Source organism: Zonotrichia leucophrys, chromosome Z (assembly GCF_028769735.1).
Source record: "Zonotrichia leucophrys gambelii isolate GWCS_2022_RI chromosome Z, RI_Zleu_2.0, whole genome shotgun sequence".
NCBI classification, from domain to species: Eukaryota; Metazoa; Chordata; class Aves; order Passeriformes; family Passerellidae; genus Zonotrichia; species Zonotrichia leucophrys.
In genome coordinates this window covers 11378402-11488236 of record NC_088200.1, presented here as the reverse complement: position 1 = coordinate 11488236, position 109835 = coordinate 11378402, and the positions used below count along the sequence as shown (strand labels likewise).

Here is a 109835-nt window from a genome sequence, read left to right as displayed (position 1 = left end):
GTCATTTGACAGTATTGTGTGTCTTCTTGCTTTATATCAGGTGTATGCTCAAATCAAGAATTGTAGTGAGGGAGGGGTTAGTGTCTAATGAACATTTTGTAAGTAGGTCCATTTATAAAGTAAGATGCAAACTGTAAGTAATATTCAACAAACTGTATTTCATATGATATATAAAGTTTAAATCCTTTTCCACAAAGACAATGGGGTATCAGACAATCTGCATACTCTGACAAAGAGCTAGCCTGTCAGAGACCTCCTTCTGGGAACTGTACATTAATCACTTCATAGCCCATGCTTCAGCATTGTTTCCAGATCTTTAATCATCTACTGATTTGAATTTACATTTTAAAATACGTATTTCATATTTTACGATTATAAGCTTGCTGTGGGAATTAATTCAAAAGACCATAACATGATAATTGCATGATTTCAGAATAAAATACTGTTCCATATTCAAACTTTTGATTTTCAAAAATCAAAACAATTCAATATAAATAGGCAATACACAAAGCACAAAAATCTTAGAGGAGCAGCTAAATGGTCAATTAAGTTATAAAATAGATACCATTCAAAACAGAGTCATAAATTTTCGAAACCTCTTATATCTCTTAGGTCTCAAGGATGTTGTATTACCTATTGCTTTGTACAACCTTTAAGTTAATGGTTATACAGAATGAGGCATTTTCTGGTCAGCAAGGGAATTAGTTATGTTTAATTGGTTTCCTGGTAATCTGTTTTGTGATATTTTCCTTCAAGGCTAAGCTAATCAGTAGACAAAAAAAAATCCTCCTACCCACCAGCAAAGACTGGAGAGAACCTTTGTTTTGTGGGAAGAGCAGAATGGCTGCAACTATGCTTATTTCCTAAGACTCCTGGCAAAGCACTGTAGAGGAGTGCTGCATTGACAGGCAGGAGTTGCTGCTTCGATCCCTTCCCCCAGGGAAGATGAGAAACAAGGTGAGTAATGAGAAATGTCCAAGTGAAGCCTTCAGTGCAGAAGGACCGTCTGTGGCAGTCGATGCCTGCACATGCAGTTATTGATAATCATGCAAACCCCCACAGAATTTCTGGACAGCTTGCTTACAATATTAAAAAGTAACTCAGGATCGATAATTTAATTTTTTTTTTTAACCTGGACTTGCCAGACGCTGTCTCGCAACGCTGCGGCCAGGTCCCTTCTGCCCTTCCTGACACTGGCAGATGTCACGAAGACCAAAACAGGCACGGATAACAAAAAGAGCTTTTAAGCTACATGTATCTCACCAGCTCTGCGCGACCAGATGCAGTATTTAGCCCTTCTAAAACACAGCACGTGCTGTGTTTTCCCACCTCTCTGAATTATTTTCCGAAAGTTTTTTCCCGTCCCTCCTCAGTTTCCCAGGGAAGCAGGCCGGCGCCCAGCGGGGCGATCCCACCTGACTTCCTTCCACCGCCTGGATGGTGCCGGCCCGCACCCGCTGCTCCAACGGGGTGAAGTGTCACCAGTAATGAGAGCACGGTCGCTGTCCCGTGGGCTGTGGGGAACACTGTTGAGGAACACTGCTTAGTCTCAGAATACTGCTTGGTCTCAGAATTCCTGTCTGTTCCCCCAAGCTAATGCACTATTATCAGTTCGTATTTGCCTTTCTGCCGTGCTGAAAAACTATCACAAAGGCCGAGGACAGGAGTAGCAACACGTGAGATTTCCGCACACGCGATCTAACACCAAATCATTTCTCCCTCTTTATCTCTTTTAACACTGTCGCTGCCTCCCGGAACACTAGGAGTACTAGCGGGAGACTGATGGCATTGTCGCTGTCCTCTGGGACATAGGGGAGCACTGGACGGGCGGGTACTGGGAAAACACTCTGGGGCACGGGAAGTACCGGGGGTGCTGCTGCTGAGCCCAGGGACACAGCGGAGCAGCGGGAAGCGCTGGGGACGCTGTCACTGTCCCCTCACGGCGGGGGTCGGCCCCGCACCCCTCACAGCGCCCGGGGGGCCGGGCGCGGGGACATCCACCGCGCGCCGCCTACGTGCCTCGCGCCCCGTCCCGCGCGCCACCAGGAGCCGGGGCGGGGCCAAGCAGGGGCGGGCGGGGGGGGGGCGAGGGGGGGAGAGAGAGAGATATGTCTCCTCTACGCTTGCGCAGGCGGCGCTCCCCGGGGCGGGGCAGGCGGGCACGGCGCGCTGCGCCCCGGTTGGCCGAGGAGGGCGCAAGCGCCGGGGATAGCGCTCAGGCCCCGCTCCCATGAGGGGCGGGTTCCCGGCGGCGCAGCTCGCTATTGGCGGGGCGGGCGGCTGCGCGCGGGGAGGGCGGGGCGGCGGGCGCGGCCGGGCCATGTGTGCCGGGCGCCGCCGCAGAGCGGCCGCAGCCGCCGCCGGCAGCGCCGCGCCCGCCCCGGGGAGCGGCGCAGAGCCCGGGAGATGTTCTCTTCTTGGGGCTTCCCCTGCGGCCGCCTCCGCGTCGCCGGCCGGGCGGCAGCTCGCCGCTCCCCGCTGCTCTGCCCGCGGACGGCGGCTTCCTCCGCTCCGCTGTGGCTGCCGCTGCTCGGCGGCGCCCACCGGCGCCTACTCGCGCTCGGCGGGCTGAGCCCCTCCGCAGCGGCGGCGGCGGCCGGGCGGGGGGCGGCGGGGGCCGCGCCGTGCGGGTCGGGGGCGGCGGGCGGCGGGTTCCGGCCGTCGCGGGTGGCGGTGGTGGCGAAGACGACGCGGTACGAGTTCGAGCAGCAGCGGTACCGCTACGCCGGGCTCTCTGAGGAGGACCTGAAGCAGCTGGTGAGCGGCGGGAGGGGCCGGCGGTCCCGGACAGCGAGGGCGTTGCCGCGGGGCTGCAGCAGGGTCGGGGGGTACCCAGGGTGATGCTCGGCTCCGGCGAGGGATGACCGGGGTGATGCCCGACTTTGGAGAGGTTCCCGGGGTGGTACCCGGCTCCAGGGGCTCCGCCGGGCCGCTCTGTCCGAGTGTCCCTGGTGCTTCCCCGGGCCTTGGTGGGGCGGAGCCGGCGGCTGTGGAGGTGAGCGGGGTCGCGGCCGCTGTCCCTGGGCTCTGCCCCTGCTGCCGGCGGCTCTGCCCTCCCGCCGCTTCCCTCCCCAGCCCCCGATCCTGATGGAGCCGCCGAGCGGCACGGCCTGGAGAAGGGCACGAGTGGCGGCGCTGGACATTGATCGCTTGCAGGGTGCAGAGAGACTTGTGCAGTAAGCGTGTTTGGGTTTTACCCTCGGAGGGATTCCAGTGGCCCTCAGCAAACTGCAGTCTTTTTCTTACTGAATGAAGTATAAAGATTAGAGAAGTGCATGCTGTGGAAAGCACAATCTTGCAAAAAATCTCGTCTGTGTCTTAGCATGGACTGATTCTCATTTCCTCCGTTTTTTTGCCTCATATCTTCACTCTATCCTTACATATTTTCCTCCATTCAGACAGCCACATCTCTCTCAGATCCACCCTTTTTGTTGCAGTTTTTAGAAAAGCATTTTTCTTTAGTCTCTAAGAAACCTTTAATATAAAGGTTCATTGCTGAAGGTATACTGAGGAAAGCAAGTGTCTCTGAGAGTTGATATGTGCACCCAGTGTCTTGTTGTCTTCATCTCCATCATGCTCAGTGACCTCACTCATTTCTCCCTTTACCCGGTGGCTGTCTTCCAGTGTTCACCTACCACCAGTGGGCTGAAGGATGGTACCTGCAGGAGTTGCTTTGGCTGCCAGCATGATCTCATGCCATGTCATGAGATCATATTTTTATATCTTTATTTTGGATAAGTCCATTACATTAATTTGTCCACAGATTCGTTTGTGTCTGTCAAGTCTTTGGTCTCTTACAACTGGAGATATTTTAGATCTCTGTTACTTTGCAATGTTTGGACTAAACTGGTACATGTGCTTATGTGGCAAGGACAAATGGCTGCATAGCCTTGCTCTGTAAGGAATCAGGGATAAAATGTACAGTATCTACAGCAATGTCTATGTGCTTCAGTTGGTCTTCTACCTCCTATGGAATTCCTGTCCAGACATTTTTTACATGTTTTGTATAGCTGTGAAGTTACAGTTCAACAAGTTGAATGTCAGTCTGTGTTAATTCTTGTGTAGCTTCCTGTTGCTGAGATGTCCCAGTACTTCCTTTCATACACTGGTTAGGGGGGAAAAAGGTGTCTTACAGCTCAGCTGTAAAACTTTTTATTGTGATTTAGCTGTTTGTGAGAAATTATTTCTTGTTGTTTAGTACAGAGGTTGTCCTGAGTGTGCAGTTAAGCCCAGGAGAAGCAGACCGGGTTTGTTTGGTCACTTTTCCCTAACTGCTTCTTTGCAGGCAGGACTGGGACACTGAATGGCATTGCACATCCCTTAAGGTGCTCATGACTGGATGGTGTGGTAGCTGCAGTTTCTTTTTTTGTGAGAATGCATATTTTGCATGATTGGTAACCTGTATTGCCCTCAGTATGCATTTTTAAAGAAGTAACTGTGAACTCAGTGGGTGATTATAATGGTTGCAGAAACACCTTAAAGTTTGTCTTTTTGGAGAACACAATAATTCTTGGTATTTGTGACAGTTTAGAATTTCTTTTCTAGGACTGGTGCTTTTTTAATATCTACCTTTCCCCTTAAAATACTGCCTTGTGAGGAATTGCAGCAATAAAAGTTGGTGTCGCCAGGTAGACAAAGCCCAACTTGCCTAACTATGTGTGTAGCAATATTGAGTTAAGCTCCTGCTGTATGGGCAGGAATACAAAGATTTGTGCAAGAGCACATTGAAAAGGTCTTGCAGAATTTTTTGAAACAGAAAAAAGAGAGTAAAGGAATTATCCTTGCTGCCCATTTCTTTTTTAGCTAACCTGTAAAAATTTCAATATTTGCGTTTGGCTGTGACTCTGGTCTCAGTTCTTTTTTCCTCAGACTGAGCTAATGGCACCCTCACCAAATATGTTATGTGAAGGTTCAGAAGACTGTTATCCTCACTGCTGGGGAGATCATTTGTATCTGAGTGATTGCTGTGAAGTGTCCTTCCCCCACAGCGCCATTGTGGGCAGCTTGGGAACAGGATGCATTTTGCTCCCTGGTGTTAGCTGCAATCCATGTTCCCTGCGTCTCTGTTTCTCCTGGGGAGACTTTGGAAGCTGCTCCAAGGCAGCTGATCTCAGAAATGAGCTCAGGCTCACTGTCTTTGGGTTTGCAGGTCAGTTGAAGGGCCACACAGAAGGCAGGGTGAGAGCTGAATGCATATGAAAGCCTCAGGCTGGGATGCAGGCAAAGAGTGAAAGCAAAAGAGCACAGGAGAGGTTTGGCTCCTGTGATGCTCAGAGCTGCTGGCTGACCCAGACCTGTTGGTGGTGGGGGTTGCATTGTAGGCCCTCAGGCTTGGGTGATCCTGGAGGAGGCTTGTACTCTAAGGGAGAAGCACAAAAGAGCATGGTGCTGTTATCCTCTGTCATGGACCTTCAGATGTCCACACACTGGCTATCTGAAATACAGAAATTCAGTTTCAAGCAGTGTTGGAGGTGTAGATTTGAGCAGCCATACCTGGGCTTGTTGCCTTGCCTGTTGTGAGCAGAAGAGATGTTTGCAAGTTTCTAGAAGATAGCTGATGTCTGTACTTGGAAACTTCAGATATCAGTATAGCACAATGAAAATTGGAGGCTTAATCAGTTCTGCCTGATCACCAAGAGAGGCGAGCAGTCCTGAAGGTAGCTGTTTCAATCAGTGTGTTTATGTATTGAGGGTGAATATGCAGGAAGTAACTTAATGCAGACATGATGGTGCCTTTGGGCACTCATCTTAATGAAATGAGATTTGTTTCATGTTTAAGGAGGCTGAAGATGAATCATTGGCATACACTAATATGTACTGAAATATTATACAGGTCATAGTATATGTCTTTATCTATGATATACACACTATAAATCACAGTATCCTCCAAGAAGCAGAATACCAGTGATGGAGGTGACTGGCTGACATTTCTTATAGGCCATAAAGGCCCTGGACACCTGTAGCTTAAACCCTTCTGTGGCTTTACTTTTGGATGCTAAGTGGATACCACACTATGAAATCTTGCAGAGTCAAGGCTGCAGGGTCACAGTTCCAGAACTCAAATATTCTTTCTCTGTGCAGACAGATATAGGAGAGGTAAAGAAGCAGTCCAGATAGCAGAAGAGCAAAACTAATGGTAGAAAGATGGAAAGCAAGCGCTACTTTTACAGGTCTACTAAATGCTGTCTTTGTTTTATGAAATTTAAGGGGCTGTTGGATTTCTAAAACTTGCAGTTACCAACTCTTAAGTTATACTAATCTTTCTTCCAAGTCTCTGCTAACAGTTTGCCTACCAGAAGTTACAGCAATTTGCATTTCTTGTGACCTAGCTTACTGGGATTGGCATCTAAATATGACTAGTTACAAAAATGAATGATCCAGTCAACTAGTACTGAAGGCTGCTACATGTTCTGTTTATTTCACTCTCAGTAAATCCATGCAGAGGAACCACCGCTGTTGTCCTTACATAAACTAAGAGAATATAATGCCCCAGTAATAGATCTTGTTTCCTGACTTCTGGGTTTTGTTTTGTTTGATAGTGCAGATGTGATAAGTTGCTGACTTCTCACAGCTGTAAGGTATTTAGGGAAGGTGAAAATTTTACCTGTCCAAATACATTTCATACACAATTCTAATTATCTTTGAAAATGTCTTGTCATATGAAATGTTATTTGTCTTGGTCTTAGTTGGAAGGAGGTCGTTCAGTGTGGTCTAGAGTTGATATTCTGTTGCGGCTGGATTATGAGTCTTTATTTGGAGCAGGAAGGGAGAGCAAGTTAGAGGTTTAGAACAAGTTTTGCCTCTTTTGGACCACTGCAGCTAATTGCTAGGGGTGGTAATCTCAGTGATGTGAAGTTCATACAGCTTTATAGAAAACTGGTGTCTGGGTAGGGAAGAGGTAACCTGTTGTCAGGATATTGTCTCCCCTGAATGTGGTCCGTATGACCTTGCACAGGTGATGCATGTGGCAGCAGCAACATGCTGGGCAGGGCTGGCCAGGAAGGAAGGAAGGAGTGTTGCCCAGCAGGTAGGTGAGCTTCAGCTGGGGCTCCTGTTGTGTGCCAAAACAACCCCGCAGAGCTGTGGGTGGGGTCTGGGGGGTGTGTGCAGCAGGACACTGTCCTCCCACCCTCCTGCTCCTAATTTACATGTGTACAGCACCAGTTGTTGCTAGTCCATGCAGTAAAGTTTTCATGCCTCTTAGAAAATTCCTTCTTGTGGGAAATGTACTCTTTTACCTCTAACTTGATAGGTGATGGATTTTTGGTTTTGATTACAGAAAAAATTCTCTGCTATTTTTTATATTAAATAGTATCCCTTTCAGTATCACTTCTGAATTACTTTTCCTGATTACTAGTGTTACAGGCTTGTAACTCTCATACCACCACCTGAAGATACAGTTTTGGAAAATATCCAGGCATTTTGTTCTTAGATTTCTGGTTTAGAAGACTGTGCCTCAATGCTGATGCCTGTGATCCTCTCAAACACTTATTTAGAAAGTAGTCAAATATTTTCAGAATACTGTGTTTTGCAAATGCAAAGAAGGCAGCAGAATGAAAAAGCACTATGCAAACTTCAAAGTTCAACTGAATTGTAATTTTAAAATAAAATCTAGTAATTTAGTAGACAACTAAAAAAAAAGTTGCTTTTCTGAAAATCAGTAAGTATGAGGGCAGTTAACCCTGTGTCCTCTTGTGGATCCATATGTACAGGGTATATTTAAAGTAGTGTTTTAAGTAAAAACTTCCTTAATGAATGAGGTGATACTGTGAAGTTTTTCATTATTCTGTTGAATTCAGACTGCCCGTCTCTTCTTACCTTGTAATGTGAATTTTTTCAGTGGATGTTCTTTTACAGAGCGCATAAAGTGTTTTAAAGCTGTTAGGACTCTACTATTCTCTACCTTATCCTGAAAAGAGGGAGAAGTACTAACTCCCTTTAGTGAATTGAAGCATACAGAATTCAAGACACAGATTATATTCCACTACAATTACATAAAGCTAAAGACTTCTTTTTTTTTTCAGAAATAAAATTTTTGAACTAATCCACTGGAAACTGAGATGTGTGCAAATGCTTCTCAGGTTACACGAACATGGTGTTCATTTGTTTATCTTTACCTTTGAAATCTGATATATTTGCATCAGTGTTAAGTCACTGTACTGGCATCTGCTTTATTAAATTGTTCCTTACATGTTATTATTCTGAGAGGGGTCTGGAAAATGATGGAAACAAATGTGATGGAGTAATTATTTTTTCCATACAATTTGTTTTTCCAGTATACCATTCAAGTATACTCAGTTGCATATAGCAAATAGATATAAAAGTAGGGCATTTCAGTGTAATTCACCTAAATTAAACTTCTGGGACTGTATCACCAATCATACTATGCCGTATACAGCTGAAGAAGGCTACTTCATGGAAATGACTTTAATGCTGGCTTTAAGTACTTCATTAGTTTTGATTTACAGCATCATGTTGGTGTTGTGCTGTATTAATGAGAATGATTGGATTACACAGGTTTTCTTAGAAATCTTTTAGTGAAGAAAGCAGTTACCACTGCTTATAGTTAACAAAACAATTTGCTCTGCGTTAGCCTTTGAATTGCAAACCACTATGTGTATTCCTCACATGTGGTTAAAATGACAATAATGCTTTAATGTGGTGGATGAACAATTAGAAAACAGTTCATGGCATTTTAACTTTTTTTCATGTATGCATCAAACTCTTGTCCTAGAACAGCATTTCTGTAAAACTTCAGGACCATAATGTTGCAGTTAAATCAGCTATTACAGAAGTAATGGTTTATAAAATGCTACAATATCTATACTTCATAGTCATTATTCTACATAATAGATACATTAGAATACATTAATGTACATCAGTATTTGAAGGCTTGCTGTGATGGTGTAATGGAAGTGAGTGGTCTAAATTACTGAAGAAGAAAGTGAGGAAAATATAAGGAAAAAATATTCCTAGCTGAAGTAGTCCTCTGGACTTCTGCAGTGTGGGGGGTGGTGCAGTAAACTGCTGCAAACTAGCGAATTAGCCAGGAACAATACTGGCAAAAATACCGAGCAATTGACAGCAAGTTAGTAAATCAGTCCTTGTCAGGTAACTTCAGCCTTCTGGCCTTTCTTGTGTGGTAAGAACTGACTTACTGATTGGTTAATTTAGCACATTTTTTTGAAAGCAAGTGGCTAGAGACTATATAATCTGTAATAATCCTGGGAAGGGTGGATGAATTGGATTTAATGCTATGGCTTGCAGCTCAACAGCAGTTTGTATTGGAAAACTTGTTTTGTTTTCAAAGCCTTATGGGAGACTTAAACCTGAGCCTTAGTACTTCTGATCCACTGTAGGAGCTTATTTCAGGAACCTGATTGGTTTCTCTGGTGCTTACTCATTATTAAAGCCTTCCTGTAAACAATGCATTTATGGATTAGATTTTTTTAGCTAATAAATAATCAGAAGCCAGTGCATTTGAAGTTCAATCAGAGCCTGCAGCTGCCCACTGGGTCTGGTTGTAAGGTTCACTTTAGAGAGAGTTTCAGAGCACTTGTGCAAGTGTGAATGAGCTAGACTGCAGGGCCTTAAAGGAGCTGGGTGTCCCAAAATGGGTTAATCCACTGTATTGCTGTACACTACAATTGCAAACTGTACTGCCAACAGAATTCTACTGAAACTGGCCCTGTTGATAGCAAAAGGTTGAGTGTATTGGGTTTGTGTGGCCAGGTTTTGGTAGTGAGGAGGACTGCAGCTGTGGCTCCCATAAGAAACTGCCAGAAGCTTCCTCCATGTCTGACAGCTGATGCCAGATGGATCCAAGATGGACCCTCAGCAGCACAGGTCAAGCCATTTAGAGATGGTAGTGTCATCTCAGTTGGTAACGTATTTAAGAGGGGAAAAAAAATTACTGTGCAAATGTAATTGCTCTCAGAGATGAGAGAAGTGAGAGAGTGTGAGAGGAGCAGCTCTGCAGACACAGGTCAGTGACGGAGGAAGGGCAGGAGCTGCTCCAGGCCCCAGAGCAGAGATTCCTCTGCAGCCCCTGGAGGAGCCACAGCAGAGCAGCTGGGTGTGCCTGAAGGAGGCTGGGAGCCCATGGGTAGGAGCTGTGGCCTGTGCAGAGAGCAGCCCCTCACTGGAGCAGGTTCCTGGCAGGAGCTGTGGCCTGTGCAGGGAGCCCCTCACTGGAGCAGGCTCCTGGCAGGAGCTGTGGCCCCAGTGTGGGCCCACAGTGGAGCAGCCTGTTCCTGAGGGACTGTACCCTGTGGAGGACCCAGACTGGCGCAGTTTATGGAGAACTGCAGCCCATGGAAAAGAATTTATGCTGGAGAAGTTTTTGGAAAATCTCCTGTGGATATCTCCAGCCCCCAGGCTGGAGCAGGGGAAAGAGCTTCTCTAGTTGAGCAGAGACCAAAATGACTTGAGACAAACTGACTGTATCTCCCCTGCTTATGTCCCTGTTCTGCTGATGGGAGGAGGAGGGAGAGCTGGGACAACTGGAGGGATGGAGGGAAGGTGTTTTTAATATTTGTTTTACTTCTCATTATCCTGCCCTGATTTTGATTCATAATAAATTCAGTTGATTTCCAAAAGCTGAGTGTGTTTAGTCTGTGATGGTAACTGGTGAGTATTCTCTTCCTGTCATTATCTCAACTTTGAGCCTTTCCTTACATTTTCTCTTTCCTATCTCATTGTGAAGGGGTTGTGATAAGAGCAGCTTTGGTGAGCAACTGGCATCCAGCCAGTCAGGGTCAATGTGCTACATTAAGTCAGTGACTTGGCAAAGGTTGTTATTGAATAAGTCTGGATTTTTTCAGTAAATACTTAAATTTGACCAGTTTTTTTTTTTTTTTTTTAAATACGGTTGCCTTACTGTCTTGAGTCTTTATCTATAGCCAAACTATACGACATCTGATAATGCATTTACTATTTCTAGTGCAGGAACAATTAGACCACATTTCCCCTTTTAAGAAGTCGGGCAACTTCTGTGAAAGGAGTAATATGAAGGATCTCTCTGACTGTCTTCACAGAAGAGGTTCTCTAGCCCTCTGATCATTGTGTCTCTCCTCTGTGCTGGCTGCAGCAGGTCCCTGTGGTTCCTGTGCTGGGAGCCCAGGGCTGGATGCAGTGCTCCAGGTGGGTCTCAGCAGAGCAGAGCAGAGGGGCAGAATCCCCCCCCTGCCCTGCTGCCCACGGGGCTCTGGGTGCAGCCTGGGTCCATGGCTGGTCTCAATCACTTCATCCCATAGCCAGTATTGGTACTGCCCCAGCCCAAGTGCAGCACCTTGCATTTGGCCTTGTTGAATTTTGTGAGGTTTGTACAGACCGAGCCCTCAAACCTGTCAGTGTCCCTTTGGATGATGTCTCCACTCTCCTGTGTATCAACTGCACCGCGCCTTGGTGTTGTCAGCAAATGTGCTGTCACTGGTGTGAATACAGTCAAGTACAAATGGTACTTACTTCCTGCTATAAATCGAGGGCAGGTGTGCTGTGCTTACTGTGAGTGTCATGTCCAGACCTGGATATCTGTTGTGTGCAACCACCAAATTCAGCTCCCCCATCAGTTCAGCTGATGGCTGGTAAAAACGCTAACCATTCAGCATTGTGGTTCAAGCTTGCTCTGCCTGCCCTAGGAGACCCTTTTCTGTGGGACACTTGAAATGTGTCTCCAAGGTACAGATTCCTGTTGGGCAAGTTCTGCTAAGGCTAGCTCCTCAGCTTATCTGTTTTATTGTTGGCATTTTATTATCTAAGATTCAGAGGCTGCACCATGCTTTAATCCTATGTACTTGTATGTGGATTACTTTTGAAGCTTAATATTTCATTAGAGCTCCTAAGAAATCCAGAAGTTTAGTGTGTGCCTGACCTTTTAGGAAAATTGCATTTGTTTTTAGCATGACAGATCAAGCTTTGTCTTAACTAGTTAGCACCAGAACAGGATAATTACTTGCCTGTAGATTGACAGTCTGACTTTGATAATTAAGGAAGTTTTGATTGAAAGTCAAGTTTAGTCAGGAATGCTAAGAGAAATGTATGGCTTGAAACATGTCCTTTATTCAAAGCTGTTCTAGTTCTAACGTTAATGTATTGAGAAAAATATTTTTTCTATAAGTCTGTAAAAATCTTGTTTCTTTTAAGCAGAGTAAAAACTGAACACTATGTCTGTACTTGGGACACATGGTTAAATCTCAAGGGACAATTTCTGAAAATACAGGACTTAAAGTGCCATACTCTGCTTAGAAACAGATTATGTTAGTGCTCATTGTATTTTTATCTTGAGGTTAAAATTCAAATTTTTGCTATTCAGCTGTTGATCTCTAAATATGTTTGTATTATTTTGTGGTTCTTTCTGTAGAAATCAGGTAGAAGCAGTGATCTGTTCTTGTTTTCCAGCTGGGGTGCATGTGTGGGCAAGTTCATTGTGGAAATTTGAGAGAGTAATTGTTTCTAGATCTGTGCTTTTTGCTGTTAGGGTTTAGGGGGGGTTTTTTGGACTTGTTTTTTTTTTTTTTTTCTTCTTCTTTCTAGTCAGACATTTAGTTTAACTCCTCAATGACCAACCATTGTAAAACAAGTGATTGGTATTAACTCCACCCTGGTGCAGTTTAGGACTGCATGAACGTTAGTGCTGTAATTTAAGCATAAGCCTAGTAATGAGAGTATATATGCATACACATAAAGCCAAAGTACATTGGAAAAGTTCCATTTAACCTTACTGGATAAGTCCAGAGGAGGACCACAAAGATGGTGATGAGGCTGGAGCACCTCTCCTGTGAAGACAAGACAGTTTGAGCTGTTCAGCCTCAAAAAGAGAAGGGTCTGGGGAGAGCTTAGAGCACCTCCTTGTACCTGAAGGGACTCCACAGGAAAGCTGAAGAGGGACCTTTTGTCAGTGAGTGTATTGATAGGATGAAGGGAATGGCTTTAAGCTGAAAGAGGGAAGATTAGCAGCTTGGCTGTTAGGAAGGTAGTGAGGCTCAGGCCCAGGTTGCCCAGAGAACTTGTGAATGCACCATCTGTCGAAGTGTCCAAGTTTGAATTGGATAGAGCTCTAAGGAACCTGGTCTAGTGAAAGGTGTCCTTCTCTAGAACAGGGTGACTGGGTCTAGATAATCTTTAAGGTCCCTTCCAAACCAAATCACTCTGTGATTCTGCAAGGATGAGATGCAGAAGGTGCTCAGTTGACAAATTCACTCCAGACAATATCTATGTTACTGTATTGAGCGAACATACTCTTTTATCCTTATGCTTAATAAGCAATGCCAGTAGGTCTCAGTCTTTTAATTTCCCATTTTCTAAATCAAGAGTCATAATCCACATATGTAGACAACAATGGGTATTCTGATGTTTCTTGGCTTGTGTTGGCTTCTGTATTTGTGTCTAGAAGCCTTGTCCTTGCTGTGCAGCATTGTTCCTGCAGGGCAAACATTACTAAAGGACAGCAGGCCCACAATTTAAACCAAATGAGTTGGGACTTGCCAGAGGTACAGGCTTAGACTACAGAAGGAAGGCTTATTCTTGCGTTTTATTTTGTGTAGTATTAAGGTCAGATTAACAGGCCTAATACTAAATCAGAGATTCCTCCAAAGGGAGAAGAGCTTGAATATTGATAATGCAGAATCTAATACCTCTGTGCCTTTTTGAGGAGTCAGTTGACAAAAGCCAAGCCTGGCATGGGTTTGGGGGCCTGTTTTATGATTTGGCTTGAGAGCCAGGCTGTCCTTGTGCTGTCTGTACATCCCAAGCGTCTTCAAGGCTCTTTAAGGAGATGATCATGCACACAGCAACTGGACTGCCTGATCTTTGTCTTCAGCTCTTTTGAAATAAAAAGCAGGTGCTGCTCTCAGTTTGGTCTTACGCTTTGCCCTGAGTTCAAACCCCTTTCCAGCAGCAGCATTTGTCATAGTCTTAGAGTGGCACTCTGGTGTTGGATATGAGGCAGGAGTAGAGGCAGTGAAATACAGGTACATCTGTCTGAACACCCTTTTCACTGTGAGCGTGACTGGACACTGGCACAGTTTGCCCAGAGATGGGGAAGAGGCTCCATCTGTGAAGATCTAAAGCCATCCAGATCTGGACAGATGGCCCTGCTTGAGGTTGGGGTTGGACCAGAGGTGTGTTCTAGCTTCAGCCACTCTGTGATTCTGTGCTTCTGACCACAAGGACTGTAGGCACTGCCCTGGTTCTTTGGAGTAGTGGAGTGAGAGCAGCTGCCGATTAGCATTCCTGTTGGACATACTTGACTGTGGTCAGGCTCAGTTGGGCTTCCCTTTTGTCAGTTCTTAGATGAATGAGCTTGCAAGTTATCTCTGAACACAGAGAATGAGGCTGGAGATGAACAGACTGTTGTAATCTCTGGAGAATCTTTTGTGAATCAGGACTATTTAATAACTCCATAAATGTAGCACAGCCATTTAAACTAAAGGGCCCAACTTTTCATTTTTCTTGCTTAGTAATGTGTGCTTACTTGTTCTAGATCTAAAGTCAAAGAGGAGATCAACACATTCAATGCCTGTTCTACAGTGCTGCTGAAATGGTTCATCCAGTTGTCAGAATACTGATAGTTTATTTGCTGAGCAACCTCTTCTGTTTTCTGAAGCTGTTGATGGAATAATTTAACTCAACTATGGCAAATGTTCTGTTCCATAGCAATGGCGCTACTCATACCTCTCCTTCCTGGTGATGCCAGGGAAATGCTAGCTGTTGGCTTGCCACTGATGTTGATGGCTTAAAAACCTGCAAATGATCACACAGAGAATATTACATTGTTATTGTTCAGAGATAAAAGCTTTCTTCCATCAAGTTGAAAGATAGCATGCTGACAAATTAGGCAAATAAATGAGGTACATAAAATTGCAAGATGGAGTTTGTGGTTTCTATTTTGTGGGGAACTAACAGCAGCCTGAAAAAAGTGTGCTGTTACAGCAGTCTGCTTGTCAGGTGCTTGTTTCATTCACTGCAGATACTTCTAGAGGAACCTGATTTTAGTAATGGTGTTTTTTGGAAATTGTTTGATTGTGGATTTCTTGTTCTTGTGGTAAGGCAAGATGGGTTTGTGCTTTGAATGTGCAGTTGAAAATTATTTTAGCAAATTACATCTATGCTGCTCAGCAGCAGGTGTCTATGGGAGGCAAATACCTTCCTTTTTCCTTTCTGCCTTTTCCTTTCCCCTCCAGGTGGATGATGGGAGGCTGTCAGCAGGCTGGCAATGGTTTGTGCTTTAACTAGCATAGCCCTGTGTAATCTTTCACTCCCCAGAGCCCACAGGGTTTAAGTTCCCAGTGCAACACCAGGGACTCTGCAGGCAGGACCAAGAGGTGTCTGGGGTACGCAGGCATTGTATCTCAGGAGTAGAAACAAAGGATTTAAGTGTGTGAGTCAATTAATGGGACATAACACCCTGTATCCCAGTAAACCAATGTGAGCAAGCCTTGGAAAAACTTGTAATATTTATTTGGATGTTTTCTGATCATCCACATACCTGTGTCTGTGTGTGATCATGCGTAGCTGGCAGGCAGCTGCTGTCTTCCTTTAGTGCTGTTGATACATCCAGGCGGCCTGTGAGTCTCTGTTGGAAGTGTTTTCCTGATCCTAGCTCTAAGACCACCTAAAGATTTTCTTCCTGCAAGTTAATTGCCAATTGTAAATATACTGAGTGGAACAGCAGTGCACTTCCAGAGCAGGCAGTTACATCCTTGTCTGTAACTACTTTGGTGCTGAGTCTATCTTATGTGCTTGGCTCATGGTTGGATGTCTTGACATGAATGGGTGTCAGATGAATAAAGATTTCGTTTCCTGGGTATTGGAGTGTGGTTGACTTAACTGTCATATCCTGACAGTCCTCTCCCCTTCTCTATGGAGTTGAGAAGTCTATGAAAATGGGATTAGACAAGGCTGTCTGGCACCACTTTCTCTTGGAATGAAATAAAACTTCGAATAAAGGCACTTGAATAAATTGCTGGAAGTAGCTGTTTAGCGCTTCTGGCACAGATGAATTCCTCTGGACAAACTCTAGGAGAAGTTCTGTTTCTCTGATGATAAATTAGTTTTAACTGTTCAGGGAAAAGGAAGCAGTGACAGTATAATTGTGGAATAGTTCAGGCTAGAAGGAGCATCAGGAGCCTGCTGCTCAAAGCAGAATCACTTTCACTGTGAGTGTATTTATAGACTCCTTTTGCTTAACATCCTTTGCACCCTCTTTCTTTCACTTTCTTTATCTCTATGTGCACACGTTTGGCAGTATCAGCCCCAGATGAGGCCCCCTCGCTGCTAAATAAGATAAGGAGCATATGGTGACTGAATTACTCGCACAAAAACTTGTTGCCAAACTAATCTGCAACAAGTCAGTAATCTCACATGCCTGCTTATGACTGTATCTGTATAAACTGCAAAATGTTTCTGTGGTCTGAAGAGTGTGTTGAGATTAATTATTCGAAGTCTCCATTTTCCAGGAAGGATGAGACTAGAATGCACCTACAGAGTTCGTCTTGTTATTATTATCAACTTGTTTAACAAATGTGGTGTAAAACCCAGGGAACAGTATCAAATGTATTAGGTAGTTTGTCCTTAAGCTTTTTTTGATCCAGAGAAAATGTCACCTTTGTCAGCACTTGGCAGTCTTCCATTTTAGCCCAAATACAATTTGAAGGGTAATGCTGGAGGTGTTTCAGGCGCTGTTTCCTTAATTGTCATTCCTGTTGCTTTTTTTGTCTGTCTTCTCTACAGCACAACTTTGAGCTAACTGGGTGTTTCAACACATGGCAGAAATATACTTAGTGTAACTATATGGATTCATGTAGTCTTTATATCAGTTGGCAGATTCAGGAGGAGCGAAGTGTCTGAAATTGCATGGAAGTCAATGTAGTATGCTTGTTTGCATATCTGTGATTCTTGACTGCTGTGGCCATTTGATTCACTTAATGAGCTAGTCAATATAACCTGACTGCTGTGTATATAGAAATGTAATTACTGGAAGGCTTTTAAGAATGTATCTCTGCTGAGAGAAAATAACCTGCTTTTTTTATAGGTTCTATTTGCTTTGCTCAAGAGCACTTACTGCACTTAACTTCTACAAATACCATTTGTGTCTTACAGCTTGCCTTGAAGGGATCTAACTATGCTGGTCTGCTGGAACGGCATCGCATTCATACAAAAAACGTGGAGCATGTTGTGGACAGCTTACGGTAAGAGTGCATGGGTGTGAAGATTTCAGACACAGTGCAAATATCCATGGATCATGTGAAACAAAAAGAAGCCTCGTGTTACCAATGCCAATAAAATAGGAAAAAAAGAGAGAGGTGCAGATGAGCAGTCATTCCTGAAAGAGCCCTCGTGTGAACTGACTCAGTTCAGTTGGCTAGCATGTTCAATTATTGTCTTGAAAATAAGCAAGAAGGTGGTACAGGATTTGTGTGTCAAGTGTTTTTAAGCCAAATATGAAAGCAGTTACTCCTTAGCTGCATGACAACTTTCCGGAAGGCTGTGACAAGAAACACTATATTGGAATTCTGACTTTCTCTGAACTTTACAGGAACGAAAGGATAGAAGTTCGTCTTGTTAAGCGTCGAGAGTATACTGAGGAGACAGTTCGGTGGGCAGATGCTATTATATCAGCAGGAGGTATGACTTTATGGAAGGGAAGTATTTGTTTCAGTATGTTTTCATAGATATGTTTCTCAAAAATACTTGGCAGTGTTTGAAGCAACTGGAAATAATGCACATTCTGAAAACAAATTGCTAATCTGATTGTCAGAAAATCTGACAAAAAGCAGTGGTTGTCACCATCTTGTCTACCTCTAGTACCTAAAATTGTAGCCCATGGAAGTGAACCCCAGTGCATGGCCACTTGAAAAGTTTTTCATGTGTGAAACAATATAAACTGTGGAATTTACTATAGTTTTCAACTAAAGAGGATAAAATTCTTGATGTCATGTAATTTTATGTAGCCCTAAAATCTTACTCGTTGTTTTTTTGGAATGTGAGGTGTAGACTAACATACTACCTCATGGTCCCCTTGCTCAAACTGTCTCTCTTGCTTTCACACTTAATCCAGTGACTGGCGTATCAAGTTGGATGGTACAGGTAAAAAGTCTGCAGCTTCTGAGCATCTTGTGCCACTGATCAGTGTTTTCCAGATGAACCAACGGAGCAATTAACCTGATTGTTTATCTTTAATATTGGATTGCAGCACTTCATTCAGTGTTGTTTTTTGGGATATGCTGCAAATACAGCCTCATGTTGCTGGGCTCTGATGTAGTGTTCACTCATCTGTGGCAAATAGGCTTGACCACAGCTTTCTCTCTTCCCACTAGTCCAGTTTGCCCTTAGGTACTGATCACCATGAAGAATGGGTAGAAAGGTTTATTCCTGAAGCATCCTATCAACTCTTGTGGATTTCAAAGAACTTCCCCAAAGTGCCAAATTGTCTTTGGGAAAAATTTTCATGGTTGAGGCAAGCAGCTGGGAAGTAATAATACATCATCTGAGGTTTTCAGAGCTTTATGTCTTTGTGCTGTTCAGAGCTTACATCTTCTTGCAAAGACTGAATGAGGTTATAGTTTTCTTTCTGTACCAATATCTGCAAAAAACAGTAAATTTAAAGATTTCTAATTCTGTGATTTCTGCTTACCCAAGACATCTTTTCCAAGTGTGCCTGTCTGGGGCCAAATAAGACCTTTAAATTGCCTTTTAGGAGGACAACTGGGGTGAAGCTAAAGTCATTGTTTTTGTGTGACTCACAGTAACATTTGGTTTTGTTTCCTGTCTCCTGTGGCTTTGTTTAGCAATACTTTCTAAATTTACTTTTGCTAAAGAATTTCTCTTACCTGCTGATAAATGTACAGAAATTCCTATAAATCTCTTCTAAAGCTTGCTTCTGCCACATTCAGTTGCCTGGGCATGTATAGCTGTCAGATAAATTGTTCTTTTTCCAGTCATGTTTGCTATCTCAAATTCAGTTGTCACTACTCTTATTTGATAAGATGTCAGTAGTTTTGTCCTATTGTATTTTTGTCCAGCTTGCCTGATTTGTTGTTGATATAAACGCACATAATGCAAATGCTGGAGTACATTCTGTTTGGGGTACTAGAATGTGAAGTGAAACTAACTTTTGATCTGTTTTCTTTGTAGGTGATGGTACAATGTTGTTGGCAGCCAGTAAGGTCTTTGATAAATTTAAACCAGTCATAGGAATAAATACTGATCCTGAAAGGTAAAAAAATATTTGGGAAAGCAATGTTTTATTTAATATTAGGCACACTGTGCATCTGTTTTCGTGGTACATGAGGCATACCTGTAGCATTTGGCAGCATAAATGTCTGTTTTAGTGGGTTGTAGATACCAAGGGAGCAGTTTGGTTTTTTTAGAGAAGTTTGCACAGGGAGTTATCCTGTCTCATCTGAGGACATTGAGTAGTATTAGACAAGCATGCCTGTGTGCCACAGGTGTTCTCACACATCAATGTAACAGCACTTGCAGCTAGTTAATTTGCATTACTGACCAGAAGTTTGAGGCTAGATTGGCAGTGTAGAATTTAGGAAAAAGGACTTGGTAAAAGCAGTTAAGTGTGGTGTCTGAACACACAAAACCTTAATTTTTTTGTGAAGAAGGTGGATTCAGTAGAGGCTCGGATGAAGAAATTTGCTGTTGTTTCTTAATGTGAACCATAACATACCTCAGAAGATTCCTGAACCAATTGTTGGCACTTAGCTATCCTATTATAAACTCTGCACAAGCTGCACCCACCTGCCCACATCAGTCTTACAGCTCAGTAGGTGCAGTGTGTTAGTATTGCTTGGTTGGTATAACCTTCAAATGGATGGCAAGTGAAACTCAGAATTCTCCAAGGCTCTGCCTGCTGAGAAGTCCAGATTTAGATTTCTGCTTGTGATGTTTCTGCTTTTTTTGATACTGACAGTTAATTTATTCCTAGTACATAAAGTGGTGGTCAAAATGTTTAATTTCTTTAATACCTTCTCTTCCAAAACTTTTCAAATGCTCTGAGTAGCTATTCTGCATTATCAAGCCTGACTAGTAGGATTCAAATAGCAAGTGCCTTCAAATTGTTACATATTACTTGTGGAAGGGAGCACTGTTTAGTCTTCTAGTTTTGACATGAGATTCTTTTTTTCTTAGGTATGTTGCTTAGCTGTTCATGTTGTTAACTTGGGTGTAAGTGGAGAAAGATTTTTTTTTTCCTCACCTGCCAGGTTTATTAAGCCTAAATTGCTTAGTATGGTGACAGGAACTACATTAGTGCTTACATACTCCTGAAGGATTATTAGCTGGACAGTTTTTAGGGGAAATGTGGGAGTCTCTGACACACAGACTCCAGAAGCTGAGAGCAGTTATTGTTGCTGAGGTGGTGTACTGTGCAAGAACAGTAGAGATTCCTAAAGGTCTAAGAAGTGTAGCTTTGCTAGATGTACCACATAGGGAGATTTTTGTTTTGTTTTCCAAAGGTACCAAATCTGAACGGTAATACTGTAATTTTCATTGTCATTTTTTGCTACCAGATCAGAAGGCCACCTGTGCTTGCCTGTGAGATACACATACTCATTTCCTGACGCACTACAGAAGCTTTATCGTGGTGAGTTCAGGTAGGATTCACTGATCTTTGGTTTTGAAAAACATAGAGGGATTGAGAAACACCTAGTCATACACAATTCCTAAGAAGCAGCTGAAGCTTGGTAAACTTTTAATGGCTCAAATAGTGAAAACTGTGTAGATGTTTATAATGTTGAAAAATGAGGTTTTTGGTCAAGAGTGAGACTAAAACTGCCAGTTTCAGAAAAAAGTTGTCTGGGATGACATGCAATAATTGATTTTCACTTCTGACTTAGCAAATTCATAAATGAGGAGCTGCATTCTTGTAAGGGGTATATTGGTTTATGTATTTTAGGACTGTCCTGGTTTAGAGCAAATTTTAGAGGAAACTTTTGAAGTAGTCTAGAAAGCAAACTCAAACTGCCCCTCCCCCAGCCAGTTTGGAAATAAAATATCTTTCAAGAAAAATGGACAAAACTATTTATTTAACAAGAAAGTACTCACAAACATGAAAAAATGAACAGCATTAAACATTGGGACCTCTCCCTGTTCTGCAGAGATGGCAGACTCAGAGAGAGTGCTGTCATGGGCTGTAGCTGAGCTCGCTCAGTCTCTCATCCATCCCTGCGCACTGGAACGCAGCGTCCCAGCCCCGGTGTGAGCTCCTGGTGCCATTCTGGGTGTTCAGGCCTGAGCAGGGCTGATCCGTTCCAAAAAAAGGAGAAGCCAGAGTCCAGGGAACTTCTCTGCCTAAGCCAGCTAAAAACTGACTAAAGGCAAAGGAGAGCTCTGTCCCCCTGTCTGTCCGTGCTGCAGACAATGCAGTCTGTGACCAGGTATGCAGGAAAATGAGTGCAGTGTCTGATAACAAACTCTGCACTTCTTCTCCTCCCTCTCGCTCTTGGAACCTGTCTTAGAGGTGCGGAATTTATATCCAGCATAAACTGAACAGACAGGTGGGGATTCAAGCATCCTAAAGTCACTCTACAACAAGGACTCAAAAGCAGTACAGTGATGGCCATAAGAATAGAAGCTAGTGAAACACATACAGTTAGGAAATGGTCAGTGTGTTGCATCTAGGGATTTGGTGATTGAGATAAAGTGGCTTAAATTTTGCTGACAAGTAAGGCAAACATTTCTTCATGCTGAATATAGCTTGATGTTTTGAGTACTAGATATTCTTAAAACAGAATAATCTCAATTGATTTAAAAAGAAACAAGCTGAATTTTAAAGGACAGACTAGAGAAGAGTTTTTAATAACTACTTAAGAAGAGACACTGTTCTGTAATATAAATACTAATAATAATTACAGAATATTCTTGTGATGACAGACTATCAAGGAGAAATCAGTCACTCATGTGAAAGGATATAGCAATTCATTTTTGTTTATACTTCAAGCATATTAAATTTATAACTTGAAGTGTAGCTGTTTTTGTGCCATAGAATAGTTCTGAAATTAAATTAATAGAATTGCCAGGATAAATAACTGAAGAATTTCAATATGTATTGCTAAAGGAACAGATACTTTCTACTCACATATTCTAAGGTTTAGAAAACAGAAGCTTTTTAGTCGCCATCATTCTAATTTGCTTAAGTAAAACTCATAGTGCTTATTCAGATAACCTCTCCTGACATTTGGCAATTTTGATATTTTGTTGGAAACAAAGCTAATTTTTGTTGCTGAAATTCCTGTTATTGCTTATTATGGAGCTGAAACCTCACCAGAGCAAAACAGAAAGGATTTCTCTAATTATTTTTCTGAAATAATAGAAGATAATAAATAACTAAATAAATAATAAATTAAAGAAATAAAAATAGATTCAATTAATTAATTATAAATTAATAAATAATATATTCTTAAGCAAGGATGTGAGCAGGTGTTCCATTTGAGAGTTCTTGTTTGGCCCTAAGGAAACTTTGGAATAGGTGGGTAACTGAATTCTTGTCTGGAAGGGCTTCTGGTATTTTGGAATTTTGGTGGATGGTGAGTTGCCAGAAACAGAAAAGGGCGATAGGCTTTTTACCCTTATCCATGATGTATCAGTCAGTGCAACAATCTGTGTGAAAACTGACCTTGTAATCCTTGAGAAAACCAACGTTATTGATTTGTAAAGGACAAACTATATCAGATTACCCACATTTTTTATCTTGGGGGTCAGTGCTGTAGCAGCTTCTCAGAATAGGGGTATTAATAGGGTACAGTCCCATTTTCTAATTTTGTGGGGGATGTGATATGTTCTAGCCAGGACCATTGTAAGGAAGCTGGTATAGTGATACTCCCTGCATGCTTTCTGCGTGACTACCTAAAATACTTAGTTTAAGGGCAGATAGGATGTGTAAATGTAAATCTATAAAGATGACTAGAGGAAAAACTAGCAATGTAGTCATATAAAGCATAAGTCTCATGTAATTTTAGGAAAAAGTGGGTAATGTCACCTGGTTATTGACGGTATGAACAGGGAAAAGATTTGCTGATAAAACTCTCTTCTGATTTGCTTTCTTAGTCAAAACTATTGCTATTTTGTTTTATGAAATATCTTAGGTTGTAAGAGGAAAAGGAATTTATTTCTCTAGGAAAGAATAAAAAATCAGAATGTTGTAACATGGCTTTTATATCCTTCTCTTGCTTCAAATGAATTTCTTTTAAGCACACTGAATTCCTAGGGTAGGAGGGATTGTTAAAAGGAGAGGATACTTGGGGCCTTATACATAAAGGGATGCATAGAGCTGCTTTTCTGGACATGTCAAATACAAACAAAAGATGTCAAAAATACAGCATGTATTTCTGTGTAAATTCTTGAGAGCTCTTTATTCTTAAAAATATTGTATCAGCATTTATTCACATATTAGAATCACATGCCTCAAGAGGAGAGTTTGTTACATACAGTTTTTGTAGGCTACTTTGGGCCAGTGGCCTCTTATTTTACACATGCAAAAAACATTAGGTACCAAATTGGTAAATGTAAAGAATTTACAATTGCGTATTACTAACTTTTTAAATTTAGAAGTTATAGTAGAACCTGTAAAACTTGAAATATGACTTTGAATATATTTAGCTCCTTCTTGTAAGATGTTCTGCTTTGAGAGAAGAGACTCTCAGATCCTGTCTAATTTTGTAATGAATATTTCTTACTGACATCTTTTCCCTCTTGTAGGTGGCAGTGGCGGCAAAGAATCCGACTGTATCTTGAAGGAACTGGGATTAACCCAACCCCAGTGGATTTACACGAACAGCAGCTAAGCCAAGAGCAACACAGCAGGGCTCACATAAATGAAAGATTGCAGGATCAAGGTAGGTTAAAATCTGACAAGAATGTAATCATTTTGCTGTGATAGCTTGGAATAGAAAATAAAGACTTGTGAAAGTTTTAGTATTTGAAATACCTGCTGTCAAAATACCTGATCTTTTTTAAAATCTGTCTCTTAGAGTTACTGTAACTACTTGAGCACATGTGTATGTTTGTGTACACATACCTCATATAGGACCTCTGTCTAGGTCCTGTAACTAAGTTTTAAGTTAGGTTAATTGAGAGTTGTAAAAGCTGGTCTTGGACCAGCAAACAAGATATTAGATGTAAGAGTCTGTCTGTAGATAATTCTTAAATACCTTCAGGTCTCTTCTTTATGGTGGGTTGAAAGATGCATGGTTCAGTGCCTAACCTGTGTCCAGTACTTCATTTGCTCGCTAAGTCCTTGTCAACATGAACAACTTGTTAATCCCCTTTAATTACCTTGTGGTATGAAGTATAATTCTCTGAACTTCGTCAGAAATGTCTGTTAAGTCACCGCCAGTAATTTAACTTGGCTGTAAGTGTGACTGACAGAAAACTTCATTCTGCCTAGTTGCCTGTGACTTTTCAAGGAAAAGTGTCTGAACTTAAGCGTCATTGCCAACCTTGGTTTAAATATTTATTGTCTCCAGTAAAGGACAGTGACTGGCCATAGAGCAAGTCAGTGACAAAATGAGTCCTTGAAAAAAATGGAGCATTAGGTCTAGAAAACAAACCCAGGCAGCAGAATTTATCTTCCAGTGAATTGTGAATGGTTTTTGAAAACTTGTGTTTTATATCCATGATTCAAAACTCTTATATTTAATATCTGCAGGATCTGATATTTCTGGCCCACATCTTTTACCAGTGAGAGCACTCAATGAAGTCTTCATTGGGGAATCTCTTTCATCCAGGTATATATAATTGTTTGTTGGTACAGCAAGGCACAATTGACTTAATGTCTTTTTATCACATTGCAATGGACAATCAGTGATGAGATTTTATTGTCAAATTTCACTTCTATTCTGTAAATATTTAACACTGATTGTATTACTGCTGATTACAAAGTGTATTTTCAATGTTGATTTCTGGTTTTCTGCTTCCTCTCTGGTTATTCTTTCACTTTTCCTGACTTTTTTTCTTTCCCTTTTATTGATGACTTAAATATCAGTCCTTGAACTGCCTCATCTCCTCCACATCTTAAATATCTTTTCATAAGCTTTTAGCATGACCAAGCAGAGATAGGTTTTATCATGACTCCTTTTTCTGCCTTTCTGTCATTAGATGCAAAGGTACCAACCAGCCTGCTTTTGGCAGAAACCTTGTTATTGATGGAATACAGTTATTTCCTTTGTTTAAGAACTGTGTTTGTATCAAATCATGGTACTGCCTTGTCCAGGATACATTTGACTGTCCTTTCTGTCCTGAAGATCAATGCATTTTTGGCAGCCAAACAGTAAGAAAGACACTGGGAATATGACCAGGGCTGCAGTAAAAGGAGATTTACTGTTTATCTTTAGAAAAAAAAACCCAAACAAAAACAACAACAGGAAAGCCACTTTAGAGTTTAACAGCTTGTGTTTGTACAGTGCCTGGGACACTGATTGATGCTGCAAACAGTATAAGTGTTCTGTGAGCTTTATTTTTTTGTGTGGGCTTCAGCCTCAGACTGGCAGAAGGAATTCATCTCAAAGAGATTAAAATCCTGCTTTCTACTAAATCAAATTTAAGTTTTTCAAGATTCTAAGTTTCTTTAATGTGCAGTGATACAGGAACACAAAGCTGTTTTCCAGTGCTATAAGTGTCACAAGTACATTGTTCTCTTGGTATTTGAGAACCACTGAGGAAAACAATACCTCTAGAAACAAGTGTGTTACTGGGACCTCACACTTGAAGACCTAGATGTTGTAAAGACGAATCTTCTATTAATTTCAAATACACAGGTCTGCTATTTATTTAGAAAGAATAACTTTAGGAGTTTCTTGTCGGGTCTTATTTTGCATGTCAGTGATGAAAACAAGTAAATTGAAGAAAAAAACCCCAAGAAAACCTGTCATACCCAGCTTGTAGAAATTACATTTAACTGAATCAAGCAGTGCACCTGTGTTCTTAATTTACTTTCAGTTCTCTAATCTCCCTATCTTTTCAAGAGCGATTACAAAACATGCCCTTAGTTACTGAGAGTATAAACTGTTTGGCACCAAGCAGCCAAGAGCTGTGTTTCTAGACTGAAATAATAGCTCAGTACGATCTGTTTACTAAGAAAGGTGAAACTCAGTCATGCATGAAACAGCAAATGTGGTATTTCTGAGAGGATATCTATTAATCTGAAACCTGTATCACATTTTGAAGACAGCTGTGAATATCAACAAGTTAAGTTCATAAATACACTCTTGGATATTCTGAAGCTTGTAGAGAGAAACTTTGGTCTCTAGGCCTAACACTAGGAACCCCCTGACAGAGGAACCATAACATGAAGATGATTGTACATCAAGAAATAGTACTTTTGAGTTTTAGGAATAATTTGCCCTGGAGAGAAGTGTAAGCCTGTTTGTGTAAACTTATTAGTGAAGAATAACTGGATTTTCAATTACTGAAGTGATTAGGAGTTCAGGTTCAATCATGCTATTGCTTACTGATGTTGAAATGTTTAGTGATAATTAATGAGATCCAATTGCAGCATAAACACAGGTTTTGTGCAACAGGTATGCAAGGAAGGTAATTATTTACAGTTTTATTTGTAAGTCCAGCAAGCCCTGCAGATGAACCACACAGGTGGTTTTGTGCATATATTAACGGAAAAGTGACTGCAGAAAAAGTGCCTGAAAGTTCATGCTAGAAATCATTTTAGCCCATTATAAAAACTGCTGTAAAATAGTGAATCAGAAGTTGCTGTCAAATGGGAAACACTGTACAAAGTCTGTGAAATTGTGATCCAGATTTGAAAGTAGCCCCTCTAAATTGTAATGTGCCTGATAAGGCTGTGTGTTCTGTCTTATTCAGGGAGAACTTTAAGTCCTGCAAACCCAGTTTTAAATTCTCGCTTCATAGGGCCTCCTATTATGAAATATCAGTTGATGATGGTCCTTGGGAGAAACAGAAGAGTTCAGGGCTTAATGTGTGTACTGGAACAGGATCAAAAGCATGGTGAGTACATGTTGCTGCTTTGACAGAAAATACCATTTCAGATAAGCCAGATGAACCTATTTTGCTTATGCATTTTCTCCTTACTGAGACTCTGTTGGGCTGTGGGTAAGTCAGTCTGATATTGTCGCTGTCAGTATGGCTCAGAGCTGTTCCAGATGTATGAGATGAGCAGGGCACTCATTACTTGTGGGTACAGAGGGAAGCCTTGAAAGGGTGAGGAGCTGTGGCACTGAGACAGAAGCTTGCCTTAGATGTAATTTCAGTGAAAAATGTGGCATGCCACATGTGAGGATGAGTGGTTGGGAGTGGTGAGGGAAAGAGATTTTGCTGTGACTTGCAGAGAGCATACTGAGGTGATCGATGAACTATTCTTGTTGTCCAAAATTAAAATGCTTAGATGATGTAGCCCAGTAAAATTATAAAAATCTAAGCTCTAAGAAGAATGGGAAAACATGTATTAAATGCAGTGTTAAATGTGCTCTGGCTCATCTACTGTCCATTCTCCTTTGAAAGAGAAAGAAACAAGTTTCTTTCATATTTATTTGGCAGGGGACAATCTCTTTGCCAAAATACTCCCCTTAAAAAAAGATGGCCATATCTACACAGAACTGTGCTAGCTTAATCAGGGGGATAGAATATTTAAATATTTCAGTCTAAACATGCTGCAGTACTGCATGTAAGTCTAATCAATTTAGTTTTGAGATGTGAGATGTGTTTGTGCTCATAATTTAGAGTTGTACAATAGTCACTGGATTTGTGGGATAGGCTAAGATGACCTAAAACAGAAGCTTTTAATGAAATTCAAAAATAAGTATTCATGCTGTAACCATGGTTACTAGGTTTTACTCTTCATTGTAATTCAGAATTTTGTATTCAGGCAGCATAGCTTAGTTCTGGAGCCTGCCAAGGATGAAATTGGCAGACTGCTAGGGAAACTTTCGTAGTGTTCAGTACCTTGGGAAAGTACAGTCTTAATTCATTGCTGTTCTTACTCATTTCTTTTGCTTATACACTCTGTGCTGAGCAAACCCAGAACCAGGCACCAAGCTCCAGGGTTGCTCCTCTCCATTGCTGTAATCTGTATGTGCTGCTGGACTTCTCTACAGTGAGGCCAGGCCTCAGTGGAGTGACCCCCCCTTAGCCTGTTGTTTAAGGGCTTTCCTGCAATTTCAGACTTCCTGGGGCTGAGAGACATTTAAATGTCTAGGTGTTTTCTGTAGCTGCCAAACCTTGTGTAAAAGGATATCTTGATAGCATCTGCTCAGGCTTGCAGGTGGGCAGTAAGTGTAAGCGAGGGAGCCTTGGGCACACCCTCAGCAGCTCTGGGGTCAGATGGGGGTGGAGTGGATCTGGATTGCAGTCTGAGGTGTTTTACTGCCATGACAGAAGTGCTGGACTGAGGATTTTAAGCTGTGTTGAGACCTGGCCATGTGAGATCTTCATGGTACTGCTGCACAGTGTCTCTGGTTAGCACCTACTCCCTTTTGAGTCTGAGCAGAGGAGGGGGACTTTTTTAGGAGTTTTGCCTTAGTTCAAAGGCTATGTTAACTCATTCATCCAAATGTGTCAAATGCAGAAGTGTCTGATCTGATTGTTTTATTTTCTATGTATACTAGTTGTTGTGAGATTCAAGACCACATCTTAGGGTATAAATAAAGAGGTAAAATATTTGTAGGGAAGTGTTGGGTTTATAAAGTGTTGGATTTATTTGGCTTTTTTTTTCTTTTTTGGATGGTTACTAAGAGAATAAATCAATTAGCAAGGGTTGGATAGACAGGGTAAAAACACAATCTCTAGAGCTTCAGTTTTTTAATGCAGACTTAATGCAGCAGTTATTGGGGGATTATTGACAAGCAGACTACATCCCATGCTCTTCTTTTCTGAAGACTTCACTTAATGAATTTTTAAGGTTTACAAGGCCACAGGTAGATGCCAAAGCAAGAGTTGATTTAACAGCATTCTTTTTCCTCCCCAAATGTTGATTTTAGTTTTTCATCGGTGTGAAAGGTTTTTTGGTTTTTCTCAGTTTTTTTTTAAGTTGTACTGCTTAGCAAACAAGACTTCTTCTCTGTCTAGGTCCTATAATATTAACAAGGTTGCACATCAAGCTGTTGAAGAGATCCTTAAGATGGGTGAGTGAGCAATGTGGCATTACTAGCCAAGGTCTGTATAGATACATCTGTCTAACTGGGGCTCTTTCTCTCGGCTCAACAGCAAAAAAGCATGGAAGTCTGAATATGCCATTGAACACGGAACTGGTGCAGAAAGGTTAGTGAAAAAGGCCAGATTTTTTTAAAAGTATCTTCGACCAGTTCATTTTGTTTGTATTCTGAACTACTCACTTTTCAGTGTTTTAGCACTCTTGCAGTAGTAGTCTTTCTTACAGACATTAATTAGGCACAGTTGGCAAACAATATCTTACTTGAAATGAAAGCACTTACATAGACTTCTGTCTAAATTATCCACTTCAGGAGAATTTCAGTTCTCCTAAAATTTGAAACGGTTAATATTTAATCATCGGGAGAGAGCTATTGAGTGTTCATCATGCAGTAGAACTGAAAGGAATTTTACCTAAAAGTAATTTTTTGCATGTAAAGACTACTAAACACCTGTCAAGACTCGATGGTTCCTCTTGATAGAGAAGCCACTCTTCCCTGGAGGAATGTGTGTTTCTGAGAGTAAATAATTTTCTCTGTAAAAACTAATGGCTGACTCCTCTGCTTACAGTAACAAATGATTACAATGACTGTCTGCTCTACAGTCCAGAGGAACCAAAGATGTTTTTCAGTGTTCGAGAGCCTATTGTAAACAGAGTTTTCTCAAGTAGCCGTCAGCGTGGCTTCTCTTCAAAGTAAGTGTTGGCTGCAATAGCAAAGAGTTACTTAGTTCAGTCTATCTGTTAAAGTCTGAGGACTTTCCCTTTAAGTGTTTCAACATCCAGTTTGTGCTTTGAATTACTTGAGTATTGTTCTTGTAACAGCAGGATGAAAATGTTTCCTAGTTGTGTTATGGCTTTTTAATGTTTGATCCCTTCACAATCTTAGAGAATAAAAGAATCTCACTGTGCCCAGTTTTGGTTATGTGCCATTTCCCTCAGTATAAGACACAGTTGACAGAGAGAAGTGAATTCAGGAAAGGGTCACTGGGAGGATAATGGGGCTGGAACAAGTGGTTTATAAGAGAAAGTCTCAAACAGTGCTTTCCTTTAGCCTGGAGGAGCCAAGACTAAGCAGGGGATCCAGTTGCTGTCTTCAGCTACCAAAGCCTGGTTACAGAGGGGGCTTGAGTTAAACACTTTTCAGAGCAGAGTATAATGCAACAGCCATGATTTTATAGGAAAAATTTTACAAGAAAGTTTTCTCTATAGATTGTCTTGTGACTGTTCTTGGAGATACTCAAAATTTCCCTGGGCAAGGCATTAAGCAACCTAAACCGTCTTTAAAGTAAGGCCTGCTTTGAGCAGAAGGTGGGACTAAATGCATTTCCAAACTGAATTATTTGCTAATTCATCATTTTAACTTAGGGCATTTGTGCCAGTGGAGGTTTAGATTGAATATAAGGAAAATTATCATAATGGAAGGGGTTATAAAGCAGTGGAACAGGCTGCCTGTGGAAGTGGTGGAGTTATCATCCGCAAAGGTATTTGAAAGACATGTAGGCATGGCACTTAGGGACATAGTGGTGGGCTTGGTAGTGCTTGTTTAATGGTTGAGCTCAATGATCTTACTTGTCTTTCCCAATCTAAATGATTTTATGATATGTGGAGCTTGCCACAATTAAATATAAACATGTACAGCCATTAGTTATATTACCAGAATTACTGAACATACAAACAATAACATATAAACTATTGAAAGCAATACAGTATTTCAGTTGTAGTTAACTGTCAGTTCAACCTTTTATATCAAAACAAGTGTCTAAAGGAGCTCTGAGCCAAATTATTTTTTCTGTCTTGTCCAGCTCTAAAAGAGATGCCTTAAATTTTGTAATCTAAATTTTTAGATTTCAAGTTATTAACTGTAATATGTCAGACTCTAATAATAATAATGTCTTGACAATAATATGCTGCAGTTCTTGAAGTTGCCTGGCAAGCATCCTGACCTTCAGCTTTGTGTTTGTAATTACTTTTCTTCTCTCTGAATGACTATTGTAACAAAAGATTACATCAATGTCCAAATTATTTGAACCTTAAGCATTGCTACTTGAAAATACATACTTCACATAAGATGAAGACCACATATTAGAATCTTAAATTAATTGTGAAGTTTTCTGTGAAGTTCAAGTAAATGGGATCATCAATAGCTGTCTTTGAAAATTACAGCTAAGCTTCAGCACCAAGTGTTATACTATAGGCTGTGCTCAGACTGTGGGAGCATTGACCAAGTCCTTCAGTCCTCTCTGGACTCATTGCCAAGCCCATACAAAGCACTGATAACTTGGGAGGTTCTAGTGCTTAGTGCCATGCTGAGTGGAGGTTAAGCATTTACTGACTCAAGCAAAAGAATGTCCCAGTTTTATTGTTAACTGCTTGTGTGAAATACTTAATTATTTTAGCTGTTTTGTGATAACTTACTTGTTGGGTTTTTGCAGAGTCTGTGTCCGTTCCCGTTGTTGGGATGCTTGTATGGTTGTAGATGGAGGAACATCTTTTGAGTTCAATGATGGGGCAATAGCTTCAATATTGATTGACACAGAGGATTCACTGTGCACTGTTCTGCTGGAAGAATGAAGGACCCTGATGTCTTTTGCTGAAACATTTATGGATCCATAGAGGGAAACCATGGGGATATCACAATGCTGCATTATATTGGAAGTTGGCCTTTTCGAATGCAAGAGCATTTGGAGGAAGCTTGAAATGCTTTTCATTCCTTTGGGTTGGGGAATCATTAGCCTGATATTTAAGCTTTTTTTGCATCTAGTGTAAATGTCTGAAGTGTTACCTCTAACTTCAGTGAAAATTGACATTTAACTTGTATGGCAAACATGAAAGCTTTGTAAACACAGGTAAATGGGTTCAAGTATTAAGTCAGTAGCATTAAATATTCAGATGTACAGTTTTATAGTAACAGTCTGGGACTGATAAAACTAAATACTTCATACACTTTTGTAGAAAAGTTGAATGTCAAACTAGCAATTTGATGCAAGGATATATAGATTTTGGTAAACCATGATGTTGAGGTAAAAGAAATGAAAATACAAATCTTTTGTATGCTTTTCAAAAATTGTACAACTTTGTAGTTTCATACAACTTGTGGCAATTTTTTTTTTGTTCTTCCAGTATTTTTTCTACTTTGTAGACTTAAGTCAAGGGTATAAGTCTGGTTTAGTGCATCTTGACTGAGGTAGCTTTTAGTTTTTCTGTTTGGCTAGATAGGGACTTGAAATCCAAAGGTTTTCTTGAGCCCTTCATGAAGAATTTACAAATTATAGAAATCATGTTGTAGTAGGATATATTTCTTCACTGAATGGATTAACTGGCAAGCAGATTATCAGAACACTAGTGTATGTAAGCGGCTATCATAAGACTTATATTTGGCCTTATTAAGTTGAATGTTTGGAATTTTAGATTTTGAATTTCTTATATTTAAAGAAGAATGAGACATGCTGGGTATTAGGAGTGGAGCACAAGCTAATACCTATGTCTTCCAGTTTTCCCAGCATGTTTTTACCTTCTCCAGAAAATTTACATTTCCAATCCTATGCTGAATTCTAGTGATATGTAAATGACAACAAATTAATTTCACATGTCTCTCTCATGTTAGGTAATCAAGTAGATAATAGGAAAAAAAGCTCTGATTAAAGAAGAGCAAGTGACCTTTTAAATCTCTTAGAGAAACTGTGAACTGTGACTGCCTTTTGAAATCTGTGCTTATAACTGCATAGGTGAGGCAGAATTTGAGAAAACAAATACTCCTACAGCAGGAGCTCTTCTGCTACATGACTTGAAAATAGTATGTTTTGTCTACTACAGATTGGTTTCCAAGAGTGAGTTTTCTTAAAGTTACTTTTGAATGAAGAGACTTCTGTAACAGATGTTCTCAGGTGTAATGGAAATGTTCTCCAATGTGGCCAATCAATCAGTGTATTTATTGCCACTTGCAAAATGTAAACTGCTCTTTATTGGTGGAGGAAATGGACAAAGGGTTTTTTCCTTCTAGACTTAGAGTGAATAGAACTTAAAACATAATTTAGAGGATATTGATTTGACCAGACCATTCAGTTCTAGGAAAATGTGAAATTGATGGAGATGTGTGAATAAGCTATCACTGCAGAGTTATTTACACTCTCTGGTTGCTGTGATTGTAGACGCAGAGGGGAAAAGCAGTGTAGCCAAATAAGCTTTCATAAATTGGTAAATTCAGGAACTATCAGAATAAAGCTCTGTCTAAAATAATGTGCATAGCTTGTCTAAAAGTAAAGACACAAAAGACTAATCTTTCTAAAAGTTATGTGCACACAGATTAGGATGTTCCAGTTATTCTCAATCCATCTGTAACCAGTTAGGGATTGTTTATTATGTGCCTCTGTCATGTACACTAGTCAATATGCTGTTAGGATTAAAAAAATCCTCAAGCCCACCACTGCCATTAACACTGATTTATTCCTTCCTAGGACTCTTACCACTCTCACACTAGATTTAGGTATTGAACATGTGCACAGCAAATCTATGGCAGAAATCCCAACAACTGCTTATTTACACATTTGTGTGCTGTGAAGTTTTAATGGAGACTGGTTAGTCAGATCAGTAGGCATACCTCTTAAACATGCCTGTCATTCCTTATTATCAACATCAAAACTAAAAGGTAATCTTCTCAGGCCCTACAGCCCCAAAGTATGATCTAGATTAGAATTTAGTAAATTTTCAAATTCCTAATTTAGCAAAATGGAAGCCTGACCTGCTCATGAGTGGCCTCTACTGGTTTTGTCTGTATTAAATTACAGTTCTGTTGAAGCATTTACTGGTGAATGCTTAAAATTGACATGGTGATTCAGAAATCTATTTTTAATAGTAAGCAGCTACCTTTTTTTTTTTTTTTTTTGAACAACTGTAGGACCCTTTTTAAGGATTCTTTTTGACGAAGGATTGCAGTACAGACAACTTAGTTGGTAGACACTATTGCAGGACAGGACTGAGTTCTTGGTTGAACACTGATTTAATCTGCGTGGACTGGCAGTGACTTTTTGTACCTCCTCTACCTGCTGAGTCAAGTCCATGGTATTTTCATTTAATGCTAGACTACACTGTGTTCTGCTAAACTAGACCTGTTATTCTTTTGTTTTTTTCTCCAAGTGGTGTTTATACATTATGTAATAAAAATTAAAATCTTAATTGATAAATTAAGCTATCCTGTGCCTGATTTCATCGTTCAAAAGTGTTTCATGTGCTCAGTTTCTTCTCACTTACTGTTTCAGGTTGTTTTAATGGTTTGTGAGCCTTCATGCATTTACATGTAGTACAGAGACAAATCAATGTAGCAGGTAGGTTTTGTTATGTAGTGTTTAGAGCTACTTATTATTTCCCTTAGGAAAGGTTCAGTTGAGCACCTTGTCCAAAGGGCTTTCATGTCTACTAAAGCTGTCATCATAACTATCAAATAGATATGCAACAGTGATGCTGGTCCCCTTCCAACACTGAATCTGGTATGTAAAATTTTTCCACCTAGTCAAAGGCCTACTACTGTTCCAAATCTGCACAGGGTTTTAAAGCATAGTCTAATAAATCCTGAAAGCAGTTTTGATAACACCCTGTCCTTTAAACCACCACTGCTTGGAGAAATTTCTTTTTGGCCCATGACACAAAGTTGGTGGGAAACCAGAGAAAGCACTCTCCCATCTATCAGTCATTCTGTAAAACAAAGCAATTTCTTAGATCTTTATTAAATGCAAGAGAAGTTTCATGGAGTTACATTGTGCATAAGGCGAAGAATTTACAGTAATGCTGTGCTGCAAGGATTTACTTTTTCTTCTTGAAGTAATTTAAGGTATAATTCTAAGGCAGCAAACTGAGGCAGTAGAATATTCTGTATCCCCCAACTTCCACAAGGTGTGTTGCCCATTTACTCCTTCACAGGGGCATTATTAACACCTGTTATTTATATTTACACTGTTAAATTTAATAAAAACAAAACCACCTTAGGTTAAAAAGATAATGCTTTATTTACTATATTCTAGAAGGTCAAGTTAAATATCGAATTCTAGTACTCATACAATCTTTCCATAGTAAGCAATCTGTTCTGCACTACCAGGTATTCATTTCTGAATGCTTTCTTTCAAGAAGCTGTATCTATGTAAACACCTAAAGTAATATGTTGGCTACTCTTAAAAACATCCATGAATAAATTCAGCTGCTTGCTTACTGCATTCATGGGAAAAACAGCAGCATGTTTATGTCCTAGAGAGGGTCCAAGTTTTGCTAAAACACTTGCTGGAACATTCTACGCTTATGCATGAGGAAGGACCCTGATAACAGACGCAGATGAAAGGTTTATTTAAAATCATTACCTGTCCCTATCTTTTATTTGGTTTTTTTTTTTCTTTTTGGACAGTTACTCAGCTTCTCCCATGACTTTAAAATAAAAATCAACACTAGGTAATAGTGGTTAGTGATACAAATACAAGAAGCGAAGTGCTACTACAAACCAACTAATATAAAAAAGAAATGTATGTCTCTTGATAGCACCAAAGCATCTCTCCCTTTTTGCATTCTTACACTGTAGTCCCAGGTCCTGGTTTTTGGTCATATCTAGAACTCCTTGAGCCCTCCTCCTGCTAAACTTCTACCAATGTATCAGTTGCACTTAGAAAAGGTCTTACAGAAAGTTTATCAACGATCAGGCGCACAAAGCTACCAAAATGTAATCAGAAAACCCAGGACCACAACATGAAATAATGGACAACCAGCATCTATTTTTACAGATGCTAACTCTGAACAGGCTACTCAGACTATATTTGGCAACAAATGAAGGATACTAAAGACAAAAGTTTCATTTGTGGCCTCCTAAATAAAAACTTCACTATAGCTCCTTTATGCTGCTTAACTTGTAAGGTATTGAGCTCTTAGCTGCTTCTGTGTAAATATCCCCAATTTACTGTTTTCAAGCTTGATTCATTCATCCTGCGGTATCTTTTCTTCAGTCAACATAGCTGAACAGATTTAATACACAGAAGTATTCATTTTGAATTCTGCAAACTCCTTAATAAACCCTACAAAGATTTCTAGCACCTCTGCAAGCTGTTCCAGAAGCTGCAGACAGTTGCTAAAGGCTGACATTACTTACCAATGTAAGTAATTGATTTGTACTTATCAAATCACTGACGGTGATTTGTTTTCATATTTTTTTTCAAAGATCCCCTATAAAAAAGAAAGGCTGAAAGAAATATTCTGTAATTGCTCACAGATCCACAATTTCTAAAGGCTTTAAGTACAAAAAACTGATATAAAATATTATGAAACAACATTAGGGTGTAAAACCAAGTTAGACAGTAACAGTACTATGATAAAAGGTGCTCCAGCACTTTTTTTTTCCTAAGGAGCTTCAACGCACAGTGTGTCCATGGCATCAAGTACATTGTACACGATCACAAGAAACTAGGATTTCTCAGTGTCAATCTGCATTTGATGCCCCAAATCTCATGGCTCTTTTTATTGCCAACAGTTGGCCTTGCAATGCTGGTAAAGTGTGAACCATTGATCTTCATGTCGGGTAGTGCTTCCTCGAGGAGCTGCAGGGAGCTATCAGTGACTATTCCAAATACCTGAAGAGTCTTCAGTGTTCGGATTTCACCAAGCTCTCTAGAAAGAGAGAGAGATAGCAAATTAACCATGAAACTGAAAGCATTTTTGCGGGTTTTTCAGCCTGTACCCAAGCTACATAACGCCATTTTTACTAATTTTTTAGAAGAGGATAAACTACTTAAGCACATTTTTTATTGAAACTAGTACTCAACACTGATACTTCAGCAAACTGGCTGAATAAATTACTGTTTTGCTAGTCTCTCTCACAAACTGAAAACAAACTGATTCTTCCATTTTCATATCCTTGAACTTAAAAATCTAGAAAAAGTGAAGTAAATTGCACAGATGAAGTTCCAGGATGTGGCTCAGGGGATACAAGCCCCTAAGTACCATCAATGAGTCCCCAGTTTGGAGCAATATTTTGGTGAGTAGCCAGACCCAGCTTCTTGATTGCTTTACATTTTCCCAGTCACCATCTGAACTGTGTATCTTACAAGCAAGTACAGGACAAAATCAAAAGGCTGAGGCATGTGCTGCCACAGCAAAGGTTCTTCAGATCCTCATTTTCCTGTTCCTCTCAACCTTTTTTCTTGTTGTGTTGACATCTTTCCTGAAAGTACTGGACTTGAAAGCTTCTATACTAATAAAAAGCAGAAGGACCTCATGAACAAGTCACTCTTAGCCATATTTGAATCTGTCATGGTTTGACCCGGAAACAGGATTTCTGGGATGCTGTGTGGATGGGGCCAATGAGTGGTCAGTTTTGAATATTGTCATCTGGCCTAACCACTGGGCACTGGGTCCACCTCCGAGAACACAGGGTAAAAGCAGGGCTCTGCCCCTGGCAGTTCCTCTTGGGATTTCTGGCGGTGAAGGAGTTGAGTCTCTCCCCCGGCCCAGTTGCTGGCTGGGCTGGGGGAGGGGAAAAGCCATGCGGCCCGGCCTGGGAGAGGTAGGCCTGGCCCCAAGGGTGGAAGGAAGAAAATAAAGAAATGCCGGGAAGCAATGGGCAGCCTGTTCCCCACCCCCACCTTGGAGACAGACAGAGAGAGTGCAGCCGGTGTTTGTGTGCCGTTACCTTGAAAGCAGTAAACATGTGCTGGCAGCAGGCAGCCCGGCTGAGGAGATGGTGGGGGGGGTGCAGCCAGGAGTCCAGCCGCTTGGAGGAGTTTTTAACCCTTTTTTGGACAATGAAAATATCACAGAACACTAACCCTTCCTGGACGAAGGAGATGAGTGAGTGATGAAGATCTGGACCAGAGAGAGAGACTGAGAGATGTTAGGAAGATGGAGAAGAGGGAGTGGCATTTTATGCTGGACTCTTTTGTGTAGCCATGGACAGAACTATGTTCCCCTGGAATACAGAGACTGAGACCAGGGGGAGAAATGTCCAAGAGCCAAAGAAGATTCAGTGTGGGTACCCCTCGGCCCCAGGGGGTATATAAAATATGGGGGGGACAGATGTCCCAGAGGTGAGAGACTGAGCTTCTCTGGAACTGGACACAGCCTCCTTAAAAGGACAACCCTAGAAGCAGCCCTGATTCTGGTCTGGTGGTGAGAGCACCGGAACAAGGACGGAAAAGGCCACCACGACACATGGAAGGACTCCCTCTCCTCTTGAGGAACCGAAGTTGAGCATTCTAAAGGGTGGTGCTGGACCCAGAATTGATTTTGGATTGTATTGTATTGGGAATTTGGGGAGGAGGAGGAGGAGGAGAATGTTTTTGTGAGGTTTTCATTTTCCTTGTGTTTTCTTTTTTTTTCCTTTTCTTCCTTTTGTGTGTAGTTTAGTAATTGTCTTTGTAGTTTAGTTAATAAACCTTTTTTTTTTCAAGTGAGAGCCTGCTTTGTTTATTCCTGGTCAAAATCTCACAGCAGACACCAGAGAAGGTGTATTTTCATGTGGGCATTTGGCCTTGTGCCAGTGTCAAACCAGAACAGAATCACAATCAATAATTGATATAAGTGCACACAAAAGCAAATACACACTTACTTACAGCTTACTAGTCCAGCCAGTACTGTCAACTCTGCCAGCTATTCCAAACCTTCCTCCACACTCAGTCTGACATCAGTCCTGGTCACTGGCCGGACTGCAACCTCCCATGCCAGCAATGAGTACCACTGGTATAATGCCATTAACACAAGACACAAGACATGCATGGAGCAGCCAGGTCCATGAGTACAGACTGACACCACTGAAAGATTTTATCAGCTTCATTCCAGTCTGGATTCTCAGAGGAAACAGGTTCTAACAGTTGGGTTCTTTTATCATAGTTTTACTCCTGATTCCTCGTACCATTAACTTTTTTGAAACAGTATTTGCAATTCCAAACACAAAATAAAGCAAATTTAAATTAATTCACCCTCTGCATGAACAGCAAACCAAAGCTAATTAGAGGTTACTTACACTAAGGCAGCAGGTGATATCTGGTAACATCGGCTAAGGCACAGGTGTTGTAGGAACACAAGTTGTTTAAAATACTGGAAGCACTCAGGCTTTAACATCATGCTGTCACTGTACAGAGAACACATTACATAAAGTCTTAAGTACACAGCAGCAGTAAATTGGCTATTTTAAAAATTCAGCCAGAGGATTTCACTGAATATCTACTTTTTCTACCACCAAAGTATGTTTTCGCTGACTGTGGAAGCAACCCATCTCTCATATATGTGCTGTGCATGCGAAGGGGCAGGTGAAGAAGAAGTTTCTCTTCATGCGGATACTCTGCAGCAGAACCTGTGCCATGAATAGGCAAGTTCTCCAGAGATTTCAAAATACTGCAAGTGACTAAGTAAAAACCAAAACATACCTTTTTTTACAGTTATATGGCCAAGTACCAAATTAGTATTAGAGATGACTTAAACCCTCTCAGAGATGCTAGGCTAATGAACTGTAGGCATCTAAATATTTCCTTCCTTTCTACCTATGAATTACCATCTCCTGTTAGTCAACAAACCCTGTAGGTACCTGACATTTATGCTGGGGTAACAAGACATCTTACCTGCTCCAGATTAGGTCACGTCAGATAGCACATCTTTTGTAGGTTTAGCTTGAATAGTATTTTCTGGATGTGCAGTGCTACCCACACAACCCTGCCTCAGTGCTAATCCCACAAGGATTTAAGGACTGGCTGCACAGGTTTTCTTACCTGAGATCTAAATGGACAAGCAAAGGACATCTCTCCACCAGCGTTTTCACATCTGAAAAGTGATCACACAGAGTCAGTCCCTCTTGCAGTAGCAAGATGGATGTGCTTTACACAGCCCGCTGATGTCCACACATGTTCATTTATATGTTTCCTACTGGAACCCCACAACTGAAGCACAATTTTTAAAATAAAAGATACATGCTTAAGAGTTAGAGCGTACAGTCTTGCCTATGAAGATACCTTACATGGACCTTCTTTTAACCCCCTGATTTAGTTCAGAGGGTTAAAAGAAGTTCAGAAACCTAGATTTAGTTCAGCAAATTATCCCTAGAAATCAGTTGCATCAACCATCAAATCAGGAAGGCAATAATTCAAATGATATTTTTGTGAAATCTACTGGAGACCTAGTAATGGTGAGCTGCCTGAAATACTTACAGGTAGTGGAAAAATAATGAAAATTTTTCACGTATCAAATATCCTTTCAGAGCACCAAATCCTTTAGGCATGACCATTTTTACCCACAAAAAGTTCTCATGACAAAAAGTTATGTTTTTTCTGATTTAAACTAAATTTTTGACTTTCTTTCATTGTCTGCAAGATGCACAGATCAGCTGTAGTTCAGGTATTACCTAAAAGCCATTGCAAGGTGCTCAACAATGTGCAACAGAATTTTGATATTTCAGAATTCATGTGCAGAAACTAAACAAAACAATACCTTGATTATGTACTAAGTCTTATGCCTGATAAATTGCACTGAAACAGAGTAAAGACACTCAGAGAAAGTGTCTGACAAATGGAAGAGGTCAGCACATGGTCTCTAATGGCTCAATTAGAGGGACCAAGTTTCAAATTCCTGATGTGGAGAAGATTATGTAGCATATTTGTTTATGAGTTTGGGGCTGAGATAAGAAGATTTGCCTATTTTCCCACAAAGAGAATGCATGAGGGTGTCTGTGTGATGTTTAAACAGAAATGAGAGGTCACCTCCTGTATGTCATCCAACACCCTACTGTCATATTCACTCACTGCAAAATTTAAATTCTCTTTACTAGAAAAGGACTTTCACCCTTTAGCTATGCTCTTTTTCATTTTGATGTACCCTCCCCCAGATCTCGACTTACCTGCATTTTCTATCACCCTCCAATTTAATAGAACTTTTCTTCCTAGAGCTAGTAGCAAGTTAAGTGGTTAAATGTTGATTGCTAAGATTGCCTTCCAAATTAACTCATATCTGGATGTCAGTCTGAAACTCAAGCACGTACTATGACTGTTCTCTTTTAGAAGACGGTTCCAGCAGACACAACATGAGAAGCCTTAAGAAACCCTCCAGATACTGTTCCTGGAGCTAATTCATAGCACACAAAGTCCTGTTTCCAGGACGTACTTCACAAGTAAAGTGAAGAAGCTTTCAGCTGAACAAAAAAATTAGTTTTCACTTGACTGTTCCTAAATTCGGAAGAAAAATCATCTCACCCTTTATGCTGGAGCTAGAACTCTGTAGTAAGAGTCTCTGAGAGCAAGAACTTCAAACTATACAGAGCACAAAAGTTACTGTTAGTACATGACTCCTCCACACAAAGAGTGAATGCCAAGCAGAAGAAAATGTAAAGCCTACTGCTTCATCCCATAGTGGGATAAAGGTTTGTCACATTGGTGTTTACCTGCTATTTGTAGATTCTCTCTGTATCCACTTAAATTTAATTGGGTGATCTTTGAAGTAACATGATTGACTGCTGCTTTGACGTGAGTGGCTGTGAATTCACACCAGGACAGGTTCAGCTCCTCCAGCCTACACAGAGACAAAGTTGTTAACAAGAATGGCTGAAATGCAGTTCAAGTTCTGTTATTTTCTATTACACTTGATACTTTTAAAGCAAATACTTGTAACATACCAACTGCCAACTTACTGTATTCATGCCTAGAAATTCTAGTATGACAATAATTAAGCACTAATGAATGGAGCAGGTTACCCAGCCAAATCTGTCTCTGGAGATTTTCAAGATCCAACCAGAGAACATCCTCATCCACATAGTCAGTGCTAATTTTAGACCCTGGTCTGGGAAAGGGGTTAAAGTGACTTCCCAAAGCCACTTTCAACTGGAATGATTCAGTAAAGGCTCTCTCCAGGAACTGCCACAAGGAGACACTGTCTTTTCATCGGGTTTGTGACCTGAATCTGTTACAAATGAACAGATGGTCACATTGAGAGGAAAAACTACCATTCATTATTAGCATTGGTCAGATGACCAATTAATCCTAATTAGCATAAAATAATTCATAGTTTTATATAAACACTGGTCATGCTGTGAGCTCAACTCTCTTTACGTGCTTGATTACCTATAGCCTGTCACCATGGGGCTGGGACAAAGTATTGTTCTGTGTGCAGGTGTTGTAGCTGTAACCAAGGGACAAAGACACAGTGAATGCGCAACTAGAGCATTTAGCTGGCACTCTACATAAAATGAAAAAACAGTTAAATTGCCACTAGCATTCCTAGGATCAGATTTGCCATCTGGTATTCACTGCACACTGCACCGACTGCCATCCCCTAAAGAGCTCATGATCTGAGTAATCAGACCAAGCGACAGAAAGATTAAGGCTTTGGCTGCCCACTAACTCGCAATTTGATTAAAAAACATCCTTTCGCAGAAGGAATGATTATGGACATTGTCCTGCAGGTCACAGGAAGTCAGCAGAAAGATTGGGATATAAATCCCGAATTCACTGGGGCCCAGTTCAGTGACGCTCTGTCAGCAGATGGTTTAATCACTGGAGCTGTCAATCTGAACACAGCCTTCATAAACTAGAAGGTTACTGAAGGATTATTCTACCATTGAAAGGCACAGTGTTCTCTGCCATTCATCCTGTACTCTGACTGCAGAGGGAACTTTGCTGTTCCAAAACACACACTTGCTCTTTGTGAGAATCATATATTATTTTCACCAAAAAAAAAAAAATCAAATTTACATGATATCAAAGGAACATAAATGGGGTATACCCAGCCAAGCAGATGATTCAGAAAACCCATGAAAAACTACAAAAGTACATCTTTGTTATTAAAGAAGAAAATAGCTTGATGGGAAGAAATTATCTGATTATTCAGCTAATAATCAACTGTTAGGCATTTAGGACCAAAACCAGGCATATTAAAAAAAAAAAAAACAATACAAGAATAACTGGGATGCCCAAGGGAAAAAAAAAAATAATTTGTTTCAGGAATAGCAAAACCTGGTTTTGTCTTACATAGAACAACTGCTCAACATCAGCTCCAAGGCTTCTGCAGAAAACCCTGAGCACCCACAGAGATTTAGTCGTATCAAATTGGGATTTCTAGCAATGCTCCTGTAGAGAGAAGAAAAAAGAAAAATATGATAAAATTTAAATATTGTAACATTGCTTGCTTTGCTATGATGTGCCTATTTTTAAGACCTAATTTCCTGGACAGGGAATTGTTCATTAAATATGAAGTACTGCATATTTAATCAGCTGACTAACCTGCGTCACTAAGGGCCTAAACTCTGTACTACTGCATCAAAGCACAACATTAAAAGGGACACTTGTCTATGTATTTGACACTGCTGACAAGTTGCATATTTATAAACAACCAAGTTTACAAGGAAATGGTTTCTTTTCACCTTCTACTGTTGTATGCCAATAAACATACATCACTGCTTATCAGAGATTACTACAGCTCTACAAAAGACAAAGCAACCATCCCACTTCTGATGTCCCCCCTCTGCAAGAAGGAGGTTATTCCAGGAAAAAGCCCACGTCCAAACAGCATCCCCTGAATGCATTTCTTTGCAAGACTAGAGCACATATGCGGTTAGCAAAACCTGGAACACTCAGTATGCACATTTGTTCAGAAGGTGATAAAATTCCATAATTACTGCCTGATTAGTACCCAATTTTCTGGTAGTTTTAACTGTTACTACTAATAGTATAAAAAGCCAAACTATACCGGTTTATTTTTATTCTGGTTTATTTACTCCCCTCTGTGGAGTGAGGAAAGTATCAGAAAGCCAGGGTCTCTGCCATCTGACCTAGGTGGCACCTCTGACATCTGTCCATAGGTGGCACCTCCACAATCCTGTGGTGTGATGGAACAGGAGGTTGACTACACACCCATTAGTGTCTTTGCAGCTAACCAAAATTCATTCATCTGCTTGACTGAATCTGTAATCTTCAAGGACTTCATAAGTTCAATAAAAAAGTGAGCAACAGTGCAGAAGCACAATGGGTACCTGGTGGGAGAGCTACTGAGAGCCCTTGGAATAGAAAAGAACCTACACACCAAACACAAAGTTCTCTTGGGAGCAAAAAAACAGAAAAATAAAAGTAGCTCTGCTGTACAGCTCAGCTGTGGGAATATGGATCCATAAACCACAGAGAGGTGAGCAGTTTCTCCAACCTCCTGCTACTCTGGGGAATTGGGAGGAAAAAAAACCAAAACGAAACGGCCACCTTAAACTAGTCATTTCAAAATGCACCCACAGTGAACAACTTTCCACTGCATTCTTTCATTAGCGTGCACAAAATAATGGCACCGAACAGAAGGCTGTACTGAATATTCCCAAACATGTCACTCACTTGATGATGCTGTCAGAAAGCACTAGACCCTCCAAGCTGAGGTTCTGCAGCTTTTCACACAGACAGAGAATACTGTGGAGATCTGCAGCAGACACTGTGCAGTTCGACAAATCCAGGTGTTGAATTTTAAGAAGACTAACAAAAAAAAGAGAAGGAGAAAGGTTACTAAAAGTGCATTGTAACATGCTCCATAAATTCCCCACATCACAAATATACCCCATACACTAAAAGCATGCACAATTTGCAGGAAATTTTTCTACTGATTCCTCATAACATCTGAAAGTTTATCCTGCTAGAGTTTAATGATTTTTTGAGTGTACCACATAAAAATGCTGCAGATGATGATAATTCAGGCCTCTACAAGATAGAAACTGCAAGGGTGGTGCTTGATATTGAAAAAAAAAATCACATCAACTTGGTTTTAAATAACTGACAAGTGAGTGCAGATCCTCCTTTTTCAACACATGCCTAACCACTGATCAGCTCGTCCACACTCCACACACAGCACAAACACTGCTGCTCGTAGCTATTACCTTAAAACCAAAACCACACAGACTGAATATCTGAGACAGTTTCAGGATTCAGAAGATGCACAAAAAGCCTTACTTGCTTGTTTTAAACAACGGATCCCCAACGCAAGACCTCGGGCAGCGGAACACAGTAACACCTGCAGGCAACAACTGTCCAAGCACTCCTGGCAGCAGATTCCCACCAGTCAAATCAAGAGTCTGCCAGAGAGATTCATCAAATCTGGGGGAATGAATATTACTTGTTAGTGAGTTCAAATGGGTAACAGGTCAAAGCTGTGGGTAGAACCACAGAAAGTTTCTGGTGTCAAAAACAGGCAGAGAAGGGAAAGCTATTTAACAGACTACAATAATGTTAAAACATGTGAGGCATCTTTTGGTTATACATACCCACATATGGTCTAAATTGAACTATATATGTATAAATGAGAACCAGACCATTTAATGGTCTATGGAAACAAGATTTTCCTTAGTACTGAATGAAGAGAAATAGCACTTACGAAAGTCGATGCCATCTCTTGCAAATCATAGAAACTTTCAGTAAATCCTTTAGGGGCAAATAGGCAAAGATTGCCAGAAGCAATTCATCTGGCAGTGCATCCAAAGAAATACCTTTAGGGAAAGAGCAAAGCACATTCTAGTTAAAGCTGGTTCATTTTTGCCTGCTGGTCAGATGCCTTGCTGGGTCTGGTTGTTAAAAGCCCCTCTATGGTTTCTCTGTAGGCTACACATCAGCCTACATCAGGCATCAGCCCCACTATTCATCTCCCCTGCAGCTCATCTCTGTAGGATGACATTTTTACCATCTTTGCCTAGGCACAAGTGGTAAATGCAAATGTTCCTGTAACAGTCACTGTATACACAGTAAGGCCATTATACACTGTATACACAGTAAGGACACTACTCACATACTTGGGGGACATGAGCATCTTAGTTACTGCCTTTGTAATCTAATGCTTGTATGATTCTCTGGGTTTTTTCCCCCCTCAGCCAAAATGCCCACTCTTCCTATGCACACAAGGGTCCCAGAAGGGAGCTCAAGGTAAGCTATGCTTCTGTGTGATACACAGAAAAAAATCAGGTACTACAAACTGCTTCCTAAAACACACATGCTATCACCACTCCAAGAATTATGTGAAACAATGTGGTACAAATCGCAGTTTCTCTCAGAGCCCCAGAAGGCATCATGATTCACATGGGAGATTTCTGGATGGTGGAGCTCAGTAACAGCTGCCTTTGACCCAGCACTGCATCTTATATAAAACAGGAGTGTCTGAAGGCACTTCCACCTTCTGTATGACAGCATAATGTCTGGAGAGAGCTGCTTATTTATTCTGCATCCCATACTCATCCAGACTAAAACCACATTTTGACACCAGGGAAAGGAACCCAGTAGCCTATGACATCCCTTTCAAGAGTCCAAGAGCCCTGCTCTCTCCCTTTCCAGCCCTGCAGGCTTCCAGTCTCTGATGTGCTTTCCCTGTAGCTCTCTGGCACAGTCCCTCACGTTGCTTGCTTCCATCAGGAGCTGGAACACTGCTGGCACACCTCAGCCTGCACTACTCTTTACCTACCCTTCTCCTCCTGCCTCCAAACCGGTAAATTTTGGATTGACTTTGGTTTTAAACTGATTGATTTTAGCTTATTTTTTCTCTGTGCGCTTTAACCATCTGGTAACTAGAGTGAATGCTGCCAACAAACCTTTTCACTAAACCTACTTTTGCTGCTGATTCTTTGAGTGACCTTAAAACACTGATTCACAACACAGCCCTGCTGGTTCAAAGTGCCACCTATGTCCCACAGACAAGAGCAAACAAGCACAGGGACACGCAAGAACACACACACATACAGGTGCTCATGGGGTCAGGCAGCAGAGAACCATGGTTTTAACAGATTACAATTCCGGAGCCAGACACACCACCTCGGCTTAAAGGCACACATAACAGAGGATTTATCACCCCAAGCCTGAAAGCCACTAGATCTAAAAGTGCCATTCTGCTGGGTAAGAGCAAAAGAACTAAACACTAAAGCAGGGTGGACTTGTGATGCCCACTCTCCATCTCTACCAAAGGGCAAGCAGAACCTGGGACAGGGGGACAGTACCTGACTCTGCCTCTCGGAGCAGCCATGGCCGGCGCACGATAACAAAGTCCTTTTCGTTGTCCTTCACCTTCTGCCTTTTTGGAGGCAGACAGGGTGACGACACCAGCAGGTCCTGGGGTGTGTTTTCATTGCCCAGCTTGTCTTTCTTAAGGGCCGACACTCCCATACCCGAGAGAAGCTCCGAGGTCTTGCCGGGGTCCCATTCCAAGCTGGTGGAAACATTAGTGCTAGAGGATGGGATCTCCTGGAGGTGCTTTCTGCAGACACAGCAAAACCCAGAGGCTCTGAGGGTAATGCCAGACTGACACCAAACACAGGATGGGGATCCCTGAAGCATTTCAGTCACTCGCACTCCACATCCATACACAGGGCGACTAAGTGCGGGACCTGCGGGCGCTGGAAGCACAAGCAGCGGCCACAGCGCAGGCGTGTGCTCGCTCTGGCAGGCTTTGGGGAAGAGCCCGCCAGGGATCGAGCGCGCCCCGCTCCCGGATGGGGCGGGCGAGGGGCCGAGGAGCGGGGCCAATGGAGGCGGCGGGAGACGGCAGCCTCCCAACACCACCGAACCCGGACACGGCCGCGACCGCACCGGGCAGGACCCGCGCACGGCGGGGCGGCAGCGCGGGCAGCGGGACGGGATGCCCGGGCAAGCGGCGGAAGCTCTCCCCGGGGCCGGGAGAGAGGCGGCCCGAAGACCCCGCGGATCCAGCATCCCCGCCAGTCTCAACGGCAGAACCCCCGCTCCCCCCGGGAGCACCCGCGGGGCCGCACACACACCTCCGATCCCGGCACCGCTCCCACGGCCAGGAGCTCCCTCCCGCTCCCCCGGGTTCCATGGCCGCTCCCGAGGCTCCCCCGCGCAGCGCCTCAGCCATCCCCGCGCAGCCGGGCCGCCCGAGGGGATCTGCGAAGGCTCACACGCAGCCTCGGCGCCACGCGGCTCCCGCGCAGCTCAACAGCGGTACTCGTATGCCCGTGTCCCGGCGCATTCCCAGGTCCCCGTGCCCCGGTGTTCCCGCGTCCCGGCGCTCCCGTACCTGTACATGGCGCTGGGAGGCCCACGCGCGCCACCGCGCGCCCCGCGCCTTTCAGCACCGCGCCATCCCGGCGCCGGCCGGAAGCTGCAGTGGGAGGGGCGGCGCAGAGGGTGCTGGGAGTTGTAGTTCGCAGTCCTGTGCCCGCCCGGAGGCGGGGCCGTGCCGGGCCGGAGGCGGCGGGCGGCGAATGGCGGCGGCTCCGACGCGGAAGGAGCCGGGAGCGGCTGCCGCTCCTTGCGCCACGCTCTGAGCCCGGTGCCGGCCGGGATGACGGGCGGCGGAGCCCCGCGGGGGACGCGACGCTGAGCGGCGGCTCGGCCGTGGTGAGACGGCGGCGGGCGGGACGCAGGGCCGGGCGGAGCGGGGCCGCAGTGCCGAGTCACGGCCGGGCCGTTCTCCTGAGCGGAGACGGGAGCCGGGTGGGAAGCGGCAGCCCCCGGGCGCGTCCCCGGTGACAAGGGCACGGGGGGAAGGGTGGTCGCGGGGCAGTGCTGGGCGAGGGCGCGTTCGTTTCCAGGCTCTTATCCCGGGCACTGCCCACCCGTCAGGGACCCCGGGCACGTAGCGCGGGGCGGTGCTGGCTCCGTGTCCCTGGAGCTGCTCGGTGCTGTGCTGCACAGGCCTGGCGCCGGGGAGCGCTGGCACATTCCAGCGTGGAAGGTTTTCTCTGGGAACACCTGAAGCTGCCCGTGTATGGCTGATCCTGACCCTCACCGTGCTTATTCCAACCCCGCGGTCTTTTCACACTGTGTTTCACAGCCCGCGGGACTTTCAGCAATGCAGCTCTTTCTGCGTTTTTTTCCCCGAACTGCTTGTTTTGAAATTGGTGGGATGGAAAACTAGGTCTGAACACACCTACAGCCCCGCTATTAGTCAACCACTTGCTTGCAAATACTGTCCTTTGTTTACTGCATAACGATGGAGAGACGCGCCTGTGAAATTGAGGGTGGTAATGGAGCCCGTAGCAAAGAGTACACAGCTTTCGGTCACGTACAGAGAATGAGGTGACTCAAATTAACATCCATGTAATCTTTAAAAAAGTATCTTTTAAACGTTTCCAGTTTTAGCTTAAGTCACGGAACAGTTGTTCGAAGATTTTTTAAGCAGATAATCAGATGAAAAAGAGGTGGAGTTTTGGTTTCAAAAAAATCTGAGTTTATTTCACCTTTTCTGCAGCCCCTCTTTTCGCTGCGAATCATGTCACTCTTCTTCATTAATGCATGGGTAATCAAAAGATGGTTTTGTGGAAAATGCCAATGTTTTTTACAGTCTGGAAATTAACAAATAGTGTGTTTATCTGAATGCAGTGTTGGGGCAGCAGTCATGTGACCGCCTTGCTGACACCTGCTTTGTGTCCGTGCATTAGTCTGGTAGCCCAGATAGTGATTTCTGTTCTTTTTTTAGATTCTGCATGCAACTGTACAGTGCTTGTATTTGATTCTGTTTCAGTTCCTCTGATAAGTGAGTTATTTTCTTATATGTGTTATTTTCAGCATACTTCCCTAAACTGTTTGAAAGCTTCAGCCTCTGTGGTATTTAATATATTAAAAATTGGACTCGATGATCTTGGAGATTTTTTGCAACCTTAAAGATTCTGTGATCCTTTGATAGAGGACAACGCAGCACCATGTAAAACACATAAGCTTGCTTGCATTTGAACGCAAAAATCTTAATGTTCCTTGGTCAAGCACTTGTCTTGCATTTAGTGCTACTGTGTAGAACCTAGTCTCCTGCAAAATCAGAGAGTACTGCTATTTTGGGTGGTATCAGCACAGCATTTTATTTTTTTAAATTAGAAGATAGAAAACTTGTTTCCCTAATCATCGAACTGTTATGAATTAAATATCGATCGGTTCATATCAATTAAATATTTAGCCAATTTAAAATTTTTCTTCATTACAAAATAGTTGTATTGACAGGTACTAATAAAGTATCAGTCAGTACACAGACTGACGAGTGTGTCCTAGAAGAGCAAAGCCATGCAAATTGCTTTCTGCACTAATCTCAGAGGTTGTTTCTCTCAAATAGTGCAATCAGTTAATTTCTCTGGTTTTCTTGGGCAGTTTGTGGCTATTTTATTTCTTTAGATAGCTTTCTCACTGTACAGAGATAAAGCAGCTCTTTTGTTGTCTGTTTATAAATACTTACTATTTCCCCCAAGCTGTAAGGGCCAGTGTGTAGTAATAAAGTTAACAGAAAAACCCAAACCAGCCAAAGAAAAAATCCAAACAAAACCCACGATGCCACCCCTCCCCTAAACCTGAAACCACCCTAAAAGAAACCCCCACAACACACTATGCAGACTTGAATACTGAAATAGCCGAAGGGACTACTTGTGTCGTTTCTTTGCCTCTTGTTCTTCTCTGTTTTTCAGTTCTGAAATAGTAAGTTAGCCCATTTTGTTGTTTTAAGAAGGAAGTATCAAGGATTCTTGGTGTGGGACAGTTCTGTCAGTACTAAAGGCTGTAGTCTGCTATTGCATGTTTGTAGAGCGAAGTCTTTCTTTATGACTCTTAGCAGCATAATTCTGAATTATTATAATTCAGAAACCAAACACTGGGGTTTTTTGCCAAGTGAAGTGTGCTAGTAATAAGAATATATAATAATAACTAGCAGATTATTCTCTGACAGAAAGGCAGAAGGTCATCATTGAGCTGGCCATTGATATATTGCTGGAGATGTCAGCTTTTGTACTTGCAGGGGAGCTGGAAATTCAGCTTGAGGTGGCAGATGTTAAGGCTCTCAGTTCTGTTGCTGACTGTCTCTGATAATCCCTTTCATAGTATGGCAGCTTTTTTGGTGACAGATTTTCTCCAGACAGATGTAGTTATGATCTTTAAAAATACAGAGTAAGTGTTTGGTTTTTCAGGTGTTTCAGCTGAAATATCAAAAATGTCTAGAAATGCAGCTTTTTCCAATTAATTTGATCTCTACCTGAGAATGCTTGAAGAACGATAAAAAAAAAGTCTTTAGCATTCTAGAAATGTCTGGGGTACCAGACAGGAAAACCAGAAGCATGGTGGCTGTGTTTAGTAGTAATATTTGAAGGACAGGCAGAGCTACAGATAGGCAGATTCCTCTTCTTCTTGAATTCCTGAAAAAAAAATCTGGTGCTAAAGCTATTTGTAAGTACATAGAATATAATAGGTGGGTAAAAGACAGCATCAGTTTGTCAAGGACAAATAGTTGAAGTAATCTAATCTATTTAAGTAATGACTGATAGACCTACTGTACACAAGAGGATCAGTTTATAATCTTATATATTGCTTAGTAGGACTTTGATGTTTTTTCTCGGGATGTTTTTTCTTGGGAAGCAAAGCTGGGAAGAGCCCCTGTTGTGGCTGAGGAGGCCATTCCCTTGTTAAATACTTCTAACGGTTTTCAGAGTTCCCCTAATGAAATAGTATGGTGATTAAAACTATAGAAGGCACAAAACTACCAGAGATTTCAGGTCTTTCTGAAAGTGGTAGTGTAAATCAAAATACCTTAAAGATTTGGAAACTTGTGAGAAGGGGAAATGGATACAGCTGAGCAGAGTTTTGTTCCTGTGTTAAGCAGGAGCAATCAACCACAGAAATACAGGATAGAGAAGCAGTGTTGTGTTTCCTGGAGGGAAAGATTTTGGAGGCCTTAAGAAAGCTGAATTTGTGAAAGAAACATCCTATTCCTATTTATACTTTTTAGTAAGGCATGTGAAGCAGTGTTTAACATCTGTTCAGGCCTCCCCAGGTGTTTTGTTGGGACACTGGTGGAATCCTTCCCAGGTATGCTCTACTCTTTCTAGCCCTTCTTTAGGAATATAGTACTGGGGTGTCTTTGGTAAATTTGTTGCTGCATTAAAGCTCTAAGAAAGTATGGGGTTTTTCATTCTCTGCTGTTTCATTTAGTAACCTGAGATTTCTGTACCAGGCAGAGTAGTTAATTTGTAATGTAGATGTTGTGAGTGCAGTTACTCTCAGGTTGGCAGGGTAATTTAATACTGTTGATAGTAGGGAGTCTGTCATATAAAAGGAATTAAGCCTGAACTGAGCCCTTTATGATGCATGTAGTGTTAGTAGCTGGGTAAAAGTAAGAACTTAGCTGATTTTGTCTGTGTCTGAAAAGAAGCAGGAAAATCCTAAGCCAACACAAGAGCATGTCCTTATGTTTTATTGGTTAAGTTGCACTTCTCGTGCCAGTGTTTCAGCTTTTAATCTTATTTGTATTAATCTGTAGTTGCGTGGTTGTTCAGAAACTGAGTATGCCCATAAATACTTCTCTGTTCACGGTAAGGGCTCTTGTTACTTTGTCGTTGCTTTAATAGGAGCATCCTCTAAGCCACTGAAGGTTGTACAGTACTGGAGAACCCTCCTGAAGTGGTTATTTCAGGACAAGATTTTTTTTTGTGATTCTGGAATTCCAGTCAGCTGATACTAGGTAGCTGTATGCCAATAGTGAGATGGCTGTCTAAATAAAGTGATGAAGCAGGATGATAGGTAAGGAGCTTACCTTTCTTTGAGCTAACAACCAGGTTCAGTGGCAAGTGCTGCTTTCCACAGGAAGGCATGGCTTTATAGCCTGCAGTAATGTGTTTTAAGGCCTGATTCTAGTAGCACAGGTCTAGATATGTCTGCACTGTTGAGTTGGGCTTAGTTCATCAGAAGAGCTCCTCTCAAGCATTGCATTTCTCACTTTGTAGAGTTTCTTCTGTTTAATATTTCTGTGTGGAGAGCTGGTTTTAAATCGTTTATATCTAAAAATTTTGAACTGTTATTTTGAAAATGTGTATACAATAATTCAAAACAACTCTGTTCTTAGTCTCAGTCTTTTGAAAAAACAGGCCTTTCTTTTTGTGTTTTGAGATTAAAATAGGAACCAGCGAAGAACATAAAGATGTAGTTTACTGATAATTGCAAAGTCACTTCTGTCATTGAAAATTATTTAAGTTGTGGTAGGCATCAATTCCTTCTTTATTTTAGCATATTGAGTACATTTTTATAATACTTCTGCAGGTACCCTTATGATAGTAGCTGAGTGCAGCATCTTGCACAAAAACTTTTTACCTTGTGTTTTGGTAGAAGCTTTTTAGGTGTGACTGCAATAAAATTTATGACTAATGAAGTGCATGCTGTATAATTTTTTTGTTTACATAGCAAAAGGTGTGGCTGTAATGGGCACGAAAAGCTGCATGCTAGGTAGCAGCGCCTTAATGAACCTGATTCGTAATTGTTTTGTTATTTTTGCTTCTCTGGAATTGGCTGCTATACTGTAAATTGAAAAGGCTTTTCTGAGGAAGCAATAATGGTACAATAGAACAGTCAAGAACTTGCTTTGAATAAGTGATTGAAAAATAGGTGAGATATCCTGAGTTTTTAATGTAAAAATTATTCAGCTAAAGTAGAGTACAGAAAGATAGTAAGGGGGTGATTTGTCCTAATGGAAATGTTGATAGTTTGATAATCATGTTTAATGAAAGGCAGAAAAGAAAAAGTGTGTGAATCTTGGACTAGAAACAGGAAGGTAACTCGCTAGGGAGAAAAAAGGAGTCACAGAATAATTGTTCTTTTTTGTCCTCAAGGTAGTAATGGCATCACAAACTTTAGAGGTTTTTTAGTGTAAATAAGAGAGTTTTCCCTACATAGTGCCCTGAAGCTTAATAGATCTGCTTAAGCAGTTTACTGAGAAATTAGTGAAAGAAATGCTTCACTTTACCAAGTTCTAAAGAGATTTAAAAGTAAGTAGAGGGGAATTTCAGTAATAGCATTTCTTTTAGATCTTCAAGAAAGTGAAAGTACTGGAGGCAAAGCCATAGCAAAAACTATTTCTCTGAAATCAAATCAGCGAAATGTTAATCTTGATGGAGAGACAAGTCAGACTGGCCAGAGTAATAAACTTTTTTTTTTTTTTTAACAATGCATAAAATGCCTGTGATAAAATTATGCTTATTCAAAAGGTCTGAAGCAGTTTAAATAAAAATGTAGCAAGTCAGTGAAATTTTCTGTAGTGGATTTGTGCAGCTCACTGTCCATTGGTATCATAGCTTGTCTGTGTGACGCAATATGAACTTTCTTACAGCAGTCCTGACTGTAACAGAGTAATTAAATACAGAAGGACAAGCAAAGGAAAAATACATCATGGCAAACTATACCAAATGAATTGAGACCCTTGTTTCTCTGAATAGCACTGGAGGAGTAGGAAGGTGAATTGAAATTCTTGAAATTTCAAACCTCAAAGAGGTGCATTACAAGTAGACTAACGCATTTGTTGCTGCATTTTTATGTTCTATTAACTCTTACGTATAGATTTTAAATATGTATTTGAGGTACACTGTATTAACATGATGTTCATTAGCTATCCAGAAATACTTGATTTAAATATTTAACCCTTTGTAGAAATTAGTTGATTGCTTCTAAAAGGAGAAAAAAAGAGCAGAATAGATTTTCATATTGAAATTTGTCCTGGACGTAGAGTTGGGCTAGTAGTGTATTTAAGGACAGAGATTTGCCTCCTATTGTATATGGATCTATTGTATATCAACATGATGACCAGGAGTTTCTCTAATATGTTGCTGGAAATAACAGCATTGGAATGACATATTTTGATTTCTTCAGAGGACTTCAGGGCACCTTGCTGAAAATCTTTGGTTTTGTCTGATAAGAATCCTGGTCATGTGAAGTATGAAAAGTTGGTTAATATGTTCAAAGTGTCCAACTCTTCTGTGTAAATATCTTCCAGAGATTTTAATGTAATTGAATTTCTTTTTGTCTTGCAGTTTTGATCTGCTTTCCCAAGTGCTTGTGGTGTGGCTGGGGCCAACATTTAACAATGAGTGGTGCAGCGCTGGGCTTCGAGATAGTGTTTGTCTTTTTCCTGGCCTTATTCCTACTTCACCGGTATGGAGACTTCAAGAAACAGCACAGGCTGGTGATCATAGCAACATTATTGGCTTGGTATCTCTGCATCCTGATTGTGTTCATACTGCCTCTGGATGTCAGTACGGTAAGAAACGTTCAGGACTTCCTGCTTAATTGCATCAAATGTTTGATGTTTCTCTGGTGTTTCTCTGAAGTAGTGATTGCAGGAGACCATCTCTTAGAAACACCAAAGAAATCTTCCATGTAGTATCTTAATAAATTAAACATGACAATGCCTTGTGTTCATAATTAATTTCACTTTTTGTTGGTCTCATCAGATAACAAATCTATTTCAAACATTTAAAATTTCATCATTTGTTTGTAACAATTTTTTTATCTGTTTAGGCAGCATAAGGACATTGTCAGCATTTTACTTACTTGACTGCTGATTGTATGTTGATTTGAATGTTTATTGGTATAATTAATTTCAAATGTAAACCTGGAGTACAGGAAATGTTTTTAAAATCAGACTTACTACTTCTAAATAAGTATTTTACCTCTTTGATCACTGATATAAATTGTCTTTTAGACTATCTACAATCGATGCAAGCTTGCGGTTAACTCCAGTCCTGCAGAAAGTAATGGCTCTTATGTTACTCTTGCTCCAAGGTATGAACGACATGTTTTTTTCTTTAGACTGTATTTTATGATTTTCTTTTTTTAATTGATAGCATATTGTGTTTTTAATACTGATGAACAACTATTATCTGTGTGATGAAAATTTTGAAGTTTGTAAATACATAGGACAGTGAGAGAAAAGGTGATGAAAGGTGAATCTTTATCTGCTGAGAGTAATTACATAGTAATTATTTAGTAGTTCTAGGTGGTTACCCAACTATTCTTTTTTAATGTCACTAGATTTCCTTTTTCTTGTTAAGGCAATAGGACTAAGCTTTTTGAGTAATCCTGGTTATAAGGAGAGGCTTTGATGAATGCTTGTCCTTGACAATCTTAAAGACTTTAAACCTGAAAATCTAATTTTATACCATATGGATGAAATCAGCTGCTTGTCTTATATGTCAGGGACGTATCTAATTGTTTCTTATAATTACTTATATATGGTAATTGCAGTTATCTGAAATGTGCTGTATTCCACCAAAGTAATGGTAGCCTGCTAGGGGTGTCCTGGCAGGAAGAAAGTAATTCCTAACCGTGGAGAAGTGGACTAATGTGGGCTCTTTCTGTAGTTGCCTATCCCTTAGCCTACACTGGCTGGTTCCCTGTGTTACTGTTGTGGGCAGCGTAGTTATCTGTAAGATGATCTGAGCCTTTAAGATATCAGCTGATATGTCTGTGCAAGGTCTTGCCAGTCTTGCTGTCCCAAAGAAGAGCCTGGAAAAGTGGTGAAATGACAGTCACACAATATTGCACCCTATTCTTAGGACCACCCTATTCTTAGGATGTTAATTAAACCTCTTTAATTATATACACAATTTGAAAACTATTCAGTAACCTTTCAATTTACCTATAGGTTCAGACAAACTTTTTTTCTTAGAATCACAGAATGATTTGGGTTGGAAGGAACCCTAAATATCACCCAGTTCCAATCATCTTCCAGGAGCAGAGACACCTTCCATAGGCCAGGTTGCTCCATCCAGCCTGGCCTTGAACGCTGTCAGGGACGGGGCATCCACAGCTTCTCTGGCAGCCTGTGCCAGTGCCTCACCACTGTCATAGTAAAGAATTTCTTCCAGATCCCTGATTTAAACCTGCCCTCTGTCAGTTGAAAACCATGGCCCCTTCTCCACATAAAAGTCCATTTCCTTCCTTTTTTTAAACCCCCTTAAGGTACTGGAAGGTGCTGTAAGGTCTCCTGGCACCTTCTCTTCTCCAGGCTGAACACCCCCTGCTCTCTCAGCCTGTCATAGAGGAGGTGCTGAAACCTTTAGTCATACTACCTGTCATTCTATCTTAAGTTGATAATTTTGAAAATATTTAGGCCGTGCACATAAAAACTTACGACTCAGGCTTAACTAGTTTGACCCTGGAAAATACCAATTATTTCGCATTAGGTAATCTCATCTAAGTTGACTTTATTGCCCCTTGACTCACCCTTGCTTCATTACCCAGCCAAGTGTGTGGAAAAAAAATAAACTGACTTAGTTTAGATGGACACCTTTTCCTTTGTTCTTTTCTTTTCTTTTCTTTTTCTTAAAAGGACTCATAGGACTTTCCTGTCTTCTGTGGTGAACACTACCTGTCTGAAGAGTATTGGCTTATTGAATCAAAGTTTATATAAAACTGACTTGATCCAGCTGGATAGCAGAAGAAACAACTAATATGTTCTTTGTATGACTGAGTGCTCTAGATGATAATGATGTGCCTCGATATTTTTTAAAAACCTTCACTAACTGAAATTTAATACTTCTCTGTTTAAACAAGTGTTCTTTCTGTGCATGAAATAATTGCTACTGAAAACCAACAACTGTAACCTTAAAATGATTTATTGACTAGTGCTCTTCAGTCTTGGAGCTTCTGGGTTTTTTCTCTGAGAAAGATGTCATGTCCAAATACATTATTTGTGGTTAGGAAAATTATAAATATTTCTAGTGATTATTCAGTTTATTTATTTGGGAGACAGTTGATTGTTGACTGTGTGCTTGAACAATATTGTACTACTTCTATGTTCTTTTAAAGGAACTTCCTAGATATGAATTTATAGAAGTTGCTCTTTATACTCAGGGCTCTACAACTAACAATAGTCTTCTTTACATTGTAACAGCAAACAAAAATGTTTCAAACCCTGGAGTTATATTCCTGATGGAATTATGCCAATTTTCTGGCGTGTTGTGTATTGGACATCTCAGTTTTTAACATGGTAAGTAAGGCAAAAGATTATGGCAAGGAGTAAGATGCAGTCCTTAAATGGACCATCTTAACAGTCATAGCATTCTTTAAAAATATATATCAGTATGGAAAAGAGCTTTTAAATTGCATATTATTTGCTAGTAGTGAAATTTTGATAATAATTACTATACTAATTTAGTCATACTTTTTTTTTTTCTTGCTTCTATGGAAGCAACTTTTAGGTGGCAGCCATTTATCCTTGGTTCCCTTTTGTAGTTGAAACTAAGCAATTTACATGTGTAGGTGTTTACGGATAAATTGTTGAAATAAATGGGTTTTAGGCAGCCAGATACCAAAATAATTGTATTAATAATTCAGGTAATTTTTAAGTAATATTGTAAATTAGTTGGTTTTATCAGATATATTGCACAAAGCTTTAGATAGAACTACAGAAAAAAGATTTGTGTGTGGGGTTTTGGGTTGTCTGTGCTTTGTGCAGTTTCTGATCAACCTGTTATCAGATAATTATTTTTGTAGTTTCAGGGATATCAGGGTTGGTAGTTCATTCTTACTTATCACAGATTTTTCATAGCAAAGCTAACTGTATTGTTTTTATCTGCAGCTTGTGTAAGGTTTGCCATCAGACAGGTACATCTAGAATAAAAACATCTAAGTAGCTAATTTCTTAGAAGCTTGGGAGTCTTAAAACTTTTAACACCCCTGCCTCGGTAACCTGACACTGCTAAAGTTCTTTTTTGGGGAGGTTGGTGGTTTGGGTGGTTTGGGAGATTTTTTTGGTGGGGATTGATGGGTTTTTTATTTTGTCTTTTGTTTTGTTTTGTTTTGTTTTTTCTGATTGGCCGATGTGGTTTTGTTTTGTTTCGTTTTCTCCTAGGATTCTGCTACCTTTTATGCAGTCATATGCTAGATCAGGAGGGTTCTCCATCACTGGAAAGATTAAAACTGCTCTGATTGAGAATGCCATCTATTATGGCACTTACTTGCTGATTTTTGGAGCGTTTCTAATATATGTGGCTGTAAACCCAAACTTCAATTTACAATGGTAAGAATAAGACTGTAAACACTTCCATGAGTTCTAACACAATTGTCATGGATAATTTCTTCTGTTGATAAAATGGGTCTTTCTGAAAAAACTAGTTTTAGTCATAATATTTTGCTAGTCAGTTAGAAAATTATGTTAACTTTTTATATGAATGGGCTTTTTTGAATATTTATAGAAATTTGGGGTTTGGTACTCTGATTTTGGTATGTGCAGCAGAGGAATCCTCCTGTATTTACAGTGGTGCTTTTTTCTCCATACAAACATTTGCAAAGTTTTCAGAACAACATATTTCAAAAACTCAGTATTTCCTATGTATGGCCTCTAAATACTGTAAATTTTAAAGGTGAAAAGGAAAGTAAAAATAATTGACATCGATAAATTGCTTATAGTTTTCCATACCAGATGGAATAGAAATTCCATCTGAATAAAATTCCTGAACACAATATTCTGAATACAAATCTTGGGTTCTGAATTTGTTTCTTACAGTGACTGCCATTATGCTATTTTGACCTCACTGTCAGTAGGTTTGGTAAGTTCATGTTGTTTCCTAAGGGAACATATTCCTTTAGGAGAACAGTTTCTTTGGGATCAAACAAACCAATTCTTATCTGCCATCCGTAGTGGGCAGAACAGGAGATACAGGAAAACTGTGGCAGCTTTAAATATGGCCAGGCAGCAGACTGGCTCCAGGCAAAAATTTAGGTGATACCAGAGTCTGTTCCTGTAAACTTGAAAACCACATTGGTACATATTGATACCTCAAGGCTGGTTTCTTGCAGCCAAGATAGGAGAATGTTGTTTGTTTGGGTTTTTTATACTGCTGTTTCCTTAGGAACCAGCTTCAGACTATTGGAATAGCTGCTGCAAACACATGGGGTCTGTTCCTTCTTGTGTTGCTTTTGGGCTATGGTTTGGTGGAAATCCCTCGTTCTCACTGGAATGGGGCCAAGAGGGGTTATCTGCTCATGAAGACTTACTTCAAAGCTGCCAAACTGATGACTGAAAAAGCAGATGCAGAGGAGAATTTAGAGGATATTATGGAGGTAAGTAACTAACTTTGTCTGTGGAAAAAAGTGAAGGCTGCTGTTAGTTGTGTGTGAATTCATTGGTGTTGGACACTTGTAGCATGAGCTTACCATAAAATACCTGCAAACTAAGAAAATTATCATAGTGTGCCCCTTGATAACACTCAATCCTGCACAAAAGGCAAAACAGAAATAGTCCGTGCTGTGACAAACGTAAAAGTAATAGCAACTTGATAACCATTATTTGATGAGTCTGTTCTTTTATTGACACTTTTGGTGTAGTACTGGTCACTAACAAATAACATTTCAGAATGAGCTTGAATAGGCAGTGTATAGATGTTTCACTAGTGTTAAAATTTGTACTTCTTCTATGATCTGCTCGCAGTGTATTTCTGGACTCTCAAGAAGAATTTCCAAATTGTGGGGCCACAGTTACATACTCTTTAAGAAGAGAACATATAGATAATTGTTTCTTTCAAAGTTTGTTTAGAGACTCTATTGTTAATAGAGTATCAGTGAGCAATAGGCTCTACTGTAGTTCAAGAACAGAATGGAAGTCTAGCCCTTTGAATAACTATTCCTGGTTCTTCTGCTGGGATACCATGGCTTGGAATAAAATCTGTGAACTGTTGTAGGATAGGGTGGCAATTCGTGTTACGTGTTATTTGTACTGACACATAACACAAATAGACTCTTAATCACATAACAGTAATAGAATCTTCATTCATCCATAACAGCATTTAGAAGAAACTGCTAAAACAGTTAAAACATCTTAAGTGGGACATAACATAACTACAAAACTTACTGGAAAACGAACAATGACAACCCTTTTTTACCAGGATCGCCCTTAAAACAGATAGAATATTTCCACTGGAGGGCAGCAACAACAGTCATCTGATGCAGCTGTCTGAGCATTTCAGAGCTGACCAAAAGTTGAAGCAAATTACTAAGAGCATTGTTCAGAGGCCTGGAGAGGGAGATGCTTATCTCTTTTCCCTGGCAGCCAGTGACAGGATGTGTGGGGAAAGCTGTGTCCAGAGAGGTCCAGACTGGACATTAGGAAGCAGTTCCTTACCACAAGGGGAGTGATTAGTCTCGCACTGGAACTGGCTTCCTAAAGTGGTGGTCAGTGCCCTGAGTCAGACAGTGGGACTTATTCTTTATATCCTTTTTATCTGTAACTTAAACAAGAAAGTCTTTTCCATTTCAGCCTTCATGCATAGAAACCAATCCTCCGTGTATTTATATAGTTGCATATTTGTACACTGCTGTTCTTTTAAAAAAAAATACATTAAGTGTTCGTTACAATACTTCACTTACCTTTTATGAGATATTTAGTAAAACTATGGCTTTTAGGAAGCTGTATTTTTTAAGCTTTGATGGCTGACTGGGAGGGCTGCAACTCTTAATTGACCCGTAAAAATTTATAGTTAATGAATTTTTTTTTATTGATATAGCATAGGCAAACTACTCTGTTATTTTTTTCTCTCAACAGGAAGTCCGTAAAGTAAGTGAGAGTATCAAATATAACCACCCCTTGAGGAAATGTGTTGATACTATACTGAAAAAGGTAACCAATTGCTCATCAACCATAATTACTCAGCTGGAAGGATGTTTCCTGCACATATAGAATACTTGTACATTACTTTCTTTTGCTCTTAATATAAAATCTCTGGTTGACTTCTGAGTTTCTGTTGAGACTGAGTTGAAATTCTTTGTGAAGTATTTTCTTATGACATATGGAATTATCAGATGTATTTTGACATAGCATTGTAGAAAGAGAGAAAAATGTATGCTTAGAGTGAGCTTTTCAGTTGTATGAAACTTTTGCAAATAATTAGCCAAAGCTGCTTGCTACTTTTTTGTCTCCCAGTTAATTTTCCCTTTTCCTTCCAGTGCCCTACTGAGTACCAGGAAAGAATGGGTAGAAACATGGATGATTATGAAGATTTTGATGAAAGACAGAACAGTTATCCCAGTGAAAAAAGTTTGGCCAAACTTCACAAGCAGGTATATTAATAGATGGGAGAATGCCTCATTTAGGCTGTTGTAGTGAGCGTAAATGCCAGTCAAAGATTTCGAATGCACTTCATCTGGACTGTTGAGTACAGTGGGTTTAAGCTACTTAACAGAAACTTTTCTTGGTGAGAGAATGCACAGACAGTTAATATGCCAAGTGATCAAAATTCTGGATGTGTAAAAGATGTTCTTGTGTTGTATCTTGATAGTGTTATAGCTGTCTGTGAATAAGCCTTATAATGGTTGACTGACAGTGCATTCTGAAAAAGAAATTATAGTAAAAGCTTGATATTTACTGAGATGCAAAAACAAAGAGGTAGGTTGGGAAAAGTAGGATTTACCTGCTACAGATGGTTTGTGATGAAAGAGCTGCAAAACTCAGTAATCGTGTATGTAAGTATTCCATGATTTATGTATTTTAGAGAATTATCTACCTGCATTTTTGAAGATACAGACTTTGCCGTTCTGCAATGTATGTGTTTTCAAGGGATTTTGCAAGAATTTTCTGCCATTTTTTGAAACAAGTACCCTGAAACCCTAATTTCTTGCAATTTATTGTAGGTAATCTATTCAGTGCAGAGGCATCGTCGTACACAGGTCCAGTGGCAAATTCTTTTAGAGCAAGCATTTTACCTGGAAGATGTGGCAAAAAATGAAAGCAGTGCAACTCGACAGTTTGTTCATACCTTTCATTCCCAGGAACCAGAAAATAAAATTATTCAGTACTTCTATACACCAACGGTTGGTAAGTGCTGTCATGCAGGTTTTAGGTATGTTAAAGCATAACTGATACCTTTCTGTAACAAGAACCAATTGTTTTATGTAGGAAGTTCAGCTGCAGCAGAGGGAAGCATGTCTGGAATATTAATGTATTTATGTAATGGAAGAGCTATCAGATACTAATTTATGCTCTTGGCTATAAGCCCCAATTTTATTTACAAATTCAGTAGCAGTTACGTTATAAAGCAATAAAGCAACAGCAAACTTTGAAGCCTTTTGAGAGCGAGTTCTGTTTCTGGTTGTGTAATTCTCATTAACCAGTTTCGGATATGTCTGTGTGTTTGTTTTTCCAGAGTGGTACTGGGAGTGCCTTCTTCGACCATGGTTTTACAGAGTGCTTGCAGTTGTGCTGGCCACGTTCTCTGTAATTGTTGTGTGGTCAGAGTGCACATTCTTCAGCACAAAACCAGTTCTGTCGCTATTTGCGGTTTTCATACAGCTGGCAGAAAAGACATATAATTATATATACATAGAGGTAAGTTTGAGATGGTCACTTGGGAGAAAATACTTTCAGATCAATGGTTATGATAACAGCAGTAGATAAAATAGATTTTTAAATAAATCTCTAAATAATCTGTCAACTCTCAGAAGGTCTCTAAATGTATGGTACTGAACTTTCTTTGTGTGGAGGAAGTCTGCTTTTTGCCACTTGTTAAAACTCTGAAATACCTGGTGAGGGCATGACCTAGCTGGCCTGAATATCATGTGTAGAGTAATTTCTGAAACAGTAGGTTGGAACATAGGTGTGAATTAGACTTTCTGTCTAAACAGTCATGTGTGTGACCTCAGTTTCCTAAACAGCGATTTGCAAATGACCAGGAATCCAGTCAAAGGTGTGGCTAGCATAAGTGTGCACAAATTTATCAGTAAAATACCGAGCTAAAAAATTCCAGTGTAGTTAGCAAAGGCTGACTTGAAAACACTTGCTTTATGCCTTTTTTTGTGGGAATAAATGCCAGATCAGTCATGGTAATTATTGAGGCAATTACAGCAATTTTATTTACATTAACAAGAAGTAGTAGAATGTTTCTAGGGTCAGCTGTGTTAGCTTATGTGTAAAATGTTATAATTTCCAGTTTAAATTGCTCTGAAAAACTTCCAAAACTCTTCTCAGAGATGGTGGTGTTCTCACATCTCAAAATGAAAAGTAAAGGCTGGAGATGGTCTCTGCATGTGACAGACCTTTAATAGAATTCTACACTTCAGCAACTTAACAACACCTTTTTTTTCCCCCTAGATGGCCTGTTTTCTTACCATATTTTTCTTAAGTATCTGTGTTTACTCTACTGTCTTCAGGATCCGTGTATTTAACTATTACTACTTAGCTTCACATCATCAGACAGATGCATACAGTCTCCTTTTCAGTGGCATGTGAGTATTTGGTATATGTTTTACAGGTGTTCTATCAAATACTGAATTGAAAATGTCCATAAAACTTCCATTTACATTCTTTAATTTGTAATTTATGGGTATAATTCCTAATGAGCTCTACATTGTTGTTCTATGATAGATCCAGTTATGACTTTGTAGGTTATCTAAGAAACGCTTTTAAATGCTGTTGCCTCTTGCATTTGTGCAGGTTATTTTGCCGTCTTACTCCACCATTGTGCTTGAACTTTCTGGGCTTGACCCATATGGATGCAACAATCTCTCACAAGAACACTCAGCCAACTGCTTATACATCTGTAAGTAAGAAAATAGGGGTTTGAGCTTTCAATATGGTTTGGAGAATAGACGCAGTATTTTTAAATATATCTTATTGTAAAATACAGATATTCAAATATTTTCAGTCTTTCCAATGTGGTAAAAAATAATTGGTTATAGGTGAGGAGTTTGGTAAAGATTTCTAGAAGTCATCAATAGCTTCCCCCCCACCCCCGCCCTTCATCTTAAGAAAGTAAAGTATTGTACTTTAGAGTTCAGGGTGTTCTTCATTTCCTAATACCAATTTCTGTAAGTTTTAGCTTTCAGTGGCTTTAGCATGTAGGCAATCCCTATAGATCAGGAGCAATCCTAACATCCTACTGAAAATTAGTGAATTCGGTTTTATTGAATACCTTGTTTTTGTGTGGCAAGTTATATCTTGTGTCTTTGTTGTTAGTAACTAGATTTTTTATGTGAAAAACTGGAGACTTTTTTGCAGCAAATGAAAACAATCCACCAGATTTGCCCTTGTTCTAGAGTGGGTGAGACTACAAAATCTAGCATTTTAGAAATCTCAAAGTGCTGGAGGTGACCTTCACATCTGCTTATTCCCAAGCAGACCTGTGATAATATTGCTTATGTTTCAGTTACTGTAAAGGATCATGTATTTGTGAGAAGGCACGATCTTCATGGGTTTGTGTAGAATATAGCTAATTAGAGCTTGTTCTTGGGAATGTTTGTTTCCTAGATAATGGGATCCATGAGAGTGCTGTCCTTCATTGCAGATGGATTCTATATCTACTACCCGATGCTTGTTGTCATTCTCTGTATTGCTACGTACTTCAGGTAAGTGATTTGCAAAATAGATCCTCTGTGCTTCTTTACATTAATAAAACTAGTTTTTTCTGTTTCAGGAAGAGATTCAGTACTCCTTTTCCAGCAGTTGTTGTGTCATTCTAATAAAAATGTAAAACCTAAATCCATAGATTGCTATTTATATAGGGGAAATGTATACATTTTAAAAATACAGATTGTGTTAACTCGTAACTGAGTTAATTTAAACTTCATTCCTAGATCTTAAGGGGTGATCTGTTCAAACTTTGTAGCCTGGGGACATTTGGTTGTGCTTTTGAGATTAAAATTATAATGAGAAAGCCTTTTTCAGCAAAGTTTTCTAAGAAATTAAGGACCACTAGCAACATTTTTAGGTATTGAACTTTCTAAAGACTGATAACAAGTTTCTGATGTGTTACTAAACTTCTGGTAACACATGCTGGATTAAGTAATTTGATCTTGTTTCCCTAAAGCACAGTTTGTTGGAGGCTGGAAGGTAACTGCAGAAAACATCATTATATTCTTGCTATATAATTTCAAAATGTCTGCTTTTGATCACTGTAAGGGATGAGATACTTTTAGACTGATCTTGCTGAAATACAAATTTATGTTAGTATCTTCAGTTCTGCATTACCATTCAGTCAGAAGCAATCTCTGTGTTTTTTAGTCGAGTACAATGTAGTGAAATGCCTTGGATATCATTTTATGTGTATCCATAGATAGTAAGTAACAAGTATCTAGTTGTGAGTTTTCCCTTTTACCTTAAAGTTAAGTGACAAAAGTGGTGGTGGAGCTAAAAAAAACGAACAAAACAAAACAAACAACAAACAGGAAAGCAAATTACAAGAAAAGAGAAATTTGTCCTCTTGTCCTTGATGATCATCCTGTGCCTTGAATGACAAAATGAAAAGGAAGAATAAAAATTAGAGGAGAGAGGGTTGCTTTAATGACCTCTGCTAATAAAGATGCATGCAAAAACTAAGGTTGAATTAAAATCTGTTGAGGAAAGATGATTCTCCTTTGCTTAATCCAGCAGTCTTAAAGTTAAGGTAGTATCAGGAAGAAATATATCAATACTCCAGTTTGGGGGAAGGAAAACAGTACAAAAACAGCAGTTGTGTTTTCTGGTGTGAAGTTGAAAAGATGAAAGTGATTTCATGCTATGTGGTTCCAGGATTGGCTTAAAAAAGGTGGAGCAAGCTTGCTACCTGACTGCTGCCAATGGCTATCCAAATGGGCAGCCAGCATCCCTAGAGCTTAAAAGTATGCAGTGCACATTCTCCTGAGTGAAACCCTGAGGTGAAAGTGGATTTCCTATGTTGTTACTGTTTCAACAATGGAGAAATCAGAATTAGGAGAATTTTTATGGTAATTGTCTTCTGGCAAGGAACAGTTGATGACATAGGTACAAATTCTTTTATATCTGAGAACATTTAAAGCAAATGTCTCATGTTGGACGCATTTTGAGCAAGTGTCATTTGCACTACTCTCAGATTATATGCATTTTAGTCTCTGTTTGAGTAGGGTTATTCTATCACTTCCAGTTGTATTTCGGAATGTGTTACTGTTCTGGGTCACCTAGGTCACCCTACTGTTCTGGGTCACCACTTATTGTTCTGAGTTCGGAATTGTCTGTTTTCTCAGCTGGTGTAATAGTCCATCTTTTCTTCTTTGTTTTTCCTTTTTGCTTGGATTGTTCATGCAGTTCTGAATAGTTTGTTTTACATTTTGTTCTGTAATGTATCTAAATTACTAATTGTAAATTAACAAAGGAAACTGCTTCTTCTTTTACCAGTTTAGGAACTCGTTGTTTGAATCTTTTGGGATTCCAGCAGTTCATGGGTGATAGCGAAATGACCTCGGATTTGATTGATGAAGGAAAAGAGCTAATCAGAAGAGGTAAATTAGGTCTTCTGTCACAGTTTGTCTGTAAAATCATCAAGGCTGGAAAAGACTTCTAAGATAGAGTCCAACCCTTATTCCAGCACTGACAGGTTCATCACTGAACCATGTCTGCAAATGCCACACCTGCACATCTTTTAAATACCCTCAGGGATGGTGACTCCACACTTCCCTGAGCAGCCTATTCCAATGTCTGACAACCTTTTCAGTGAAGAATTTTTTCCTAATACCCAAACTTCGTAGCACAACTTCAGGCCATTCCCTCTTGTCTTGTTTATTACTTAGAAGACCAACCCCTACCTCACTACACCCTCTTGTCAGGGAGTTGTTAAGTGATAAGGACTCCCGTGAGCCTGCTCTTTTCCAGGCTCAACACCCCCACCTCCTTCAGCTGCTCCTCATCACAATCGGGCTTAAGACCCCTCCCCAGCTCCATTGCCCTTCTCTGGACTCAGAACTGGACCCAGGCCCAGAACTGGACACAGGATTTGAAGTGTGGCCTCTCCAGTACTCAGCACAGAGGGACAATCACTGCCCTGCTCCTGCTGGCCCCACCATTGCTGATCCAGGCCAGGTGCCTTTGGCTTTCTTGGCCACCCTGGGCACAGCCTGGCACATGTGCAGCCACTCTCAGCCAGAACTTCGAAGAGGCTGCTTTTCAACTGCTCTGGCTGAGGTCTTTAGCATTGTGTGGGTTGTTGTGACCCAATTGAAAATTGAAAGGAAAGTAGTTTGTGAGCATTTTGACCAGCTGTCTCTGTCCTTTTGGGTCGATCCCATCTGGCCCCACAGATCTGTGTCTGTTCTGGGGACTTTATTCTGTTCCCCGTCCCTGCCTTCCAGCTCAGGGAACCTGGTACTCGGACAACAATTGGTCTCAGTCTTAAAGACTGAGGTAAAAATGCAGTAAGTACCTCAGTCTTTTCATCATCATACAGTATGTTTTTGGTTTACATTTGTCTGAAATGTTGCAGGAAAAAAAAAGCATACTGTCAGTCAGTATTTTGAAAGCTGTACTGAAGAAGGTCACAGCACAAACTGCAATAAACTTAGAGCACTCTGTTCACTATGTAAAGTCCACTGATGGACTTTTTTGACATTTTAAATGAAGTACCAGTTCTACTCATCCAGTATCTGAATTTTAGATATTTCTAAATATGTTACAGTGTATTACTGAACAAATAATACCTTCGCAGGTGCTTGTGTAATCTGTCATAAAGGATGATTACCATTTACACTGTCGTCATCATCAACAAACTAATCTTTTTTTTGTGTGTTGATTGAGCTGCACAAATTCAGTCATTTCTTCAGTCTTTTTTGTTATGTCAACTAGCTGTGTTTGATTAGAGAAGGCATGTTTTTTGTGTAGAACTGGAATTATCTGCTGGTATGGAAAGCTTTTTATTTTGCATTAATTTTTATTGAAAGTATTTCTTAGAAGTTGCAAAAAGCCATTGTAATTTTTGAGTAAATGTTTAGAAATTAAGATTTCTGGAGACAGTGTTATATCATGGAATTCCTTTATTCCAACAGTTGATGAAAAACCTGGGTTTACTTAGAGTAGTAGTATGGGTTTTTTTGGTAAAAGACCAAAGTTTCATTCCCTTAAATAAAAGGTAATGGTGACATTGATATTGTAATGTTATATATCTTGATTCAAAAATGCTGAAGTTTTTTCTTAATTTCTTTTTCTTAATATCTTACTATCCCAGTTATTTCTAAGGGTTTGTTTGACTTTTTTTTTGTTCTTTGCTCACTGATATCCAAGTGTTATGCTGTGATCCAAGATACCATCATGACAAAATAATTCTGATGGGAAATCCCATAATGATAGACAAGCTGCTTTTTGTTTTTGTTTAATTGTAAAAGGTATGTATTTCAATAAGAATCTTCATTAGTTAACTTCATATTTTTATTGTTTATTTTTAAAAAATGCTAATGATTTTCCATATATGGAGCTCAGATAAAGTTTCTTTTTTTTTTATTTTTAGAGAAAAGGAAACGACAGAGGCAGGAAGAAGGTGAAAGCAGAAGAAGGGTATGAGATTTGTTTGGCTAGTTATAACATTACACTGCAATATCTGATAGGATTTATCATGGATATTTAATTCAGACTTGCCTATTTCACAAAAAAAGAGTCCCAAATAATTGATGGAATCAGTTTAATCTTGATGAATAGTCTTGACTGGATTATTTATAGGTTAGAGGACAATTTTAATAACACTACTTGGACACCATTGTTACTCAGTGTGCTGTGGTGTACGCCAATAGGTACAACAAGCATTAGAAAGGGTCCTGATTACTAGGATACAGAATAATGTAAAATGGCATATTGCCAGTCTCTTAGACTGATACTGCTCTGCTTGAAATTACTGCAGTTGCAGAGTTGTCATACTGAAATGTAGACTCCTCCCAAATTTAGTGTTTTGTGTGCTCATTGGAAAGTCATAGGCACAGGTTCTATTTTGTTTTTTGCCAGAGGAGAAAATTACACTTAAGACAGAATTAATAGTTTCTGCTGAATAACAAACAGAATGTTTGATTCAATTATGTTTTCTGCACATATTGTAGTGAAAGATTGTGAAGCTTTAGTTTTTCACTAGTTTGTAACAAAATCTAGAATAGAAAGTCACAATAAAAGGTAGATGAGAGAAAGGGTGCCTGCAAGACAATACTGGGAATAAAATCTCTTGGTTTTCCAAGATCAGATATAGTTTAATCCCCAGTGACAGCCAGTGCTGCATAGACCTTTCTTTTGATCCTGCCCTGGTTTAGGCAAATTTGGGAGAAAACTTCCAAAAGGGTCCCCCCTGCAAGCAAACCCACACGCCCCCTCCCCCGACTGGATCAGGAAACATTTCCTCAGAGAGAAGTGGAAAGAACCTGTTTATTTAACAGCCAAAGCATTCCCCAGCACACAAAATGAACAATACCAGGTGTCAAAACTCTTTCACCGCTCTGAAGAGACGACAAATTCAGAAAGTCTCAACCTATGGGCGGTCACTCTGTTATCAATCCCTCCGGCACTGGCAAAGGCTGCTGCCCACAGCAGGCCCTGGTGGCCACAAAGTGCAAGCTCTCGGTGCTCCCCAGGTCCCAGCCCAGAGCAGGCTCGAACAGTTCCAAGGAAAAGGAAAGAAAACCAGTCCAGGGAAATCTTCTCTGCCTCAGCTAGCTAAACTAACTAAAAAGCAATGGAGGGCTCTGTTCTGATCCATCCAATGTGGAGGATTCAGTGCAGTCCCTGATAACAAACTCCATGCTTCTTTTTCACTTCCTACCTTCACTCTCAGAACCAGTCTTGAAGGCACAGAATATAATATCCAGCATAAACAGAACAGATGACTGGGGATACAAGCATCATAATGTCACCCTAGGACAGATCCTTTCCCTCCAGCTTGTAGTTTTAAAACTTGAACTTGTTGGGAAGCAAAACAGCAAATGTATGTACATTTAATATACAGTGAAATGACCTTACACTAAGCTATGAATTTTTCTGTGCTATGTGCATCTCATTATTTTTCCATTCTGCCACTAGATGGAAGTAGTGATCAATAAAAGCAGCAGTTCCCACCATAACTTAAAGCAGTTAGCTGATCTTTGAGAGGAAATTCGAGATGCAATTTCTTTTATAGAAGTCTTTTTCTTAAGAACAATTATGATAACTTTTTTAGTGAAGGAACACATTTTGAGTTTAAAATGAAAGAAAAATTCTTTTCTTCCTGTATTTAGATACTGAACTGTTAGTTACTGTGTTGCTTTTTTCCTCCCAACTTAGATTTTTCTTGGTGGTCTTTTTTCCAGGAATGGAAGGAGAGGTATGGAAATAGAGAGGATTCTACCAGAAGCAGAGCTGTCCACACAGATCAGAAAGAATCTAGCTTCTCAGAGACCAATGCCAATAGACGTAAGCTTTGTGGGTTGGAGGGGAAGTTTGTTTTGTTTTGTTTCAGTACATTTTCTTCACAACACTGGCTGTCAAAGTAGTTTCAAATGTTCTTCTTTTTGTCTTAGATACTGTGCCAATAATGTTCACTTCTGTGGCTCAGTGTCACCTTGCCATTTAAAGCACTCGAAAGAGTACTGTATTTCTTTCCATCTCGAAAGTTGGGCCGGAGGTTCTTATTATCCTTCAGACCAACTACTTGATCTTATGGGATATATAATGATTGCCACTGGCACTTGTCAACAATGAAACTTCATGATGCACTTGAAGTTGGGTGTTGTAAATCTTAAAATTCATCTCCTCTGCTTGCAAGTGAGCTGTCTCAGACTGGAGTAATGGAGCAGTCAGATGACCAACAAATGTGACACCACATAAGTTCATACATTCATTTAATAATGTGTATTAGCAAAATACTTTTTTTTGTGGATGCTTTAAATTCCAAAAGACTTTGTCAGAATGTGAATGTGTTTTTCTGTATTTTTTGTGCTCTTGTAAGCTAACAACAAGTCAAATGAAACTGAAGAAAAAGGAGGAAAAAGGGGAGGAGGGAAGCTTTGAATATGCTTTTAAGAAAATACTGATAGATTTCCCTCTCCTCTGTACAAAGTTGCAAACCCAGATTTTTAGTGGTAGAGTAACTGAAATTGCATTCTAATGTTCATCATGTGATCATGTAGCATTCCAGCCCTAAAACAAGACATAGGTACTGACCTAGTGAAGGTCACAGAATGAACTGCAAAACAACACATGAGATTGATTTTTTAAAAAATAAACAAAAACAAACAAAAACCCGGTCTGAACAGCTTAGTTAAAGCATGAAGCTGGGAGGATGAATGGATGATTTAAAAGTAATGCCTGCCAGTAGGTTCTTATTTTCCATGATTCTTTGCAAGATAGATCTCAACCTATTGGAGGGGCAAAAGTTGTAGTTGGATTTCTGTGGAGATACTAAATAGAAATACTACAAGTTTGAGCAAGTTTGGTTTAATATTAAATCTACTCCAAATCATTGTGCTTTTGCTTTGGATGAGATTGCTCTGTTATTCTTAGTGGTTTTTTAGATTTAATGTCTTCATACCCTTCAGGCTGTTTACAAAGCAAATAAGTGTCTTTCACTCCTTTTACTTATTCAGCACTATCAAAGTATACCCGTTCAAATGGTAGGACTGAAAGAGATAGAATAGAACTCCTCCAGGATGCAGAACCTTTGGATTTTAATGCAGACTCTGTTAATGATGACCCCCTTGAATCGGACTCAGGAAGGTGAGGAATGTTCTCTGTAATTTCCAGTTAAAAGTTTCTGTTGTCTTCCGTTTTCTGACCTATGACAGCTGTATTAAGTGTTTCATAATAACAGTTTTGCAAACGAAGTTTATAATTTCATCTAACTTTTTTCCTTTCTTCCTTTTCCCCTATAATTAGGAAATAATTTTAAAATCTATTAAAACCTGAAGGTGTTCCAGGTTTTTAGAAATGTCAGAATAAGATTTGAGCTGGATATAATGTTATATATGGAATAACTTGAAAACCACTGCATGTCAAACTAGTGAATTATGTGCATGTTAAGGAAAGATTCCTGGTGTGACCATCTGTGGCCATTCATGGTGCAGTCAGGGGATCACAATTGTGCCACCCCAGACTTTCACTGCTGGGACCCAAGCCCCTTCACCACAGGCAGCTCCAGTGACCGAAGGACCAGGTGGACCAAGACCCCCTTTCCCTCCCTACTCACCCCACTCTCACAGTCAGAAAATTTTCCCTTTCCAGCTCAACCATAGATTTCCCATAGCAGAGTCCCAGATACCTGGTTCCTTTAATCATGGTGCAGTGACAGCATAACAGCTTGAATTGGTGCCTCTAGGAAGGAACCCCAAACAGAAGAATCCTGGAGCTTTTACACCCTCACAGCCCATGTGCACCGTGTTCCAGGCTCTTCCAGCTGAACCCTTGGCTCCTGCACAGTCTCAGAGTGTCCAGTCCACTGGCTGGGCCAAAGGTCCCTGTGTCCTTTGTTAGTTGTTCTTGGCACCTTGCCTGGGGCTCCCATTTCCTGACATCCAGGGCACAGCCTGCAGCTGCACACTGAGCTGCCAGATCTAGGTGTATGCCTCAACAGACAGAGGTGCAGTGTAAGGTTTTCCCTGATTTCCTACAAAGCTCAGCTGGAGAAAGCTCACTTGAGCTTTCCCAGTAAAAAATCCATTATGAAAAGGCTGCAGGAAATAAAACTGAATGTTACAGGATCCGCTGCAGGAATACAGCTGGGTATCAGATCTTGGAGCTACTAAAGTAAATTAAAATCTGAACTTCTGAGCAGAGAGTACCAGACTGCACTGTGTGGCTCTGTCTGTAGTAGAGAATTTTGTGATTGTCTGGTTGTGACTGCAACACCAAATTGCCTCAGAGTACCTTATGTAACTGCTAAGCTCTGCTTCATTTAAGAATGAAGCAATACATTGTATGGGTGTTTTTTTTTTTGGGTGGGGGGGTGGATATAGTGTAGAAATGACAAATAATACAAAATTCACATAAAAAACCTTATAATTTGTTGTTTTTCAGCTTAAACTATTTTATTATTTCATTGTTTCAGTGGACTTCTATCTGTAATGTCAATAACAAATGCCCGCTCAGAAACATGTAAAGAATGCTGTGAAATGGCACTGCCAGGTTTCACAGGTTGATTCAGACAACTGGTTTAGTCTTGTGTCACCACATTTGAGCACTTGGGAGTTTCTAAACACACGAGTTTAAAGAGGAGCTACCCTAGAATTTCTGTCAGCAGTTGGCTTCCATGCAGTGTCAAAGGGATTGTCTGCTATAAACAGGAGTATGCATATGTAATTATTCTGGAGCAAATACTTTTCAAGCACAATGTCAGAAGTCTCCCGGAATCTATATATGCCTTGCAAAGTGGAACATTCTAAACTGCTTCTTTAAAAAGAAAATCAGGAGCTTCAAAGCTTAGTTGGGCTTTGCCTAGTAACCTTCATTTCATTTCATGGAGGTAATAAGTCAAGAGTAATTGCATATGGAATTTCAGTTAATGTAGAAGTAGCTTATGTAATATTAGTTTTCAAAACTAGAGCTCCTGCAGTAAACAGAACACTTTTGGACTGTAAGGGCAGTTAGGATACCAGGTTCTGGCTTGTGTTCATTCAGATTTTACTAGATACTACAGCAAGTAGCTTCATAGTTCCTGTGTTGGACTTTGTGCTTTTAAAGTGTTTCTAAAAATATATTTGATCAACAATTTGTGAAATTTCTTTTTTACCAATAAGCATGCAGACATTTGTTTGATGCAGGCATTATCTTTGATATTCTTCTTCTAAGAAAACCCCATGAGATGTACTGTTAAGCACCTGCAGCTACTTTATGGGTGCCCTTGTTTGTTTGGATTTATTGTGTTTCAGGTTTCTGTTGGTTTGTTAAGTTGTTGGTGTAGTTGGGAATTTTAAAAAGATCCTGTTCAACAAAAACATCAAACTTCTTTCCTTTGTTTTAGGAAACAGTTCTTTAAGACTCCCAGTATTCATACAACTGTTTCTCTAGGTCACATGAGGTTTAATTTAATGACTGTCTTTCAAATTCTCATGAATACTAATTCAGTAGAACATCAAATTCATCATCCACTAGAGTCAAGGAGAAAGATTGCAGTGAGAGTTAGATGATTTAATGGATCTTTATTTTTCTATTTCCTGTGACACTTTTTCACTTCTAAAATTGATTCTGCAGGTACCAGCCTGGTGGAAGATACCTGTCAATGTCTCGAAGCAAAATATTTGATGATGTCTAAGCTCATGAAAGCTAAAGAAAATTCAGTGGAAATCTAGCTCCTACTCATTGCTTGGAAAATTCTGCATTTGCAATATGTCACTGAACTGTCAAAGACTCTTAAAAAAAAAAAACATGAAGGAACAACTCTTTTGGGAATGCACGTGTATGATAACTTCACCTCTAGTGATAGGAATATGCTTCTGCTGTTGTAGATACTGTTGTGCATCAGTGTGGGCTTTTGTGTCATGACCAAAAGGAGAAAACTATTTAAAGTTAATAGATGATAAACTCACTAATATACCTAGGGCTCAACTTGAGTAACAGTCTAAGTTTGGGGAACAGATTTTCTGGAATTTTTTATTTTGTATTTTAACCAATGCTGTGAGAGCATATTGATGCATCCAAAGTGCAGTTATATCAACTATGCTTTTGCTGACAAAGTTTGGGCTGTAAAATCATAGTCACAGAATGGTTTGGGTTGGAAGGATCCTTAAGGATCATCTAATTTCAAGCCCCTCTGCCATGGCAGGGACACCTTCTAGTGCTGCTCAGCCCTCCATCCAGCCTGGCCTTGAACACACCCAGGGATGGGACCCACAAGTTCTGTGTGGCAGCCTGTGCCAGTGCCTCACCACCCATACAGTAAAGAGTTTCTTTACATATCTAATCTAAATCTGTCTTCCTCAAATTTTCAGCCATTTCCCCTTGTACTGTCACTACACTTCCTGGCATAGAGTCTCTCTCCAGCTTCCCTTTAGGCACCTTCACACACTGGAGAGTTTTTCCTGTGAGGTCTCCACACAACATTCTCTTCACCAGGCTGAAAAGCCCCAACTTTTTCAGCTGATCTTCACTGAGGGAGGTTCTCCAGTCCTCTCACCAACCTGGTGGCCTCCTCTGTGCTGGCTCCAGCAGGTCCCTGTGGTTCCTGTGCTGGGAGCCCAGGGCTGCATGCAGTGCTCCAGGTGGGTCTCAGCAGAGCAGAGCAGAGGGGCAGAATCCCCTCCCTGCCCTGCTGCCCACGGGCTCTGGGTGCAGCCCAGGACACGTTTGGCTCTCTGGGCTGGGAGTGCCATGGCTGGGCCATGTGCAGCCTCTCACCCACAGCACCCCCAAGCCCTTCTGGGCACGGCTGCTCTGGGGCTGCTCATGCCCAGCCTGTAAGCTGTGCCTGGGATTGCAATGACGCAGGTATAAGACCTTGCCCTTGCTTTGTACAGACACATCTCTCAAGCCTGTCCAGGTCCTTCTGGATGGCTTCCCTTCCCTCCACTATCAACTGCACCGCACAGCTTGGTGTCCCCAGATAGCCCTTGAGGTTCCTTCCATCCTGGTACTCTGTGATTCCATGAAATTTTTGGTATAAATTTTGGAGCGATGTGTGGTGGTCAGAAAAGGCTGTATTTTTTCTTTTCCAACATTACAAGCAGATACATGATTTTAGCATGTGTAAATAATTGAAATTGAATATGGACCTGAGTGTCACTGTCATATGAGCATATGTGCAATAGCAGGAATACATTATTGAAGATACAATGTCTGCTTACGGTCTTTACAGATGTAATGATTCAAAATCATGGCACTACTGTTTTTGTAACTGTAAAAGAAATATACTATGAAGATGGAGTTAAATACTGAAACATGATAATTTGCACGAACCTAAGGCACGGTTTCAAACTCTAGACTATTTCTTTAAAAGAAGGGAAATACATAGCATGACTAGGTAATGGTAAACACTTTTTATATCCTAAATACCCTGGTTGCATTATGTATATCAGTTTTTAAGGTGCCTGTATTTTGCAGTAGGTTGTTGCAAAAAGAATAATACTTTGCCATTCAAAAATGCCAATTATGAACAGTGTAAAAAAGCTTCACATTAATTTCATTAGTGTAGGCATATTTTTAAACCATAGTTAGTTGTATGAATTTTCAAATATAATCATAAGGTAAAAGATGTGGTCAAATTCATGATAACTTTGAAAATTTGAATAATTTAAAGCATTTTGGTTTTTGTCTGAAATCTTTGCCACTTGGGAGCTTCCTTATGTGCTTTTTGCAAAATTATGTTGAAAACTAAAAGAGAACATGTTTTTATCATACATTCTTTATCATGCTTAAAAAACACATCTTTAAAGCAGCTAGGAATGAATTATTCTGAAAAGTAAGTTTTCATGAATGAGATATTCTAGTAATTTTTAACAATAGTCTGTGTTTTCTCAAGTAATTGTTAATGGGGATCTAACTCTACCTCCTGTGATTTTAGTATATGTGTTGTAACAGTAGTGGTATTTGTAATACATTGATCTGCCTGTTTTGAAACACTGAATTGTTACTATGAAGGAGAAAAAAAATCTTTATTTGTATAGAAATAATTATATTAATAAATTAGCAGACATACAATAATTGTCAGTTTTGTTCTTAGGTGAATACAGTGAATGTCAGCCATGGCCACAGGCATTCAAGCTCATGCAATTTCCAGACTACTCATATGAGGTCACTTTTTAGTTTGAGTACTCTGTGTTTGTAAAAGCTTGTTCCAAGTCTTAGGCTTGAATCTTATCAGGGACTGGAAGTTGAGAAGATGAGTCTCTCTTTATTCAGATATTTCTTTAGGAATTCTATGGTAGCACCTATTTAATTTATTTTTGAACTACTTAGTAGTACTATCTTGAATTCATCCTTATATGAAAGGCATTGTATACGTTCTTGGGCACTCATCCATATGACTGTTCTTAGACTCTATATTTCTGTTTTAAAAATTTATATCGGCAGTTTATTTATGAAAACCTGTGGCAGAAATAAAATTCAAACTCTTTATATAACTCTTGAGATGTCACTTCAAAGGGATCTCATCAGAGCCAGTAGAAAAGCTATTACAAGGAGCTTCTGTTTTCTGAAAATCTGTGAAATAACTTTACCTCCTCCCTGGTGACCAGATAATGGGATTGAGCCTTCTTGGGGCCTGTTTTTTCCCCTCTCAGTGAAATGGCTGCAAACAGAATTTTCAGAGGAAACATGGTCAAGGTTTTATATAAAACAGGTAACTAGTCCCTAGTGCATATTTCATTGGAATACAGTAATTTGAAGAGTTGACTGTATAAATTAATGGCAGTTGGATTTCAGATTCTAACATAGACATTCCGCGCTGAACGTTTTTGACGTTGGCAGTGCAGTAAGAGAGAACCAGTGGCTGCTTTTTGAGCTCTGAAAAGCTGTAAAGAATTCTCTGCATCATGCTTGGCAATGCCTGGTGTCACATCCTCTCTGGATGCTGTTTGGTTAAACAGGGAGTTGATAAGTGAAGTCAGGTTTCCTCTACTGTATGTATTGCTGACCAGGAGTTATCCAGGCTCCAATTACATGCAATTTATTGCCTAATTTAAAGTATGTTTTGAAAACTCACTATGGGTTCATATGACTGAATCTGGAATATTTTCAATAAAGAAATAATCATGTACAACTATAGAAGAATAATATTTTCTGTTCACTTAAGCTAGTTTCAAACAAATTTGGTTACTGCTATAGTACAAATAATGCTGAACTTGGCTGGGGGCTGTGTCCCTAAGGATTTACCCCTCTCCAGAGAGCTGTGGATGCCCTATCCCTGGAAATGTTCAAGCCCAGGCTGGACATGGTTCTGAGCACCCAGTTCTAGTTGAAGATGTGCTGGCTAACCAGGAGGGCTGGACTAGGTGGCCTTTACAGATCCCTTGCAACCCAAACTGTTCTGGGTTTCCTTGGTGCTTCTCAGACAGATTTTGGCAACTCTTGATGGGTTCTTTCCTGCTACAGCTCCAGTCCTAGTAGCCCTACAGCTAAACGAATTTAAAATTAGCTTTGATGTGTTTAAGCAGTGACTGTATTCTAGACTAACAGTGTTCCTGCATCACTTCTGATGCTACAGATTAGGTGATTTAAATACAATTCCCTTGCAAACTGTGCTGTTGGAAACTCAGTGTTAACGTATTTTTCAGTCAGTGTATTTATAGAGTCATATTTATTTGCTGCTAAAGAATGTAAATTTTATATATCTTTATTGTTTCACTTCCTGAATTACTGAGCAGTTAGTGTATACTTCTTGCCATCATTTCTGCAGTTTTCTCTCTATCAGTGAACACCAAAAAAAGCCCCAAAACACCAAAAATCCCACCCAAGTTAAGTACAAATATTTGAATGTCTTCCTGTCAAAGATTTAAATGAGTGAAAATAATGTGTGCAAGTCACAATGGACTTCAAAAAGCAGTGTGAAAACAGTACCTATTCAGTGTTGGAGTTCTTAAAAAGTATGGATAGGCAAAAAGCTGTAGTCAAACTTATTACTCCTACTAGATTTGGAGTTCTCTTTTTCTTAATACGTATTTTGATATGTATATTGGGATATATGTGCCCTACTGAGCTAAGGAGGGGTGCATCTCTCAGCTGTGAAGTGAGGCAGTGTTTATGAGGGAAGGTAAAAGATAATGTAACTTCTAATCTGTGCTTATAGTGATAGTTTGCTTTGGGCAAAGGACGACATAGCTTGTTATTTAACTACAGTAAAGTGTTAAGAAAAAAAGAAACTTTATGCTTCTATAAATTACACTACTGGAAGAATCATGGTATGTAATGTGACTTCATTTTGCAATCAAGCACTTGTAAAGCAGTCATTAACAGTGTTAACAGGAATGGTAGAAAGCTGCTGTCTTTTCAATATTTTTTCGTGCTATTGTAAAATAAAATGAACAATGATTTTTACATAGGAAGTATTAAAAATTATTACTATGGTTTTCTATAATTATGGTAATTTGTATTTTATTAAATTTGTCTTGGAAAACTGTAAATACTATGTGAAAAATACTATATTTAGTTTCAGTTTTCATTATTGCTTTAATTACTTGAAATCTGAGGGGCATTCATAATACCAAATAGAGAACACTTTATGAAGGAAAACTTTTTATGAAGCTTCTTAAAAAAATCTGAATGGTTCATTATAGAGATATAGGTGCATCTTAATTATTAACAATAACATTACTAAGGGGATATATCGTGTCCTAGCTTTTTAATTTTTCTTTGAAATTCAAAAAATTGTTACTTTTTTCAGAGCAGCTTAGTTGTGAATCTTTCAAACTTTCTGAAACTTTTACATTCCTTTTCCCTAATGGGCTCTGCAGGAATATGTACTGCTTCATGGCAGTCACCTAACACTAGCTGTGCCTCTAATTAAGTAGTCTAATCTGAAGCTGAGACACTCCTACACCATTTGATTATGTTAACAGAAATTCAGCATTCCTAGCCAAAAAAAACCAAAAGACACGTTGAATTTGATCCCTTTTAAATACATTAATTGCTGTTGTTGATTTTTTTGCATTATATTTGATACCCTCTGTTTGGGTCATATCATAAGCCCAATCAGGTTTATTCTTTGTTTCTCTTAGAATGCACTGGAATGAAGTCCTCAGCATGCTTTTGTGTGCATGTGTGTGTTTTAGTATGCAGCTTCAGTTATTTCCTCAGGATGATGTTGTTATATTTGACATATTCCTGTGAACTAGTAGTTTCAGAGTGATACTTTCACTGTCAAAGTAGAAAATAATTATTTCCAATAGAAATACATTGTGTTTCTGTAGAGGCATCTGGAAGATAAGGGAATTCATTTGTAAGTATAAGTTTAGTAATAGGCCTCCATTCTCCAGTGTATATCAAGATAGGCTGTAGGAGTGCTGCTTATGGATAGACTATCTTCTTTTGCCTTATGATACAAGTATGTATGCATAAATACCTTGTTTTGAAATTTGAGTTAAACATTTTTCTCTGTAGTGTTCTGAATTACTGTTGTTACTGGATTATATTTTTGAAATGTGTGTTACAATATATATAATCAAATACTTAAATTGGCATGAAATAAATCATTTCTGCAATACATTTTCCCTGGTGTATTTTAGATATTCATACTTCTCTGAGGTGTTTTTGAAAGTAGTCATTTAGAGAAACTTGATCTATTTCTTTTTTCCAGGTGGAAGTTTTCTTTTATTAAAAGTATATTCATACTTTAGAAGATAATCCAACCTTGTTTTGGTTATCACTTTGAATCTTCTTGAAGGCAGATTAAGAAAGGAAATCGAGAAGAATACTGCATACGTGGTGTTGTCAGGGAAACCTCTGAGAACACTGTGTGCTTCTGGGACTAACTTGGCACTGTGGGGCATTAGGTCGGATGAAAGGTAGGGTCTGTACATCTCTTCTTGTTTTGTGAGAACTCATCCTAGGACAATTCCTTCTAGTTCATCCAGGCCCCTGGGGACAATGAAGGCAAGAGACAGATTCACTGCAGCTGTGAGGAGATGGACACAGCAAAGGAATTGACTCCATCTCATCTTTCTCATTCTTACATGCGTTTTGCTTTTATTTTCCCTACAGAAAAGAAAAAAAAAAGTAAAGGAAGAAGAGAATTTCTTAAAATTTAAATATTTTACTATGTCTGTAAGTTGGGGGAGGTGATTCTGCCCTTCGGCTCTGCTCTGGTGAGACCCACCACTGCTGCATCCAGCTCTGTGGTCCCAGCTTGAGAGGGCCATGGATCTGTTGGAGCAAGCACAAAGGAGAGATGCAAAGACAGTCAGGGAGCTGGAGCAACTCCTCTGTGACAAAAGGCTGTGTTGGGTTTGTGCAGCTTGGAGAGGAGGAGGCTTCAGGGAGTTTTCACTGCAGCGTTTCAATACTTCTGGGGGGTTTACAACTAGGCTAGAGCCTATAAGGGATAATGGTTTTAAACTGAAAGAGGGTGGATTAAAGTAAAATATAAGGAAGAATTTAACAATGTGAGTGGTGAGATAGTGGCACAAATTGCCCTGAGAGGTGGTGAATGTCCCATCCCTTGTAACTTTCAAGATCAGGCTGGAGGGTGCTCTGAGCACCTGATCTAGCTGAAGGTGTTCACATTCATAGCAGTGAGGTTGCAACTAGATGACCTTTACGTTCTTCCAAAACAAACTATTTGTGATTCTGTGAGTGATCTGTGTATATATATTTTTTTAGAGGTGGTTTGAATAGGGAAGTGAATAATTTCCCAGGTAGTTAACCAGCCACATTCTTCCTTCAGAACTTAGAGTGATAAGTTACTACTCTTAAATCTACCAGTCTGCCATCTATGCAATTCAGTTAATGGGAATTGTCCTTATTCAGTACAAACTTTCAGTTGTTTGTTGTCAGATCTTTATTTTCTCAGAGAAGAATATAAATTCTGGTGTTTTGTTGTTAGCAGTTGCTAATGGAACTACATTGAGTGTTCAGTGGATTTTACATCTTCTGAAATACCATCTGCCTGACTGTGAAATTACCAGACTTCTGATTTAACTACCCTTCCATCTGCAGCTCCACCTGCAGAGTGGCGTGGTGCTTGTTCATCCTGGTTTCTGCTCTGCATGCTGTGATAAAGATCTTTACCCTTTCTCTCCATAAACATCCTGTCTTTCGCATCTTATTCTGCACTGGCTCATTATGTGCCATTGCCTTTGGGATTTTTTGAGCGCTTTATCAAAAAGCCAAAGTTGGTCAGGGCCCAGCTGAGAGAGAAGACAATTTCCCTCCCACAGGCAGCATGACCTGGACTGCAAAGAGAGATTCAGCTCATGAACAGAGGTCAGATATTGGAGTGATTTATGAATCTGGGCTGCACACAAACAAGGAAAGCTCTCAGGTTCCTCCCACAGAAATGTCTAGTTAAAAGTGTGTGTTTTGAGTTGCTCAGCAAGATGTTGTGCTGTAACTGAGCCAGTGCCTAGGCATGTCTGTGGAAACCTGCTAAGCCTTTGCAATCTAAGTGAATGCTTATAGTTAAATCATCCACAGTCAAAAAAATATTTTCCGGAGTTTAGGAAAGGTCATCTATTCTAAGTAAACTTCATAAAGACCGGATACTGCTGAGAATTTTCCATGTATATTCTCTGTTCATCTTTTCCCCCAGAGGCTGCTCCTTTCATAAGCATTTGTACTCATGCTTTTTATTTTGGAAGATTTTGCTGGTTTCAAATCAGTCCTGAACGAATGTGCTTGAGATCGCCCAAAAAATCACCAGCAAGGGCATGAGCAAAAGTCAGAATTAATATTAAACTACAAAGCACAATGAATGCATCAGTAAGATTCATTCTACTTACAATGGACAACTGAGGCACAACAAAGGAAAGCAAGCAACAACAAAACCAAAAAAATCCAGACAATCAAAACAGAAATTATTTGAAAACTGCCTAGGGTTGTGTGTGGGTGTGGGTGTGGGTGTGTGTGTGTAAAGACACTGTGTAAACAAGTGTCAAACAGTCTAGATAAAAGTGTAAACAAGGATGAAAAGGAATATGGCATACAGTTTAACAACTTATACCTTAAATTATAGCTTCACTTTAATAATCTAACAGAGAAATCACTTACCAGCATTTAACCTAAATTATAATTGTAACTTAACCTAACTTCCAGATTTGCCATAGCATATGTGCAGAGGATATGCAGGCAGACATAGCCAGAGCAAGATAAGGTTGCTGTGGAAAAATCTCCCTCAGAGCTTGATGAAAAAACTCACTTTGAATGCTTTTGAGTCTCCTGATGGGCAAAGGGCTGGGCCTTGAGGAGTGAGGGTGTCGGCCTAGGACGCATGGTTGTTCAGTGATCATCCAGGTATAGCAACCCTGGAGTTTTGCTGGCTCTGAGAGGCGTTCCCCTCGGAGGGACATTGCTGGTCACAGGCCTGCTGCGGTCCAGGAGAGCTCAGTGGGCCCCATCTTGGACTGCTGTTTACAGGGTTGCAAAAGAGAAGGCTTTAATCACAACAATGTTTCATCCTGGCCACAGTTTGGGTCGGCACTTTCTTTGAAAGTGTGAGAATCAGAATGTTATGCCATTCAGGCCAGAGAGATGCTTTCCAAGGCTGCTCATGAGAAAAACAAGCTTGTTAGGAGTTCCTGGGAACAGACAGTATTTCTGATAAGCTCAGACAGAGCTGAGCCCAGGTGGTGTTTCCAAAGAAAGGCCTAACAAGCATTTCTCAGATCACACTGCAGCCTCGGAAGGAATGGCAGGGGGTGCACCACCACAATAATCTGTGGGAATCATGAAGGTAAGTGAAAGTGGTGTATGACTTCCAATACATTTCAGTGAGCAAGCAACAGCTTTCAAGCCCAGGTTTCACAAAATAACTACCAGGTCTGTTGCATGAGGCTTGTGGCAACCAGTGTGCTGTAGCACCACTCCCTTCAGAGACGGCTTGTGTGTGGAAAGGAATGAGGCTAAGCCAGCCTAGGGCAGAGAGAGACAGGACAAAGGAAGCATGTTGAGAGGCAAAGTGAAACATAAGGGAGTGTTTGAGCTGTGGTGGGAAGGGAGGTGTGAGTTCTGCTGGCTCCTGGGGTGAGTTTATCACCTTTTGCTGCTCCCAGCCTCACCATGTGTTTTCTGTAGGAAATCTGATAGCAACACGCTGGTTGCTGGCCCCTAAGGACCAAGAATATGTAGCTTTGACTGCAGAAGAGTGATCAAAGCCTGTGTTGGGCTTAGTACTGTGCCACCACCTTGTACCTTTTGCCTTTCATTTCTGGTATTAAACCCAAGCACAGTTCATGGCTTGAAGTTACGGATTTCCTGACATAGGGAAATCGAAGAAGTGATTTGGGAGGGAGTGTGAGCATACATGCAATTCAGAGCACCAAAATAAAATACTTGTTGTTTTGCCTCTCGGACAATTCAGTGGTGAGCTGGGAAGACAGAGACACTGGGAGTTACGCCTTCTGAGCTAATGCTTAGAAGGGTTTCACAGATCACCAGAAACTTGTTTTCTCTGAGCAACAAACATTGCAGAGACTGTAGTTAAAGAACACTGATGAAGTGTAAACCAGTAGCCAAGCAAGTGTAGAACCGCAGGACTGGGATCTGCAGGCTCAGGGCAGCAAGTGGCTGGGCAGGGTCTGTCCCAGGTACCCACAGAGGTGGAAGCCCTCTGCTAGAGGGGATGACAGCATGAGTTATGGTGAGTGTACCCCTTTTGTTGGTTCTGAATGATTTGGAATTTATTTAGAACTAGAAATAAATAAAAAGCTTAAAAACACTTCCAGAAAATGGGATGAACTTGTTTTCTGTTGAAAGGCTGTTGAAATATAATCAGATATTCAATCATAATTTACTGGTAACAATAACACTAATGAGCTCTAGGACTTTCCAGGAGCCATAATTACTGTTGAGCTATAAGAATTAATAAGCTTGATTCTACTGTCATTGAAATGAAGGCCTTTGTCAGCAGCAGCAGTAAACTATGTCTTAGGTGGTTATTTCTCTGGGAACTGTTAATGGGCTTGACTGAGCTCATTAGTACATTAGAACAAAGGACAGATATTAAACCAGTCATTAGATTAGCTATAGATTCTATCCACTGGAGCCCATAGCTTGTTGATCCTTCAAAGGGATGCGAGCTGTAATGTTCAGTGTTGCAATTTGAGTTTATCTACCACAAGGCAAGATGACACTTCATTTACTTTGGAGTAGATACGCTGATAAATACTAAACCAGTATCCCTACAGAAAAGTATTCTCAGGAACAGGACTCAGAATAGCTGGCCCAATGTCACAATGAAGAGATCTGAGCTTTTATTTTTTGCTTGGAAATCTTTTAGCACTTGCAGAGAACAATAAAATATCACAGTCTGCAAAATTATTCTTGGCTTCCAACAGTATAGTATTAGATTCAAAAGTTGTTTCCTTGGATGCTTACACTCAAGATACTTTTCATTTCTCTGTTACTTTAAAATCAAGAACTCCAACTCTCTCTGCTATCTTCCACCTTGGCTTCTGCCACAAAATCAGGAAGAGCACCATAGCAACTCTTAACCTGGGCAGAGTCAAGTTTCTGCTGGATACGAATTTTCTTTCTTTGGCAACATTTTCAAATTTGCTGTGTTCCTGACTTTCTAGATCCTAGAAAGATGCAAAAAACTTTTCTTCACATGGCTTGAGAAGCTTGTCCCCAGCTAAGTAGGGGTGAACTACAGAGACACATGACACAGGAGTGTCCATCCCAGCTTGTGGCTTGCAGTAGGGCACTCTGCTACAGCACACACCTTAATTTTCTACAGCAGAGCAGGAGGGATTAAAAAATATCACCCATGTTATGCCAAAATTCTCCTTCAAGGAACTGAGGTGTTTGTGCATAATGGTGGTATGCCAGTCCATTCATAAAACTCACATGAGTGCTGAACTTCAATCTGTAATGGAAGAAAAGCAAGGCTCTTTACTTGGGTTCTATTGCTTTTGTACATTTTAATTGCTACTTATAAATTGTGAATTCTTTAAATTTTAATAGTTTAAAAGTTAATGAAGTTAGTTAACTCCTCAATTAATCCTTTTGAAAAGAATAAAAAATATCCTTGAAGAATCGAAAATATCCTTTATTCCTTTTACCTCTTCAATGCATACTTGAAGATTAAATTTCTTTCAGAGCATGTCTGCTTAGAGCAGGAGCACATACCTTGTATCAGCAGCCTCTTTGTCAGCTGCATGTGTGATTGTCCCACCCAAACACTGCCCCTTCCATCCCACACCACCACACACCCCTCTGGACTGCCTGCTGCTTTCCTTGCAACAGGAAACTGTGGGCTGCTTTCCAAGAGACCCCAGTTAAGGTAAGTATCCCTGTGTTTGAAATAACCTTGGTATTCACGTGAGGCAAAGTCCTGCATTCCAGAAAACCACGGACAGCCTTCAAAAACTCTACACAACAGATAGAGCCAATGATGAAGGTCTATTTAAATACCTGTCTATGTGTACAGCTAACTAGCTGTCCTCAGCAGGTGCGTAATGAGAAACCTGTTGAATATTCTATAAGACTCACTAAACCCCTGAGCTCAGTGTAGTGATCCTTTCATCTTCCTCATCAATTGAAAAGCCCCTTTCAGAACAGTCTCCACAAGAATGGGGCAAGTCTAGAGCAGAATTGTTCAAGAGAACCTCCTTCCCATCCCTTGCAACAGTGAAGGGCTGAATTCTTTGGCATGGGCAGAAGCAGTTCAGTGGGTTTGGATGTGAGCTGTGACATTTCACAATTCCCATGTCAGGAGCCCTTAATACATTATCCCTTTCCAGGAAACTTTTCTAGGAAAGTCCCTAGGCTAGACATTCAATGAATTGAGTGCTTTGTAAACTTTGCAAAAGAAGCCTTGTACCCTCCAAGGGCTGCTCCAGTGTGTTCCCTGGCTCCTGAGCTAAACATTAAGGCAGGGGACGAATGCTTTATCCATTCAACCTACAGATTTCTCATGTTGATGACCAGGGACATGTCAAGCAAAAATCCAAGACTTTGAGAAAAAAAATGGAAGAGATGTATTGCTTTTTGTGCTTCCTTTTCTTTCCACATGCCTCAGTTTTTGATGATAGATAAAAAAACTACACTGACCTGGATTTCATACCTAGGAATGTATTGTGTTTTATTCAAAGTACAAGTTCCACCAGGGGTATACCTGGACTTGAAACTGCGGGACTTAACTCCCTGAATGTGTTTGTCTAAAATCTGTTTTATCTGGCTGCATTAGCTTTGACTAGGAATAACGTGGTAAAGAATTGGACATACATGGGGAAGGAAGAGTTAACTTCCACTTTTGCAGCCTTAGTTCACTATTTAGAAATCCTGTTATTTAGAAAGCCACTGTCAGGGACTGTGAGGAATGGAGATGGGCTTTGCAGATAACCCAAGCTGTTTAAGGAACCGTACTTACAACTGTAATGACAGGGTACCTGTCCTCCACAAACCTGTCAGTGCTGCTGGAAAACCCTTTTTTATATACAGCACTGCAGTCCTGGCAGTCAGAGTAGTTATTACCTTGCCAAGGACTTGACTACTTCCATTTCAACTCCCATGATAGTTCCAATATTTTCAAGTGCAAAACATTTTCATATACTGCCTTTTTTCCTGTGGATTCTTCAGAGGCTAAAATTAATCTTTTCTTCACAAACAAGGAATAGGTAACAAATGCTTTCCCACCACTTTGAGGTAAAAGGAGGCAGAGAGTTCAGTTTGTTGTGATTTGAATCATATTTGTGACAATGTCTGTAAGAGGTGGGGCACCAAACCTCTCAGAAAGATCCACTGCCTGGGGGCAAAGCCACTCAGTCCTCATCCTCCCACTTTACCCTTAGTCCCTAACTAAGAAACAAGCACAGTTTTGTGTCCTGTAATGACAAATGCTGCAATATATGGCTGGAGCTCCAAATTTTCCCAAGGTCCAGAGCCCTCTGTTTTTCTTAAGATGAGGTCTGGTACCTCATAGGCATCAAGGGACCGGTGTGACAGCGCAGTTAGGAGTGTTTACCTGACGTTTGTGCCAAAGCATTGCTGAAAGCAGCCAAAGCCACCTTCTTTCTTGCTGTTGAATGCCTTTGTGGTGATGGCAGGACAGGGCTGTGCCAGGTCAGTGCAGGCAGGGAGCCATGTCAGCAGAAAAGGTGGACTGCCACACTGGAGTTTCTGCTCGGAGGAGCCTCTTACGCTCCAGGAAGCTGCATGTCATGGACTGCAGCACAGCACTGCAGCCTCTGTCCTTGGCAGACACAACTGGTGGTGGACTGAATGTGCCACTCTTAGAGCTTACATAATATTTATAGTATAATTAGAATGAACATTTGTCTTGTAATAGAATAGTTTCTTCTATTCTAAGAAATGTTTTGTTGCTTTTTGTAAGCTGTTTTTTTTTTTTTGGTTTTGAGTGGGCGTTTTTGTTTGGTTTTTTTTCTTCTTGGCATCATCAAAACAGCCATCTTTGGTGGCATCCGGGTGGTATGACTGTTTGTACAGAAACTTGTGAGGTTTCATCCATCAGAAGATAGTGACTTACCCCTGCAGATAACAAACATACCAGATTATGCAATTTCTGGGTAGATAATGTTAGCAAATTCTTGATAGCATTATCTGGCCTCAAATGCAGAAATGGTGTATCAGAAACATGACAGTAGTTGTAGTCTGATTTCTTGTTCACATGTCTGAACTAAATTTTTCACTAGCATGAATCCATTTGAGACAATATGACTAATGTTTTTTTAAAAAGGATAAGCCTTTAGACAGAGAAAGTAGCTTGCAAACACTTAAATGCTGACTTGTTGCAGTATCCTACAATAATTGAGTCCTGGTAGCTGCTACTGGTTTGTGCTGTGGCAGGATGCCTGTCAATATCGGTGTCTGTAATGGAGATGAACAACAAGACACAGAGCAAGAATATTCACACGTGTGAAGGGCTAGGGACTGGGTGACTAACTTTAAGGAGCAATACAGATACCAGGCACTTCATTTCTGTTGTCTCAGGCCTAAACATACAGATTAGATGCTACACTTCTAAAATCATCAGGAACTTTGCTAGGGAGTAAAGTTATGAGTAGTGGAAAAGATCTTGAACCACACCAGGGTCTGTAACATGTTGTAATTAGGCAAATGGAGTTTGAAATATTTGGGGAGCCCTGCTACCATTTCTGCAGCATGGAGTGTGCTTACTTCTCTGCATTTCCCTGTTTGATGCCCTCTGCAGCATGTCCCTGTAGAATGTGTCACTGTGCCCCTGTTGAATCCTCCTTGGTCCCTTCCCACACAAACCACACAGATTTCTACTGCTCTGTACAAGATGAGGGCATGAATGATGGCCTGGGAACAATGTGGTGGCTCCCACCCAGCCTGCTGCTCGACAAGAAAAAGTGATTTATAAAAGAAAGCCTTAGGTGCATTTGGGGAAATTAACATATATTATGTTGCTCCTGGCAGTTGCTAGACTAAAGGTCAGATAGAAGCTTTCTGGCTGGTGTGCAAGAAAGATTAAGTCACAGATGGGGCGTGTTCCCTCACAGGTTGGACAGGAGGGTCTGTGGTGGATGATCCAAATAACTGATGTCAAAATCTTCTGGGCATCACCAAGACATATTACCATCTCTATTTAAAATCATTCTTGATTATCTGCTAAACAGGATCAAGTAAGGGGCCTACATGAAGACATCATTACCCTACAGCCCATAGAGAGAGAGAGATATCACATGCCTAACTTCCCAGCTAAGAAGAAAACCACCATCCCATTTCAAAGGAAACGGTAACAGGGAGGGGCAAAGCAATCTCACTGCTGAGACAGACCTCAGCTCAGTGGGTGTGAAAATAATGACACACAACATAACAGTCTAACTTCCCATTAAAGCAGTTCGCAGCTGGCAAAATGTGTCACTTACCTCAGAAAGAGCAGGAGAAATGCTACAGACTGCCTTTTGGCCCCCTGCTAGGAGCTGAGTTTGAAGAGGACCTCATACTCCTCTCTCCTGCTTTATGTTCAAGGTCTTGTTTACGGGCAAAAAGAAAGAACACCTTACATGAAAGTAAAGCCAAGATTTTATTGTTAATTGAGATCTGCAGAGTATGTTATCTTTAATCCAAATCTGATAGAGAAAAAAAAAAAGCAACAAGGCAGTTAAAATTGCAATATGGTTAAAAGTGTCAATAGTCACATTAATAATACAATTGCAATACACTTACTTTTTGTCCTTTTTCTTTTAGGATTATGCTTACTTTTCCATTGCTCTTCTATGTCTTAAAGTCATAAAATCATAGAACAGAATATAATGAGTTGGAAGGCACCTATCATGATCATCTAGTCCAGCTCCTGGACTTGTACAGGACATCCCAAGAGTTACACCATGGGCCTGAGAGAACTGCCCAAACACTTCTTGACCTCTGTCAGGCTGGTGCTGTGAGCACTGCCCTGGGGAGCTGTTGCTGTGCCCAACCACCCTCTGGGTGAAAATATTTTTCCTGATATCTGGCCTAAATCTCCCCTGACACAACTTCAGGCCATTCCCTCAGCTCCTGTCACTGTCACCACAGAGCAGGGATCAGCACCTGCCCCTCCTCCTCCCCTCATGTGGGAGTTGTATCTGCAGTGAGGAGTCCTCAGTCTCTTCCAGGTTGAACAGCCCAAAAGACCTCAGCCACTCCTTGCATGGCTTCTCCTCCAGACCCTTCACCATCCTCATGGCCATCATTTGGATGCTCTTTAATGGTTAAATGTCTTTCTTACTCTGTGGCACCCAAAGCTGTCCCAGCACTGGAGGTGAGGCCGCCCCAGAGCAGAGCAGAGCAGGACAATCCCCTCCCTTTCCCAGCTGGTGATGCTGTGCCTGATGCCCCAGGACAGGGCTGGCCCTCCTGGCTGCCAGGGCACTGCTGGCTCCTGTTCAGCTCACCATTGACCAGGAGCCCCAGGTCCCTTTCCATGGCTCTGCTCTCCAGCACCTCCTTGCCCAGTCTGTCTGCTCACCCAGGGCTGTCCTGGCCCAGGTGCAGAGCCCAGCCCTTCCCCTTGCTGAGCTTCATGCAGTTGGTGATTGCCCAGTGCTCTCATTTGTCCAGGGCCTCTCTGCCCTCAAGGGAGTCAAGAGCTCCTCCCAGTTTTGTGTCATCTGTGAACTGGCTTAGCGTCTGTTCCAGTCCTGTTTCCAAATCATTTATAAAGATGTTGAAGGGTTTATAAAGGTTTATAAAGGGTTCCACAGGGCAGAGAATGGAGCCCTGTGGAACCCCACTGGTGACAGGTCACCAGCCTGATGTCACCCCAGTCACTGTAACCCTTTGTGCCCCACCCATGAGCCAGGCGCTCACACATCACAGGATGTGTTTATCCAGCTGTGAGCTGGACATTTTGTCCAGAAGGATCCTCAGGGACATTATCAAAAGCTTTGCTGAAATCTGAAAGGTTATATCAATTGGCTTCTCTTGATCAGCTAGGTGGGCTCCCCTGTTGTAGAAGGAAAAGATGTTCCACAAAGCAGGACTTTGCTCTCATGAAGCCAAGAGACTCTCTTCATCCATCATGCATGCTGAAGACATAAACAAGGAATGCATTAAACAAGTCAGAATCTTCAGCCTTCAGACTTTAATTATTCAGCTTCTGGTGTCCTTTCTTGAAAAAATATCACATTGATGCACTAGGATCTGGTCAAGGTCATTTGTTTCCTAACATGCAATTACAGTGCACTCTTTTTTTCCCCACAGGTCTGCAGCTACGTTTTACAGCTGAATTTACTGGATATGTAAATACACTAAAGGCTCTTTTTTTGTTCTCTCTGTTTGTCCAGCTCCAAGTCCATATTTCTCTAACTGACCAATGCTGTGGAGCTGCAAGGCCTCCCCTGCCAAGCCTGTGCCCTGTACTGCTCTAAGCTCCATGTGTCCATCCTGGTACTGTATTAGGTGTAAATATCTCCATTACTCATAGAAGTACTAATTGTTATTTCTACCAATATAAATCTGCACCATACAAAGAAAAACAAAATTAAAATTAATTACCACAACTCATCACTTAGAGAAATTGCTGTCACAGTATGTGAAACAAATCTATGGGCAGACCAAGAAAAGTTCAGACAGAGCAAGCTGTCCTGAAGCTCTGCAGAAGCATGGTGCTTGTTTCTAGCAATGGCAGTGCCAGTGCAAGTCTACCCTGCTGCTCTTCTTGTCTGCCCTCTCAGCAAAATGGGCAAGCTGTCATGTGGACAAGGCCTTTACATTTTTGAGTAGTAGAAGTAGTATATCCAGTGCCAGTCCATATGTCCCTAGTTGAATGTTCACTGATGAAATAGATTTATCCAAATTTTGGAAGTTTTAGAGATCAATAGCTGTGAATGAAACAGTAAAGCAAGCAGTAAAGTAAAGCTGTTCTTTTTCATTTTTCATTTCCAAATTAAGTCTTTAGGGCACAAACACACATTTCAGGACATTTCCTACCACTAATACTGTGCTGCCTAACTGGAATCAAAAGTTTATGTCAAAGGCACGAGAAAATCTTCCTTGTCAGATAATTCCCTCAGCACTGTGATTTTTCATTTCAGTGGGGGTAGTAAGCAGATGGAACTAGTTCACATTCGCCCATTCATGTGAATTCTTTTTAAAAAAGGACTTTTATAGTGAGATCTGTTTTGCTGGAGCCTTTAAAGTCATTGTAGTAGAAAGAGACAGAACAGTATACAAAGACATCCCTAATTGGATTCTAAAAACTGCAGTGTGGGGATTTGGCTGTTTCTCCTAGTCAGCACTGACAAAGCCACAGTTCACGAGTTCTAGCTGGAGTCTCCTGGCGCAGTGGTCTGCTTCATCTATGAAGAGCATGCCCAGACTGGATACTGGAGGTTGATACTAGAAAAAACAATCCACAAGCAAAACTATACCGGGCCAGAGATTGTGGAGAAGGGGCCTGTCTTCATCTTTATCCCCTATGACTGCTCCATGAGAGCTGTGGGCTCACATCAGCACCCCGTGCTGTAATGGCAGGTCCCCGTCCTTCTGCTGGGCATTGTAAATGTCCCTGGGAGACATTTGCTCCCTTGGGAGCTTTGGGGGAGGTTGACCCCAAACTCCCTTGGGCTTGCCTAGAATGTGTCAAACACACCACCGACACATGTCCACTGTTCAGGCAGGGAATGCATGCACTCATTTTAAGAGAGACACTTATCCAGAGATCCAAATTTTAGAGACTTATGAAATTGGAAGGAGTGCTAAGAAATTTTAATTCCACCAAGGCTGAAAGTTAGAATGCTCAGAAAGCCTAATGACCTAGCCTGGAACTACAAATCTTTAAATCTGGCTTCTCTACCAGGGCAAATGGGAAGAAATGAGGAGTTTGCCAGTGTGTGCCCAGGTGGTCAAGAAAGCCAATGGCATCCTGGCCTGGATCAGCAATGGTGTGACTGTTCCTCTGTGCTGGGCACCATACCTTGAACCCTGGTTTCAGTTCTGGGACATTCACTTCTGAAAGGACATTGAGGTGCTGAAGAGAGTTCAGGGAAGGGAAACATAACTGGAGAAAGGTCTGGAGCACAAATATGATGAGGAGCAGCTGAGGGATCTTGGGTGTGTTTAGCTTGCAGAAAAGGAGGGTCAAGGGAGACCATATGACTCTCTACAATTCCCTTGAAGGAGGATGTAGCCAGGTGGGAGTCAGTCTCTTCTGCCATGTCTCAAGCCAAAGGATGAGAAGAAATAGTGTTAAGTTATGCCAGGGAAGTTTCATACTAGATATTAGGAAAAATATTTTTTTCTGAAAGAGTGGTCAGGCATTGGAATAAATTGCCCAGAGAGGTAGCAGAGTCATCTTCTCTGGAAGTGTTCAGGAGGCATGTGGATGTGGCATTTGGGAATATGTTTAGAGATTGTTATTGTGGTGCTGGGTTGACAGCTGGACTTAATGATCTTGAAGGTCTCTTCCAACCTTGATGATTCTGTGATTCTGTCACTCTGAAGACCATGCTTAAAATTTTGTCTCCTGTTCTTCTTGTGCATGTGTATCTGTGCTATGCAGGCACTTGACCTGGTTGCCAGCACTGCTGTTTCCAGTGCTGGAAGATGTTAGAGCCATCCCATACCTCTCCTCTTTCTCAGGCTTTTGTCGTGTGTCCCAGCAACTGCCCCTGTTGCAAAGCTGGCAAGCCTGTTGGCAGAGACACTCTTGTGGGACTTTTACAACCACATTACCTCTTTCCTTCCTGCCCTTATTTATAAGTGAGGATGCATTCATCTGTTTTGAGACCTGACTGTTCTATCTGCTGACTCATCCCTGAGTCTCTTACTCACAGACAGAGAAAAGAAACCTTGACTGAGGCAACAGCAGCTCTTGTGCCAAGGTGGCAGCCTGGCACAGGCCTGCTGTGCAGAGGAGCCTGACAACAGCTCATGCTCTGGGTGGCAGGATCAGTTCTGAAATGCAGAGGCCGTGGAGAGAAGGGGGTCTGGGACAACACAAAGCCCTCTAGACTGATTGTGTATCACCAGCCATGCTGATGAGTGTCCCCAGCAAGCTGAGTGCTGAATTTGCTGCCATGTCAAGCAGGCCCTGGTTCCTGGCTGGGAAAAGCATTCAGCTCGCATACCACCAGTACATTTCTGGAGTCAGGAACCAAAACAGTTCCTGATAATTTAGAGAGGAAGCTCCAGTGAATAACAAGAAAAGAATACATACCATTTGTGGTTGTTTAAGCAATGATACCACACAGGCTGAAGTCATAGCTGCAGTCAGTTTGGCTCCACGGGCTGGCAAGCGCAGAGTTCCCTGTCCTGGCAGCCAACACAGCTCCCCCCTCACCGTCCCCTCCAGATCCTCCACAGCAGTGCCTGGCCTGGCTCTGCCCTCTCCTGTGGGCAGAGGAGACTGACCTTACTTCCCACCACCTTTTCCTCTCCTGCCTAGTGTTGCTGGCATGGTCCCAGACAACCATAAAAATCCACAATTCAGAGGACTGGCAGGGTTGTAAAAAAACGATCAAGACTCCCCCGCTTGGCATATGCCTGTGCCAAGAGCACACTTCACAACTGCTCTTCCTTCCCCAGGACATTCCAGCACGTGGTGACCGTCTTTAGGGAGGCCTCTCTGAAGAACAGCTTGCTGAAACCTTCTCCTCTCTGGTTTTGGCTCCCTCCTCTTTGCCCCCTTCAGTGAGGACAGATTGTTCTCGTTGTTGTTGAAGCAAGCTGCAGACTGTTCTTGTTCTATTCTTTGCTACTTCCCCCACTTTGCAATGATTAAGGACAGCTTTTCAGCATCAAAAGGTATTTGATCCTAATAAATGCTGGGGCAATTTAACTGTTTTCTTCTGTGGACAAAAGAGAGGGTTGAGCACAGAAGTTTCTCATGCATGTCCATCACATTGTTTCACTGTGGTTGACAGAAAAGTGCCAAAATTTTTGAGAAATGCAGTAGAATAAAAAAAAAACCCTAACACCCACAACATTGTTTTTTTCTATTTGGCCTGAAATATTCAAGAACTTAAATTGACATTATTTCAAGACACAAGATAAAAATAATCAATTTCTAGTAAACATTAGTTACTTAACTTCTTAAAAACTGAAATATCTAGTGTTTTCATTTTCCATGCTCCAACTGAAAACAGATTTGTTGTAGATTTTCAAGAAAAGAAAACTTTTAAAGTTAGCTGCCACTTTTCCTGCAATGCTCCTGGTCTCAAATCACCTTCAAAAAACCTTGTCCAGTGCATTTAGCACCTGACATAGCATTAAAAAACAAAACCTGCTTGTGCTTCCCAAGAGCAAGGGAAAAAGGCAATTAAAGGTACCGGTTAGGAATGCTGTAGCTGTGTGGCCAGGCAGAGCAATCCATCACGCAGGCGCTGCTGGCAGTGTGCACCCTTTGGGCTGGAAATGCTCCTCAGTGCAGAGGGGTGGGGTGAGGGTCACTGGTGTGGGGTCAGACCCCCCTGGGGACTGGGCTGGGGCTCTGTGACAGTGCTGCTCTGGGGCCAGCACCCAGCAGGCAGGGTGGTGGTGACCGCTCTCTAGGGAATCAGCTCAGCAGCATGAGTGCAGCCTGCATGTGCCAGCTGTGTCTGCTCTGGAGAGCAGACAATTAATTTCAGCTGGATAACTCCAAACCACACAGGGAGATGGCATTTTTGGATATAAGAGCATTTTATTTAGAGTCAGAGTTCAGTTGTGTTTGGAACTAGATGATCTGTAAGGTTCCTTCCAATACAAACCATTCTGTGATTCTGTAATTTAATTGGATTACATCTTGGTTTAAAATCAGAATACTTTCCCCTTGACAATGTACTTACCACACAGGTTTCTTTTTTAGTATATGTGAAATTTTCTTAATTTTAATGGCAGGAAAAAACCACAAAGGTTTATCCCGTAAATCCTGATTAATCCATCTCTGCTACATAGTGTTCTGGGACTTCATGCCTGCTATTTTTTTTAATCTGTATTCCACACAAACAACCCTGCTGATTTTTCTACCAACGACAAGCAGATATGCTCATATCTGTTATTCCTATAGCTGAAGAGCTTCTCCACAACAATGGTCACAGGTGGCAGATTAAGAAACAGTGCTAAAACTTGTAAACTAAAGGGCCACTTTTTTTTGACACACTTCTTATAAATTTCATAATGAATTATACCTTCCCTCCTGCCTAAATTCAACACAAAATCTGAATTTTTAGAAACTTCAGTTGACTTAAATTGACTCTGTCATGACTTTATAGATCACATTAGGCCTCATAGTATATTTTCCTTAGTTAATTCAGTCCAGTGTTGAACGACAAACTGAGCAGACAGCCCAGGCTGTTCAGAAAAAAACAACAATCAACTAGGATGCCTATATTCAGTGCTAGTTAGAAAATGATGAGGAAAAATGTCAGAGTTCTGATGAAATCCCTATATCCTTTATGATAAATTCTGAATTCACTGAACTCTGCTTACAGCTCTGTGCACAGTGACAGAGCAGGTACAACCAAATAAATTTCATCACATCCTGATGTAATCTGAGACATCTGAAAGCCTGTTAATAATTTTTCAGATTGGTAAGCCATTAACCAATGTCATTTCTGACACAGTCCAATTTCCAGAGGAGTGTAGAATAAATATCCATGTGTGTCTGTGTGTCCCTGGGCTCACTGGCAGAGGGAAGAAAAGGCAGCAGAATTCAGCTGAGTATCCAGATATTGAATGAACTTTTTTTTTTTTTTTGCTTTCAAGAGCCCACCCCTGTTGTTTCAATCTGCTGCAAACCTCTGAAAGTCAATGCAAATTCAGCACTTGAAGAATTTCTTTATTAGGTTGGGAGGCTGAATTCCAAGGACCAACTTGTTCAGTGAAAACCATTTTTCTGGCCCTCAGTGCCTCTGTTTTTTCTTTGCAGAATGTGTGACCAGGCAGCAGCCCAGATAATGTTCATAGCCCTTTATCTCTTCTGCATTCCCAGAAGGTCTCTGGAGATCAATTCACGAAACAAAGATAGTGGATGGAAGGATGTTACATTTTCACAAAGGCAGTATTTCTGAATCAGTGAATGATTAAATAAGCCTTGTTCCTTGCTTGTGCATTAATGTGCAATCAGCTGCCACATGAGAGATATAAAAGAATATTCTAAGTCTTGCACAAGCTTTGGTTTAGTACCAGGAAGTACCTGTTGATGAGAGATAAGCAGCCTGCCAGGATGCAAGTGGTATTAGTCTAGCAATTGCCTAAAATAATTTTCTGCTTTTGCCAGGAAGCGACTTTTTTGTTCTTGCTCAGTGTTTCATCCATGGCCAAAACAGGGCTCTCCCTTCATTTCCCATGTGCTCTCACACTGACTTCTACATGCTGCCTTTGCCATCAGCCTTGATCTTACATGTTCACCTTGCTGCTGCTGCCCCAGAGGGCCAAGGAATACACACAGGCTATTTCATCCCCCTAAGGACTCTAACAACATCTTGATTCCCTACCAAAGGGGTACATTATCTTACTGACAATGTTTGTGACCTTCTGCAGACCAAGTTGCTAATAGCTGTGTCTAGGCAGAGAGCAATTTTTCCTCATCATATGGGTGTTTAACCTTTTCAGCTTTCTTCTTGCTACAAATGAACACAAGCTCAGCATCTCCCCAGAGGTTCTAACCACCAGCAGGTCTTCAAAGTGGCAATTAATCATCAGGGAAAAAATATACGCTGGTGAGGGGTTTTTTTCTTTGTGAACCACAACTGACAGTCTTTTACTTATATGCTTCTACTATGTTAGCAGTAAACAATTGAGAGAGTTTTTTCAACCCTATCAACTATGAAAGCAGGGAAACCTGTTATAGAAACACAACCATGCAATGCAGCACTTTCCCACAGCCACTCTCCCTCAGTCTCATCACTCAGCCAGGGGCAGCACAAGGTGTCTCCCACGTTCCCCTGATCTCCAGCCCATGTGGGCAAAGATAAGAAGAAAAGGAATTATTTTTAAAAGAAATAAAATGAAAAGGCTCTCGAAACACCAAAGCAATTGTCCAGGGAAGCAGCATAATTGCAGGCTGGGCCAGCCACAGCCTACAGTGTCACCTTGGAGACCAGCTGGCAAACTCCAGGCCTCCCAAAAAAGGGGGGCCAAGGCAGCCGTGTGTGTAAACAGGTAAAACGAGATGGATAAGGAAGCTTTGCAGTGAGGCTGTGGCCCATTATCACCTGAACTTGTTGCCTGAGCCAGGAAGCACAACACTAAACAAGCTTCCAGTCCTGAGTGGAAATCCCAGGTTGAGAAAAACATTGCAGGTAAAGGATTTTTTTTCCTGTTTGCTACCTCACAGTAAATTTCTATGATCAACCAAGAGTAGTTTAATTAATTTCAATTAAATCCAATTTTTAAATCTAATTTTTAAAATATGATTTTTATTTAGATATATAAATATACATATGTATTTATAAATGTATATGTATATATGTAAAAGAGCAATTGCAGTAATGTCCACCTGTCAGAAGGTTGAAGCTGGATGAAGCTGATCTCGATGGAGAGAGACATGGGAGGCTGCTGCAGAGGGGTCAGTGAGGCTGGGAATTTTTAAGGAGGTGTTTAGACAGCTGTCAAATACTCCTGCAGCTTTTGTGCTTTTAACGATTCAATGAAATTATAAGAAGTAAACTAAATGCATGCAATCGGTTTAATTTGTCCTTAGATCCTGAGATCCTCTGCTCTGGGGTGGGTGGTGTGCCGCTCGTGTCTTGGCCAGGTCAGGGGCTTTCAGAGCCTGGGCAATCCAGATGGGACTGGATCTGAATCCAGATTTGTCCTACTGCAGTTGACTTTTAGGATTTTCATAGGAGGCTCTTGGGTGGGCTCAGCTGAAGGACAATATCTAAACAAATGTTGCAGAGCTTAGACTGACTCTGACTCTGTCCAAGTTTAATTCTCAGGCACAGAGGAATGTAAAGGGATCTGGCTGCTGAACAGCATAAGATTCTTCTGGAAAAATCCAATCCAAACTTTTAAGTTTTGTATTTGCTAGGAATAAATGCAATCGGTTCTGTTTGGCCTGCACAACACAACATCACCTATAGAAACAAACAATGCTGACAGCGTGGGGTAATTGATCATAGCCTAGGCTGTTAGAACAAAACTCTCTGGCATTCGAAATTAAAATAAACACTGCTGGTTAATTTCACTGAGGGAGACATCTGATGGTCTTGGATGAGATACACAAATTAAAACCATTTGGAATTACTTTTATGACCTGTTCTTGTTTTATTAATAGTATTAAGATGTAACACATTTGTACACTATGCAGAGAATGGTTATACTCAACAAGCCCTGACTGCATCTTTAATTACTTCAGATTATTCAGAAAGGAACAAGCGCAAAATGAAAGGGAAGGAAAGAGCATGTGAATTACTGTGATGCCTCCCTCCTTGCACTGATTTGAAATGTCTTTTCTTACAATATAGCCTAGGAAGAGTTTACCTCAAACTTAAGCCTGCAGCCAACAGAAACAGGAAAGTGATATAAGTGTCACTATGGGCCACGCTTGCATGTCACAGGTTTTATATTTAACTGGTTTTCTGTATTTTCTGTACATATAAAAAGTGTTATCAAATGCTTACTCCATGAGGCACAGGCTTTATTTAAGAGGCTTTAGTGTGATGTGAAAACTCAATTACTTTGCAAACAGACTTTAATTGCTGAGTTTTGTATAGAAACTTGTTGCTGGTGATTTAGTTAGTCAACATTATAGAGAATGCAGATTTGCAAAGAGCAGCAGAAATATTTACTATTAGTGGTTTTAACCATCATATTTGGGGAGACATGATATTAGTGAGATTACTGGACTGCTCTGACCCATTTCAGAAAGAACACTGGGAAAAAATTGAAAAGTTGAAGAGCAATAGCAGAATTACCTGACATCTGGAAATCCATTTTGTACCAGGAGTCTTGAGCTATGCCTAGTTACTAAGCAAAAGTGAGTTTAAAAGGGACCTTCAGGTAATTACACCTGGACACATTTTTAATAGGTGGCTCTTTAATCTTGTAAAAGAGAGTAAACCAGTATCTAATATGATGGAGATTCAGACTAGAAACAGTATATATTAAAAGAAAAATTATTCAGCACTGGAACAACTTAGCCTAGAGATGGTGAGTTCTGAGGCAGAAATGCTTATAGATGTAGAAGCAAACTTTATTCTTACTGCAGAAATTACAGAAAATTGGCTAGTTTCAGTGACTTTTATTGAGGTTCAAGAGATCATAACAGATAACAAATCAGATTATCCCTCCATATGCTCAGTTAATGAGTATTATTGCAATGATGCACATGGCATCATTGCAATAATACTCATTATTTGATGCACATGGCAGTATTCTGGAAATTACTCTGCTGATCCAGAAGCAAGGAGATGCCTGACTCTTTTCATGGGGTGTGTGTTTGTGTAGATTTTTGTAGTGTGCAGTAGAGATGAATTATGTCCTTTTTGGTCTCAGTATTTATAGAAATCCATAATGACATAACATAGTCTAGAGAGACTCACATTGCACAATGATACACTTGCATCATGTACTCTGTATGTAGATGTATTGTTGTTATACATTATATATAAGCAATAGTATATTATTATGTAATATAAATATAGTTTGCTCTGTATTTCTGTAACCTCATTGTATTTTATAGTCTTTCCAGCTAAACATTTCCCCTTTAAGGACAGGTCATTGTTTGTGAAAAACATTTTTGGCTGCTGATCTTACACAGCTGTGAGATCTTCCTGATCACTGGTTAATGAGTTCCCAGAAGAACTTTGCTTGCTCTGTCTGAAGCAAAGGCCAAAATGCTCTGTATTTTACTTCTCTAGACTTCTACATTAAGCTAGTACTGAAACCATTTGGGGAGTACAAAACAATTTTTCTGGTTTTGCAAGCCCAGCTGGAGTAATCTAACATGGTTATAAAATTCAGCATATTTGGCATTACCAGCAGTCATAGCCAATGCTCTGTAAATGGGAGTGGATGAACAATTAAGATGAAATAGTTTAATTCCATTTTTCTTAGATGTTTTGTCTGGTCATTTCAATTCACACTTCTGCACATGGAATCACAATGGGATTGGAAGCATCACATGCACTGACAGTGCCTCACAGGGCTGCTCAGCTTCATCTCCTCATCCCAGCATGGCCTCAGCAGAGCACCAGCTGCCCTCTGACTCTAGAGCTGTAACTTCTGTGACTCTTGTGTGCCTTTATCCTATGATGCTTGAAAGGCTGGAAAATATTTTGGGAGTCTTCATGGCCTGCTGCAGACCCGTCAGCCAGGCTATGGAGCAGAAGTCTTGGCACTAAGTATGTGCCCAGGATTCACCGTGGCTCCAAAATATCAACACGGGCAGTCCCACTTTTCATAGCACTAGGTGCAAATAATCCCTGTGGGAGAGGCAGTGGGTCTCTGCCAGCCTGGGCACGCTTCTCTTGGTGGTGCTGTTGCAGCACTGCAGAGTCACAAGCTGGTTTTCCCTATTTTTATTCCACTGTTTTCCTCCGAGGGAAGCTGGAAGGCCTTTGTTGTCAGATGTGAAATCCTGGGGTGCTAAATACTGTGAAAGTTTAAGGTATTAATTTATTTTTCAGTTGTGTTAAAAAAGCAGTATGTGTCATGTGTAGGTGGCTGCTGCTGCTCAGACATGCAATGGGAGAAATCTCTGCTCTGCAGAATTGGGACCTCAGTGGAACAAAAGTGAATCACAGGCAAAGGTCCCCAGCCAGGGTAATTTTTGTCTTCCTGCGGTCAAATGATAGCTACAAATCTGGTCAGTGGAAGAGGCTTGGCAAGGATGCTGTGGACACAGAGGGAGTCACACACTCCTGAGTGCACCCACCACTTGTCACAGTGTTCTCACACTGTAGGCAGAAATTTTTACACACAGTTTCCTGTCTGCATCTGAATTAATCACAGGGTGGTTGGCTGAGCCCTCCTTTCATGGTCACTGACCTATATTGGCAATTTCCCTTTCTGATAGAAGGCTATAAGGAAAAGGAAACAGAGGGTCAAAATGGGTCCTCACGAAAGCGTTGCTACCAGCAGTTTGCAAGTTAGGAATTTGGGATACTTGGTATACTAAGGCAGGTTTCAGCACTGTGTCTGAATGTGAATCCACACCACATCAGTGTTTTGGTCTTCCAGATGGGCACAGCAAGGCATGACCGAGAGATGGCAATCAATGCAAAAAAAAGCCTGCCCACAATCACCAACCCTTTAGAAAGACTTCGCCTGCACTGTTTAGCAAGGGGATCTGCAGGCATCAAAGGACTTGGCAGGTGAGTGAGCAAGGTGCCAAACCCATTATTCAGCCTAATAATTTTAGCTGCAAGAGGGTCACACCCTAAATAGGGACCAAAACTTGAGTTTTCAAGTCTTCTTGAGTTTTCTCATTTCAGTACAAATGCCACAACTCACAGAGCCTGTCACTGGGGCTTTTTTGGGACCCAGGACTGACCTGATCACCTTTTGAAGGATTGAAGACTGTGAATCCCTCATGAGAAAGTTCTTCCAGAACAACCCATGCCAGAGAACAGAGGGGAACATTAACCATATATATCTCCTTGGTGTTTTCTAAAATGATCTGAAGTATTTCAGCACTGGAGATTTTAAGCTTCCTTCCCTTTCGGGTATGATGCCCTTGTAATAGTCCATTAGCTGTCTAGTTTAGGGGAGGCACCTAAAAACTTTTTGCAAGCATCCCATCCCTAGGAAACGGGTGTTGCATCACACCCTGAGATCCCTCCCAGGCCCCATACACCACTAATAGATCTGGATGGTGACCAACTGGAACTCCATCTAAATTTGGAACTTCTTCTAAATGTGCAGCTCGCAGGGGCAGAGGGCTATAATGAACAGGAATATTATGGCAGCCTTTCCCTCATTTAACTTCAGGCATGTAATATTCACACATCCTATCTAAACAAGTAATCTCTACTGCCAATAAGTGTGGGGGGTTTGTTGGTCAGGGTTTTTTATTTATTTCTTTTTTCCCCACCTCAGAACACAGAACAAGGAGGAAATGTTATCTCAGTAAGGTGCCTCTCTGCTCCAGTACTGTACTAATCACTGCAGCTTTCTCCATGTTTTCCTATGCATTTTCCTCAAATTTCATGTTTTCTACAGAGCATTTAGGATTATTGATGATAACAATAGCAGAACCCTTGATTTCAATGAGTTTCTGAGAGGACTGCATAATTATGCTGTGATGATCAATAAAGAAGAAGCTCAGGAGCTTTTCCAGATATTTGATAAAGACGGCAGTGGAACAATTGATTTTGATGAATTTCTTGCTACACTGAGAGTAAGTCTGGGAATTTATGCTGTTATTGCATTAAATGGATTAAAATATAGCAGAACAGAACAAAACAAAGTAGAATGGAATATTTGCAGATAAACAGTTGTGATTTTTTTCCAATTAATTGTAGTCTTGATTTAGATACTGAAATTCCTGAGCTGCAGTCTGGGTACCTGTGCAGTTCAACCCATCAATCTCACTTTTTTGTCAGCCATTTTATGATGCATCTCTTTATAAAATAAACTTATTCAGGGGATGCTATCTCCATTCCACCACAGTGATTGATTTTGTCTAAAGTATCTCCGCTCTGCTGAAGCCTAAACAATTAAGACAGAAAATACTAGTACTTTGGATAATTAGTAATTTCTTCTTGGAAATATTTAAAATGGGCAGACCAGAAAAGTGTTCTAGGTAGCATTTTCTCTCTTATTGTCCATTTGTTATTGTATGGGTAAACACTGAATAGTCTTAATCATATTGCTCTTTTGAGGACATATTGCCCTTTCTAGCTCCTGTGTAAACTATCACCAGTATATTGTCCCATCTCCCTTGAAAGCTTTGCTACTAGCAACAACAAGTACTTGAATTTGGAACTGGGCAAGTAGTTAGCAAAAATAAAATTATTCTGTTAATATTTCTTGACAGCCTCCCATGTCCAATGCAAGAAAAGAGATTGTCATGCAGGCATTTCAGAAGTTAGACAAGACTGGAGATGGTGTCATAACAATTGAAGACTTACGTGGGATGTATAATGCAAAATATCATCCCAAATACCTAAATGGAGACTGGACAGAAGATCAAGTTTTTAGAGCCTTTCTGGATAGTTTTGATTCACCCTATGACAAAGATGGGAAGGTAAGTGAAGCATCTGATTGCAAGCCATGAAATCACCATCTGACTCAGAATTTGACTTAGGTTATTAAGTGGGGGAGTAATTGCAGTACCAAACATCCATTTGCATCACATTTATATGGAAAATTAAAGTAGATGCATAACCTGTGCACAACACTCCTACAGCTGGCTTGCACATTCTGAAGCAAAGGAGCTCTGCAGGAGATACTAGGGTGGTTGTGAGATTGCATTAAAGCTTGTAGCCTTAATAACTGAATTTCATAGATTACACTAAGTACATCTTCAGACTACTCCACAAAATTGCAATTTTTAGGAGAATGAATACTATGATCCAGTTTAAAAGCAGGCTCCCTGCTTTCAAATACTTTACAGTTAGTTTTTCTCCAGTGTAATTACTGAGACACTTGGAAATCAGTCCATAATAGAGACAGATTTACCTACAGAGAGTTGGAGGGAGAATGGGGCTGGGACTACCACCAGGGGTGTGTACCCTGAGGACCCATGAGCTGAGACAGAGCTGGGAGCCCTTCCTGCACTCTGGTTCAGGTGCGAAGTCTGGGCACCTTTTGTGATTAACTTCTTACACATCTGCTCTGCAACCATCTCTTTCCCCTTGCTATGTGTCTGCAGACTTCTTTGGTCTGAACTTACATCTGTTGACCAGCTTAGAGCAATCCTGTATCTCTGTGGTTCACTTGGCCATATTCTCAATCTGAGCAGTTAATAATAACAAATGAGACTGTAGGTTTTTATCAGTGCTTTGTGATATGTCTTTAACATTTCCCACTCTCCAGGGCTGCACTGCACTGGTAACTCCACTTGTCTAATGCTCCACCCAAACCCTTCACTTCCTTGTTCCTACCACTCAGGGTCTCTGCTGTGGAGGTGATGGGGCTTATCTACTTTAGGCATGACTTCGCACTTAGTAGAGCTGAATTTCATCCCCTCTATTGCAGTGTCACCCTCAGAGATACCAGTTCAGAGCCAGCTGTCCCCTTCTACTCCCAGGGCTGACATCTAACAAATTTCAAGGAAAACATTCCTGCTTTTCGTGCTGAGATCATATATGAATGAACACATTAAATGAGTTCCCAAACTGATCCCTGATGAGTTCAGTGCCTGGTTACTCTGAGCATCCACCTCTTGGTCAGCAATCCTGATATTAGCTCACTTGATTACTGTTTCTTCTGAGAACAGACTGTGGCTTTCCCAAATCAGAAGACACAAATGATACTGAACACCAAAAATGTTTTTAGCAGAAATGCCCCAAGGTTGAGCATTTGCTAGAAATGCCTTCTTCGCTGTGGTCTTGCTGGGAGCCTCTGAAACAGGCAGTTTCAGTGAGGCTTGTAATCATCTTGTGATGGTAGGACAGTCTGAAGTGGTCCCTTCTCCCTATTGTCATGCTTTTCTAAGTTCTCAAACACACATTGCAATCAGAGCAGATAGCATGGAATCACAGAATATGCTGAGTTAAAAGAAACCCATCAGGATCATCAGGTCCAGCTCCCGGCCCTGCACAGCGCACTCAGAAATCACACCCTGTGCCTGAGAGCATTCTCCAAACACCAGACCTCTGTCAGGCTGGTGCTGTGAGCACTGCCCAGGGACCCCATTCCAGTGCCCAACCACCCTCTGGGGAAGAACCTTTTCCTGACATCCAGGCTAAACCTTCCCTGACACAACTTCAGGCTATTCCCCTCGGGTCCTGTCACTGTCACCCCACGGCAGAGATCAGTGCCTGCCCCTCCTCTGCCCTCATGAGGGAGCTGTAGCTGCAGTGAGGTCTCCCCTCAGTCTCCTCCAGGCTGAACAGCCCAAGAGACCTCAGCTGCTCCTTACACAGCTTCTCCTCCAGACCCTTCACCATCTTCCTGGCCCTTCTTTGGACACTCTCTAATAGCTAAATGTCTTTTTAATGTTTTTTTGTATTTTCCAAATCTTTCTTTGTTTATTCAAAGAATGACCTACACAATTCAAGAGTTAAGGCATCACAAGAGACTTGCACAGTTTTTCTCTTGGTTAATTTGTTGTTTTTTTTTTTTAATTGTCATTTTTAAACCTCAAAATACCCATGAAAGCTATTTAAAACTCTTAAATATTTGAAAGAACATTTGCTTCATTAAGGGAAACTTGTTTTGAGCAATGATATTTTCTCTCTAGGGGTGGATATAAAGTTCCAAGCTGTCTCTGAATTGCATCAGAAACCTCACCCACTTTATTAATAATTATGCAAAGAACCAGATTATAGCATCCCTGGAAAAAAGTACATTAAAAATTTGTTTTCTTAGGCAGCAGTGATTTTAACTTCAGTTGCTGGTAAGGTTAGTTAAACTCCACATTTCATCTCCCTCCAAGTGTTGTAGAGGACAAGAGCTCTTGTTTCTAGCAAAGTGAAATTAAGTAAATTATAAGTGTCTTAATTCCTCCTGTTGGATTCCTTTTTGTTAGCCACAACATGAAACAGCAGATGTTCAGTTTCATTAAAGGTTCTTCTCAATTTGTTATTTTGACTTACAGCATTAAATAAAAAGCAAAGGTTCATTTTCGTATTCTTAATTTCTCTGTCTCAGGTCACAAAAGAAGAATTCATGAACTACTACGCTGGAGTCAGTGCTTCAATAGACACAGATGTCTACTTTATCATCATGATGAAGAATGCTTGGAAACTCTAATCATATAGTTAAAGGGGCAATACTCCTCTTCCATCTTTTATAGGTTCCTCTGATAAAGTGTATGCACAACAACAACCTCCTGTTCCATAACAGCAGTTTCCAGTAACTGTGCCAATTACTTTCAATCTGCAGAATTAATTCCCAGATGATTCAGTAGGCTCAGCCTCAGGGGATCAGAGCAGAGAGTAGATCTGGCATTTGGCCACCCCACACATCTGTCCTTTTTCTCTTTCCATCCCTGGCATGGTTTTTTTCTGAGATTAGCTGTTCTTTTATTTTCTGACATCTGCAGCAGGTCACTGTGGCTCCTAAACATCCCCTTTGCAATGTTAAATCAGTTCTGCTTCACAGAGCATGGAAGAGATGGTGTCCTGGTTTAGGGTAAATTTGGGAGAAAACCTCCTCAGAGGGCCCCTCCCCCTGTTGTCATTATAGAGCAAGATTTCTATTGTCATTACATTGCAAGGGTTCCATATTGCCAGAGTTTCATACCTCCTTGATGTTTCTTGTAGGCAGCCCCTCTAGGCACTAACTCTTCCTTGTTCTCACAGCAGCCAGTTGACTCCAGTTCCCCTCACAAACCAATCCACACTTTTATAACACACTTCTTATTGGCTACAGCTGTGGCCTGTTAAAATCAGGCCTGCTCCTAACTAATCTTTAATAATTCACCCAGCTGCAACTCTTTAGGGGGTAAGATTACCTTCCACACCACCTTCCACACCTACCTATATTCCATCCCCCCAACCGGTTTGGGAAGGATTCTTCGGAGAGAAGTGGAAAGAACCTGTTCATTTAATTGGCACAGCACTCCCCAGCACACAAAATGAACAATACCAGATGACAAAACTCTTTCACCGCTCTGAAAAAGATGACAAATTCAGAAAGTCTCTCTTGGGGTTGGTTGCTCTGTTCTCAGTCCCTCTGGTGCTGGGGCAGCTGCTGCAGCCACAAGGTGCAAACTCTTGGTGTTCCCAGGTCCCAGTCCAGAGCAGGCTTGAGGGGTTCCAAAAAAGGGAAAGGAAAAACAGTCCAGGGAAAAACTCAGCCTGCTTAGCTAAACTAATTAATGAGCAGAAACAAAAGCAAGAGCAAAAAGCCAAAGCTGCCCTATGTACTGCCCCATCTCTGTCCCCCCGACTGCGGGGAGAAGCAGGCGGATAACAAAGCAAAACTTCACTTTTCAGAGCCAGTCTTGAAGGCACAGAACATAGTATCCAGCATCAACAGAACAATGACTGGGGATACAAGCATCATAACACCACCCTAGGAGAGATGGAAATCAAAATATTCTGAGGTGTGGTGGTCTTGGACAGGCTGTTATAAATGGAAGGAAGTCTGTCCCAAGAGGGTCATGCAGACCTTTTCACCTGTGGCACTGCAGTATCTCTTGGCTTTGTGCGTCTCACTGGTGTGACAGAGCAGCTGCTGGTCTGGCTGCTGGGAACATGTGAGTTCCCAGTACCGGGAGGCTGGAGGGGCAGTCAAAGATGGGGAGACATGGACCACGATAAATGCAAAAGGTTTCTAAAGGCCTGTTTTTTATCCTTTCTCAGGATCATTTTGATTATGAGATCATTTTACTTCTATTTTTCTTCAAAGGGGATATATGTGTTACAGTATTTTTTTCTCTGTGTTCCTAGAATGTTTGCTGACCTGGTAGTTGTTGCCTATACAGACCTACACTGAAAGTTGTTTACTACTTACTTGTATTTGCAATGACCAAGATATGACATCAAAGAGCTTTCCAAAAACAAAGAACTCATAACTTTCTTATCTTGTTGTCTTCTGTTTCGGATGCTGAATAAAGACTGGGAACCTACCTTTCTTGTCACATCAGTGAGGTTGTCTCAGTTCATCTTTTGTCCTTTGTATATATAGACAGGGTAGAAAAATACTCAAAGGAAACTGTAAAAAAATTCCTGACAAAACCTAGTGCATGAGTGTATGGTGTCTAATTTTTCCTACTTTGCTACTTTTTTCTTTTTTCTTCTACTTTCTGCTCCTCTCTCATAATTTTGCTGCTCTCCTGGACTGAGAAGCTGCTGCTGTAGCAGAGAGTAAATGCATTGTGCATAGCAGCATTTGCTCCATTTCAGGCTGGCAGCCACCTAAAAGCAGGACAGGATTATAGAATAGACTTCAAACCAGCCTTTCTCATGAAGTTGCTGCTCTTAGCCTGTGTTGCTAACAGTTCAAACACTGAAGTCCTGAATGCTTGCTGCACTAATCCTCTGCAAACCCTATTTTTCTTTTGTCCAGCAGTGATCTCAGTATGAGCAATAGCTACTTCCAATTCCTTAGTGAAGGTTGTGTTAGCTCTATTAGTTTCTTGACCAGTAAGACTCTGGAAACGTGTATGGCTGACACTGGAAAATGGTGGAGAAACTCTCTTTATAATTGCCAGCCATCATATGAGGAGCCTTTACTTACTTCAATAATGCTACTGAAGTGC

At 40.8% G+C, this 109835-nt stretch overlaps 4 protein-coding genes across 8 annotated transcripts; 3 read left to right on the top strand and 1 right to left on the bottom strand.

The window, feature by feature from the left end:
* The first annotated feature begins 2365 nt into the window (after window positions 1–2365).
* On the top strand, window positions 2366–34318 carry NADK2 (NAD kinase 2, mitochondrial). 2 transcript variants are annotated; one of them, XM_064735534.1, is made up of 12 exons: window positions 2366–2757; window positions 17101–17189; window positions 17537–17625; window positions 19135–19216; window positions 20520–20603; window positions 23707–23843; window positions 24656–24734; window positions 26824–26967; window positions 29044–29099; window positions 29182–29235; window positions 29695–29818; window positions 31558–34318. In XM_064735534.1, exons 1-12 carry the CDS (start codon window positions 2407–2409, stop codon window positions 31694–31696), a joined length of 1428 nt encoding a protein of 475 aa, XP_064591604.1. In that variant the 5' UTR covers window positions 2366–2406; the 3' UTR covers window positions 31697–34318. The 2 variants fall into 2 exon arrangements, with proteins under 2 accessions (XP_064591604.1, XP_064591605.1); XM_064735535.1 differs by having other exon boundaries at window positions 2367–2757; window positions 26872–26967.
* A 489-nt stretch (window positions 34319–34807) lies between these two features.
* SKP2 (S-phase kinase associated protein 2) lies at window positions 34808–48201 on the bottom strand. 3 transcript variants are annotated; one of them, XM_064735537.1, is made up of 10 exons: window positions 48110–48201; window positions 47073–47329; window positions 45470–45581; window positions 45049–45192; window positions 44443–44577; window positions 43096–43194; window positions 41514–41641; window positions 39853–39904; window positions 39111–39218; window positions 34809–36760 (listed from the first exon to the last, which is right to left on the bottom strand). In XM_064735537.1, the coding sequence occupies exons 1-10, from the start codon at window positions 48115–48117 to the stop codon at window positions 36547–36549; spliced, it is 1257 nt and encodes a 418-aa protein (XP_064591607.1). In that variant the 5' UTR covers window positions 48118–48201; the 3' UTR covers window positions 34809–36546. The 3 variants fall into 3 exon arrangements, with proteins under 3 accessions (XP_064591606.1, XP_064591607.1, XP_064591608.1); XM_064735538.1 differs by lacking the exon at window positions 48110–48201 and adding an exon at window positions 47850–47875 and having other exon boundaries at window positions 34810–36760; XM_064735536.1 differs by lacking the exon at window positions 48110–48201 and having other exon boundaries at window positions 34808–36760; window positions 47073–47409.
* Window positions 48202–48281: 80 nt separating this feature from the next.
* On the top strand, window positions 48282–80677 carry LMBRD2 (LMBR1 domain containing 2). The gene is made up of 18 exons (XM_064735789.1): window positions 48282–48432; window positions 54861–55087; window positions 55532–55611; window positions 57725–57820; window positions 58685–58852; window positions 59685–59895; window positions 61373–61447; window positions 61774–61887; window positions 62458–62641; window positions 62970–63151; window positions 63914–64047; window positions 64256–64361; window positions 65069–65166; window positions 66950–67053; window positions 69048–69094; window positions 70861–70963; window positions 72136–72265; window positions 74735–80677. Exons 2-18 carry the CDS (start codon window positions 54914–54916, stop codon window positions 74793–74795), a joined length of 2067 nt encoding a protein of 688 aa, XP_064591859.1. The 5' UTR covers window positions 48282–48432; window positions 54861–54913; the 3' UTR covers window positions 74796–80677.
* A 3113-nt stretch (window positions 80678–83790) lies between these two features.
* Window positions 83791–109218, top strand: CAPSL (calcyphosine like). 2 transcript variants are annotated; one of them, XM_064735714.1, is made up of 5 exons: window positions 83791–83858; window positions 102701–102834; window positions 103682–103859; window positions 104499–104708; window positions 107279–107513. In XM_064735714.1, the coding sequence occupies exons 1-5, from the start codon at window positions 83853–83855 to the stop codon at window positions 107378–107380; spliced, it is 630 nt and encodes a 209-aa protein (XP_064591784.1). In that variant the 5' UTR covers window positions 83791–83852; the 3' UTR covers window positions 107381–107513. The 2 variants fall into 2 exon arrangements, with proteins under 2 accessions (XP_064591784.1, XP_064591785.1); XM_064735715.1 differs by lacking the exon at window positions 83791–83858 and adding an exon at window positions 98678–98817 and having other exon boundaries at window positions 107279–109218.
* Window positions 109219–109835: the final 617 nt, after the last annotated feature.

Coding starts and splice junctions, on each gene's coding strand:
- NADK2 (XM_064735534.1), top strand. CDS start 2,407: ATGTTCTCTTCTTGGGGCTTCCCCTGCGGCCGCCTCCGCGTCGCCGGC. Junction 17,190..17,536: donor CATGTTGTGGACAGCTTACG/GTAAGAGTGCAT, acceptor TGAACTTTACAG/GAACGAAAGGATAGAAGTTC. Junction 29,819..31,557: donor CAGCGTGGCTTCTCTTCAAA/GTAAGTGTTGGC, acceptor GGGTTTTTGCAG/AGTCTGTGTCCGTTCCCGTT.
- SKP2 (XM_064735536.1), bottom strand. CDS start 47,409: ATGCTTCAGGGATCCCCATCCTGTGTTTGGTGTCAGTCTGGCATTACC. Junction 43,195..44,442: donor CTTTCTGACAGCATCATCAA/GTGAGTGACATG, acceptor TTCTCTCTACAG/GAGCATTGCTAGAAATCCCA. Junction 41,642..43,095: donor ATGTTGAGCAGTTGTTCTAT/GTAAGACAAAAC, acceptor GTCTCTGTGTAG/GCTGGAGGAGCTGAACCTGT.
- LMBRD2 (XM_064735789.1), top strand. CDS start 54,914: ATGAGTGGTGCAGCGCTGGGCTTCGAGATAGTGTTTGTCTTTTTCCTG. Junction 59,896..61,372: donor ATTTAGAGGATATTATGGAG/GTAAGTAACTAA, acceptor TTCTCTCAACAG/GAAGTCCGTAAAGTAAGTGA. Junction 72,266..74,734: donor CTTGAATCGGACTCAGGAAG/GTGAGGAATGTT, acceptor TTGATTCTGCAG/GTACCAGCCTGGTGGAAGAT.
- CAPSL (XM_064735714.1), top strand. Junction 102,835..103,681: donor GGCATCAAAGGACTTGGCAG/GTGAGTGAGCAA, acceptor TGTTTTCTACAG/AGCATTTAGGATTATTGATG. Junction 103,860..104,498: donor AATTTCTTGCTACACTGAGA/GTAAGTCTGGGA, acceptor ATTTCTTGACAG/CCTCCCATGTCCAATGCAAG.